The sequence below is a fragment of the Microchirus variegatus genome (assembly GCF_963457635.1).
Source record: "Microchirus variegatus genome assembly, chromosome: 7".
Taxonomy (NCBI): Eukaryota; Metazoa; Chordata; class Actinopteri; order Pleuronectiformes; family Soleidae; genus Microchirus; species Microchirus variegatus.
The window spans coordinates 13,701,969-13,818,831 of NC_139808.1; the positions used below are offsets into that span (position 1 = coordinate 13,701,969).

The following is a 116,863-nucleotide window of genomic DNA, read 5'->3' on the forward strand; positions in this document are numbered from 1 at the left end:
ATGCTAACACAGATAACACGGCCAGGTGAGTGTAACTGTTCTCCTGTAGTGTGATAAACTGAGATACAACAGCAACGATAATCGCACGCAGCTTATCATTGCACGCGATGACCAGAGCTCTCCATCACAGCGACATCGCAGCTGTCAGCTGCTGGCCATGCAGCTGCAGAGGTCTCCCAAACACACTTTTAACTGAATCTCTGACTTATTGTGGGTTCAACTGGGTTTTTTTTTTTTTTTTTTAGTAACTCTTGCATTATGCATGTGTGCACATGCATCTGTGCATGAACACGAGCCAACGTTCTGATTCCGGTGATTGCGTTTGGGAGCAATCACTTGTGTGGAGTTGATATAATGACGACGTTGTCAGAGTGTGTGTCACTGCAGACCTGAAGGAGGAAAGAAAAAGCAGCAGTGACTTACGCTAACTTCACTGTGGAAGCGTCACTCAGTTTTGCTGCAAGCAGTAGAGCTTTTTAAACTTTAAAGCGGACCTAGACCGGAAGTTCCCATTAACACTGTTTTTTAGTGTGTATCGGCGTCATTACCTTGTTTACAAAGCCCTGAAGGTTCAAAACAAACAGTTCAGCCACTGCTGAGAACGCTGTGTTTTATTGTAATCTCGGGCTCAGCGAGATCTCTGAAAAAACCCGGTCCGGTTACGTAAACAGCAGTTCTCCGGAAACGGCAGATCGTCCTGCTCCGGGCACTAGTCCGGGCACATCCGATTGCGTACATTGAACCACAGAAGAAGAATAACGTCCGTTGTGGAGGTGTTTTAGGAGCAACAGTGTCTTCTGACTCTGGGTCTGACTCCGGGTCAAAGTCATAAAAGGGACTGCGGCGGGGAGTCGTGACAAAACTATTTTGAAACACTGTTAAAACAATGTTTTGATAATGAGTAGCAGTGCATCCACTGTTCCAGAGGGGGGAGCTGCGCTTCTGAGAGCGGATGTGCTGGAAATTTCACTTCCGGGTACTGGCCAATCACAAGACAGTTGGGAAGCCAGGGTGAGAGTTGAGTCTGAAATATCGCGGCCGGGGAACAGTGTCAGAAAAGAGGATTTCTATCGGCTCGTTTCCAGCAACTAGGAGGTTTTTGACCATAAAAACAAGTTAATGTATGTAAGTAGACCTCCATAACTAACATATATGTGCAACCACTCTATGTGAGCTTAAATAATTACTCAGAAATCCTTTTGACTCTTTTGGACTGTGTATGTGCAGTGAACAACCTGGTCTCACGAAGAAAAAGTTTTGCTATTTTACTTTCCCTGCAAATGTGACATCTGTACATTCTGTGCTGAACTCAAAGCGAGTGAGACATTATGAGAAAGCAACAAAGATCAAAGAAGATTTGGTGCAGACACATGCTACACAGTTCAAATATACTTGCTACCTTTTTGTGCCTGAACTGGAAATCACCCTCATTTCTTTATTCCAGCCATATTGCTGACAGTTGAAACGCCTTCACTGATACACACCGTAAAATAATTTTCCGAAACATGAACTCGCACATATCTGTGATTTGCAGAAACATGCAGTGGCTGCGTATCCTGGCAGCTGCGTTGGCAGTACAGCACTGCAGCAACAGCCCCAGCCTTCAGCCTCCGTGTTAGGAGGAGTGATGAATAAGATCTCAGACAAAATCTCAAAGCAGAGGCATACAGAGGGGAAGAAAAAGTCTTGCGTGGATTTTCGGTGCTGTTGGCCCTCAAAAGAAAGACTTACAAGATCAGCAAGACAGTAGAACAGATGCAGTGATGGCTTTATTTGTGATTCCGCCCAAGGCAACACAGTCACACGCATCAGCACTGACACATCACCATTGGAATTGTAAAAGTTTGAAGGACTCCACTTTATTCTCCTCTGAATCCTCTAATTGTTTGTCTCTTGGTGGCTGATGGGAGAAGAGGCAGTAAAAGCTGTTTTATTTTCCAGGTTTCTCAAGACAGAGTTGCAGTTTATCTATACAAAACCTTGATGTTTCATTTTTGGTGTTGTTTTTTGGTTTGTTTTCTGCTTCTACTGAACAACACTTTGTTAATGGAGGATGGCATGTGTCTGTCAGTTACATTATACAGTGTATCTGATGTAGAGAATTGCAATTTAATTGCAACTGAAATACATTCTTGTAAGTTGATATGTCAGCTGCATACTAAATGATTACTATTAATAATAATATTAATGGTAATAATGTCCAACAGGCTGTACACTGAGTGCAACAGACACTAAACACATTCATCCTTCCTCAGATAAACATTTATATCTATCGTGCCCCCGGTCAGTGCTTCGCTAGCCAGTTAATCAGACATTTAATTTCCTTCAACTGTCCAGAGACGCACACAAAATATTATATAAATATTATAACCCTGGACAGGCAACATAAGATTTCAACAAGCAGGTCAGGCCAGGCCCTTGATTTCCCATCCCCTTATGAGCAGCAGTTGTGCTGTGCTAAACGAAGCTCCTTTGAACTGTGAAAAGCTCATCTATTCTTCTAAGATAAACTGATTGGATGGTGTATATCTGCATGTCAGGGTCGGGGAAACAAACTCACTGTGCAGCTTAAAGTAACTGTACAAAAATGGAGTTGTTCCTGCTCCACATTCTAATGCATGCTCATGTGTTTGCTTTGACTGGAGCACTGAGAGAAAAGGATTATTTTTGGTTGTTACTTTCAAAATCTATCTACTTGTTAAGTGTTTTTTTCCAGTAATACCGTTGTAGTGTGGCAGTAACACACAACATCAGAGGCAGTAATATCATTTTAACAGTCACATAAAAAGAAACGGCTAACTTAACCCATGATAAGCAACTTCAACCATACCCAGAAGCAGATACAATTCAGTACTGATAGGAACAAGGTGTATTTTATTACCTAGCGCCTCCTTTTAAAGTCACTGTGAAACAATTTGTAGAATTGCTGCCATGCTGCACTTTTGGTGTTACTTGGAGCCAGGGTCGGCATAGTATTTATTGCACAGTGGGTCCACTCTGTCCAATACCGTGCCGATACTAGCAAAAAAATAAATTTTTTGCATTTCAACCCATTTTATAGCATCAAATAACTTCATTCATCCATCCATCTTCTACCACTTTATCCTCCACATGAGGGTCGCAGAGAGAGCTGGGGAGAGCATGCAAACATAAAGTTATCAGAAACACAAATACATATGTGCATCAATTAAATAAGATTTTTTTATGCTGCAATAAAGGGTGATCCATATATTTTAGGTTCACTTTTGGGAGCTGTCATGCCATCCAGCTTTATATTTAGTCTGTCACCTGTAACAGTAATTAAATCAGTGTTTGTTGTTTCCACTGGTGCTCGAATAAAAAAAACCACAGAGTGCATCCATGGGACAATCTCCATGTGCAGCCTTGTGCCAGCAGACATATGGGCTGAGGAGCTCCAGACTGTGCACACCACTGACAGCGACTGTGGAAACTTTCTCTGAGCAAGTCTCTGATCGAAGGGGATCGATTCCTCTGACCTTGTTCAAATCAAAGGCGGGGAGGGGAGGGGAGTGGGTTGGATGGTACTTTGCTGCTCAGCCACAGCCTCCCATTCAGATTAGGCCCCGATAGACAAAGCAAACCACGGTAATGATGATGAGGAATCAATAAGTTATTATGAGGTTTAAAGCTATAGTGTTAGGAGTAGCGGGGGGGGGGGGGGGGGGGGGCGATGGAAATGGAGGGAGATGCATAACTTTTCACGCACGACACACTTATGGATGGAAACAACTAACACCAGGTCATGCATACATGCCTGCAAGTACCATACACACACACACACACACACAAAGAGAGAAGGTACACTGAAATTACTACACACACACACATACTGGTTTATATGTTTCCTGGGGACCGACATTTTAACCATCACCTGTGGGGACCACTCTTTCTAGTGGTCTTAGAGGTGTGGAAAAAAAATCAGCACACACACACACACACACACACACACACGCTGATGCAAAAATTGTGCACACTAGAGTTGCACAAATCATATATATAAATGGCCAACTTGACACTTTAAGTCTCTGTGTCCAACTCCATTACTAATGACCGGCCCAGCAGAAACTCTTGCAACCAAATCCTTCATTTTCTTTCTGGAAGAACATTTATTTTTATGACCCGAACTAATCTTTGTGAATTCTTTTTTTTTTTTTTTTTTTTTTTTTTTCACATCTTATTATTGTGAAACTAATTAATACTCCACATTAATATGCAGAGAGCTTTTGGGATTCAGTATACATCACTGAAAGTAATTACGGAAGAGCATTTTGGTCTGTCTTTTGCTCTAACGTTTGCCGTCGAGGTGTCGCTGCAGTGCGAAGACAAACACTGCCCTCTTCAGTCTGTCACCTGCAGCATGGAGGCACCGTGACCACCACAGTGATATCCGTCTGAAAACCTCAGTGTGCCTCTGTCTGTCTCTTTTGTCTCTCACATTGACTCAATTTGTCCTCTTTATATTGATGTCTAATGTCTGCAGCACATCAGAGCAGTTTTAGAACATAATGGCAATGAAATGTTTTTCTCATGTTTGAGGGAAGAAAGTTATTTCTCGAGTGGAGCCATTTTAAGTATTAGTCCTTGAATGAAGTTTTTTCTAAGTTTCTTTTGTTTGTTTTACCGTCATGACAAGGACCAGTTCACTAAGATGCTTTTACTTGAGATATTTTCTTTTAAAAAGGCTTGTTGCATCAGAATAGAAATTTAACCCATCTTAGGAATTATAAAACTTTACAAATGTAAGACATTTTTCATATTTACCAACCCAAAGACATTTCAATTAAATTAATGATAACACCACTTACATACATTGACGCATGGCACCCTTTTATATAAATTGCATTTGCACTCATCGAGACAGAATTCTTTTTTTAAAGTAATTAATGGGACTGGACTTGGACTTTACGCCAATACACTTATTGCTCCTTATTCAAAAAATTGACAGAAAACTCTGAAGAAATCATATTATAAGTCATAAGTTTTCCAGAACACGCTATAGTAATTAAGTTAAGGAGATGGATGAGGCGTCTAACCACTGGACTGTTGGACTGCTTCAAGGTCTTTTGACACAGTAAATAGTTTATCATTCAAGATTCAAGATGTTAACCGTCACATCTGTTATATAAATACAAGTTGGTGGAAGAACTTTTTGCAAGGATGCTGCAGTAGCAAAATACTGTAAATAATTAAAGATGAATTGTTAGACAGCAGACAATTAGAAGTTAAATAGATTATAACAAATGTGTAGTCCAGTAATCGCAATAGACCACAGCGGTCTTGTTAGATTTCATATAAAAATGGTCCGTTTGGGTCAGTATGAGTGATCCATGAAAGTGTAAATGCTGCTATTGTTGAATGATGTGCAACTGGATTTTAACAAGGTAGCAAATCAAAAATCTACACATTAGACCGGTTGTCTTAAAAAACAATGTGAAAACATAAATATTTCAGAAATCTTTCAAAAAGATTGAAAGACCTTGAGTGTCTTGAAAGGCGCCTTAAATATAATTTATTATTATTATTATTATTATTATTAAAAACTTTTTTCAAAGTAAAAATTTTATTGTTATTCATTTGGCAAATAACAAGCCGAATTCATCTTTTTACACCTAAATTTGAGCCAGCTCACTGGATTTCTCAGAGAAGTCAGAAATTATTCGATAAAATATATTCAATATTTATTGAGGAATATAAGTAAATAACTATAATTTTACATCTTAATCAAGAAATATTAATGTGCTAAACTATTATTTCTGTTTTTATTTTTGTTGTAAAACAGTACATTTCATTCACGATAACAATAATAATTCTATTTTAGCATTAAATGTATAATTTCCATTAAAGGGCTTCTACATACTGGTGTATTAACCATTACAAAAACATAAAGAAACTATTTGTATAATTACCAATGCTGTTAATTAGGGCAGCTGTGGCTTTGGGTGGTGGTTTAATAAATGTGTTAAGCACTGAATCTGCACTAACCATAGCTGTTACATTAATATTTGCTTCTGAAAAGTAACACACCTGGGTTACTAACCTCACCTGGAAGTATTGCAGAACTATTCGACATTCTGTATTTCACAAAATAATATCTTAGTTTGGATAAAACTAGCAAAAACAAAACAGAAAACTGACATTCACAGAAAGTATCCCCATATTTAATCAGTTAACATAACATCACACATTTATGCCAACAATAAAAATATCACAGTGAATAAAAACATCCTTTCTACTTTGACACTGATTCCTCTAGAAAAACTCATGTTTAAAATGATTTCATCATGAAGTCTGTAGTCCTGTTCATCTGAACAAAGATTATACATTAATGTGCAGCCACTGGAGATACACAACTTTTTTTTATAGATATGTTTTTCTTATCGTCCCCTCTCACAACCCTGATCTTTACAATGTCACATCAGGACAGGCTGTTGCAGGTCTCTGGCGCCCCCTATCTGGGTAAACGTCGGCATTGCTGCTCATTACTCTCTGCAACAGCTTATGAAGACAGTAGCTGTTTGGTCTGTGGTTTTTGTCTCGAGTGGCTGACCTCTTCAGAGTCATATAAGTCTCTCACACAAACACTTTGCCAGCCATGCGATTAGTTTTTCCTTGTAATTTTTAATTTACATCTGAACTGTTGAAATTTTTCTGGCTCACACGTCATCTCTGGGGCATGTTGTGGTGATGGGATGAGCATGAGATACAAACAGGAAGATGCATTCATTATCCAACTGAGTAACACTGATATAATAATTATTAGCTTTTTTTTTTTTAGCATAGTTTTCCTTAGTGTCTCTATACTCATGCTATGGCTGAGTGTCCCTAATAATCCAGTGTTTCAGCACTGTGGATAATACCTGAGTTTAATACTGATAGCAGTACGAGAACAAACATTTGATTAAAAATTGAAAATGTTTATTCTACATTTAATTTTCACACACAATGCACACACACAGAAAGACACAAACGTGTCTATCATATTATAGTGAAGCTATAATAAATGTTTTCCCCACATTTCATTTTAATAAGCATAACAGAGTGAAGAAGGGAAGATAACAGCATCACATTCCTGTAAATCAAATAAGAAATGATGATTCTGAGGACGAGAGCTGTGACACCATTAGACACCAATAGAGCAGTATCATAGTCTATGACTTTCATTTAAAGTTTCGCAGAAACAGAATCTGCAGTGTAATCGTAAATGTAACAGTCCCTAAAATTGGTTACTCTACTGTTCAACACTATGAATGATGCACTGACGACATGTTTTATAGTTGTAATGATGTTTACAGTTTAGCAGCCTCACATTCCTAAATGACCACAGTGGGCAAGTTCCAGTCAAACTGCATGTGTAACACATCATTCATCATTCCCGAAGCTAAACGTGGGAAAGCACATTCTCTGTTTGCGATGATTTGATTTGGTTTAAGCTGCAAGCATTGATTTATTGGGTTTATTATGTGAATACATCTCAGCGTCGACACAGTCATTTAAATAGGTTTCAGGTAGTTTGGTATGGACGCCAAATTTTTCTGTAAATATAACATAATTTGCCAAAATTGCTAGTTTTTCCTTAATTTTAAATTATCAATAATAATAATACAATTATAATAAAGTAGTTGAATCACCCTCTAAGTTATTAGAAAAGCCCATAAATACTGAGCAGCAATAGTGCATGGAATTAATTATATGTATTTTGTTTTTACATGAGACAGCAACACATCATGTTCAAAGAAATAAGGCTTGTGTAAAATAATACATGTTTATTTTTGTTATTATGCTATTAAAGAGTTGATGTGAACGTAGGGAGCTGTTTTACCATTTTCATTAGAGAGATTTATTCTCTCGCTAATTGCACAGGCTATGATTTTGGTGTTATTGTGGTGGCTGTGTTGTGTATTGTGAGTCTCATGATGAGTATGGATGTGTATTGAAGTAGCGTCTGTTATTGAAGTATTGTCTGGAACATTGTGGGGGACCCCCATGGAGTTTTTTTTTTTTCACACACACCCTCTCTCTCTTGTTTTTTGCAAATGTATTATTATTGCGTGTAAACAGTTGAACTTTGCCAACTGTCTTGTGGATTCCTGAGTGGTGAGTTGCAGAATGTCTGACTGGGGTTTCATTCATTGTAGAAAAAAAACACTCACACAGCCGGGGACCAAACCGATGCCAATTCAGATGTGAATTTTATGACCGTGCTATAGAGTTGTGCATACAGTTGAAAACACATTTCCACACGGTTGTCTTTCCTGCATGACAGTCTAAGTGTATACACTATAAAGTATTATGGAACAGACCATGCAGTCTTGTTGTGTAGGTTCATCTGTGCATGTCAGGTGTGTGTGAGATTTCACGTCCTCGCTCGGCTTCCATTCCTTCTATGTGCTTTTTTTTTGTTTGTTTTCAAACTGCCCTAATTCTAACTGTGTATAGAAACTCATTGACAGCTTGTCTCCCTGTTACTAACACCATAAATAACAGCAGCTTCTTTACATACCCATGTTCAACATCTTTGAATACTGTATTCTTAAAGAATGGGCAATGGGAAAATGAATCTGTTAAGTCTTAATGCATGTGTTTCCTTTAAGAAAAAAAGTAATCTAATCTGTTAAATGCATGTGTGGTTTCCTTAAAGAAAAGGTAAATAAATTAAATTCTCCATAAAGTATCAACATGTCAATATGTACACCATCCTCTGTGGTTCTGGTTCTGGTCGTGTCTTCTCTCTTTGCTGGTTGTGATGAGTTCATTTTCTGTGACTACAATATAAAGCCTGTTTACACATATGGACTCTGAATGGATGCCATGACAGCTCTCTGAAGTGGCTCCAGAACATTTAGATTTCTACCCTGGCTGCAGTACAGTCCATTAACCCTGCATTTGTAAGTGGGGGGGGTGGACATGAGCCAACATAAAACGTCAAGGAATGTACACGTTAAATCATTTTCTCCAAATGCCATTTTTTCTGTATAGTTCTTCAATCCACAATCACAACTATGCAGACGCTTAGTTGACGATGACTCTACAAGTGCAGGATAAGATGAAAGAAAGTGGAGATGTGTCATCCAGTCAGTATATAATGCAGAATTTATTCAGAAAATATGTTTTCTGGTGTTTGTTCCAGTGTTGATGTTCCTGTTAAGTTTGGTTTGAGTTACTTGATACTATAAAAAAAAAGGGGGTGGCAACAGGTAATAATTGAAAGACTTTGAAATCCCATTTTTTGGCCTTGAGTTTGGCCACTGCCCAGCGCCGTGTTGAGGTTTTGCAACCAGATGTTCACAAATGTCACCTGCAACTGTGTGTGCTATTGACAAAGGCCTGAAACTAGCCAGTGGGACCATTAACTCCTCAGGAAAATATTTATTGACTGAAGTGAGAAGTAGACTCACTTCCTCATCGACTTCAATTAAATTACTTATTTTGGCAACAATTGGATTGGTGCAAACCATTGGAACCATTGGACTGTGCACTATTCACAGTCTGTGTGTGATATGGACACACACTTGGTCAGGTGTATCTGATGGACCTTCATGCTGCAAATCCATTCCCTGCTCACTAATGCGCAGAGTCCAATTCATGTCAAGTTGATTTAATTGTAGTGTGTGTTCCATGGAAAAGAGCCCAGGGAAAGAGATTTACAGAGCAGATCTGGATATTATGCCAGAAATGCAAAAATGGTCTGGACTTTAGGTTAAACAGAACCTTTCCTTCACTAATCTTAATGGGATTAAATGTAAAGTTAGATCTGTACTCGTTGTCGGTTGTCGCACTTGCACGAGTTAACTTTGTGAGTCCACTCTTGAGAATGTGCCACAGTCCAGTGGAGCAGAAGTGGAATTCAGCATCTGCAATTATTGAACAACAGGGTGCAAACAAAGTATTTGAACTGGAAGGGAGGAACGAGTGGATGGAGAGCTGAAAAAGTGAAACGTTACAAGTCACAGCCAAATGCTTTTATTTTTATGTTGCTGTTCTTTATTCTAAGAGAAACAGACAGGGGTATACTGTAAATGAGATGATACACAACATGGATGGGATATATATTAGAGACAGGAATGGCATGGTAAATAAATGCAGGTATAAGAAGGGTGTTTGAACACTCAGCAAACTGGTGCTCCTTAGTACAGAAAACAGCACACAGTACAGTATATTCTTAAGAGTCAAAAATACAACGACTCCACCATTCACACAAAATCATGTTGGCACTTAACAGAAAAAAAAAAATGAATGTGCTGGGTATATATCCTCAATCTAGGCTACTTAGAAACAGACACACAGCAACAACAGTGCATAAGGCCTTATACTTGAAGATCTAGCATTTATATGTCTTTGTACTTTCATAAGTGGTACTGTATAGTAGCTTCACATTCATTTTCAGATATCTGTCAACAGAAAAACAGATATACAGATGTGGACAACCACATCCCTCAGATGGGATGTGAAACTATGACGAAATCCATGTAGTCAAAATCATACATGTACACAAACGTGTTATAAGGCATTGTAGTAAAACATTATATATGTAGTAAAAAAAAAAAAAGATGACTAGAGTAGGTGGTATATACACCTGGGCATTTAAAATATTATAGAAAACATACCCTGAATGAATGTCTCTCCCGAAGTCAGCAAAACAGACAATACTTGGATATTGGCTAATCCTTTTAATTAAATTCTTCATTTAAACCTTTTAAAGCAATTTCATTTTTACTTCAACATAACTTATGTTCATATATTCTGTGTTTAGTGTCTGTTTTGAATTCCTCAGTGAGAGGGTTTGGTCTGTTGGCACAATCTAAACCATGGTAAGGCCTGAAGACTCTCCCAAACTACAAGTACTGCTCCCTTTTCTCTGGTGGGGTACTTTTAACATTTGGTCTGAAATTCAAAAAAGGGAAAAAAAAGAAATGTTTCAGTCAAAGTACAGTCACAGACAGAACAAATTAAACCCAAAGACATTTTAAAACAACACCCAGAGGTCATAGGATATGAGTCAAATCATCAAACATTGCAACAGTTCCACAGAGGGTTTCAAATCATGGTTAACTTACAGCTGGAAATGGGACACAGGGGTGTGAGGGGTGTTTACAGGCTGAAATGAGTGAGGCCACGTCATTTCTTAAAGAAAAGATCTGATCAGGTGTCCTTGAGTCCATATGTACAGAAAAAAGGCTCAGAAGGTAAGGGAATAACGAGGAGATGCAGATATGGTACAAAGGAAAAGGAAACGTTCTAAGACAACAGGTCCAAATTTGGGTCTAAGACACAACAGGGGGAAAAGGGGAGACAGTGGTTTTGACAGTTGGACAGTCCTCGATAAAAAGGCAGGGGCTGATCAGTCAGGGAAACTAGTTTCACTCAACAACTCTGCCCTGAATTAGAGAAGAGAAGAAGACAGTTGAAGAAGAACAGGATTAGAGGACAGAAAGGGAAATAATAGACACATCAAGATCGCCCAGATTTTCACAACAACGTTGGAGTGTTAGAAAGACAGTGAGGTGGTTAATGACTGTAAACGCGGAGAAAAATGAGTGGAAATCAATGAAAAGAAACATGGCTGATGCATGATGGGTAACAGCTACAAACGGTGTATTAGAAATGATGGAGTGATTATGGCAAAAAGCTGCTGGATTATCTAGTGTTTGAAATGTTCTCTTGCTGAGTCAACTTAAAGTTGAGTTAAGCAGGGTGAAAAAGCTTGTCCATTTTCCATCTTCTTTCATCTTATTTGTTAGCTTTCCATTGTTGCTTCACCAAGTTACCAAATGGTTTGTCCCAGTAATGGCCAAAAATCTGGCAGGCCAGATGAAATAAACTGGTTGTATGTAAGTATGACTCCCATTGCTGGTTTGAATGACTCCAACGATCAATCCAAGGGCACTGACCAACATTTGAATACCTGCATTGACAAAACCGGGCTGCATTTACGCCCCGAAAAACAATCTAACACTGCCTTAATTGGGCCATAATCATCCCAGAAAATGTGCCCACAAATAAAAATATACTATATGCATTACATTACATTTTGATGTAAATGTTTTGTATCACAATTTGTGTTACCCTAAAAGCAAGAACCCAATACACTGTTTCTCCCTCTTTCCAGTATACAAATGCCAGGCGTACAGTTAGAGTATCGATGTACTCATCTAACTGCCAGCAAGTGAGCAATTCACCAAAGTTTATATAGTACGTAGCTTATATTTTGTTCTCTTTGGCCATAACATAACAGGTAGTTCTCTCAGACTTGTTGTTGAGCACTGGTGATTGAAAACACAGCTGCGACTGACAGAGCAGTGACGCCTGACATCCCCCTTTATTTGAAGGGCACAAGGAATTTTCTTCAGATCCCCCCCCACCACCACCCCGCCATTTCTCCTAATCTCACCATAATAGAGCACTCTCAACAAACAAGTGTCTACCAAGAAGAGGGGGCAGTATGACCAGGAAACGAGGGGACTGGGACCTTTTCTAAGAAAAGTCAATGGCTTTATTATCTGGAACAGTGATGGAGCAGCTCTTTTAGAAACACAAATGAGGGCAAAGTGATGTGGGAGCACGGAGGGGGAACTCAAGTGCCAATTTAGACCTGCTGTTGTGTTGTATGGGCTGTTATGTGGGGTGGATTTTAAGACTAATACAGATATGTATTGTAATTTACTCCCATGAGCAGTCAACGGTTTGCGAAACACATGCAATAAAGGTAAAAATGACATTAACTGCTATTTACTGTGTGCCACGGTAGCTTATGTACTGCTGTAAAAATAATGCTTAATACTGTGCTGGTGTATTAGCTTATGATTCCCAATAAAATTATAATTGTGTGAGATCACATCAGCTTGGTTTCACAAGAGATTATAAAATGAAAGTGTGTACATGGATTTGGAATAACAACGTTAGTACATGGAGTGGGAGGACAAGTCAAAGGGAGCCTCCACTTTCACTTAGTGTTGAGTAAAATTAAGTGACATTACAATAGCACAGCATTCATCCTCAGTACCATCCAAGCAGACACTTCTTATTAACAATTCAACTCCACTGCTGCAGTTCAGATTGTGTCTAATTTAGCGCTCAATTCTTTATTGTCTGATCATTTTGGTAGGCTATCTTTACCAGGGACTTAAAGGTACCGAGATCATGTCTTCTGTATTTATTCTAAGAAAGTAGTTGGTGTCGTATTTGATCACTTCTTTCTAACTGTGTTGTTTCCTGAGTGAGATTGCACAAGGCAAACACTGCGTAGCTCCACAGAGCTGCTCAGCAAAAAATGTCATGTTTTTTGAACATGGGGTTCGGCGTTCGTCTCACAATCTACGTGCACCAGTGGAGTGTGAATACAAAACGCTGTACAGAGGCAAAACACAGATGCAGCTCCAACCAGGAAGCATAGGACATGCTCATTAAAGATCAGTGTATTTGACAGAACTATAGTATTTCTTTGTCCATGTCCATTCTCACTGTGTATCTGCCATAATGCCCCCACTTCTAAGCCTTAGGAATCACTTTAAAGGTCCCATATTGTACAAAATGAGATTCCCATGGCTTTATGTGATACGGTTGGTATGTAAACACTGAAAGTATGCTCATATAGATACGCAGAGAGATCAGAAAAGAGAGTCTTGAAAGTTGACACGAGATATAACACATCTATTCCAATAATCTATCTTCTTATGGATGCCAAAGGTTGAAATAAATAGTTGTCAAAGGGGAATATATGGGACCTTTAAATGCTCTTTTATTGTTGTGTTGGAGTCAGATTTCTACTCTAAATTAGATTGAATAATGACATTAAAGCACATGAGAGGTTTCCATTCATAGTTACTTCACTTGTTATCTGGATAATGGGCGTGAAATGTTGTAAGTAAGTGATTTGTGATTTGAAGTCAGTTACTTTTTAGACTCAACCACACAGTACAAATTACATATAGTGTGCTTGTGTGTGGTAAGTAAATGAATCCCAGTGTGTGAGTGATGTTCGATTACATGCACGTGTGCAAGGTAGTCGTTTTCTATTGTTTTAGCAGGCATAAGCTAGTAGTAAAGGGGGGGGTGGTGCCAAGTGTGTCCTCTGCTCTCTGTTTGGGTTGCTGCTGGAAGGGGTTGGATTTTACACGTACTCCCTGGCTGTGGAAGGCTGTGATTGGCGGTAGTATTGCTGCCCTCGCATGTCTTCTTTGGAGCAGGAGCAGCACAGCAAGGCGCCGCCCAGTGCTGTCAGACTGGCTGCTGCCCAGCCCACAAACAGCGCAGAGCCAAACTCATACCTGTATATGAAACAAGGAGCAGGGATGTGAGGGATGTGTCACATAGGTTATACTATTTGTTACCTCATCAATAAACAACTGTTATAAGCTCCAGCAACTGGAAATTGTGCAAATATTTGATGCAGTTTTGTAAATGAAAATATTTGTTTCAATACTATGACATTTCAAAGTGACCTGAACTGCTAGAGTGGTTTGAAACTAGTGGTTGTGTTTGTGACAAATTGCCGACATTTTAGACATTAAAACTGTGACAAGGGATCTTTTACACTGTGTGTTTTGTGAAGCTTTCATGGTTCAAATTGGATAAATTAGACAAGAGTTCTATTCTCAAGAAGAGTAGCACATGCTTATTAAATTGTGACTGCTCTAATCTGATAACATGGGTGCCCAAATGAAAAGCAAGATATTTTGCCATGCTGCTCTTGGGCTGCCCCAGATAAATGATGCCCAGCAATTGATTTTTTTTCCCAAAAAGGTTTTTTCGTAAATCGTACCATGGTTCAAAGATGGTTGTTCAGATAGCCTCCACTCAAAGGCTGCATTTACACACAGAATTCCAATATGTTCCAATATGTTGCCCTTTTTTTGTCTTTGTCTTTCAAAAGTGATCTCTGCATTTACTCTGGTAAACACTTGGGGAGACGACCTGTGGGGTGGGCTTGGCAATGGATCAGGAAATAGTTATACGTAGCTGATGAATTGCATTGTAGGCAACAGATGTCAGCATCGTAGTTTGCATGCATCATACTTGATGTCTTAGTCTAGATTCATGTCACACAGTGTGATTTATAATGATCTTCTAAGATTGCTGAGATCTCCCAGCATGTAGGAGGCATTACACAGGCAGCTTTTGACTGCAGATGTCAAATTGATGATATGATATGTAAATTGACACGAACTGAGAGGAGACGAAAGCAGTGGAGTAACTAATTATTTATGTCCACTCTAACAGCATCAGAATTTTGATGACAGGCGCTCTCCTGTCAGCATTGGTTTTCCCACAAATCTTCTGTCAGTAATTTGGAGATTTGGAAACTCAAACAAAGCTGTTCTATGTTAAAGTGTCTGGTTTTCATAACACTGCGTAATCTATCTAACAGTTGGTGCTCCTTTAAGATGCATTTATGAAGAGCATACTCTCATACACTCTGAATCCCATTTTGTCTCAGACTAGATAAATACACAATGGAATGTATTGAAGAAATAGCAACGTACACAACAATATTTCTGACGTAATTTGAGAAATATGCTTAACCTGCTTAGAGATGAACTCTTTCTGGCTTCTTTCCTAAATTCTACTGCCACCTTCTGAGTCAAAAGTCTAAATAATGTCAGAATGGAAGAGACAAATCTCCAGGTAATTCACAACAAGCAAGTGGGTGAGAGTCTGGCCGCTTTCATGCTCAAGCCAGGCTAAACTAACTCGCCTGGATAATTTGAAGAGTCCACAGCTTTTGAAAATGCATCGTACCCAAACAATCTCTCACTGTATTTCTTATATGTGTGAACATGAAACTCCAGGGAATGATTAAATTGACTGATTTCCCTTTAGATTTAGCTATAGATTTAGGTCACACCCACTGCTGTATTGAGGCTACACTCTTAGAAATAAGGGTTCCAAAAGTGTTCCTCTACAAGGGCTGGGGTTCTACCTGGAACCATTTGTTTTTCAAGGGTTCTTGGTTACACTAATGGTTCCAGTAAGAACCATTTTGAGCCAGAGAACTCTTTAAAACCCCTTTCCTGAATAAAGGGTTTTAAAGGGTTCTCGGTAACACTAAGGGTTCCATGTGGAACCTTTATAAAAGGTTCTACCTGTGTGATGGCCACAGCCACACAGGGTAATGTCTGCCTACACCCACCCACAATCATTTAATCATTTTTAAGTTGATTTGGTTAGTTAAACAAATAATTTGCAGCATTGATTTGTGTAATTTATTTTGTTTACTATTACATTGTTTGAGTGTAAACTGTGTTAATTATTGTTTCTTTTTTTTGAGTGACCTGCTTGGTGGGGGTTGACTCTCTGGGGACAAAAGGTGTGGCCAAGGGCAGCAAGCACCACCTGTAAACTATCAGCTTCATTGGACCAAACCATCGGATGTGATGTCACAGGGGAATTTTGGATTTTGTTTTGGTGTTTTGTATTAGTTTAATGTATTGCCTATTTAGTTCATCCCTGTGTCTTTCATGTGGTCTGTCCAAGCCCGTATTTAAGTTCCCCTTTGCCTCTCATTCAGGAGGTCTTTTGATTTAGTGGCACTTTCTTGTTTATGTGGTTTTTTCCAGCTATGTTAAGTTGACCTCTTTTATGGCCAATAAATGCTATTTTTCTTTGGAAATTTGACCGTGTCCTGTTCCTTCCTACTTGGTCCCTGACAACCTGTAACCAAAAAGGGTTCTCCTATGAGCTGAAGAACCTTATATGGGTCTACTTAGCGCATTTATTTCTACATACCTGGCATTGGGCGGTGTATTTGGGTTGAAGAACTGATAAGACACCTGAGTGGCATACCAAGACACAGACACCAGTGTACATAGACCTGCGGAGGGAGAGAAGATTAAAACAAGTCACCTATGAAATGTTCAGTGTTGCACACACTAACCACACAAATGAACTGGGGAATCCTTGTTTAGTTAGTATTCTCCCCAAGACTTATGGTTTATGTCTGGGCTCATCTGCTAATGCCTCTAAAATGACCACTTCCTGTTTACAGCAGTGAGACTAATTAGACAACAAGTAGTGATAGATTAGGCCAGAAAAAATGTAAAACCACTGCAGCTAAATGCATTTAATTGCAGGACATACTGGCGCATATTTTCAGCTATTTTCAGCTGTAAACCAAACAAAACATGGAAAGCACACAGGACAAATCCCACCTGCAAGCAAGAAGAGAGCACCTCCAGTCACGGCGATCCGAGTCTTGGTGGCTGGGTTGTTATCGCCCACCTTGGTGCACTTCATGCCCACCACGCTGACAATGAGGCCAATAAAGCCTAGCAGCACTGACACCACCATGAGGGCCCTGCATGTCTGGATGTGGACTAGATAAAGAAAAGGAACGGAAGATAGGGACAGAACAAAAAGAAAGCCAGAGCAAAAAAGAAAAAAGGAAGGAAAGTGTTGAGGAGATGAGGAAACAAACAGTCTTTCAGCCCTTCCCTTGGAATAAACATGGACTTAAAAGTGATCATTATAAGGAGATGAGGCTAAACATGCAATGTAGGACTGAAGGGAAACCACATGCATTTTTGACAGAACGCTCATTAGTGGGAGTCCACCACTGTCCTGTTTTTCAAGAGCAGGATGTTTCAAACGTTACATTGTCCAGCGATAACTTAAATGACCTTAAATGATCGTACAAATCATCTCCAGATCATTCCACTGTGGCTTAGCACTCTCAAAAATCTAACACGCTGCCCACACTGGCCTCGGCAACACATAACATGGTGGGAAGAACATACTTACAAATAATTACGCACACATAAATGTATGTTCGAGTGCACAATATCCGCACGCACACACTATGACCGTAGGTGGGACAGACACAGATGAAAACACACAGCTCTCTGTGTGACACGCAGCTGCTGTAGGAGGGCCTGCTTTACATGTTTCACACAGTGGGATTAGTGTGGCTGTTTTGTCACAAAGCAAGATTGTTTTCACGGGGCTGTCGCCACAGCGATCAGACACTACTGCCTCTAACACGGCCACACACAAAATGGAACGACGCAAAAGCAACACTTTCACGTCAATTTAGTGATGTAAAAATACTGATAGAGTGAGGGAATTGTTCAAATCCCAGCAGCGGGAAGGAAACATGCAAATTCCAATCACCTGATTGTTATATGTGATAGAGCCAACGTATACAGTAATTACAGTAACGATAATAAGCGCTTCCACTTTTTTATTCAAGGTTGTAGCCATTATAAAAAGGACTTAAGTGTAACTTAGGGATTTCACATAACATCAATAAATAAACTAGAGCAGATAAACAATGAAACAAATAAAGAATAGAGCATGAGTAAAAAATCTGAAATCTATACCCAGGGTCCACTTTCTATCTTTTTTATCTACTTTCAACCATCTCTTATGATAAAGTATTATGGAGAAGACAATGGAGACTGGTAGCTTTATGAACTCAGTGTGGCCTTTTACTACATTTCTGCAGCTTTCAACTGCATCTCATTTCAGCTGTGTGTGAGTTTCGTCAAACTATATGAAATGACTTATATTTACTCAAGATTCTATAGAAAAAATAACAGAGCAGATTTGTTTTGCTTTTCCCTGGAGCCTTTTGATCACACCTTGCCTTCAGCTACACAAGAATAAGTAAAGTTGACCTTGTTGACCTTCAGTTTTTGTTTCTTTGTTTTTCATTATTTTAGCTCTGGAAACAAGACTTCAAAATATGGAATTAGAATTTATTAATTAACAAAATATAAACCATTGAATGGCAGGCCGAGGAAAAAATAATAAACAGGAACCTAACACCATCATTGTGACAAATATACACAAACCCATCTTTCAAAGGACAGCACTGTAGTAGCATTTCAGAGGCTGACCTGAGGGGACTTATGATGGGGGAGGAGTCTTTGAAGAAGGATTTATGGCTCCTTTTGATGAAGCATCTGAATGATCTTCAGTATAGTTGAGTATAGTTTGATTTTTTTCTCTCTCTCTTTGTCTTTTATTCACTCTCGGCATTCATCCTCTCAAGTTCTCTGTGGGTGTTCAGGGGTTTTGGCCTTTGTTAGTGACATTACTCTGACCAGTTTAAGCCACAAACATACAAGAAGGAGTGATGGAGACATTAAAAGGAAGAATGAAAGATCGTTGGGTTGGCTCAGCCACAAGGCCCTCTCTTTCCACTCTCCAGGGTGGCAGTACCAGCCACAAGCTTCCATTGAGTGAGTGTTTGCTGGTGTGTGTGTGTGTGTGTATGTGTGTTTGCGCGCGTGGTTGTGTCCCATGTAGAGCTCACTTGTGACTCTTTTTTGCACATTTATTTTATGTTTGCCCACTCACTACTCAACTCTAAAACTACATCTTTATTGAACATCTCCAGCCTTGTTCAAAAACAACATGATGCCACAATTCATTTAGCTAAAATTTAATTTTCCCCCATTAATTTCCCTTTGGGTAGATCATTTAGTGCTCAGACAGAGACTTCGCTCCAGGCTCCAAGAGATGTCGTGCTGCTCACTCTTTGTGGACATGGAATCCCGTCATTGTCTTTTTATAAGGACTGTACTCATCATAACAGAACCAAAGCTCCACAGAATCATGTCTATTTTTCCAGTCTCACATCAACCAACCCAATGTAAACATCAACAGATCAACAATAAATGTACTGGTTAGAGATCATATTACAACACATTAACTAATATGGCCAACTGTTTATTTTGAATCAATCCCATATTATCCTGGTGCCACAAATACAACAACCAAATGTGTATCCATCTATGGCTGTGACAGTGCACCTTTTACCCAATAAACCATTAAAAAAACCACTTGGAATTAACAGTGACAGTGTCACTTTCTCAGGAAGAAAGCTATCTGTACCAGGACCTTTCGGTACAGAGCTTACATGTTCTCCCTGTGTGCAGGATTATTACTTTTTCTGGGTACACTGGCTTCCACCAACAGACAAAATAAACATGCAGATTGGGGTTAGGTTATTTTAAAGACTCTAAATTGATTGTAGGTGTAAATGTGAGTGTGAGGGGCTGTTTGTCTCTAAAAAAAAATGTTCTGGGTCGCAGTGCCCTGATGGCTGGCTGACAGCAAAGAAGACAGAAAACAATCGTGATGCTGCAAAAACAACTGCTGCCAATAAGCAACCGGCACGTACATTCCGTGCCTGCGCTGGAACAGCCAATCACAGCAATCGCTCATCAACAGAGGACGACACTGATTCAACATGCTGAATCAGCCATAAAGCCTTCAATTGATGCCGACAAAGGCCACAGTGACATCAACAGTAACTTTCATCAAAGGCAAGTTTCCCCTGTCTCTCACCCAATGCATGGCTGGGAGTGGCTCAAGCTTCCCCTACGGCCCTATAACGGATAAGCTGCACCAATAATGGATGCATGTGCTATATAAATAAATTTGACTTGATTATAATCTATTAATATCACATTAAAGTCCAAACGTATTGTATAATGTGGCAGAACAGATTGTCAGGGCCCGGTCGTTGTGTGTTCAATATCATGCTGATCCATGATCACGAGCCGATGATGAGAGTTCCTCCACAACTCCAATCTGAGATACATCAAGATCAGAATAACACTAACGTGGTTTTTAATCATTCAGTGCTGCCCTGTCTGGTCAGACCTTGCAGACACATGACTGGATGCTGTTCTGCTCCATTGCATAATCTGTCTGCCCTTAGGAGATGCTTGAATAAACCTGTGAGTGGTCCCAACTTTGCTAGTTCTTTTGGAAGGGTTTTCTTTGGTGTGTGTCTGTGCACTCACAATCTTGAACTCACTGGGCGTGTTAATGGATAAATGAAACAATGTGCACGTGTGGGGAAGACGGCGCACATTCTGGGAATATCTCTGGTGTTTCGCTTAACACTGCCCTTTTCTTCTCCTAACAGTCCCTATTCATCCGCCAGGACAATACGCTGTTCTTATTGCATCCAGTGAACCAAAGGAGATGGGAGATCAGCTCGGGCCACTCAGAACGCCACAAAAAAATGTTTTGATTTAATGACTCACCACGACACCAAAATGTTTACAAAGTGCCTCATTTGTTTTCAGAAGGAACGTGTGCCACAGCGAGGATCCTATACACACACAATGGCCCCCAAAACCGCCGCGGGAAAACTCGACGTGTTCAGTTGTTTGGTGAAAATGGCTTCTGACTGAACCCACCTCCCTGTAGCCTTTCATTAGAATCTCTAATGAGTGAATAAAAGGATGATTTAAGCAGCCAATAGATGGATTCATTTAATCTGGGTGCCATTATTTATGCGTCACTGGCTCCTACATACAGATTGAAGATGACAAGAGGCTCATATTCTGAGCTAATTTATGTCAGAATCCCACATTCCTGCCCTCCTCCCACTCTTTGCACATTATGCTTCACGACGTTCTGGAGTTTTGAGATGAGCGCCACCATCAAGTTTTGAACAGCAGTGTTTTTAAGTGAGATTTACAGCTTGTGAATTCAACACATCCCAGATAAAGGAAGCCTGGGGAGTTGTTGAGCCTTCTGTTTTGACTGCTGATTAATATGTGTGGCCAAACGAATGGGCCAGTTACATTAACTGCAGTGATTTGTAACACAGCATCACTGCGACACTTCATGGGAAAACTTGGGAGGAAAAGGGAAGGCAAATGTTTTCATAGAACAATCATTTGCGAATAAATGATTGTTTAAAAAAAAAATGAAGGGATCTGATTGAAGAAAGCTTTTTGAGAATGACAGAATATTGTGTGGGAAAAAAAGAGTGTGATTAAAGGAACCTTTCTCTGTAATGCATTAGGAGAGGATTATTGGCTTACATGAGCTTTAATTTGGTCTTTTCATCATCTGACAAATTACTCACTAAACATCACTTAATCACTGTTACAGTTACTGTGATGTTTCCCCATTTGGTATTAAGGTTTTTTTTATATATTATATCATGTTCAAAATATGACAATCATGAATCAAAGATATTCCAATGAGCACATACTGTAATTCTTTAAAAAGTAGTCATACCAAGTAGTGTGCTGAAGAGAAAGAAAAGGGAACTACAAGTTCAAACTCAATCATTGTACTCACTGTCCAGCGAGAGCATGGAGTCAAAGATCTTGCACTGCACCTGTCCTGTACTCTGTGAGGCACAGCTCATCCACAGCCCCTCGTACAGACCCACAGCTGTGATGATGGCATCGCCTGCGTACGACGACTGCTTCCACTGTGGTAAGGCGGTGGTGGAGATGACGCCGATCCAGCCGCCCAGCGCCAGAAAGTAACCCAACAACTGGAGACCTGAGTTGGCCATCCTTATCTGGTTCTGTCTCTCTGTCTCTGTCTGATCTTACTTTTTTCTGTCTCTCTCTATCCCTCCCACGCTCTAGTTTTTCTTGCAACAACTGTTGTTCAGGTGACTCTGGTGTGGCGCCCTTTCTTTGTGGACACACCTGCGGCAATCCTGTTACTTCATTCACACTTCTCTTCACTGTCCTGTCCCTTTGAGCATCTCCTTCTGCCCCTCTGTCTTTGCTCTCATCTGGAGAAGTCCCCCTTTTTTCTCCTTGCCTCTAACTGTCTTTCTTTGTCTCTCCACGTCCTGGACTTGTTTGGTCCGTCTCTGCTGGGATGATGACTTCTTGTCTCTCCTTAAGGCTGTCCTATATTGTGTCCTGGGCTGTCTTGGGCTCAGTCAAAGTGTAAGAAGAAAAAAAGCTCTCTGGTAGTCAGTGTTTCAGTCCATCAAGCATCGTGGCTGGGCTGCCTCAATCTCTGCATAGCCACTTCCAATTCTCTCTTTCTTTCACTGTGCTGCTTGCTTACTTCCCCCCTCTACAATCTTTCCATCTGCTCCAAGCTTAAGTGGCTCAATGAGGGGTAGCGAGGAAAAAAGTAAAAACAAAAAAAAGAGAACACAAAAAGTCCTTAACAGGCTGACCACAAAGAGATGGGGAAATGGGCTCAACTGTGATTGGACTTCTCTGTGTTGTAGGAACGCCCACTGGGAGGGAAAAGGGATGGCCTGGTTGGGAAAAAGAACAGTGTTTCCATCAGGGAATGAAACAAAAAGCAAAAGATGTGGCTCTGTAGGGGAAAAAATAGGAAAATATGAGAAGCTTGTTACTAAAAAATAATCAAGTGATTCTTGATTTTGGCTCTGCACCTAATTTAAAAAGTCAATCCCGGTGTGAAAGACTGCAGCATGCTTTTGATCCTTTAAAAGTTGGCTGCCCTGCTGGTGGTGAGGATGATGTGGTGGTAAAGTGCAACAAAAAAAACAAGTAAATCAGGCTCCTAACAAAGTCCGTCTGAAAAGGAAGTGTCACATCCAGACAGGCTCTCCAGAAGTTATGGGCCTCTGAGGCAAGCCTCTTCCATCGCCATGACAACGCCTGGACAATTGAAGAGGGGAAAATGGGGCAAGCCAGTGAGAGTTTGCCTGAACTGTACATCCTTAGGAGCTGTAAACGAAGACACACTCCGGACTTTTGTGTCTGCGAAGGAGGCAGAAACCTGCTTTCCCACAGTTGTGCTTTCCCATCAGCTCTCCTTCAACTCAACTCATTAAATTAGCTTCAATTCACTTCAGACAAACCCAGTAATTCTATTCTGACAATTACTCTGTTGACAACGTGCACACTCACACAGACGCTGCCATTTTCTCACGTCTGTAAGAGACATGTCTCACCCCCAGCTCACACACACACACATTCTGTCTACTTAGCGAGCATGTTTTTGCTTTTACTCTCACAGTTTTCTCCAACAGACTTTGGGTGTCAAAAAAAAGAGACTCTTGTACATATGTAATGGAATACATATGGAGAAGCCAGAGGTTATTGCTGGTTTTCTGAGCTCTTCTGTTGTACTTTCCCCCTCCGGGATTTTAGTCTGTCTTATGTTCTCTTCGCCTTTTTGTTTCCTTTCATGTCTAACCTACCAATTCAACCTTGAACCTGAACCTCAACTTGATCTCCTGTAATCTCACAAAAACACCATGTGACCTCACTTATCCACTACTTCGCCACACACACAAACACACACACATATTGTGGTCTAACCACAGTTGAAACCATCTGATTCATCAGCCACACTATTCCCATCAGTTTGAATATTTGGCGTGTGTGTGTGTGTGTGTGTGTGTGTGTGTGTGTGTGTGTGTGTGTGTGTGTGTGTGTGTGTGTGTGTGTGTGTGTGTGTGTGTGTGTGTGTGTGTGTGTGTGTGTGTGTGTGTGTGTGTGTGTGTGTGTGTGTGTGTGTGTATGCCTGACCATAGCTATTATGCATTGTGTGATTTGCAGAGAGTGTGAGTACATGTGTGTGTGTGTGTTCATTGGGGTTTGCAGTGAAAGCAGAGGTCAGCTGAGCCCAGGAGGCGAGAAGAGATGAAAGAGGTGCAAAACAAGTGCTCAGGTCAAGTGTAGTGGGTGGAGGGGCGGGGTCGTCTTTTCTGATTTTAAATCATAACAACAAACTACCATTGGTGGGTTTAAAGCAGGAAAAGTTCAAGTTGTAAAAACCCAACTGAGCAGCTTTGTGTAAACATTCACTGACCATAGACTTACGACCAACACATGCTCATACGCCACTGACAAATGAGGTTGGTCTTTATGTGCTGCTGATCATCAGACTAATAGATAACTCCACAACTGAGTCTAGGTTACTGAAACAATAGGTAAATGAATGGGAAGGTCTTAGTCATATTTAATGACGCACAATACAAACCACAGTGCCTCATATATGAAGGTCACACACTTTAAGATGCTATAGTTCAGTCACGTACTACGTCTTCCCTTTGCTTCCCAAAGATCTGCATGGTCACACCAGGATCTTAAAGTTCCTTTGAAAATGAATCACTGCAACTGGATGAATTTGTTCACATGGTTGAGTGAACCTGTGCAAATGTTACATGTCTGGTTTGAAATGGGCTTATGCCCTACAGTAAGCCATTTGAACATTGCTGATCATGTGATGTCAAACTCTTTTGGCGTGCAGCCTGAAAAGTGTCTGCCATGTTTCCGCAGGATTCCTTTTTTTAGACCTCCTAATGTTATATGAATCTGTACTTTAAGGGGACAGATCAGCAGAGGAAACATACAGGCGTTGTTGTTTCAGTCAGGTTGCACACAATAAAGAAACAGAAGTTTATGGCACAGGTGTCTTTGTATAAACTTTGAACTTATAGCTAAAATAAACTTATTATATTTAAGAAAACAGAGCGGGACAGAATAGGAACTGATTCATTTTATTAAGCTCAATTACAATCATTCGTTGTGAAAAAACACCAAAACTGTTTGGCTGTTTGGATTAAGTGGATTATGTTGTGGTTTGAGTTAAGATAACTTGATACTCAATACATGGTTGTTTTTCATTCATCTTATCTCACCTCATCTCTATCTCTATAAAAAATTGTTTATTGAACTGCTTAATCCATCCATCCATCCATCCATTTTCTACCACTTTATCTTCCGCCAATCCTAGCTGAAATTGTTATGTCACGTCAAGTTTGTTAAGTTTAGTCACTTATGTCTAGTCTTATTGTACACTTCCTGTTTTATTTTGTATTCACCTTTCCCTCTCGTTTCAGACTCTGACTTCCTCCCTTTGTGTGATTTCCCGCCTTTGAGATTGTTTGCCCCGCCCCTGATTGGTTTCACCTGTTTTCACTTACCTCATGTATAAATAGTCCTCCCCTTGTCTTGTTGCCAGTTCGTCTTGTTCAGTCCATGTGTTAATGTTGAGAAGAATTCCTAGCCAGATCTCCATGTTTCCAAGTTTGGTTCATTGATTTTGTGTTTTTGTTTGTTTTGTCCTCATGAGCGCCTTTTGTTGAGTCCACCAGTGTCGTGTCTAAAGTCGTAAAAGACAGAGGGCAAAAGGCAGGGGTATGGACAGGTCACGAGTCCATCACAGGGCCACAGAGTCAAACTACCATCCACTAGGAACAATTTATCTTCTTCAAAATTCAAAATAACTGAATAAAAGTGAATTGACATGGATCTTAGTGAACATGTTGTAAATCAATTAGTCCATAATTTTGTCAGACTCAATACTTACACACTGTCCATGGGCCCCACCAGAATTATTGATGTGGATACACCCTTCCATAACGTTCAGCTCTTATCTCTTTGATATATACTCTCCTGACAGGAAACCAGCGAGTTTGATTTGCACAGCCTCTTGCACGCACTATTACAGCATCAGGGGTCGATCAGATTAGCTGGAGTTGTCAGGGTTACTGTGAAACACATGTGGACATGTAAACAGTATTGGAAGGATTATGTAACACAACAGGCAGGTTGTGGATTAGTCTTTTTGAAGAAACACAGGGATTACCCATTATTCATTGAAGCAGCTTCAATTCAATGTCACATGAAACACATTTATACAGAGGCATACGTGTGGAAAACACTGCATTTTCAATATGACTTGAAATTCTTTCTTATTCATGTTAGCAGTCTTCATCACAGTACCAAAACTGCTTTAATACAAGTAACTAATGTTATCCTGAGAGGGGTTATCAAGTTCTCCTTGATTAACAGCAGCTTTCGACACTACTGATTACACCATTTCTCATCTTATTTACTGATTTTTTTAGATTGTCGTTGAAAATCTGCCTTATTACGTGGCCCTATAGCACCTGGAGTTCCACAGGGCTCAATTCTGGGCCCAATTCTCTTCTCATTGTATATCAATTTCATTTACAAGACACCGTTCGCCAAAACCCAAACTTTGAGCAGCTGGCATTGTGACATGTACTAACTCAAGACGTGTTGCCTAGTAACAAGAGTAGCAGCAGCATCAGACAGTACCATGTTGATGAATGTTAGTTATGGGGTGCTCATGACATGGGCTGACATACCAAAACCCCTGTTTTTTCTGCAACTTTAAAGGTACAATATGTAGTATTTATGGGTTTATATAACCCAAAATCCACTTTTTTCATAGTTTTAGTTTCATTTTCGTAGTGTTTCAAAAAGTCATGTTAAATAACATGACCGCGGACCGCGGTTGCATAGCCACTGTTAGCAGCGAGACGCCATGTTTCTACCGGAGCCTGTAAGGACAAAACGCGAGAGAACAAAACAAGCGTCTCTTTACTTGTAGCGGAAGTCCCGCCTCCTCTCTCTCCGCTTCGTCTTCTACGGCCGCGGTAGCTCGCCCTCTCCCTCGCCTCACGAACCTCATCTGCTGACACGGAGAAAGACGACTAGGACGACATTTGACCAGCTGCGGATACCGTAGCGCTCAGGGAAGGGAGGGGGTGAGCAGAGCAGCAGGTCTTTGTTGTAAATTTCAGCCTCTCCTCTAGATGGCACTATAAACTACTTATTTCCCCTTTAAGAGTGACATTTTGGGTTCCCCGTGGCTTCTTTGAGTGTGAGCTCCAATCTGCAGTGAGTGTATTTATTTCAATTTACCTAATGTGATATTTGTAAATGTCGCATTGTATTGTTTTTGTTTCCATATATAATGTATATATACTGTGCACATTTTATAACCATGTAGTGCTCTCTGGCAAACTATAAAAACAGAATGTTAAGCCTTTCCGGTTGTGCAGCCACAGAGCACAGACAAGAATGCGGTTCCTGAATGAATGCTAACTAAGCAGAAAAATGAATAATGTATGGGTTCGTCCTGAGGAGAGCTCCTCTGGTCCACCTCAAGTGCCCCTGAAGAGACTGTTGGCTCTGCCCATTATGGAGTTGAACAAGGTGTATTTTCCCCAAAGTAGACAGCAGCTATGAGTGCTGTGACACACAAAAACACCACTGAGAGTTCCCGGGTGAAAAAGTGACAGTTTGGATTCCTCCATCCGAAAGCTACTGTGAGAAATTGATGGGAGCAATTTCCACAACACAGAAAGACAAGGCAAGACAAGACACAAGTCTTGAACACACACACACACATAGTGTTCCCTTTATCCACTGTTGACTAAATTCACGGTGCTCACCCTCACTTTCATGCCTGGCTTTCAGTTCAGCTGTAGGGTCAGCACTTTCTGGTCATACTGGTTGTAAAGCTGTTGCTACTGCTTGGGGAGAAATGGGAGGAGGTCCTTCCTTTCTCCCTCCTCTCCAACCCAGTAACCCTGCAAACCAGTTTATCCCCTACCACCTTTCCGTCTTTTCTCCCTCACCTTCTGTCCAGTTCCTAACTAGGTAGATACATGGTTCATTGGATGCCATCGGTTGCGCCCTCTCTCCGTTGTCTCTCCCTCTCCCCTAGATTTTCCAGACCCCTGCTGCACTAAGCAGAGCTTAAGAGTCAGCTGAGCTGATCAAAGACCATACCCATGTAGTGCCTAACAAGAGGAGAGAGTTCTCAACGACACAGGACCTCCCAGTGGTTTCCATCACCGTAGGCCTACTGTAACAAGAATTGGCATCGAAGGACAGAATCAGATTAAACACAGTGTCTATGTTTATTCTTGTGGAGGCGGTTTTCAAGTCCATGGGATATCTTGTCACTTTTAAACCTCCAGACTCTGTTACCCCAGCATGCCCCCCAGTGTGGGGACAGTTCAGGTATTTTTCCCACCACTTTTTTTCCTTCTCACAAACACCATCCCCTCCGTTTTTTTGTTTTTTTTTCATCTCCTCGTCACGTCAAATTCCAGTTTCCTCTCCATGCTCTTGAACTATATTATCACTCTAATGAGCCATAGCAGACTTTCCCTCCTCTTCCGTTTGTTCTCTAATTCTTCTTCTGATCTCTGTGACCTTTTTCCTGTTTCCCTCTATATGTCTTTCACAGTGTAGTCCTGCTGCAGCCCACTGGGTAACCCCAGGAGAAATTAAACCACACATTTCAGCTATTTCAATCTGTTATCTGCGGAGGATACAATCTAAATCACAATCACAGAATTTGACATGAAAAAATAACAAAGCTGGTGGTGCAGTCAAGCAACAGGGCAACAAAGGAGTAATTATGAAGATGCAAATTGTCCAGCTATCTTCATTTCACCACGGCAATACTACACAACTGAGTCTTAACAAGTCACATTTTGTCATCTGTCTCTGTGACAATTAATGGGTTTTTAATCTGCAATCACGTGTACACTAAGATAGCCTGCTCTGTCAACTAGCCAGAGAGGATAAACAGAAATCCTAGTTTTTAAGAAATGCTCTTGGAAGTTGGATTATACACTTCTAACTCTCCATAAAAATACACTGTAACACAACAATCTACAGCAAATCTTCCAATGAATTTGGCTGAAATATTGAATGTATATGTGACGCATGTTGATATGACATATTCTGTTTTTGAAGGAAAGGAAAAACAGCAGTCTTTTTTGCAAGATGGAGTTTGCATAATTAGTAAGTAGAAGACTATGTTTTTATTTCCAATCTATGGTTCTTCCAGTAAGGACAATAGTGTGATGTACTTGAGGAAAAAGAATAGTGAGTGGACCAATAGTTTTTCATGTATACAAAAATGTATACAGATTACTGCATTACTACATGAATTAGTCTTATGTTTACTGTCAAGAACATTTATGTTCAAAACTTGCACAAACTGTTTTTTCAGAAAATATCCAATGATTGTCCTCCATGTGCGAAATGTGGCAAAATAATGGTGGTCAATCGGGTTTGTGTCTCAACGATAATGTTAGTTTTTTTCATTATTTATCCCGTCTTTGTCGTTCCCTACTTCTCTTTATTCCCAGTACAAATCTAAGCTTACTCAAGTCTTTGTCTTCTTCCGTCATTCGCTTCCTGCCCTCCGCCTCCTGGCACCCTGTTAACCGCCTCCTCCTGTACCATACAGTTGCTGGAACTAAATCTCCTGCACCTGCATAACTAGACTTGTTCTGCTTCCCTGAATTCCTCAAAGGACTGTGCTGCGCTCGCCCTTAAAGAAACTCAGCAAGACAGGGGGACAGGGGGGCGGGCGGAGAGAGCACGAACCCTTTTAGTGGTACTACAGAGCTGGTGGCAGTGTAGAGGACTCCTCTTATATGTGTGCATTTATCTGGAGACGGAAAGACCTTTATTGTGACCTAAGGTTCAGCAAGGGCTCTGGAAAATAATTGTTTTTAAACAGGGGCCCTCAGAAAAAGGCTCTCTGGTCAGGAGTGGGGCCTCCTCATGACCCTGTTTCTCTGAAGTACCACAAAATAGCTCCACCTGGACACAAAAGTTTGGGTGATTTGGGAGCATATGTTGGATTTTAATGCTGATCGTGATTGATGTATTAAACCAGTAAAAACTATTTAAATGACTGCTATCTTACAGCAGGATTTCACTTAGATAAAGAAACTAAGCTGAAATGGTTTGACAAACAATGTTTCATGTTTCATTAAGTTGGATTTTATTATGTATTTTATTTTAGTTTTGTTGTTTCAGCTGTCTGTCTTAACATACAGTACAGTAAATCTTCCTGTGTGCAGCACGGGAATGTGTGCAACATGAGAGCTTAACAACTCTGTACTGAGAAAAACCAGAGAACCATTCATACTACACAATTTACTACATAACTGTGGCATTTTTTTAAGCTACATTACTTTTTATTCAGCGTACTTAAATATGCAATAACATAAGGGAATTTTAGCTTTTATGGATATTAAAAGGAGGACAAATCTGCTTGTAAAGATGACCTACAGTCACAAACACATAACTCAGCCATAACTATGAGTTATGTTTTAAATACTGATGGAGGTGTGTGTGTGTGTGTGTGTGTGTGTGTGTGTGTGTGTGTGTGTGTGTGTGTGTGTGTGTGTGTGTTCCAGGTATTACTCTTGTTATTACTCATGTTGTGGGGAAATAAATCTGTTTACACGGTCGCATTATGGGGACAAAAAGCAAGTCGCCATAATGTAAAGTATTACATGTTAAGGTGGATGTTGTAGAACTGGAAATTAGAATGAGGTGACGGTTAGACCAGTAATAGTTATGGTTAAAGGTGCATTATGTAATAAATCTAAATCAACTGGCCATAAAATCCTCCTAATATGATACTCCAGATACTCAGGAATAATGTTCATATAACAAACTGAACTCACCAACAACAACATTACAGCCAAAATATTTGAATAAAAAAAAATATTTTGCAGACTGCAAATCATGTTTGTGTTCTGAAATCATGTTTTGGCATTGTGGCGCTACCTACCGCCGTCTACCAACCATTGCAGTCAGTAGAGTCTCAGCTGCCGAGTAACCACGGGTTGCCAGGTACGTTAAAAAAACGAAACCTAAAATACCTCAGTATTTTGAATTTGAATGTAGTAACCGTTTTTGGCCACATTCTTACATATGGCACCTTTAAGGATAGAGTAAGCCTCCGTGTGTGTGTGTGTGTGTATGTGTATGTCTGTGTGTCGTTGCCATATGCCAGGCCAGCATCCACAGACAGTAGGAGGTAGAGGAGTGGAGGCCTGAGACTAAACAGCTGACGGTGAATATACAGAGACTAATAGGGAATATGGGACTTAATTCACCATGTGCTCCGTGGGCTCTACTCACTGAGAGAGAGTAAAGAAAAAAAGTGAGCATTTCTCTCAGCTCTAGCTGCACTGCACATGAACCAGGGGCTACAGACTCCATTCTTCTGCCATCTGGCCTTAACCCAAACACAGAACAGCCCCTCAACTCCAGTTCCATCCAGCTTCTCCACCCCTTTAACCTCTTCTACTGACACACACTCTCTCCACCTTCACCGTCTTTACTCTTCGCTGCCTCGTCTTCAGCACACACTCCTCAGCAATGCAACAAGTACAGTATTATTACTACTCTTACTGATAATTAATGTGTAGTGCTCATCTTTAATTCATGTCCTTTGCAGGTAGCAATCAAACAAACAGCAAAAGTCTTAATAATTAGTACGGCGTATAAATATTGACATAGATTATGAAAAGGATACAATTGTGTTTGACAGGTGGTTGAGTGTTAATGCATGCATCCAATAATAATAAGAGGTTATTGTCATAATGATTCAGTTATAAAGTGTATTACAATCATGAATTTTCTGTTTTTATGTGAACAAATGTTACATCAAAGCAACAAGTTTATGTTCTAAGTCTAACCTTTACAAACACGTCGTCCTCCACCAATGAAGTTTAGCCCGTTTTTCACAGAAATGACCTCTATTGTGACATAAATTGTTGTAGAATCAAATCATTGCCATAAAATTTTGGCTTAAATCAGAATATCAATTTTTCAACTACATCATTGACACTACTACTAACATTATATTATAATGCACAATAAGAGATCGTTTAACACTGTAGCCTATGAAAGTGAGGTTTATTTTCACATAATATAGAATTTTCTCTAATTTAATCAGTTTATATCATTTTATAGAATGACCCAATCATATTATAATCATATAATATATCTTCACATAAAGTAGTGTGATGCAGTATATAATGGAGGTGGTGCAAATGGTTGTATATGTCATTAGGTAAATGTTCTAAGCTCATACATGTCCGTCATGAATTTCTAAATTCTTCTCTATTGACCGCCACTGGCCTTCTTTATAAGGTTGAGGAGAAGTCGGTCAAATCCCTCACTGCTCAAATTCAGATATGTGCCACCTGCATGAGACCAGCACATTTTTTCTCCTTGTTCTGCAAATCCTTGGTCAGGGGCTTTTTATGTTATGTGATGGATGTTGGACGTCAGTGTTTTGACACAGTGCAAATACAGACAGGAGCAGAGAGGTGTTTTGGGAGATTTAAGGTGTAAAACTTACAACAAACACTGCCTTGTTTCCAATCTATGTTAGAAATGTGAATAATAACAAGAGGAGGGAATTAATGACTGACATTGAGTCCAAATGGGGTTTAAACAAGTGAATTTGATCTGAAATTAATTAACTCGTATAATATTTTATTTATCTAACGCCCTGAGTAAGCGTAAATAGACAAAATAAAAATGGTGGAGTCTAAAGTGTATTAAAGCAGCAAAACATTTCACCAAAGAGGGAAAAAACATCTGCTCAAAAGTTGATAGAGAATCCACTGAAAAAATGTTACAAATGTCTGGGAGCAGTTTGACCAACATTTAGCTACTTGTGTCTAAAAAACCTTTCTCACACTCTTTACCACCTTGTTTTATTGGTTGCTATTCCAAAAATGTGTCATGTACCTGCTGTCTCGTGAAGATGAATCTCCGCCTCTGTCTCTGACACGTTCCCCCCAATGCTGTCTTTCCCACCAACTCCTGCACATTTTGTCACATGTAAATGAAAATAAAACAAACACCTCATTATCTTCATGTTGCATTCTGTCTTTTTCACTCTGTCCCCCCATGTTTTTCCCTGCATGACTTCTGCCTCTCCAGATCCTCTCTGCTCCTTTCACTCCGATGTTTATTCTCCCATCTGTCTCTCTGTAAGAAGGCGGCACTGAGCCAAACATTGGTGGACCTGCACTCACCATAACAACCAGCAGACAGGTCTTCATTTGATGGGACAAAAAGGCCCCTGAAAATCATTGCCATTCCCCAGGGGGGCATATGGGTGCCTGCCAGCTGCATACAGGATCAGTGCTGGAGATTTGGAGAAAGGGTTATATAGGAAGGAAAGAAAGGTGGAGTTTCCTGGAGTAGTTGCAATATGTCATGTGTGGCATTTAACTCCCGAAATACCCTCTAACTTCATGAATAAGGTGCATCAAATCACAAAATAGCACTGGGGTGCTGAGCATACTGGGTCTGCTCTTTCAGCCGCCATGTAACTGAGTTGATCTAATGTGGAGGGCATGGAATTCATGAAGAATCGTTATTTCTAAATGCTGCTTAATGAGGCCCAATAAAAACATCAATGGGCTCCACCACACAAAAGCTACAAGACAAACATTCAGAGCTTTAGTTTCAGCAAAGCTGTACAATTCATGCTTACAGAGGCTTGATGGGCAATTCAGTGGTAAGTCGAATGAAGAGTCTGCTGCCTCTGAAAAAAGAAACAGGATTGGGACATGGTGGCGTTACCATGGAGTGACAGGCCAAATCTACATCGGTCGATCATAAACACCAGAATGACTGTCTGGTATGTTTGATATAGTACGTCTTTTTTTAGTACAACTGTAAATATTATGTTACAAAAATACTATTACATATTAATATATAACATATTCCTCTATTTATAACCAGGAACACACAGACATGTAAGTAAGATAAAGTAAAACACTAACAACTTTGATTGTCTTGAGTTTTGCTTTTGGATAATGCTCTTGATATATCATTGTGAGAGCACAGAACAACCAATTGGCAATATTTAAATTCTTTGCTATCTACTATAAATAGTTGTGCAGGGACTGAAATATTCTTGAAATGGCTTATCAAAACAAGGTTGTTTTTTTTTGTTAATCTTTATTACATTTCATTTACGTATTTGTGCCATTGTCAATAACTGTGAGGTAATAGGTTATTGCATAAGGGAAGTAAACATATAAGTCAAGTCAATAATATATCGATAACTAGTTTGCCTTGTGAAGCTTCTTGGTGTTTTTGTTAAAAGCGTTGGCATGTTTTTGTTCATGTAATATGTTCACTCAGAACAGGCTGCTCTGAGTATTACAGAAACTGCTGATCCACCGGGATTTTCAAGATGTTCAACCATCTCCACGATTTACAGAGAAAATAAGCATGCCGCCAGAGGTCAGAGAATTGCTTTGACTGGTTAAATATAATAAAAAGGCAACAGTGAGTCAAATAACCACTTGATCCAACCAAGGTATGCAGAGGATCATCTCATATAACACATTGCACTTTGAAGCAAAAGTGGTGCAGCTGCTGAAGACTACACCATTTCCCACTCCATTAAGTGGCCGGTCAGTAAATGGCCACTTAGAAATGGGAAATTGAAACTCTAAACATATATATAGTATACACTGTAGATCTGTCTTCCTCCATAGCAGCTATAAATGCCCAGCATCTCACTTGGACCATTGCTTCCCTCTCAGCTGTGGTCCCATGCCCAGACCGGCACGGCTGTGATCCCAGTCCTACAGCAGGAGAATAAGGAGACAGTTCATAGCGGGGCTGAAGTCATCAGCCAGGCATTTGTCAGAACAGCCACCAAAACAATAAACCCCTCTGTCCTGCTGCCACAAGGTTGGTTTTGGACAAGAGGCCCGGAGAGCACTGAGATGGACTGGCAGCAGCTATGAAAATGGCAACTACAGTCTAACCTTGCCTTCTACTGTAAAAACACCACAGGTGCCCAGAGAAAGGGGAACCAAGGGTTTACACAGATAAATGATAGCAGTCACAGAGTTGGGACAATAAGAATATATGTTTTTGTACGAGTAGGCAGAGGAGCATAGCGAGTGAGGTCATGTCAGTCTTTGATCGCCTGCTGCTTCATTCCCATCTCTTCAAAATCACTGCTGCATTTAATCTCAGATCTGCACCTCGCTGTGCCCGACCCCAACCTGCCACCTCTGTCTCCATGCTCACCACATTACCATGGCGACAATTAAGAAAACCAGTCGTGTGGCACACATAATACAAACACACACACACACAGAACACTTAAAAAAAAGGGAAGAAAATCCTGACTTCTACATCCCGACTTGCAGTGAAACTGTTTTGTGTCTGTAGGCAGAACAGTGAGAGACGGCTGTACCAATCACCGACTAGACCTCCGTTGTCTACTGTACTCTCATACTCTGGCATACACCCCTCCTCCTTTTCTCTCCCACTGTCTTTTGGAGAAACAATGGTCAAATCCATAGGCCACAAATACACAGAAAAACAAAGTGGCCAGTGTGCGTTTCTCTCCCTCCTTCAGTCGAACAAAGAAGACACAAAGAAAGCACTGACAGCACACTCACACACACACACACACAGTTCACTTAGTCCAACTCACATGTCCTGTGCTGGGTTGGGTTTTGGTTAATGCATGAAGATCACTTTTACATTAACCACAAGAGCTCAGTCACTAATAAAATACAAGTATTTGTATATATTTACATATAAAATAAGTATGTGTGTGCGCGCGCGCGATGGCGGACGGGTGGGTGTATAGTGTAGATTTTCACTAACAATAATGTCACTGTGTTTGAACAGAGTTCAGGGAATGTTTGACTTAAATTTGACTCGGTCAAATGTTAAGTGATGTTTAGTGAAACACACGCATGCACGCCATCATTCGCTCTCTCTCTCGTCACGAAGCGTGTTTTGGGGTTTTGTTGCTCACTGTTGTTCTGTCTCTCACACACAGTGTGTGTAGGCAACTATGACTCTGGGATATGTGGTGTGATGTCTGGGTGGGTTTAGCATGTGGATGAAGTCATGGCCGCACAGAAGAACAGAGAGGCCAGAGAGAAGTAAGAGTATACACAATAAGTACATTGACATACATTTTATGACATGATATCATACTATATAGTAACCATGTCAGCAGCTATGTCCAAACAGGAGGGAGATATCTCCACAAAGCCAGATTTCCTGCAGATTTATAAATGTGCTCAGATTCAACCGAGTTGACATGATGCGAGAGACAATGAGAAGTCTGGCTCAGAGTGTGTCCACTCCAGTTTAAAATAGATCACAGTAAGACAGCGGGCAGGATTTCCTAAATCCTCAAAGTCCACGCTCTGGTGATTTCAATCAGGAGTGTCTGTGCTTTTGGTTTGTTCAACGAGCAGTGACTTTGTGACGAGTCTGGTGTTTTTTGCTGCCACCCAGTGTCAGCTCCACGCATCGCACCATGTGTTGCTTTGGCACGAAAACTCTGCAGGATTTAGAAACGTCAACTTTTTTATTTCATTCATTCAACAAAGTTGATTTAAGACTTTCTCAACAGAACATATAACCCCCCCCCCTCTTCCCACCACCCCCCTTTGGTTTCATGACATCACATATCTCAGAAAACAAAGATAGTTCAGGCTGAAAACTGAGATGAAAAGTCGATAGAGACACATTTTTGAGGCCGAATGACGTCAGTTAAAGTAATGTAGGCACCATTGCAGATTGTCAGCAAGAGAATTAATGTATATAAAAATACTGATCTGTTCTGAGGGACATCTGCAGTAAAACATCTTATCACCCATCCCAACCAATGACTTTAAAAAGACATAAAAAAAAAAACATTTCAGTTGCACTGACAGATAAGAACTCAGAGACAATGGCATATCAAGAGTCAAAGGTGCTGTTACATCACAGCTCTACCTTGTTATTCTGAGAGTCTGATGTAGCTTTTTTGGAGTCCTTTTTGGCGACTTTTACTGTCTTTTTCACAGCTGCTTTTGTCTCCTTTTTGTCTGCCTGCTTGGGTTGAGTTTTAACCTTCTGTTTTGCGTCTTTTTTCACAGCAGCTTTACCTTTGTCTGCTTTCTTGTCCTTTGTCTGCTCTCCAGCTTTGGCCTTTGCTTTCGGAGCAGTTTTGGCTTTAGTGCCTGTTGCTGTCTTTTTGACTGGTTTCTCCGCTGTCGTGTCCTTTGGTGTGTCAGCTGGTTTGTCGGCCTGCACGTCCTCCTTCGTCTCTGCAGGTTTCTCTTCTGGTTTGTCGGCCTGCACGTCCACCTTTATCTCTGCAGGTTTCTCCTCTGGTTTGTCGGCCTGCACATCCTCTTTCGTCTCTGCAGGTTTCTCCTCTGGTTTGACGGTCTGTGCGTCCTCCTTCGGATCTGCAGGTTTCTCCTCTGTTGTGTCCTTCGGTGTGTCAGCTGGTTTGTCGGCCTGCACGTCCACCTTTGTCTCTGCAGGTTTGTCCTCTTGTTTTGCGTCCGTTGTCTCCTGGGCAGCCTGCGCAGGAGCCTCTGGTGCGTCTGGTTGGGGCTCGGAGCTGACGGTCACCTCCTTCTTGTTAAACTCGGCATTCACGGGTGTAGAGAACATATTCAGCATGTCCTGAGCTTGGATCCTCTCCTACAGAACCAGAGGCAGCATTGAAGGGGAAACAGTGAATGCACAATAATCCAGTTAGGAATCAAAACACCAGAACCAGAGCCAAACACAAAAGGTCTATTCACACACGATTAGTACCACAGTGGGAGGAAGGTCCTGTAATCAGATTTGTTTTCCATTGAAGGTGTGTATTTGCTGAAAAATTCTTAGGCAGGACAAATTTCCTTCAAATTGCTGCTACAGCTATATTTATTTTGCAATTACACACTTCTAGTTTTCTGTGCTGCAACAATGATCCAACGTATATTAAGTTAGATTTTAGAATATAAGTGCCTTTATTGGTCCAGTGTGTACACTTTTGGGGAAATGATTTCCATTGTGCAGAAACTGAAAACAAAATCATAATAATTATTTTATAATGTAATTATTATTTTATGGTATAATGATTTTGTATGAATTGTTGTTGTTTTTTAAAACCCTAGAATAAGGTGTTTATATGTATGTCAGCAGCAAGGTCAGCCATTTAGGGCAAACTATTTTTATTTTTTTTGAAGTGATGCGTCAGTTGAGGGATATTCAACTGCAACAAGGACTGAGTTATTTTATTTATGTTGGCTTTGATCTGAAACACTGATGTGATAATTGAACAAAACTTTGAATTACTTTTAATGATGGTTTGTAAACACTGATATTTTGTTTTTGTTGCAGGGTTACCAGGTCTGAAAGGTGTCTTAGAAACTTTTAGGATAGTAGAGGATCAGACAAGTAGAGGGAACTGTACGTGTAAAATTATTTTTTTTAATTATTAATTTTGCATGCAAAGGGCAGCTACACAATATGATTATGGTCAGGTATCTATTTGTTTGGTTTCTTGGAAAAGGGTATTTTTTGCATTTACCTCGTAGTTATTCACAAATAAACAAATAGTATCTTGTTTGTTGAGATGTTCAAAGTTACTTTCTTAACTTTTCTCTTATAGGTGTGACACACCACTACCTCCCATGTAGATCAAAGCAATACGTTACTGCATTCCAGTTTTCTTTACACCTATGGTAGAAAGTATGGTTGTAGAGAGATCCTTTGTAAGCATGGTGTTACCCTGGAAAGATCATCTGTACCTTATCCTCGTGAGCAGGGTCCAGTGTGAACCACAGTGCCAAAGCACACCTCTGACCCTTAGTGACAGCTCTGACACCATGAGGGTTCTCTTTCCCTGCACCAAATCCGACCACGCGGCCACACTGCGGATGAACCTCAGCCTGGAAAAGCAAAAAAAAACATACATACATCATACAACATTGAACAACAGAATAGAAGTAAAGCTGCTTTTTGCCACACAGAGTGTGGCGATAAAAGGGGGACATTTACCGTGACTGTTTTTGCATCCAACTCAGTGAAAATGAAATCACCTCCTTCAAAGTCACCATTTAAGTAAAGAACGGCACTGCGGATAGAGGAGGACATACGGATGTTATGTGGTTGCTCATGATGCGTGCTGTCACTGTGTATTTCTGAGCATGCATTCACCTGTAGTCTCTGTGTGTGTATGCAGGAGGTTCCTTTATGCACTCATTGAGCTCAGAGACCAGCAGGCAGTTGTCCGCATGGACAGCGTGGCTCAGGTCCTCGCGGTCCACCTGCTTGTCTGTATAACAACAGTCCAGAGACAAGTTGAAACAAAACCTAACACAAGTACTGTTATCAGCAAGAGGCACGACACCTGGATCAAAGGAGGTTGTTGCCTGGAGCCCCAAACTGAGATGGGGCCAGCACGAACAGCTGATTACATGTTTTACTGTACATTCATTTGGCAAATTAACCTTATCATGTTGAGGAATAGTCAAAAGAAAATGTAAACAATGTTCCTTGGCTGATGCTGATACCGATCATTTCGAAATAAGCCAATGGCAGATTTTAGTTTTTTTTCCCTCCATCTGATACATGATGTCCATTTATTAAACAACACTTATTTCTCTCCAGTCTGCATGCACATATATAGTTTAAATAAAAATGTATATAACTAAATACAAACTATACTAAATATTAGATACATAAAACAGGTAAATAATAAAAAAAATACTCTATTTTAGTGAGTGTGAAAGCATTTGTCAAGTTGCTGAGAACAAAAACGTGTAAACTTCAATTCAAATTTCAATCAACTAACTACTACAAAAACATATTTATTATGTTGTAAGGATCAATCTAATTGTTTTGTTTGATATTAAGTAAACCAACAGACTTTTTTATAATTTTATAATAATGATTAGAACTTTAAGTTGTTGGGTTTTTTCAAACAAATCAGTCTAATTTCTGTAACAACTGCACAACTCTGTCTGTACAACTGTATATTTGACCTAAACCAAACCACTCTCAGGATTAATAAAGGTGTATTGAAATGAAAACTGAGGTGGTCTCTTCCAAAACACACACACATGTAATAGCGTACAGTACAATCGTACTAGATCAGTCGCTGACTCACCATCAATGGCAGAGCGACAGACCAGGTGGGAATAGGCGAAGTAGAGCGCAGTGTCCAGGGCAAAGTATGACTCCAACACCTTCTTCACTCTCTCACTCAGGTCAAAGAAGAGCTGAGCGCTTTTTAGAGGAACTGTCCCTTCTTGACCGAGCTGCAAGAAGTGGGAGGAAAAAAAAAAGCTTCTTTATTTACAATAAATAAACTTAAGTGTAGAAAATTGACCTGGGTTTGACCAAACATAACATTTTTGTTTACTGCTTCCACCATGGCAGAGCTACAGACCTTGACAGCTTTCAGGATGGTGATTCCCTGGAACGTCTCGCTGGGAGAGTGTGGGGAAGGGCGCCCCCTGTAGCCATCACCTTTCAGTGCAGCTGCCTGGAAAATTATTCACAACACTCATGTCAAGATGGGCTCACACAAGCACACAATGTCATTGCATTTTGCAACAGTGAATCTATATTTTAATGGGACATACAGTACGTCATAATTAAAGGTGCCATATGTAAGAATGTGGCCAAAACCAGTTACTACATACAAATTCAAAATACAGAGGTCTTTTAGGTTTCGTTTTCTGACGTAACTGGTTGCCCGGCAGCTGAGACTTTACTGACTTAACATAATGAACATAAACACAAATTGCAGTCTGCAAAATATTTTTTTTATATTTTGGCTGTACTGTTGTTGTTGGTGAGTTCAGTTTGTTATATGAACATTATTCCTGAGTCTCTGTGACATATTAGGAGGATTTTTACGGCCAGTTGCTTTTATTTATTGATTTATTACATAATGCATCCTTAAATAGTCAGTTTAAAGAGCATTATGCTCAATTCCCATTCAGGTTTCACATTATTCACAGACTCACAAGAAAACTACAGATGAGGAAGACATGATTAGATGTTGGTTTTGATCTGACTGCAGAAAATACGCAGACTTAGTGTAGGTTCACAATCTAATCCTGTGTGAACATTACTTCACTTTGATGATAACTTACATTGGAGAGGTTATGCAGCTCCCTGCACTCATCATCACTGATCACTCCATCCAGCAGCACCCGCTGAGAGCCGTTCAGCTGCTTGGACGTCATGGTCACCTTGATATTATCATGCAGCACGACGTCACCTAGAGGAGGTAGGGTTTACACAGGTTACCAGGCTACACTTGGTTTAGCTGCATGAGCGCAAGTTCTGATTGACAGATTCAAGTAACACTCGGTGTCTGACCTTCCTGTGGCACGATGACCTTTGTCATATCTGAAGAATCCTTCTTCTTCTCCTCAACTAGAGTCTCAATCTCCTTCATTAGGTTTCCTATTTCCTCCGTGATCCTCGCCGCGGTCTCTTTGTCAGCCCTGTGACACAGAGGAGTTACAGGATATCCATCACGTGAAGTGTAAAATCACATCTGCCCTGCCACAAACGCATTTGTTTCTTTTATATCTTACTTCTGCTTCTCTCTCAGTTTCTTGGGCATGACGTCTTCAGGTGTCCATGTGTCCTAATGATCAAAGAAAAACAGCAATGTGTCCATCATCACACTTTTAACACAGCATGAAATTACCACAAAGTGGTTGGAGGTTAAATGATTTATCGACTCACTGGATCTACAAAGGTGATGCCAAATGCTTCATATGCAAAATAGAGCAGCTCTTTCTCCAGTATGGACTTCTGAATGTACTGTTTCACCACCTAAAGTCAAGAAAAAGCAGTTGTTGACAATATCTGTTGAAAATTACCACAAAAACAGTACACACACATGAATGAGAAACCCTGTTGTATGCAGAGGCTACAAACTCAGCACATTACAAAAAATCCCTAAGTCATTTGTATTGACGAGGAGTCCTATTAAGCCAATATAAATACAGCATAATATGGACATTTAGTGCCTGTGGTTTGTAAAAAGCCTTAGTTATTGCTTCTTTAAAAAGAAGCAGAACACATTTATGTTGTTAGGATTCACATCAGTGCTTTTACTGTTTCTGTTGAGCACTTGAGTATGTTTAAGAGCTAATGGAGGATATTATTCTCTCAGCATTTGCTGTGCCGGGCTGATGTGCTGCTGATTGTTATGTATTAAAGGGCTCATATTATACCCTATTTCTCCAAGTTAACCTAGTTCCCTGGTGTCATAATGAACATGTCTGTGACATGCTTTGGTCAAAGGATGAAGCACCACAGCAGTTCAATCACCCCAACAGCTCTGGTCAGAACGCTCTGTTTAGTAGTATCTTTTTAGGTCCACCTTACAAATAGTAAAACGAAACTTAAGGGACAGGAAATGACATCAGCCACAGAGGCTACTGGGAGCTAACAGCAGTTAGCATTTGGAAAAGTGATCATTTGCAGGCTCTAGCAGGCACATTGCTGTCATATATAACATGTATCCACTGGACAGATAAATCCTCTGAGGCTGGAAGTTTTTGTAGAACTCTGTGCTGCACTGTGGAGCCAAGAATAGAACTTTGCGCGGACTTCCGGTTTTTCGGATACCGTTGCCCTCAGGCAGCACTCTCGTGTGTTTTACGGACAAGGCAGAGCTCCGCGAGACAACAATGCCAGGAATTTAGCGCATTGTGACGTCCCAATTAGTGCGGAAGTCAACATTGCGTGTTTTATCTCCTGTTATTAGACTGAGGAGGACCACAAAAACATGAGTGAGTCATCTTTTTTCACACAAAAATGATTAAAAAGTAAATTTTAATAATAACACAGTTCCATAAAATGCGATGTTAATTTAGAACTACTGTACCTGTCTGGCTGATATGGTTTGTGCTTTGTCCTCGCCCAGCACAGCAGAATAATATGCCACATTCTGTTTCATCACCTCATCATTAGGGTGGAACAACAGGAAGGTTTTGCCACATTCTATGGCCTGCTCGTATTTCTCACCTTGAGACAGAGGACAGAAGTACGATCAGGAGATCACAGATTAGCAGGTAGAAGGTCTGATAATTATTCAACAGAAACACAAAATGTTTTGTTAGTCAGGGGGAAAGAAGCGATCAAATGTGCATCTATTTAAAAAATTTAATTTGTATTGTGGCAAATCAAAACCGAGACATTATCTCATGGAACTTTTTGTACAAAAAGGTTGACATTTTATATTTAATGAAAAGATGAGCCTGATGATGGTTTGATGATTTGAAAGGAGTTCATCAAACTGTGACAAACCACCAAAAAAATTTTTTTTATTAATATAATGAATTGTTTCATCTAAGTGAATCAAACCTCTCGTCTTTTATTGTTTTTTTTGCTCATGTTTTTCCTCAGATTGAACTCCCTGTTATGTTTATGTACGTCTTTAGTCTGTTGGCTATATTTTTTTTACATTTCACACTGCACAACTGCATCAAACCTCAGCACTATGTGCTAGATTTTTTGACACAATACTTGTGACTTTTTTGAATCTTACACCTGGTAAATACTCCAGGTATCTGCCAATAAACTAAAACTAAGAAAAACTTAACTAAATCTAAGCATTTACAAAAAAAAACTACTTTTAGAGACAAAAGGTCAAAACGAAATAAAAACTAAAACTAAAGGAAAAATCCAAAACTATTATAACCTTGATTTCCACTTCCTGTTACCGTTAAGAGCAGCATAGATGCACAGGCTGATAAAGAGAGTGATGTGAGACTCACTGTTGTAGTAGGAGAACTGCAGGTAGTTGAAGTGTGAGGGGAGGAAATCCTCAAAGGGCTTGTCTTTGCCAGCCGTAGATGCCAGCTCCACAGAGCAGTGCTGCTTACAGCTCAGCACCTGCATGTAGTGGTCTGACACAAACACACGCCCACAATGTCACCAAAGGTTCAGCTTGCACGTTCTTAATCTTCTGTATTAAAAAAAAATGTACAGTGTCTCTACCTGTCATGGTCTGGAACAGGTCAGCGCTGTATTCCATGTAATTGTATCCGTCATAGTTGTAGGCTCCCTCGCACAGAGCTCTGCACTCGTCATCGGCTGTGAAGTACCCATCTACGGCCATTTCAAACTGTTCAGCCGACAGACCGAAGGAGTCGTGGCTGTAGTAAGACTTCCCTTGCAGGAAGTTGGCCTGAGGAGAAACAAAAGAGATAACTAAAACGAGATAGATTTTGTAGCATTGGTGCAAATTCGCCCAAAAACGCATCCATTTTCGCGTTCAATCCAAAAGGGCAGCCTTCCTGTAGGAGTCACAGGACAGCTGTCATCAACTTTTATTTACGGCCCAATCTAATGAAAGTGTGTACAGAGTTTTGTTCATGTACGTTAAACCCGACAGGAGATGGCCTACTAGCACTATTTTGCGTCAGTTTTTAGCCCCTCCCACTTTTCCCAATTTTCCACGCTTTTCCCCTGAACGACTTTCACACACAATCGTTCACCAGTTGTGATGCGGTTTTGGGGCATGGGAAAGGCCTCGAAAACGAGGAATAATTCCACGAAATAATAATAATAATAATAAGAAGAAGAAAGAATTCCTTCAATTTCAATAGGGTTCTTGCACATTTGTGCTCGAACACTAATAAATACACAATCATCAGATATGTTACCATGGGTCGTCTTAAACTTGCCAAGGAGAAACATAATCAACTTAATAATTCTGATGTTAAAAGTGCCTCTAGTCTATGGAACATCTTACCTTCTCACATAAAACATGCTCTTTACATTCATTCAAAACCAATGCATTGGTTTAAGCATTCTCTCAGTAATGAGATCAAAATAATAATGATATATTATTATAATAATAATAATAATAATAATAAAAATAATGATATATAATAATAATGATATATAATAATAACCAACCTGTGGTTTAATGACTAGTTGATATTGTGGTAGTAAATTTGTAAATTGTATTCATATTTTATGTCGACCCCAGGAAGATTAGCAACCAACATTGCTATTGGGATCTAAATAAACAATAAACCCCAATCCTAATACAAAAATAAACCATGTTCCTCTATTTAGGTAACAATCACTTTGATGTACCCTTTACTCTAACAACAGCAATAACACAGAAGGTACTTCTTATAAAAGAGAGACAAAGCTGTACAAAGCACTTTTCACCAGGCTGAGATTTCTGTCAACCTGCCTTCCTGTGCTGTCCATTATGATAACGTTTAATGTTTTCTTACAGGTGAGTCAAACACGATCTAGTCAGTATCAACAAAACTCTCCTCCACTAGGCTTCAGTGTGTGTTTTTGAGAGCACAAAGTACGTGTTGAGCTGTATGATTTGCACTGCTGCAGTGTATTGCAACACTTTGCAGAGTCTTTATTGGTGGCTATGTGGATGTGGAGAGTGCTACAACAGGCAACAATAAAATAGATTTAAAATGCCAAAAATGTTGTATGATTCATAAGAATCGGAGTTTGCTCTCACCATATGTAGCCTGGCCTCCAAATCTTGGAAGTCCTCCTCCTTCACTCCCTCCATCATCTTGTAGTATTCCAAGTTCTGTCTCATCTCCATGTGCTCGGGGTTGGCCTGGAAGAACGTGTGGGCTGCTGCCACTGCCTTGTCCAGCTTATTGATCTGAAAAAGAACACATGGTTCATCCCATGAGGTACTTGTGATCGTCTATACATCCATCAAGACTAAATAGACAGTCTTCGAAGTTGGTTATAATTTCCTTAAGGTCCATTACCAAATTTCACTAGTGCAGCTTTAATTAACAAGTGGATGGTAAAGATGTCGTGTCTCAGCAAAATCTAAACTAGACTAGACTAAACCAAGTCTTCCTCAGTTCAGTATGAAATACATTGTTGTGAATTTAGAAGTAAAATGTCTTTGGTCCTAGAGAGTCAATGCTAAAGTCAGATGGAGCATATTGTGCCTTTGATTGACATCTTACAATAATGACCTGACCTTAGTGTTTCTGGCTGCTGCTTTGATCCAGTCCACTTGATCAACGGGAGTTGATTGTTTTTAGAAATATGTTCAGCTGATCAACAGCTTTAACTTTAATTAAGCTTTAATGTGTTAAGTTTCTTTTGTTGTTGTTTTGCGATAAATCAAATTAAAACAGGAATTAATGGATGGACAATTAAACAAATAATAATAATAATATGAATGTTTATCAGAATAACTGTCAGATAAATATTTCCCTCATATATAATATATAGTTTATTTGTCTCCTGAGTAAAACTGAATGATTCATACACACTAAGAAATCAAAGTACGAGACTGTAGGTACAAATGCTTTTTCGCTCCAGTTGTACCCTATCAGGGTACAAGCACTGTACCTTTAAAATTTGTACCTGCTTGTTTGTACCTCTAAAGAAACATTTCTGCAGCCCTAGTGACAAAAATGTACCTTTATGTCCTGGTACAAACATGCACTGATTGGTACACACTGAGAAAAGTACAGTGCTTGTACCCTGATAGGGTACAACTGGAGAGACAGCATTTGTACCTTTTCAGGTACAGTCCCGTACTTTGATTTCTTAGTGGGTAGGCAGAACAAGTAAAAATGCAGTATGTAGGGTTAACATGAAATTTGAAGTCTAATATTGATAGAGTTATTTTTGATGATGTTGCTGCTTTCAAGGTATGTCAGCAAGTCCTGTATTTTCAATTGTAAATAACAATAATACATATATATATATATTTATTTATTTTTAAACTGTGAATATAAAAGCTCCTCAGTGGTCAAAGTGAACAGCTTTCCATCCCAAATGATTACTGTGGTTTGAGAAGTATGAGTTGATCATAAGCACTTGAAAGCAGCAGTTTGGGCCTTTAAAAACCACTGGATCCCAGAAATCTACGTCCTCACGTCAGACTCTGCAGACTCCACCTTAAGACGTGGCATGACTGTGCTGGTGCTGTTGCTGCTGAGGGGGTTGGGGTATTTACAGTTTTACAGCTCTGATCTTAAGTTTGAATGAGATCAAAACTAAAATGTCATTTTAGTTTCACTGGTAAAGCTCGGGCCTGCATCATCATTTAACCTTTATGTTTTGAGTATGATAATGCCTTTTACAAGACCAATTTACATTCGTTGCTTACAGCATTGAGTATCAAGTTGTGTACCTTGAAATAGGCGACTTGCAAGTAATTATATGGGCTCCTCTTCTTAAACTCCAGCTCCACGTCTTCAGTGACTTTGTGCATAGTGGGAGAACCCAGTTTCTCGGTCTCGCAGGAGTTCACACAATCCGCCCGTTTCAGGATTTTCTGGAAGAAGCCCAGGTCATCCACAGACCCGGCCCCTGGAACTGGAACTCCTAAGCCGGCCAAAGGGTCACCGAAAGCGGTGTGGTTGGCGCAGCTGATCCGACACTGAGCCTTCACATTGCGGACTGTAGCTTTGTTCCTGAGCGCTTTCTCCATGTTCAGGATGACCGTGAGCCAGTCTCCCTTATAGTACGCTTCCACTGCCGTGTCGAAAAGAAAATCGAACGGCTCCAAAACAAAGTGGTTGTTCAGATTATTGTCCGATGTGCATAGTGGTAAAAGAAGAGACAGAGATACGAGCGCAAAATGGAGCTCCATGATGCTGAACCGTCACAGCTCTGCAACGGGACAGAGAGACGGATCAGAGAGGCTGGGAGCCAGATATCTGGTGCCGGTTCAGAGGAAAGGGAAAACTTTACTTCTTCCTCAGACAGTAACTTGTCTGGAGGTGGGGTTTCAGCCCCCAGCAACACCCCCTCTGCCCCCCACAGAAATCAGAGCCACTGTGTGGGTAAAATCAAAGAAAACAAAACTTCACAATAAAATAACAACTTCATGTAATACATTTGCTTTTCATCCGTTTTTGTTTACAGAGGCCGAATACAAAGAAATACACACGCGCGCACACACACGCACGAACACATCATACATTACACATTTGTTACAACAATCTGTATATAACAAATTAGATTTTTTTTATTGTCATTGTCATTCCGTGACAGTCACAATTATAACAATATAATATTATTACAAATACATTTTTAACGATTATTATAGAAACAAATGTTATATGAAAAATGACACACATTTTACTTTAAAAAAAAAAAACACCTAACCCTAACAATTTCGGAGCACACGTAGCTTTAAATGTAAATTCCCATATATTGTTCATGTATTAACGGAAAATCTATGTTTTTGGAAATCGTGGAGTTACAACTTTACAGAAACACAACATCAAATGTAGCGGAGCTGGGCAGTTGGAGGTGTGCCTGATGAAAGATACTTATTTTTATCAAATAATACGCAATAAATATTTTTAATATCAGTCATGATGAAAAACAAAAGTTCAAAACATAAATCCGTTGACAAAATAAAAACTAGTGTCTGTGTGTGTGTTTCGCACATGGTTTCCCCACAAATAGTTTTACACAGGCAAACGTACGACTGCTATTCAAGGCAAATTAGGACCTCGCGAAGCCTCCGGTATTTTTAACCAAGATAGCTGGTGGTGGTGGTTAGTTGTTACAAAAGCAGTAAATCAGCATGTGAGGTGGTCGACATTACTTTATAACTTACTGCAAAATAGATTTTCGTAACAACTGTTAAGACGAGACCATGGACAGGACAGTCAGCCTCCCCAGTCAGCCCAATAAAACAACCACAGGTAATGTTAAGTCATTTAAACCGTGACAATATTTAAATTAGCAACTAGCATTAATAGTAGGAATTTTACTGCTTTAACAGCTGTGGCGTGGTGAAATTGGAAATGATGCATGTATTTGGAATTGGTTAATCGTTGGTGGTTGTAGTGACAATTTCCACGTGAGTGACTAGACTTGTGTTTGTGTTGTAAATAAACTCAGTGCATCGCTCTATTACACTTACAAATTATTTGAGCAGTTGTAGCTTTTGTCATAGTACGGTAGGTACAATGACTGTTGTGGCTGTGATAATTAAAATTGTATTAGTAGTAACGACTCAGCCTTACATGTTACATGTGTATGTGTGACGTAACTGTCCCTGTGTGTTTGTGCAGTGACTCTGGTTGAGAACAGCGGTGCCCCCGGCGGCCTGGAACTGGTCAGCTCCTACCAGACCAACAGAGTGGGAGACCCTACGGACCTGGTGGCTCTGGCATCACAAGTTCAGAAGGTGCAGTCATCTTAATGTATTTTTATTCATTTACTATTTTATTATTTTATCTTAGTTTTTTTTTTTTTGCTTAATAATTTTATTGCAGTGTTTTGCACGTTTAACCATTACCTGCTCATGTGAATCAATATGAGTAATCAAAAAAGTATTAACTGTCTTTATTAGGGAGATGATTTCATTAAAGCCAACGCTTGCAACAAACTGACAGTCATCGCTGACCAGATAAGATACCTACAGGAACAGGCGAGAAAGGTAAGAAGCTCAACTAAAACTACCGTTTTCATACACAGAATGACATAAATGTTGCCATTGTTCTGTTTGGGGTATACACAAAAATTGTTCAAAACAATCATCTGTTCATCATCTTTACACCCTACGATTTAGATAGATAGATGAGATAGATAGATAGATAGATAGATAGATAGATAGATAGATAGATAGATAGATAGATACTTTATTCATCTCACATTTGAGAGGCTTGGGGAGAACTGGAAACAATCCTTGCTGGGAGAGAGGCAGTGCACTATCTTTACACAAGGACAACATACAGAGACAAATGACCACTCACTCACCCTCATGCTTATAGTTGCTAATTTATCTAAATCATATCTCCATGTTTTGAATTGTGTTAGAGTATATAGAGAATACAAATTTCACACCCATCATGCCCACATAATCTTATGTTGGCAAAGAACTCGCTAAAGAATGTTATTCAGATCTGTGTGGTGATTCATAAAAGTATTATAAAAAGTAGTAAAAGTAGGGACGGAAGGAAAAATGTTGGTATTCAAGTATAATATATATATATTAGAGCTGCAACTAACGATTATTTTGGTAATCGATTAATCTGTCGATCCTTTTCTCGATGAATCGTTTAGTTCATAAAATGTCATAAAATGTTAAAAAACGTTGATCAATGATTGTCAAACCTGGAAATGACGATGTTCTCGAATGTCTTGTTTTGTCCACAAACCAAAATGATTCAGTTTTAAGGATTTCTTTGTTATGTGGAGCAAAGAAGCAAAGAAAATATTCACATTTAAGAAGCAAAAACAATCAGGAATCTGGTTTTAATCATGAAAAAAGCCTCAAACCGATTATCGATTATCAAAATAGTTGACGATTAATTTAGTAATCGATTAATCGTTTCAGCTCTAATATATATATATATATATGTTTTATTCTCTTCCAGGTTTTAGAAGAGGCTAAAAGAGATGCTGACCTCCACCATGCTGCCTGTAACATAGTCAAGAAACCAGGCAACATGTACTATCTATATGAGCGACCCTCTGGACAGAAATACTTCTCCATCATTTCCCCAAAGGTTGGTATTACTCTGACATGTCCACCTGTGTGGATATGAGTTGCAAAATACCAATACAGAGCCTGTTACTTAATACACATGAATGCCTCACGTGGTACATGGCACGTGACAAAACTGGATAACATTGGGGGGGTCAAAGGTTGTTAAACCAAGGAGGGAGTTGATAGAGCAGGTGGCCAAAACAGAGGCAGCTTAGGTTGGATATGACTGGCTATCGAGCAGCTACCACACTAGTGATATGTAGGAATACACAGGTTATGAATCGGCTGATTTATCTTGTGTGAAATTATTCCTGGCATAACCTTTGTCTGCTCCTCTGTAGGAATGGGGCACAAGCTGCCCTCACAAGTATGTTGGTGGATTCAAACTGCAGCATGACATGTCCTGGACCCCGGTAGATGAGGTGGAGAAGAGGGATGCAGAGATCGCCATTATGGACAAACTTCTAAGTCAGCAGACTGCCTTACCTCCATTCACAGAACCAAACTTCAATGGCCTTTGTAACTAAAGGACGGGGTGGACACACGGTGAAGACTAATCATGGTCTTAATGGACATAAATTTAAACTGTGAAAAATCCATACATGAATTGAATGAAGTCACAATGTGACTCAGACTGCCTCACTACAGGATTTTGTTTGGAAGCAGGTACAACATTAAGAATGTGTGTTCTTAAAGGATGTTGATTTTCAGCTGTCATCTTACTGGCATGTTGCTACCATCAGCTGCTGATCAGTGGAATAGCCTGGTAACTGCAGAAGAATGTAAAACAGCTTATTTCGAAAATAAATGATAATGATGGATAACACCTCTCTAGCTAGCAGTTTAGTTTAATGGATTCTTAGTTATTTTTTTAGAGCTTTATCTTTTATCGGGGGCTGTAAAACTTACCTTGAGTCACTGGTCAACTCATGTTTAAGTTTTGTGTTTTTTATTTGTAGGTGTAATCAATTAGAATAGTTATGATCATATTTTACAAAGAAACAACAACATATTTAATTTCACACACACAATTTCAGGTCAAGAATATTAAAGTGCAATAACTTTATTTTAAATCAACTGTCTGCATTCCTTTATTTTAAGCACAATTTAAGTTAAAGTGTTGACAAAATGAAATGATTTTGATAAAAGCCAGCTGTTCTTTGATTTAAAAATGGGGCCAGTAAGTTGTATCACAGTCAGCTGTGAGCATCTCCCTGTGAGGACGTGATTGTCAGTAGATACGAATTAATGTGTGGCAAAAGCTGCCAGTTATCCGTAGCGATGTTGAAGTGTGCCGCATCTTCCTCTGACCTGATTCTCAGCAGCACATGAGACTGTGGAGGGAGGAAGAAGAGCACTTTCTGTTCTTCTTTGTGGGACAAATCTGAAATAAGATAAGGGAGGAAGTGTTTCTCCGACAAGGAGGAAAGGGCAGCCTCCTTCAGCTGGCAGCAGAATAGGCTGGTAGCAAAGTCCTCATTCTCTGAGCAAATTTCATCCCATAATCTCTCAAACAGAATGAGTTTGCTGCTTCTTCCCCAGGCAGAGGGAGCGGGCAGGGGTGCAAAGACCTGTTGGAAAGCCACATGGATGGCAGGCAGGACTGAGTGCCAGGAGTGCCCATCCTGGGTGGTAAAGATGGCGCTGGCTTGGAGGGTAGTGGGGAAGGGCTGTCTCGGCTTCAGTCTCAGCTTCACCACTGGCAGCGGTCTTTCTCTGAAAAGGCACGGGATGCTGAGGTTGCTTAATTCTTCATAGTGGTCATCTGTTAGGCTGAAATGCAGGCGAATGCTGAAGAGTTGATCAAAGCAGTGGTCATTATCCTGAGTGTGAACCAGTTGGTAGCTCAGAGTAATTTCCGAGGCAAAGTCGGGGTCGTTGAACTGACCTCTGTAGGCTTCTAGCGTTGCGTTAGCCTCATCTGGGCATTTGTCTGCATCATTCTGGTGTAGGTCACTTTCTGGCATTGTATGTGTCTGTTGACATGTCTCAGAATTCACCTCAACCACACTAAAAACAGCTTTCTCTGTCTGGTGGATGGTCAGCGCTCTCGTCAGCCCCTCACTCTCAGCTACGATGCACGACAGAGATCGTGTCGTAACTTGCCTGCCTCTCTCAGTCACACCCCGTGCCAACACCCCGGTCAGCTTCTCCTGGGACAGTGTGGTGAGGAGGGTGTAGTAGAGGCGTGCGTGGTCCTGGATGTCTGTGTCTCCGTGGTGGCAGGTAAGATGCTGCAAGATGTCGGCCAGAGGGACAAGCACCGAGTCCAGGCTGGGGTGGACAAGCAGGCGGCGGCAAACTGCCAGCACACTGTTCCCCAGATGCCAGTTACCTCTCATGCACAGCGTGGAGGATGATGGAGTGATGATGCTGTACAGAAAACGGAGAGTGCTTTGCTGGGGGATTTTTCCTTCCTCTGCTACTCGTGCCAGCATCTTGAGGTGTGACTTGAGGGCTGGTAAGGTGAGTTGGGTGAGTGACACCTCAGTGATGGCTCTCTGCAGAGCTTGTAGAAGCCTCTCAGCCCAGTTAGACTCAGAGAGCCTGTCCTGAATGTAGTCAGCCAAGCTGATGAGGTGTGGTGCTAGATGGGTGTGGTGGAGGTAGAGCTCACACAGCTTCTCTACCAGGCTACTGGAGTAGCTCTCCATGTGACAGAAATGCATAAGGAAAAGGAAGGTGGCCCTGAAGAAGGTGACTATATTCTCCCTACTGCCTCTGCTCTCCACTATGTGTAGCAGAGCAGCGAGGTGTTGGTAGAGGTAGGCTAGGCCTTTACCTTCTCCATCCTCTCCTTCCTCAAGGTAGACCAGAGACAGCAGGTTGAGTCTGGTTAGCAATGTAGGACTATCATTGAACACAGTGGGCATGAGCACTGAGGCCAGCTGGGGAGTCAGCAGCACAGGTAATGCCTCATCACCGTCACTGCAACTGATGGGCCGGTTCTCTGGAAAGTGCAGGATGCAGTCAATGTAGAAAAGCTTGTCAGCTGTAGTCAGCAGGGGATGCTGGGCGAACACAACTAGTCGTTTGAGCATGAACAGTTCGTCCTCTGCGCTAAACAGGCTGTCTGTGAATGCACACTTCATCAGAAGAGTGGTGTGGAAGAGACACACCTGAAAAGATGAAGACAAACATTAACTCTGGTTCAGGAAATCTTTGTACATCACAACGGCATGAATATCACACAAAGCTGCTACACGTACACTCTTAATTTATTCAGAAAAGATGTTTGACTGCTGATAAAACTGCTGCACAGTCTGTGAGCTACTGTCTCCTGTGGTATACGAGTTGTGAATGCTAAACTAAACTAAATCAGTAGGAAATAATATTGATAAAAAGCTCTTTTTCTCCTCCATTTGACACAAACCTTGCTCGTCCCCAGCAGTCGCAACAGCTGAGCTCTGAATATGGCAGGAGGGATACCAGGCACCATAGCAACCACCTCTGTCAGTCTGTGTAGCAGTGCAGCCTGGCACAAAGGAGTGAGGAGGTAGGACTCCTCCAGGAGGGAGGACAGGATGGAACGCAGCTCCTTGCAATTTGGCCCTGTCTGCAGGGTTGGCACTGAACCCATAGGCCCCAGGATGAGAGATGACAGTACACCAGAGTCCTTCGAAAGGACAGAGTCCCGGTCTGCTTCCCATGCAACTAGAGTATTCCCTCCAAGAAGAGATTTAAGCTGCTCAGCACCAGCACCTGTTTCCTGGGTTAGCTGGTGCACAGCATTTCTTAAAACCAGAGTGTACAGTCCTGCATAAGCCTGGTGGAACTGGGAGGTTTCACTGTGCCTTAGTCCATCCAAGAGCTCGACATGCTGGGAGAGAAGGCCAGGAGAGCAGGATTCCAGCTCTCGCAAACAGTCACAAGCTGTGATCCGGAGAGAATGAGACAAACCATCACTATGGAGGTCAACAGTGTTCTGGGATATCTCTAGTAGCACATCCAGGAAATCTTGAGATGCAGGGGAGCGGCTGCTCATACAAGAAGTGCATACGAGCACAGAGGTGAGAGCCAGGAGGAGGTGACATCGAAACTGTACAAACTTTGGAGGGCACTGGGCAAACACTGACATGAGCTCAAGGGCTGTTTCCTCACCCACAGAGTCTGAGGGACACAGCAGGTGTGGGTACTCGCATAACGGGGACAACAGGAGGACCTAAGAAGGGGGTAAGCAACACTAGTTAGATTGAACACTAATGGGAAACACTAAAACATAAAAACACAACATGATAACTATTTTTGGCATGTTTTATAATTACCTTAATTTACAGTAATTACAGAAAATAGCTAAATGCATACATACATATTATGTCAAAGGTCAAAGTAAATGCCCTTACTCTGACCTTTGACATAATGACATCTCAATTTCTCAAAGACCAAATTGTTGTCAACAGACCAAACCTCACATAAGAAACAACAACAACAATCAAACATTAATTTCTAAAAAGCTTTTGAAAATGATTCATCGCTCTTGTGTTTATTTTAGTCCACATAATCCACACATTTAAATACAAGACTTTCCTCGTTTGTGTTCAACGAAAACTGTCAGTTTAGTGTTGGCAGCTGTACACACAACGCAGAATACAGTAGCTAATATTATCCTACTTAAGTTGATATAGAACTGATACAGTAGTTTATCCATTCAGTCAATGTGTTGATTTGTGTTTACCTTAACAGCGTAGCTGGCTCTGTCATCTCGGATCTCCCTCAGCAGCTCTGCCAGGAAAGCGTCCACAGTTGTCCCCGACAGAAAGTCAGTGGGGCTGCGGGAGAAAGCAGAGAGCCTGTCTGTCCAGTTCACTGCCATTATCACTTATTACTGTCTCCTACACACATTATTTGTTTACTTTAAAGTGAAACGCAACGTTCTTAACACAGACGTCCAGTCCAGTTTACAGGGAGGGGACTTCCGTGTTGTGAGTCACATGAACGTTCATCGTTATTAGCGCTGGTGGTGTCACATTAGCGCCCCCTGCTGCTCCGGAGTTTTAAATGTTTTTTTTTTGTATTTATTTGTTTTATTTCTACCACCTTTATCCCCCACACGAGGGCACAGTCTTAAGTGGTGGTCATTCATTGGACTGTAAGGGCTGCTGTACACTCAAGAGCTGCAATATTTACTGAATGAAATAATGCCTTTATGAGCCACTGATCCCTGGAGTCTACTGAGGCAGCCTTCCACTATGAAACACTTTGCTGTGGCTTTGAAAAGACGTGATATAACTATGTATGTTGGATGTGTGGGTATTAGTACATGGGTCTTGGTACGTGGTTATAATCAGAATTGTATGTAAGGCCATTTCCACCACATGGAAAACAGTCATAATTCATAATTATGAGATATCTCTTCATTATGACTTAGTATGTTATTATCGTTATGACTTAGTATGTTATTATTACAACATATCATATCATAATTATGACTTAGTATCTCATTATTGTGAGATAGTATCTAATTATCACATAGTGCAGACATGTATTTTTATTTTTCAAGTGGAAAATTGTGAGTACTGTATAATTATATATTTGTAAAATAAATAAATAAAAATAGCTCTTCCCTTGTGTGTTGTCTTGCACTACAAGAGGAGACACACAGAGGGCGCTGTTGAATAAATGTACCGTCTCTCTCACAACAGAAGAAGAAGAATCACAAACTGACCAATCAGACGCGCCGTTTATGAATCGAAGAGGAAGTATTTGCAAGGCGCCAATTTTGTGTTTGTGAAAATCGGCGACGTTTTGCTGTGTGTGTGTGTCCTTATTGAGTTCCCAATAACATCGCGACGATGACTGAGAACACGTTCCCCGTGTACACTGCGGATGCTATCGTGAACTTTTACCGAACAGAAGTGCTCACTGTTCAAGAAGCCAAACACTTAACGAAGGGCGACCTAACTCCTGCCCCGAAGGTAACGTCCGTTTATCGACTCACTGCTGTGACTGTATCCGCCGCTGCTAACAACACTGAATGCAACACAACCGTTTGTGTACAAATGTTTTAATAAAAACGAACGTCTGAATTTGCGGATTATGACAAACAACTGTGGCTTCGAGCCTTCAAAGTAACCATTTATTTAAAACTCGAACATATTATTTTATGATAAAGAGGCACACCCTCCGTTTTGCTGTAACAATCAGAGTTACAACGTAAAATACAGTACTAGTCAATGACACATGGCTGTTTGTTAGACATTATTTTGTGGTCGCGTTGTGCAGTGTGTCATTAGATTTATAATCATTATTTTAATAGACAATGCTATAGCTATAGCTATGAATAACTCATCACTCACTACTTTTATAATTACATCATAACTTTGTATTTAAAAAGTGAATGAAAGAGAATCCAATATACATATATATACATTAACACATTTATTATGCCACCACCCTAAGCGAAAATCTGCCCTAATTTAACAGCATTAGTAATCTATACAAATGTATTGTGTTGTTTGTTGTTGTTGTTTTTACTGTGTGATTTTTGCATCTTTCTTTTTCATTACTATGCTAAAATATAATAATTCTTGTTATCCATGCATTTTCAAATTTTAGTGGTTGGGTGTTATGCAATTTATGTTATTTGCCAAATAAATAACAATACCATTTTTAGTTTTAAAGAAGTTTTTGAAAGATTTCTAAAATATTTATGTTTTCTCAAATTTATGACAAGCGGTATAATTAATTTGTTAACCACTGTATAATAAGTTATAAGTTAAATAAGCTTAGTTTCCTGGTTTCAATGCACATTCTTTCGATTTACTGACTCTCCAGAAAAAATTATAGAAATCCATCCTTTGCCTATTGAGTCATGCTCACAAAGAAAAAACTATAACTTTAATACAGAGTTTATAAATATTAACCTGATAATTCTCTCTTCCAGCCAGAGACAGTTCAAACACTGTACATGAGAGTGCTGCATCTTCTGTATCGTTTCAGACCCGAGTGTCACTCCATGGTGAGAACTGTGTTTATTCATCAACCTCCACATCAAGGAAATCAGTTCATCTTCTGTCACCTTCAGCAGCTAATATTTACATGAGATATAATCAAGTGGTAAATGTCACAGAGTCTGGATGTTGTACTCAAGCTTGATATGCTTGTTGTTTTCCAACAGGTTCCACTTCTGGAGAACATTCAGTATCCAGTGTATCACGAGGGTGCGACGTCTATCATAAGTGTCTACATACGAATGTGAGTTCTGTGCGTGTCAATGAGTAGCAAGATCCAGACCAAACTACACATAGACGTTTATGAGACACTAACATTTTTAAAGTCATGTTGACATTTTTAGCAGTTATTAATGAACATAGCAAAACTTACCCTTTCTCTCATGGTTGATTAAAATTAAAAAAAAAAAACTTTCATCAAAATCCTTCCTTTAGTTTTTGAGAGATGCTTCTCAACAAGCAGATGGGGCTTACTGTAAATCATATTTATTAACCCAACTGATTCACCATTGGGACATTTTACATTATGCACTTGTGATAAAAATGTTGATGGCAACTTAACATCATTAGATACCTCAGCTATTGTTGTAATACACGCATGGATTGTGCTGGAATTGGATTTCAATGTCATTTTATGGTTGATATGTACATTTAACCATTTGTATTTATGTAATAATAACTTTTTTATTATCTTTTTAGGCGGCAGTTTCTGCCTATGTGCTTGGTGTCTGATTTCTCACTCAATGACCTTCTAGCCCCAAGTAAGTAAAGGTCTATTACTAGTTAAAATACTAATTAACATTGATAATCACTGTCTTCTGTTCTCTTCCAGAGAAACAGAAGACACTCACTGTTCTCAGTGCAATCATGAACTTTCTTCACTTCAGGAAGCAGAGAACAGCCATGGTCTTGGAGAGGCAGACCAAATTTGTATGTAACATTAGCCCACTTCTAACCCCCCACACGCATGCACAAACATACTTGGTTTTAGCAATGCGCACTTCTGTCAGTAATCTCAAGCTATGAATTTGAAATTACTTGTCAAGATACAATAAAATGTCTCGCTATGAATTAATACCTTTCTGGTGGCAATGGTCTAAACCGTTGATTTTAAAATGCAGAAAAATCCTTTGACTTTGTATTTAAGTTTTGGACATTTTTCTAAAAATAACACACACTGTTGGCCACCCGGTATCTTGCTGCATGTTTTTCTAAACGCTGACATGTTGGGAAAAACTCCTACCTGCTGTGTGTTTGGAGTTTCACACAATGTAACAGTGAGTCTCTCTGTTGTCAGAGGGCAGACATGGACAGGCTGCAGACCTACACCAGAGGCAACCGAGAAGCAGAAAAAAAGATCGAGGCGCTGACGTAGGTCTTGGGTCGAACACGTGACATAGACGTTTCTTCTTTGTGTGGTTAGAACATGAAACTAGATGCGTATAGATTTTTCGTGTCCTTCCTTGTTCAGTACCATCCCGCCGGAGCAGCAGGCTGAGGCAGAGGAGCTGGCAGCCGCATTGTCTGAGCTGCAGGCCACCACCATGCACGAGTACCAGGAAGTGGTAAGTGATGACAAAAAAAAAATATGGTCAGAATAACAAACCATGCTGCCAAGTCAAAGTTAAATAAACTTGTCTTTTTTTCAGAATGTGAGCAATGACTGCATCGCTGAGTGGAAAACCAAAATTGCAGAGACGTCTCAGAAGCTGGTACGTGACTGTGATTTATATGTTTATTAAATAACCATGATGTGTGTTTGTATTATGAAGTTGTTTTTTAGTGTTATGTTATGTCTTATGTGTGTGTATCAGGCCCAGGTGAAAGTGGACTTGAGCAACATGAAGGAGGACATCGGCAGACTCAAGTCTCAGATCGTGGAGTCTCCAGAGGAACTGAAGAGTCAGATGGAGAAGATGAGGGAGAACCTCAAGAATGTGAAGAACTCAATCGTAAGTACCAGGGCAGGGTGTCCGCGGAGTCTTAAAAAGCATTAAAAGTTGATCAATCAATTTTGGGAAAATTAAGGCCCTTAAAATGTATTAAAAAGTCTTAATCACGATTTCATGAGGTATTACATTTTGTCAATAGAGTTTAATTAAATATGCACGAATGTATTTATTTTCCTTCCCCTCGTTTGTTAAAAACAACAATGCTCAGGCATGCTCTTCCTGCTAGATCGGCTCGGGGGCCGCGTGCACTCATGCCGTTACACATCTTGGGACAGTGAACACCTCCTGGCCTGAAATAATATCCAAAATGACATGAAATAAACTCCAAAATTGTGAATTCTTGAGTCAAAATGTTGCATGCCTTTGGTTTAATTAATTCTTTCGAGCTTTGTTCCTTTCCAGCTTTTGAGTTCCTTTCTATGGTTGTGCTCTATAGATTTAATTGCAAACTAACACTGCGCACATTGGCAGCCACGCTTCCGTCAGTCTGCTCCACTGCTACACGTAGCTTACCACCACCAGTGAGAATGTGTTTATTAATAATGGGTAATTTGTAAAGTGCTTTGGGTGTCTAGAAAAGCGCTCTAGAAATATAATGATGAATAATAATAATAATAATAATATGTTAAAATAATCGGCTAACTAATTCTTTCAAGCTTTTCAGGAAACACAAAAAACTTTACTGCTTAAATCACACACTTGACATAGGTCATTATATTAAAGGGGTAAAATCATATTATCTGATCAACTGAGGATGTAGGCGATTTTACATAGGTGGCCGGCGTCATGGATGATGATTTAGGCAACAAAGAAACCATTTTGACAAAGAACTTTGACATAGGCCATTATTTTTAACAGTGTGACAATATGTGTTGCTGATTACAGCTTGAAGTGGCGATAAAATATTTTGAGAAAGTCTTAAAAAGGTATTGAAATTAACTTCAGGATTCCTGCATATACCCTGCAGACAGAAACAGACGAGCGTGTGGTGGAGCTGCAGAACATGGTGCAGGGTGTCACTCACACCGAGGCTGAGATCCAGCAGATGTACAACTTGATGCAGGACCTGGAGAGCAGCATGAACAACACCAAGCAGAAACACGAGATGGTGAGTGTTCATGTCCTCTGTATTTTATATTTCACATCAGCTTCTGCAAATCCCCACTCCTGTGTTAACAGCTTGTCAATGTGTGTGTATGTGTGTGTATGTAGCACCAAGACTTGACTGCTCAGTATGAGAAGAAGCAGAAGGAGCTGAAAAACCTGTGTGTGGAGGAAGCTCAGATGAAGCGCGCTCAAGCAATGAAGCTGGACAAAGAGTCCAAGCAAAACATCCGGAGAAGGATGAGGAAAGAGACGAAGGAGCAGCATGTTCAGGATGTTATGGGGTATTTAGTAGTTTTGATAACATTATGGAATTAAACAAGTTGTTTTCAAACATGAAATCTGGAAAACTTAGTCTAACCAGACAATGATAACAGCTATAAAGTAGTAGTTGGTTGATCATCTGTAAAATAAATGTATTAAAAAGTTAAACTTACCTACTCACCAGGCAGTGTAACCAAATCCATCAGAAGCGTGAAGAAATGGCTGAAAAAATCCAAGAGATCTCCAAAGAGACACAGCAGCTGAAGGCCAAGATCCAGAACCTGAGAGACGTCTGCAGCAAAGAGACGGAGAAGGCTCAGGTACAATCGCTCACAACTGTCTGCTTTTCACTGTGTCCAGTGTGTTCATTCATGTGTTGACACTCACCTGTGTCGTTCCTCCGTGTTCAGGCTCTGTACGATACTCTGTCCAATTCAATGGTTGATTTACACGGAAGAATCGAGACGCACATCGTGGACCTGAAGCAGGATGTCGTCAAGATGTCTGCAAACTTTTAAATAGATCCTTTTTTTCATTTTCATCCTTTCTATACTTGTGTTACTGTGTTTTACTGTTCTGACCTTTTTGATGTTTGCATTACAAATAAAATCTATTGTTATATTATTACTATTTAAATTGTATTTTATTAATCCTTGTCATCGTTTCATTAGTTCATAATTTCCACGATTAAACCTTACATGTCTTATTTTCAACATTTGTAAGACCTACTACACTTTGTAGTTTGAGCACTCATAACCATACTTTACTGTGTAACATTTAAATGTTTATTTTTAATGAACCGTTTCAAAAAAGTTACCTTTACAAACAATAAACACCCCAAATGTAAGCCCACTGTTTCTTTGATTTTTACTGTCAATTAGAAAATATCAACACGGTTGAATTTTGTGAAAAACTATTGTTAGGTGGTGTGGCACAAGCGGTCGTGGTCGAATGGATTAGGTACATTTGAGAGTTCTGCTCAAGCTGCATTGTGCTATTCTGAAAAAGAAAACTTTAAAACTGTCTGCGGGGTCTTAAAACGTATTAAAGATTGATTTATACATTTTGGGAAAATTAAGGAACTTCTTAGTCTTAATCACAATTTAATGACGGATTACGTTTTGTCCATAGAGTTTGACTGCAACAAGTATGCATGAATGTATTTATTTTCTTCCCCGCATTTAAAAACGATGCACAGGCATTTGATTGCTGTCCTGCAGCAATGAAAGAGGATCAGGATAACATTTAAAATGAATGAGCCACAACACACCTTAACCCATACAGCAGATGACCCCTTTATTTAATCTACATTACACTGAATTGTAGAAATATAATACTTTTTTTTTTTTTTTTTTAAATCATCCCCAAAATACTCAGGATTTGTCCCAGTGCTGCTCCTGTAGTTCGACAACGGTCTTTTAACTGACGTTTTCATGTTCAGGTTCTTTTTTTGGTCCTTCCTCTGAGTTTGGACGTGACTTGTTGGATCTCTTGAACGTGAGCAGCTGAGCTTTGTACTCTTTAACCTGACTCCTCACTAAACGCAGCTCCTTGCGCAGTTCGTTGATTTCAGTGATCAGAGTTACGTTCTCCTGTAGGGACGACAGTCGCTGTTAGAATACCACTTGCCTTAATGGCCACCCACAGGAACTGTGTGAGCAGTGAAGAGTTTATTCACCTTCATGATCCTGGCATAGACTCTCTCATGGTCCTCGGTGGATTTGGTCAGCCTCATTTTCAGACTGTTAACCGTCTTCTCCAGGTGATCACGATGGCGATAGAAGGCCTTCTGGACATCTTCGTCTACATTGCTTTTGTCCACCTTGGAAAAAGCAGGCACAGATTTTGCATATGGACTGCATGTGAGACTGCAGAACAGACCAAAAGTATTAAAGACGTGCTAAATGAACCACTCACTCCATCAGCCTGTGGCACGTAGCGGGCATAGATCATCTGCACACTGTCCTTAAGTTTCCTTGGCTCTTGGATGAAGCCAACACAGTTATGAAGGTCTGACTTGAACCGCTTAAGATGTGTCTCCAAATCTTTCACCTGGCCACAGACACACAACACCAATGTTCATATCTGCTCCATGGGTGGAGCCTGAAAAGTACACGTGAACTGGAAAGTTAGCATGTTGTTTAGTATGTGTGCTGACCTTCTGCATCTCCTTGTGCATCTCCTTGTCTCTGGTCGTCAGTTTGAGCCTCAGGTCGGACACAGTGAGCTTCAGCTGAGTGTTGCTCTTCTGGCTTTGCACCAGCTCCTCCTGCAGCTGTCAGAGACCACAAACAACATGGACCATTTACTATTGGGAACATGTTACTTGCTAGTGTGTTATCTTTTATGAAATAAAAAGGATTATATCTCGAGAAAACCTGATGGATCCTCTCCTTCTTCTCGATGATCTCGTCTTGTTGTGGCTCAGTCTGCTTCTTAAGCTCGCTGCACTGGAAATCCAGAACAAACTTCAGCTTCTCCAGCTCCTGGTTCTTCTTCTTCAAGCCAGAGATGGTCTTATCCTGCATCAGCACAATCGTATGGTGGGATTTCAGAGGAGGAAGCTATGTAAGTATGACTGTGAGTCATAAGATCAGACATTTTTTAGGAGAGCATGTTCAGGACCATAGGGTCCATAATTTAATCTAATTTGTTTATAGCTTTTGCATCCTGATAGGCATCAATAAATTAAGTTGTCTGTCAAAAATATGTAATATACAAAATATCTAAACTATCACTATTTTAAAGTTACACACTACGGTTGTACAATCGTATTCAAGGCAGTGCAGTGTGAAGCTCTGATTACAGACACCTTGTCCTGGTTGGTCTTTTCATGTCCAGCGATCTGTCTCTTCAGGTCCTCGATGTCACTCTCCAGGGAGCGGATCAGTCTCAGCAGCCGCTGCCGCTCCTGCTTCAGTTTGTCTATGTCTGTGCCCTTGTCTACAATCTGCCTCTGCAGACTGTGGACCTGAATGAGAAGCACACGAGGCGAAAGATGAGTATCATTTATGTTCTGACTCAAATCTCGAAGCCAAACTCTTTTACCTTTTGGACAATGATACGGCTTTCTCCCTTCAGATTTGTGTTGGTATCTTTTTCAGTGCGTAGCTGCTTCTCGTATTTGATTTGGATGTTGTGGATCATTTTCTCCTCATCCTCCTCTACTTGCTTTATGATTTCTTTAAATTCCCGGATCTCCTGCTGTGCATCCTCCTGGCACTGCATTTAAAAGAAATTACAAAAATCAGTGGCCACACCTCACTAAAGCGCTGCCATCCTCTTGCTTGCTGACTGACCTGAGCCAGGAGCTGAGTCTTCTCCTGCAGCTTGGCTTCATAGCTCTGTGTCAGTTCCTCCAGGTCCTGGACTCTGTGATCCTCTGCAGACTTGAGTTGCTTCTCAAAGTCATCCTGCATCCTCTCACACTTAGCTTGAAGATCCTGGAACCTCGTATGCTCCACAATCAGCTTCTGGCTGTAGGATGTCTCTTCATATCACAGATAAACACAATGATCATTGTAGGAAGAACAATTAATACTTTATGGACAGTGATGACACCAATTCACCAAGTCTTCTTCTCACCAAAATCTTCAAGTTCTTTGGATTGTTTCACAGTGAGCTCTGCAGTGCTCTGCTGGTGTTCGCAGTCCTGCTTTTCCATCTCTGTCCTCGTGGCCTATAGAGACAGTATCGAGAACAAACAATGATAATTCAACATTCTTTGCAGCCAAGAACCAAAAAATGGAAATCTCTTATGTATTCTCCTTGGAAAATATATTAGATTACAAAATAAACTGTCGTTTCTAGTCGTTAGTTACTAGCAGACCTGCTGTGCATTTTGCAGAGATTCGATTTGCAGTGTAAACTTGTCCGAAATCTCCTTCAACCTCTCGTTGTGGCTCATGTCCTTCAGGCGGAGCTGGTACTCGTTCTCCATCTGCATCTCCTCCAGCTGCATCTTTAGCTCCAGCATGTTCTCCGTCTGCAACACAAATACACACATACACACACAGACAAGTTGGTCATATCTATGTATACGCGTAAACAATTGTACCCTGACGATGTGGTCTACAGCTGGAGAATGAAAGTAAAATGGCCTAACGCCAACATACACTGACCTTTTCCTCCAGGTCTGACTTGGTGACAAGAATCTCTTCGGTGTGGATGATTTGCCTGTTGCTCTTCAATCCTCTGCCTTCTTTGTCCACGATCTTCCATATCAAGAGACAGCCATCGTCAGACGCTGTCAGCAGGAACTGATCATCGAACGTGATCTCCATCTGAGGACGTACGTACAGTATAGGGTTAGTGGATTTCTATCTCAGTTAAATAGCAGTTCACTTGACCCACCTTGGAAACTGGGCCACAGTGAGCCTGGTACATGATCCAGTCCTTCTGAATGGATAATGGGTATTTAACGGCCCTGATGGTTCCACTGGAGGTCCCAGTGAAGATAACCCTTCCAGAGTGTGACACGGCGACGGCAGTTTGAGCTATCTCATCACCAGGAACCTCCCTCAGGACCTGTACAACGACAAATCCTACATGTCCTCAACAAGAACATCCCTGTCTGTGTTGAATGTATATATAAACCAATGGACTTACCTGAAATGATAATATAATACATTTCTTGCTCTTTCTTGCTTTATAATAATAGATAAACCCGCATTGCATGTGACGTTTGCAACATTATTGGCAAATTAACACTTTGTTCTTTGTCAGCAGTTTGGTTATTAGTGCTCATTTGCATGCTGTACGGCTACCTACTACATCAGTTGATTATAATTCAGATCAGTAGCACAAAATAAGATTCAACCATTTGGAAAAAGAAATCATGTGGCAATCAGTGTTGTGGCGGCAGTGGCCATAGTACTTTTAGTTTATTGTGAAACTGCAGTGGGTCAGAGGACATCAGCTGAAGAGACAGTCCTGTGTCCAGTACTGTGGCCCAGACTTACTCCCAATGTGATCAGATCATAAAACGTATTCCACAACATTCGCACCTGAACTTCTGACTGGACCAGGTTTATAGCTTAAGAACATATAGTCAGAGAGTAGAGAGTACAACTTATACAGTAGAGTTTTGCTCCTACTGACTTGACAGTCTTGGATCTCCTTCAGTGTGAGGTCGGTTCCCACAGCCAGGATGGTCGCACAGTCTGAGGAGAAGGCCACGCCTGTGTAGCCACAAGACTTGAGGACGCTCTCTGACTCACGCTTGCCAGTCTGTGTGTTCCACTCATACACCGCACCATCCATCCCACATGACACAAGCCGTCTGTCATCCAGGCTCCATTTAACACCACGGATCTGCCCAAAAACAAAGATGTCCCGTTGTTGTCGAATTCGACTGTGAGTCTGCTGTAGAACGTACAGTATTGTCGTCATGGCTGTCTCACCTTTCCATTGTGCCCCTTCAGCGTGAGGATATTTTCAAAAGAGGTGACAGAGTAAATGTGAATGATATTTCCATTGACAGCTGCAAACATGTGGCCACCATTGCTGAACGCACACTGAAGAGGGAGGAAAGGTGAAAGAGTTTATGAGGTCATCATGGATAAAAATTATAGACAGGCAGTGCGAACACACACACACAAAATGCAAACATACATCCCACCTCTCTGCAGCCACGAACATTAAACTCCTTGAAGGTGCGGATGTCATCGATAATCAGATTCATGAGTCTGAGTTTGTCTGAAAAGCCGACCAGGATGAAAAGGCCCGTGGGATGCAGAGCTACGCTGTGTGCCTCTTCCTGGAATTCCTTATATAGCTCCAACACTCTGTGAGACAAATGACAGAGAGCAGCAATGAGGCACATCTTCAATGTTTAAGACTTGAACCTCAGCTTCATCATCCGTCCATCCATCATCTACCACGGGGGGTGCCAGTCCATCGCAGGCAAAACATCACACAAACATCTCACACTTATGGTCAATTTACGGTGACAAATTAATGTCGTCCAAAATTTGACAAAAACGACATACTATACTGTCGTCCAGAATCTGACAATTTTTTTGAAATCAGTTTTTTGGTCCAAAACTTGACAAAAACGTCATACTATACTATGTAGTACGTCATACTATACTATGTCGTCCAAAATGTGACAATTTTTTGAAAAAAAAAACATTGGTCCAAAATTTGACAATTTTTTTTAAATCAGTTTTTTGGTCCAAAACTTGACAAAAACGTCATACTCTACTATGTAGTACGTCATACTATACTATGTCGTCCAAAATGTGACCATTTTTTGAAAAAAAGAAATTGGTCCAAAATTTGACAAAAACGACATACTATACTATGTCGTCCAAAATCTGACAATTTTTTTGAAATCAGTTTTTTGGTCCAAAACTTGACAAAAACGTTATACTATACTATGTAGTACGTCATACTATACTATGTCGTCCAAAATGTGACCATTTTTTCAAAAAAAAAATTGGTCCAAAATTTGACAAAAACGACATACTATATTATGTCGTGCAAAATCTGACTTTTTTTTTTTGAAATCAGTTTTTTGGTCCAAAACTTGACAAAAACGTCATACTATACTATGTAGTACGTCATACTATACGATGTCGTCCAAAATGTGACCATTTTTAGAAAAAAGAAATTGGTCCAAAATTTGACAAAAACGACATACTATACTATGTAGTACGTCATACTATACTATGTCGTCCAAAATGTGACAATTTTTAGAAAAAAAAAATTGGTCCAAAATTTGACAAAAACGACATACTATACTATGTAGTACGTCATACTATACTATGTTGTCCAAAATGTGACCATTTTTAGAAAAAAAAAATTGGTCCAAAACTTGACAAAAACGTCATACTATACTATGTAGTACGTCATACTATACTATGTCGTCCAGAATCTGACAATTTTTTTGAAATCAGTTTTTTGGTCCAAAACTTGACAAAAACGTCATACTCTACTATGTAGTACGTCATACTATACTATGTCATCCAAAATGTGACCATTTTTTGAAAAAAAAAATTGGTCCAAAATTTGACAAAAACGACATACTATACTATGTGGTCCAAAATCTGACAACTTTTTTTGAAATCAGTTTTTTGGTCCAAAACTTGACAAAAACGTTATACTATACTATGTAGTACGTCATACTATACTATGTCGTCCAAAATCTGACAATTTTTGTGAAATCAGTTTTTTGGTCCAAAACTTGACAAAAACGTTATACTATACTATGTAGTACGTCATACTATACTATGTCGTCCAAAATGTGACCATTTTTAGAAAAAAAAAATTGGTCAAAAATTTGACAAAAACGACATACTATACTATGTAGTACGTCATACTATACTATGTCGTCCAAAATGTGACCATTTTTAGAAAAAAAAAATTGGTCCAAAACTTGACAAAAACGTCATACTATACTATGTAGTACGTCATACTATACTATGTCGTCCAGAATCTGACAATTTTTTTTAAATCAGTTTTTTGGTCCAAAACTTGACAAAAACGTCATACTATACCATACTATACTATGTCGTCCAAAATGTGACCATTTTTAGAAAAAAAGAAAATTGGTCCAAAATTTGACAAAAACGACATACTATACTATGTCGTCCAAAATCTGACAATTTTTTTGAAATCAGTTTTTTGGTCCAAAACTTGACAAAAACGTTATACTATACTATGTAGTACGTCATACTATACTATGTCGTCCAAAATGTGACCATTTTTTCAAAAAAAAAATTGGTCCAAAATTTGACAAAAACGACATACTATATTATGTCGTGCAAAATCTGACTTTTTTTTTTTGAAATCAGTTTTTTGGTCCAAAACTTGACAAAAACGTCATACTATACTATGTAGTACGTCATACTATACTATGTCTCCAAAATGTGACCATTTTTAGAAAAAAAAAATTGGTCCAAAATTTGACAAAAACGACATACTATACTATGTAGTACGTCATACTATACTATGTCGTCCAAAATGTGACCATTTTTAGAAAAAAAAAATTGGTCCAAAATTTGACAAAAACGACATACTATACTATGTAGTACGTCATACTATACTACAGGGGTCACCAACCTTTTTGAGTCAGAGAGCTACCTTAAGGGTAAAAAATAATATGGAGGGCTACCATATAAAATTTTTTTGTTTGTTTACCATTTAAATGATTAATATTATGCATTCAACTGCATACACATTCATTCCAGTGCTTACTCCTAACGATTACCAGTTTTTATAAACAATATCAAAGATATTTTACGGACAGATCATACGGATACATGCAAGTGAGGTGAAGTGAAGTGAGCCCGCGGGCACCGTATTGGCTGCCTGCGGGCTACCAGGTGCCCGCGGGCACCACGTTGGTGACCCCTGCTATACTATGTTGTCCAAAATGTGACCATTTTTAGAAAAAAAAAATTGGTCCAAAACTTGACAAAAACGTCATACTATACTATGTAGTACGTCATACTATACTATGTCGTCCAGAATCTGACAATTTTTTTGAAATCAGTTTTTTGGTCCAAAACTTGACAAAAACGTCATACTCTACTATGTAGTACGTCATACTATACTATGTCATCCAAAATGTGACCATTTTTTGAAAAAAAGAAATTGGTCCAAAATTTGACAAAAACGACATACTATACTATGTGGTCCAAAATCTGACAACTTTTTTTGAAATCAGTTTTTTGGTCCAAAACTTGACAAAACGTCATACTATACCAGGGGTCACCAACGTGGTGCCCGCGGGCACCTGGTAGCCCGCAGGCAGCCAATACGGTGCCCGCGGGCTACCAGGTGCCCGCGGGCACCACGTTGGTGACCCCTGCTATACTATGTTGTCCAAAATGTGACCATTTTTAGAAAAAAAAAATTGGTCCAAAACTTGACAAAAACGTCATACTATACTATGTAGTACGTCATACTATACTATGTCGTCCAGAATCTGACAATTTTTTTGAAATCAGTTTTTTGGTCCAAAACTTGACAAAAACGTCATACTCTACTATGTAGTACGTCATACTATACTATGTCATCCAAAATGTGACCATTTTTTGAAAAAAAGAAATTGGTCCAAAATTTGACAAAAACGACATACTATACTATGTGGTCCAAAATCTGACAACTTTTTTTGAAATCAGTTTTTTGGTCCAAAACTTGACAAAAACGTTATACTATACTATGTAGTACGTCATACTATACTATGTCGTCCAAAATGTGACCATTTTTAGAAAAAAAAAATTGGTCCAAAATTTGACAAAAACGACATACTATACTATGTAGTACGTCATACTATACTACAGGGGTCACCAACCTTTTTGAGTCAGAGAGCTACCTTAAGGGTAAAAAATAATATTGAGGGCTACCATATAAAATTTTTTTGTTTGTTTACCATTTAAATGATTAATATTATGCATTCAACTGCATACACATTCATTCCAGTGCTTACTCCTAACGATTACCAGTTTTTATAAACAATATCAAAGATATTTTACGGACAGATCATACGGATACATGCAAGTGAGGTGAAGTGAAGTGAGCCCGCGGGCACCGTATTGGCTGCCTGCGGGCTACCAGGTGCCCGCGGGCACCACGTTGGTGACCCCTGCTATACTATGTTGTCCAAAATGTGACCATTTTTAGAAAAAAAAAATTGGTCCAAAACTTGACAAAAACGTCATACTATACTATGTAGTACGTCATACTATACTATGTCGTCCAAAATGTGACCATTTTTAGAAAAAAAAAATTGGTCCAAAACTTGACAAAAACGTCATACTATACTATGTAGTACGTCATACTATACTATGTCGTCCAAAATGTGACCATTTTTTGAAAAAAAAAATTGGTCCAAAATTTGACAAAAACGACATACTATACTATGTTGTCCAGAATCTGACAATTTTTTTGAAATCAGTTTTTTGGTCCAAAACTTGACAAAAACGTCATACTATACTATGTAGTACGTCATACTATACTATGTCGTCCAAAATGTGACCATTTTTTCAAAAAAAGAAATTGGTCCAAAATTTGACAAAAACGACATACTATACTATGTCGTCCAGAATCTGACAATTTTTTTGAAATCAGTTTTTTGGTCCAAAACTTGACAAAAACGTCATACTATACTATGTAGTACGTCATACTATACTATGTCGTCCAAAATGTGACCATTTTTTGAAAAAAAGAAATTGGTCCAAAACTTGACAAAAACGACATACTATACTATGTAGTACGTCATACTATACTATGTCGTCCAAAATGTGACCATTTTTAGAAAAAAAAATTGGTCCAAAACTTGACAAAAACGTCATACTATACTATGTAGTACGTCATACTATACTATGTCGTCCAAAATGTGACCATTTTTTGAAAAAAAGAAATTGGTCCAAAATTTGACAAAAACGACATACTATACTATGTCGTCCAAAATCTGACAATTTTTTTGAAATCAGTTTTTTGGTCCAAAACTTGACAAAAAAGTTATACTATACTATGTAGTACGTCATACTATACTATGTCGTCCAAAATGTGACCATTTTTAGAAAAAAAAAATTGGTCCAAAATTTGACAAAAACGACATACTATACTATGTCGTCCAGAATCTGACAATTTTTTTGAAATCAGTTTTTTGGTCCAAAACTTGACAAAAACGTCATACTCTACTATGTAGTACGTCATACTATACTATGTCATCCAAAATGTGACCATTTTTTGAACAAAAAAATTGGTCCAAAATTTGACAAAAACGACATACTATACTATGTCGTCCAAAATCAGACAATTTTTTTGAAATCAGTTTTTTGGTCCAAAACTTGACAAAACGTCATACTATACTATGTAGTACGTCATACTATACTATGTCATCCAAAATGTGGCCATTTTTTGGCAAAAAAAATTGGTCCAAAATTTGACAAACACGACATACTATACTATGTCGTCCAAAATCTGACAATTTTTTTGAAATCAGTTTTTTGGTCCAAAACTTGACAAAACGTCATACTATACTATGTAGTACGTCATACTATACTATGTCGTCCAAAATGTGACCTTTTTTAGAACAAAAAAATTGGTCCAAAATTTGACAAAAACGACATACTATTTTATGTCGTCCAGAATCTGACAATTTTTTTGAAATCAGTTTTTTGGTCCAAAACTTGACAAAAACGTCATACTCTACTATGTAGTACGTCATACTATACTATGTCATCCAAAATGTGACCATTTTTTGGAAAAAAAAATTGGTCCAAAATTTGACAAAAACGACATACTATACTATGTCGTCCAAAATCTGACAATTTTTTTGAAATCAGTTTTTTGGTCCAAAACTTGACAAAACGTCATACTATACTATGTAGTACGTCATACTATACTATGTCATCCAAAATGTGACCATTTTTTGGAAAAAAAAATTGGTCCAAAATTTGACAAAAACGACATACTATACTATGTCGTCCAAAATCTGACAATTTTTTTGAAATCAGTTTTTTGGTCCAAAACTTGACAAAAACGTTACACTATACTATGTAGTAAGTCATACTATACTATGTCGTCCAAAATGTGACCATTTTTTGAAAAAGAAAATTGGTCCAAAATTTGACAAAAACGACATACTATATACTATGTCGTCCAAAATCTGACAATTTTTTTGAAATCAGTTTTTTGGTCCAAAACTTGACAAAAACGTTATACTATACTATGTAGTACGTCAAACTATACGATGTCGTCCAAAATGTGACCAATTTTAGAAAAAAAAATTGGTCCAAAATTTGACAAAAACGACATACTATATACTATGTCGTCCAAAATCTGACAATTTTTGTGAAATCAGTTTTTTGGTCCAAAACTTGACAAAAACGTCATACTATACTATGTAGTACGTCATACTATACTATGTCGTCCAGAATCTGACAATTTTTTTGAAATCAGTTTTTTGGTCCAAAACTTGACAAAAACGTCATACTCTACTATGTAGTACGTCATACTATACTATGTCATCCAAAATGTGACCATTTTTTGAAAAAAAGAAATTGGTCCAAAATTTGACAAAAACGACATACTATACTATGTGGTCCAAAATCTGACAATTTTTTTGAAATCAGTTTTTTGGTCCAAAACTTGACAAAAACGTTACACTATACTATGTAGTACGTCATACTATACTATGTCGTCCAAAATGTGACCATTTTTTGAAAAAGAAAATTGGTCCAAAATTTGACAAAAACGACATAATATATACTATGTTGTCCAAAATCTGACAATTTTTTTGAAATCAGTTTTTTGGTCCAAAACTTGACAAAAACGTCATACTATACTATGTAGTACGTAATACTATACTATGTCGTCCAAAATGTGACCATTTTTTGAAAAAAAAAATTGGTCCAAAATTTGACAAAAACGACATACTATTTTATGTCGTGCAAAATCGGACTTTTTTTTTTTGAAATCAGTTTTTTGGTCCAAAACTTGACAAAAACGTCATACTATACTATGTAGTACGTCATACTATACGATGTCGTCCAAAATGTGACCATTTTTAGAAAAAAAAAATTGGTCCAAAATTTGACAAAAACGACATACTATACTATGTCGTCCAAAATCTGACAATTTTTGTGAAATCAGTTGTTTGGTCCAAAACTTGACAAAAACGTTATACTATACTATGTAGTACGTCATACTATACTATGTCGTCCAAAATGTGACCATTTTTAGAAAAAAAAAATTGGTCCAAAATTTGACAAAAACGACATACTATACTATGTCGTCCAAAATCTGACAATTTTTTTGAAATCAGTTTTTTGGTCCAAAACTTGACAAAAACGTCATACTATACTATGTAGTACGTCATACTATACTATGTCGTCCAAAATGTGACCATTTTTAGAAAAAAAAAATTGGTCCAAAATTTGACAAAAACGACATACTATATACTATGTCGTCCAGAATCTGACAATTTTGTTTGAAATCAGTTTTTTGGTCCAAAACTTGACAAAAACGTCATACTCTACTATGTAGTACGTCATACTATACTATGTCATCCAAAATGTGACCATTTTTTGAAAAAAAGAAATTGGTCCAAAATTTGACAAAAACGACATACTATACTATGTGGTCCAAAATCTGACAATTTTTTTTAAATCAGTTTTTTGGTCCAAAACTTGACAAAACGTCATACTATACCAGGGGTCACCAACGTGGTGCCCGCGGGCACCTGGTAGCCCGCAGGCAGCCAATACGGTGCCCGCGGGCTCACTTCACTTCACCTCACTTGCATGTATCCATATGATCGCTCAGTAAAATATCTTTGATATTGTTTTTAAAAACTGGTAATCGTTAGGAGTAAGCACTGGAATGAATGTGTATGCAGTTGAATGCATACTATGAATCATTTAAATGGTAAGCAAAAAAAAAATGTTAATGTGGTAGCCCTCAATATTATTCTTTAGCCTTCAGGTAGCTCTCATCTCAAAAAGGTTGGTGACCCCTGTACTATACTATGTAGTACGTCATACTATACTATGTCGTCCAAAATGTGACCTTTTTTAAAACAAAAAAATTGGTCCAAAATTTGACAAAAACGACATACTATTTTATGTCGTCCAGAATCTGACAATTTTTTTGAAATCAGTTTTTTGGTCCAAAACTTGACAAAAACGTCATACTCTACTATGTAGTACGTCATACTATACTATGTCATCCAAAATGTGACCATTTTTTGGAAAAAAAAATTGGTCCAAAATTTGACAAAAACGACATACTATACTATGTCGTCCAAAATCTGACAATTTTTTTGAAATCAGTTTTTTGGTCCAAAACTTGACAAAACGTCATACTATACTATGTAGTACGTCATACTATACTATGTCATCCAAAATGTGACCATTTTTTGGAAAAAAAAATTGGTCCAAAATTTGACAAAAACGACATACTATTCTATGTCGTCCAAAATCTGACAATTTTTTTGAAATCAGTTTTTTGGTCCAAAACTTGACAAAACGTCATACTATACTATGTAGTACGTCATACTATACTATGTCGTCCAAAATGTGACCATTTTTAGAAAAAAAAATTGGTCCAAAATTTGACAAAAACGACATACTATACTATGTCGTCCAAAATCTGACAATTTTTGTGAAATCATTTTTTTGGTCCAAAACTTGACAAAAACGTCATACTATACTATGTAGTACGTCATACTATACTATGTCGTCCAGAATCTGACAATTTTTTTGAAATCAGTTTTTTGGTCCAAAACTTGACAAAAACGTCATACTCTACTATGTAGTACGTCATACTATACTATGTCATCCAAAATGTGACCATTTTTTGAAAAAAAGAAATTGGTCCAAAATTTGACAAAAACGACATACTATACTATGTGGTCCAAAATCTGACAATTTTTTTGAAATCAGTTTTTTGGTCCAAAACTTGACAAAAACGTTACACTATACTATGTAGTAAGTCATACTATACTATGTCGTCCAAAATGTGACCATTTTTTGAAAAAGAAAATTGGTCCAAAATTTGACAAAAACGACATACTATATACTATGTCGTCCAAAATCTGACAATTTTTTTGAAATCAGTTTTTTGGTCCAAAACTTGACAAAAAAGTTATACTATACTATGTAGTACGTCATACTATACTATGTCGTCCAAAATGTGACCATTTTTAGAACAAAAAAATTGGTCCAAAATTTGACAAAAACGACATACTATACTATGTCGTCCAAAATCTGACAATTTTTTTGAAATCAGTTTTTTGGTCCAAAACTTGACAAAACGTCATACTATACTATGTAGTACGTAATACTATACTATGTCGTCCAAAATGTGACCATTTTTTGAAAAAAAAAATTGGTCCAAAATTTGACAAAAACGACATACTATTTTATGTCGTGCAAAATCGGACTTTTTTTTTTTTTAAATCAGTTTTTTGGTCCAAAACTTGACAAAAACGTCATACTATACTATGTAGTACGTCATACTATGCGATGTCGTCCAAAATGTGACCATTTTTAGAAAAAAAAAATTGGTCCAAAATTTGACAAAAACGACATACTATACTATGTCGTCCAAAATCTGACAATTTTTGTGAAATCAGTTTTTTGGTCCAAAACTTGACAAAAACGTTATACTATACTATGTAGTACGTCATACTATACTATGTCGTCCAAAATGTGACCATTTTTAGAAAAAAAAAATTGGTCCAAAATTTGACAAAAACGACATACTATACTATGTCGTCCAAAATCTGACAATTTTTTTTAAATCAGTTTTTTGGTCCAAAACTTGACAAAAACGTCATACTATACTATGTAGTACGTAATACTATACTATGTCGTCCAAAATGTGACCATTTTTTGAAAAAAAAAATTGGTCCAAAATTTGACAAAAACGACATACTATTTTATGTCGTGCAAAATCGGACTTTTTTTTTTTGAAATCAGTTTTTTGGTCCAAAACTTGACAAAAACGTCATACTATACTATGTAGTACGTCATACTATACGATGTCGTCCAAAATGTGACCATTTTTAGAAAAAAAAAATTGGTCCAAAATTTGACAAAAACGACATACTATACTATGTCGTCCAAAATCTGACAATTTTTGTGAAATCAGTTTTTTGGTCCAAAACTTGACAAAAATTGTATACTATACTATGTAGTACGTCATACTATACTATGTCGTCCAAAATGTGACCATTTTTAGAAAAAAAAAATTGGTCCAAAATTTGACAAAAACGACATACTATACTATGTCGTCCAAAATCTGACAATTTTTTTGAAATCAGTTTTTTGGTCCAAAACTTGACAAAAACGTCATACTATACTATGTAGTACGTCATACTATACTATGTCGTCCAAAATGTGACCTTTTTTTTTTTGATATATTTTTTGGGCCTTTTTGCCTTTGATGATAGTATAATGGAGAGAGACAGGAAACAGGAGGAAGAGAGGTGGGGAATGACACGCAAGAACACCGCTTGATGCAGGATTCGAACCAGAGTCACCTGCAGCAAGATACAGCCTCAGCATATGGGGTAGGTGCTCTACCAACTTAGCCACCGCTTCCCCCCAAATGTATCCATTTTTTGTAAATAAATGTGGTCCAAAATTTGACAAAAACGACATACTATACTATGTAGTACGTCATACTATACTATGTCGTCCAAAATGTGACCATTTTTAGAAAAAAAGAAATTGGTCCAAAATTTGACAAAAACGACATACGTCGTCCAGAATCTGACAATTTTTTTGAAATCAGTTTTTTGGTCCAAAACTTGACAAAAACGTCATACTATACTATGTAGTACGTCATACTATACTATGTCGTCCAAAATGTGACCATTTTTTGAAAAAAAAAATTGGTCCAAAATTTGACAAAAACGACATACTATACTATGTCGTCCAGAATCTGACAATTTTTTTGAAATCAGTTTTTTGGTCCAAAACTTGACAAAAACGTCATACTATACTATGTAGTACGTCATACTATACTATGTCGTCCAAAATGTGACCATTTTTAGAAAAAAAAAATTGGTCCAAAATTTGACAAAAACGACATACTATACTATGTAGTACGTCATACTATACTATGTCGTCCAAAATGTGACCATTTTTAGAAAAAAAAAAATTGGTCCAAAATTTGACAAAAACGACATACTATACTATGTAGTACGTCATACTATACTATGTCGTCCAAAATGTGACCATTTTTAGAAAAAAAAAATTGGTCCAAAACTTGACAAAAACGTCATACTATACTATGTAGTACGTCATACTATACTATGTTGTCCAAAATGTGACCATTTTTTGAAAAAAAGAAATTGGTCCAAAATTTGACAAAAACGACAAACTATACTATGTCGTCCAAAATCTGACAATTTTTTTGAAATCAGTTTTTTGGTCCAAAACTTGACAAAAACGTTATACTATACTATGTAGTACGTCATACTATACTATGTCGTCCAAAATGTGACCATTTTTAGAAAAAAAAAATTGGTCCAAAATTTGACAAAAACGACATACTATACTATGTCGTCCAGAATCTGACAATTTTTTTGAAATCAGTTTTTTGGTCCAAAACTTGACAAAAACGTCATACTCTACTATGTAATACGTCATACTATACTATGTCATCCAAAATGTGACCATTTTTTGAAAAAAAAAATTGGTCCAAAATTTGACAAAAACGACATACTATACTATGTCGTCCAAAATCTGAAATTTTTTTTGAAATCAGTTTTTTGGTCCAAAACTTGACAAAAACGTTAAACTATACTATGTAGTACGTCATACTATACTATGTCGTCCAAAATGTGACCATTTTTAGAAAAAAAAAATTGGTCCAAAATTTGACAAAAACGACATACTATACTATGTCGTCCAGAATCTGACAATTTTGTTTGAAATCAGTTTTTTGGTCCAAAACTTGACAAAAACGTCATACTCTACTATGTAGTACGTCATACTATACTATGTCATCCAAAATGTGACCATTTTTTGGAAAAAAAAATTGGTCCAAAATTTGACAAAAACGACATACTATACTATGTCGTCCAAAATCTGACAATTTTTTTTAAATCAGTTTTTTGGTCCAAAACTTGACAAAAACGTCATACTCTACTATGTAGTACGTCATACTATACTATGTCGTCCAAAATGTGACCTTTTTTAGAACAAAAAAATTAATCCAAAATTTGACAAAAACAACATACTATACTATGTCGTCCAAAATCTGACAATTTTTTTGAAATCAGTTTTTTGGTCCAAAACTTGACAAAAACGTCATACTATACTATGTAGTACGTCATACTATACTATGTCGTCCAAAATGTGACCATTTTTAGAAAAAAAAAATTGGTCCAAAATTTGACAAAAACGACATACTATACTATGTCGTCCAAAATCTGACAATTTTTTTGAAATCAGCTTTTTGGTCCAAAACTTGACAAAACGTCATACTATACTATGTAGTACGTCATACTATACTATGTCGTCCAAAATGTGACCTTTTTTAGAAAAAAACAATTGGTCCAAAATTTGACAAAAACAACATACTATACTATGTCGTCCAAAATCTGACAATTTTTTTGAAATCAGTTTTTTGGTCCAAAACTTGACAAAAACGTCATACTATACTATGTAGTACGTCATACTATACTATGTCGTCCAAAATGTGACCTTTTTTTTTTTGATATATTTTTTGGGCCTTTTTGCCTTTGATGATAGTATAATGGAGAGAGACAGGAAACAGGAGGAAGAGAGGTGGGGAATGACACGCAAGAACACCGCTTGATGCAGGATTCGAACCAGAGTCACCTGCAGCAAGATACAGCCTCAGCATAGGGGGCAGGTGCTCTACCAACTTAGCCACCGCTTCCCCCAAGTGTAACCATTTTTTGTAAATAAATGTGGTCCAAAATTTGACAAAAACGACATACTATACTATGTCGTCCAAAATCTGACAATTTTTTTGAAATCAGTTTTTTGGTCCAAAACTTGACAAAAACGTCATACTCTACTATGTAGTACGTCATACTATACGATGTCGTCCAAAATGTGACCATTTTTAGAAAAAAAAAATTGGTCCAAAATTTGACAAAAACGACATACTATACTATGTCGTCCAAAATCTGACAATTTTTGTGAAATCAGTTTTTTGGTCCAAAACTTGACAAAACGTCATACTATACTATGTAGTACGTCATACTATACTATGTCGTCCAAAATGTGACCATTTTTTGAAAAAAAGAAATTGGTCCAAAATTTGACAAAAACGTCATACTATACTATGTAGTACGTCATACTATACTATGTCGTCCAAAATGTGACCATTTTTAGAAAAAAAAATTGGTCCAAAATTTGACAAAAACGACATACTATACTATGTCGTCCAAAATCTGACAATTTTTTTGAAATCAGTTTTTTGGTCCAAAACTTGACAAAACGTCATACTATACTATGTAGTACGTCATACTATACTATGTCGTCCAAAATGTGACCTTTTTTAGAAAAAAACAATTGGTCCAAAATTTGACAAAAACAACATACTATACTATGTCGTCCAAAATCTGACAATTTTTTTGAAATCAGTTTTTTGGTCCAAAACTTGACAAAAACGTCATACTATACTATGTAGTACGTCATACTATACTATGTCGTCCAAAATGTGACCTTTTTTTTTTTGATATATTTTTTGGGCCTTTTTGCCTTTGATGATAGTATAATGGAGAGAGACAGGAAACAGGAGGAAGAGAGGTGGGGAATGACACGCAAGAACACCGCTTGATGCAGGATTCGAACCAGAGTCACCTGCAGCAAGATACAGCCTCAGCATATGGGGCAGGTGCTCTACCAACTTAGCCACCGCTTCCCCCAAGTGTAACCATTTTTTGTAAATAAATGTGGTCCAAAATTTGACAAAAACGACATACTATACTATGTCGTCCAAAATCTGACAATTTTTTTGAAATCAGTTTTTTGGTCCAAAACTTGACAAAAACGTCATACTCTACTATGTAGTACGTCATACTATACGATGTCGTCCAAAATGTGACCATTTTTAGAAAAAAAAAATTGGTCCAAAATTTGACAAAAACGACATACTATACTATGTCGTCCAAAATCTGACAATTTTTGTGAAATCAGTTTTTTGGTCCAAAACTTGACAAAACGTCATACTATACTATGTAGTACGTCATACTATACTATGTCGTCCAAAATGTGACCATTTTTTGAAAAAAAGAAATTGGTCCAAAATTTGACAAAAACGTCATACTATACTATGTAGTACGTCATACTATACTATGTCGTCCAAAATGTGACCATTTTTAGAAAAAAAAATTGGTCCAAAATTTGACAAAAACGACATACTATACTATGTCGTCCAAAATCTGACAATTTTTTTGAAATCAGTTTTTTGGTCCAAAACTTGACAAAACGTCATACTATACTATGTAGTACGTCATACTATACTATGTCGTCCAAAATGTGACCTTTTTTAGAAAAAAACAATTGGTCCAAAATTTGACAAAAACAACATACTATACTATGTCGTCCAAAATCTGACAATTTTTTTGAAATCAGTTTTTTGGTCCAAAACTTGACAAAAACGTCATACTATACTATGTAGTACGTCATACTATACTATGTCGTCCAAAATGTGACCTTTTTTTTTTTGATATATTTTTTGGGCCTTTTTGCCTTTGATGATAGTATAATGGAGAGAGACAGGAAACAGGAGGAAGAGAGGTGGGGAATGACACGCAAGAACACCGCTTGATGCAGGATTCGAACCAGAGTCACCTGCAGCAAGATACAGCCTCAGCATATGGGGCAGGTGCTCTACCAACTTAGCCACCGCTTCCCCCAAGTGTAACCATTTTTTGTAAATAAATGTGGTCCAAAATTTGACAAAAACGACATACTATACTATGTCGTCCAAAATCTGACAATTTTTTTTAAATCAGTTTTTTGGTCCAAAACTTGACAAAAACGTCATACTCTACTATGTAGTACGTCATACTATACGATGTCGTCCAAAATGTGACCATTTTTAGAAAAAAAAAATTGGTCCAAAATTTGACAAAAACGACATACTATACTATGTCGTCCAAAATCTGACAATTTTTGTGAAATCAGTTTTTTGGTCCAAAACTTGACAGAAACGTTATACTATACTATGTAGTACGTCATACTATACTATGTCGTCCAATATGTGACCATTTTTAGAAAAAAAAAATTGGTCCAAAATTTGACAAAAACGACATACTATACTATGTCGTCCAAAATCTGACAATTTTTTTTAAATCAGTTTTTTGGTCCAAAACTTGACAAAAACGTTACACTATACTATGTAGTAAGTCATACTATACTATGTCGTCCAAAATGTGACCATTTTTTAAAAAAGAAAATTGGTCCAAAATTTGACAAAAACGACATACTATATACTATGTCGTCCAAAATCTGACAATTTTTTTGAAATCAGTTTTTTGGTCCAAAACTTGACAAAAACGTTATACTATACTATGTAGTACGTCATACTATACTATGTCTTCCAAAATGTGACCATTTTTAGAACAAAAAAATTGGTCCAAAATTTGACAAAAACGACATACTATACTATGTCGTCCAAAATCTGACAATTTTTTTGAAATCAGTTTTTTGGTCCAAAACTTGACAAAACGTCATACTATACTATGTAGTACGTCATACTATACTATGTCGTCCAAAATGTGACCTTTTTTAGAACAAAAAAATTGGTCCAAAATTTGACAAAAACAACAAACTATACTATGTCGTCCAAAATCTGACAATTTTTTTGAAATCAGTTTTTTGGTCCAAAACTTGACAAAAACGTCATACTATACTATGTAATACGTCATACTATACTATGTCGTCCAAAATGTGACCATTTTTTGAAAAAAAGAAATTGGTCCAAAATTTGACAAAAACGACATATGTCGTCCAAAATCTGACAATTTTTTTGAAATCAGTTTTTTGGTCCAAAACTTGACAAAAACGTCATACTATACTATGTAGTACGTCATACTATACTATGTCGTCCAAAATGTGACCATTTTTAGAAAAAAAGAATTGGTCCAAAACTTGACAAAAACGTCATACTATACTATGTAGTACGTCATACTATACTATGTCGTCCAGAATCTGACAATTTTTTTTAAATCAGTTTTTTGGTCCAAAACTTGACAAAAACGTCATACTATACTATGTAGTACGTCATACTATACTGTCGTCCAAAATGTGACCATTTTTTGAAAAAAAAAATTGGTCCAAAATTTGACAAAAACGACATACTATACTATGTCGTCCAGAATCTGACAATTTTTTTGAAATCAGTTTTTTGGTCCAAAACTTGACAAAACGTTACACTATACTATGTAGTACGTCATACTATACTATGTCGTCCAAAATGTGACCATTTTTTGAAAAAAAAAATTGGTTCAAAATTTGACAAAAACGACATACTATACTATGTAGTACGTCATACTATACGATGTCGTTCAAAATGTGACCATTTTTTGAAAAAAAGAATTGGTCCAAAATTTGACAAAAACGACATACTATACAATGTCGTCCAGAATCTGACAATTTTTTTGAAATCAGTTTTTTGGTCCAAAACTTGACAAAAACGTTATACTATACTATGTAGTACGTCATACTATACTATGTCGTCCAAAATGTGACCATTTTTTGAAAAAAAGAAATTGGTCCAAAATTTGACAAAAACGACATACTATACTATGTAGTACGTCATACTATACTATGTCGTCCAAAATGTGACAATTTTTTGAAATCAGTTTTTTGGTCCAAAACTTGACAAAACGTCATACTATACTATGTAGTACGTCATACTATACTATGTCGTCCAAAATGTGACAATTTTTTTGAAATCAGTTTTTTGGTCCAAAACTTGACAAAACGTCATACTATACTATGTAGTACGTCATACTATACTATGTCGTCCAAAATGTGACCTTTTTTAGAACAAAAAAATTGGTCCAAAATTTGACAAAAACAACAAACTATACTATGTCGTCCAAAATCTGACAATTTTTTTGAAATCAGTTTTTTGGTCCAAAACTTGACAAAAACGTCATACTATACTATGTAATACGTCATACTATACTATGTCGTCCAAAATGTGACCATTTTTTGAAAAAAAGAAATTGGTCCAAAATTTGACAAAAACGACATATGTCGTCCAAAATCTGACAATTTTTTTGAAATCAGTTTTTTGGTCCAAAACTTGACAAAAACGTCATACTATACTATGTAGTACGTCATACTATACTATGTCGTCCAAAATGTGACCATTTTTAGAAAAAAAGAATTGGTCCAAAACTTGACAAAAACGTCATACTATACTATGTAGTACGTCATACTATACTATGTCGTCCAGAATCTGACAATTTTTTTTAAATCAGTTTTTTGGTCCAAAACTTGACAAAAACGTCATACTATACTATGTAGTACGTCATACTATACTGTAGTCCAAAATGTGACCATTTTTTGAAAAAAAAAATTGGTCCAAAATTTGACAAAAACGACATACTATACTATGTAGTACGTCATACTATACGATGTCGTTCAAAATGTGACCATTTTTTGAAAAAAAGAATTGGTCCAAAATTTGACAAAAACGACATACTATACAATGTCGTCCAGAATCTGACAATTTTTTTGAAATCAGTTTTTTGGTCCAAAACTTGACAAAAACGTTATACTATACTATGTAGTACGTCATACTATACTATGTCGTCCAAAATGTGACCATTTTTTGAAAAAAAGAAATTGGTCCAAAATTTGACAAAAACGACATACTATACTATGTAGTACGTCATACTATACTATGTCGTCCAAAATGTGACAATTTTTTGAAAAAAAAAATTGGTCCAAAATTTGACAAAAACGACATACTATACTATGTCGCCCAGAATCTGACAATTTTTTTGAAATCAGTTTTTTGGTCCAAAACTTGACAAAAACGTCATACTCTACTATGTAGTACGTCATACTATACTATGTCGTCCAAAATGTGACCATTTTTAGAAAAAAAAAATTGGTCCAAAATTTGACAAAAAGACATACTATACTATGTTGTCCAAAATCTGACAATTTTTTTGAAATCAGTTTTTTGGTCCAAAACTTGACAAAAACGTCATACTATACTATGTAGTACGTCATACTATACTATGTCGTCCAAAATGTGACCATTTTTTTTTAATATATTTTTTGGGCCTTTTTGCCTTTGATGATAGTATAATGGAGAGAGACAGGAAACAGGAGGAAGAGAGGTGGGGAATGAGACGCAAAAAGACCGCTTGATGCAGGATTTGAACCAGAGTCACCTGCAGCAAGATACAGCCTCAGCATATGGGGCAGGTGCTCTACCAACTTAGCCACCACTTCCCCCCAAGTGTAACCATTTTTTGTAAATAAATGTGGTCCAAAATCTGACAATTTTTTTGAAATCAGTTTTTTGGTCCAAAACTTGACAAAAACGTCATACTATACTATGTAGTACGTCATACTATACTATGTTGTCCAAAATGTGACCATTTTTTGAAAAAAAAAATTGGTCCAAAATTTGACAAAAACGACATATGTCGTGCAAAATCTGACAATTTTTTTGAAATCAGTTTTTTGGTCCAAAACTTGAGAAAAACGTCATACTCTACTATGTAGTACGCCATACTATACTATGTCGTCCAAAATGTGACAATTTTTTGAATAAAAAAGTTTTGGTCCAAAATTTGACAAGAACGTCATACTATACTATGGTTTCCAAAATCTGTCAATTTTTTTGAAAAACATATTTTTGGTCCAAAACTTGACAAAAACGTCATACTATACTATGTAGTACGTCATACTATACTATGTCGTCCAAAATTTGACCAATTTCTAAAAAAAAAAATTTGGTCCAAAATTGACAAAAACTTCATACTATACTATGTTGTCCAAAATCTGACAATTTTTTTGAAAAACTTTTTTTGGTCCAAAACTTCACAAAAACGTCATACTATACTATGTAGTACGTCATACTATACCATGTTTTCCAAAATGTGACAATTTTTTGAAAAAAAAAATGTTTGTCCTAAATTTGACAAAAAACAACATTCTATACTATGTCGTCCAAAGTTTTGGTCCAAAATTTGACATTCAAACATTCTTGAACATTTTTTTTTGGTCCATAATTTGACAAAAACATTGTACCATATTCAATGCTGCTTTTGTCCACAGCAACTTACATTGATCAATGCACACTAAGTATTAACTGAACTGCCTTGTACAGGAATTGAACCCCAGTCCTCCACAACAAAGTCTGTGGACAATACTGCTGAGCTGTACCAGCTGCTGCGATCTCAAGCATGTTGTCCCATTTTTGACCAAAAAGTCATACCATGTCATCCAAAATTTAACTATACTATGTAGTACGTCATACTATACTATGTCGTCCAAAATGTGACCATTTTTTTAATAAAAAAGTTTTGGTCCAAAATTTGACAAAAACGTCATACTATACTATGTCGTCCAAAATCTGACAATTTTTTTTAAAACAGTTTTTTGGTCCAAAACTTGACAAAAACGTCATACAATACTATGTAGTACGTCATACTATACTATGTTTTCCAAAATGTGAACATTTTTTGAAAAAAAACGTTGGTCCTTACTTTGACAAAAAACAACACACTATACTATGTCGTCCAAAATTTTGGTCCAAAATTTGACAAAAACGTCATACTATATACTATGTCGTCCAAAATATGACTAATTTTTTTGAAAAACATTTCTTTTGGTCCAAAATTTGACAAAAACGACATACTATACTATGTCATCCAAAATTTGAAAAACATTTAACTATACTATGTTGTCCATAATTTGAAAACATTTTTGAAAAAAAAATGTTGGTCCAAAATTTGACAAAAATGTCATACTATACTGTCGTCCAAAATTTGACCAAAAAGTTAAAGTATAGTATGTCGTTCAAAATTTGACCAAAAAGTCATAGTTTTGTTTTGGTTTTTTGAGAAAGTAACACATAAAAACACTGTATTTTCGTGAAATGTATTAATTCACAAAGATTTACAGTATATTTATCATTTTTACAGATTGTTTTGGACTCCGCCTCGAAGCGCTTTGCTCAATCAGACGAGATATAAATGTAAATGTGCAGCTCAAACATAGTACATCTGAAATAAATAGTTTTGTTCACTACAACATTGCAATTACATTTATCTCACATTCAGATATCATCTTAAACCAGTGCAGTGGTAATCCAGCGGCTCAGAGATTAAGACAGAATTACGATCGACTGTTCAGCCACTATTACGTGAACTGTAGTTGTGAAGCTTTAAATTTAGTTGTCTGAAACAGGAAGTAACCATATTTGGGAGAGCGGGGGTGGAGCGTAACTAAGACCTCCACCTGCAAACATGCACCTTTTTTACAACCAGTGTTCTCCAAACTTTCCACATGGGGGCCCACTTTTTAAAGATGGCAAACCAACGTGACACAAAATCAATCGTTCAATCTCACAAAAACGTGTGCGTTAAATGTTTGGTATTTTGGATAAAACTTCATTTTTATAACTTAATGAGACAAAAAACTTTTAGTTTCGTAAGCTGTCCAAAATGAGACAAAGAAAAGTCCAAAAGGACGACATAAGGACACAGTGGACTTACAATCCTAATTGTAAATTGTAAAAGTGAAAAGACAATAACCGATTACTGTCCATGTCAATTTGTGAGTGTGCTCTTGAATGTGCATGGATTATGGTTTGCCCGATGTTTGCTATTATTTGGGTTCAAAACACTTCAGTCTGCGCGCCTTAAAATGTCAAAAAAATGTTTTTTTGAACAACACAATTTCCTAGATTCATTTTTAATGTTGGCATCCCAGAACTGTAAGAACTCTAAAATGATTCCCTTTCTTTCTTTCTTTCTTTCTTTCTTTCTTTCTTTCTTTCTTTCTTTCTTTCTTTCTTTCTTTCTTTCTTTCTTTCTTTCTTTCTTTCTTTCTTTCCAAAGAGAAGGATGATATAAAATAGAGTAACCCACAGGACTTGGGGGTAATCTTATCTCCTTACTTTGTCTCGTAGTTCCAGATGCGAACGGAGCGATCCAGAGAGCTGGTGGCTGCGAGGGGCTTCCAAAGGCAGATGGACAAACCAGTGATGGACTTGCAGTGGAAGGACTGGGACAGAAACTCAAAGTGTGGCTGTTCTTCCTAAAAAAACAACACACTTACATGATGAGTCACATGTCAAGGTCACTACAATGATCTAGAAAATATCAGCCGCTGAAAGCCAGTGTAGGGGAAGTAATGTATGTGTGTGTAAGAAATGTAAGTGGATGAAGGAACACAATGAATGCATTTTTTGCTGAACATATGAAGCTGCATGTAAATACAATGGCATGGCCTTGCAAATGGCATGCAAAGAGCTGCACTGGCAGGAGCCTCATGCTTCAGTTGATGAAATATGAGATTTGAGGTTTGTCAGCCACCAAACTACAAACTTCTTATTTTACAAAACTATAAGAAGCTTTTCAAAAGTGAAAACGCTAAAGCAGGATTTATACCACACTTCATCCAACCCCTACAGTGGTGATTCCAGTGGAGGTAACCGTACTACCTTGCTGATGTCCACAGAAGACAGGCTGATGCTGTACAACTGTCCTTGGTCTGTGCTGATGGCTAGGGTCTCCTCTGCTGGACTGATGCACATGGTGTCAACCTCCGGTCTCTCAGCTGTGGTCACCTCATCGCTGTGTGGGTCTGGAGGAATCTGTTGGAGAAGTATTTCACTATGTGTCCTCTCTGATACGTCTACATCTGTACATCTATACTGTGTGCGTAATTTGGGAGTGAGTGATTCCTAGACAGTGTCACAGCAAAAACTTTTACCGTAATCTCCCTGCTCCTCCTGTAACTGTCCTCCTCTGTCTTTTCAAAAAGACACACAGCGCCCAGACCCACTGAGCACACAAAGCCCTTTGAATACGACAGAATGGCTGTAATGCGAGAGGCAGTGAGTGATTTATCCATGTCAGGGTCTTTGATCATCCTTGTCCCAATTTGCCTGCACAGTTAAAAAAAAAAGAAATGCGTTAGACACAGCAAAACTTTTACTGCTTTGTGTTGTTTTTTTCTCCACCATTTGTCACTAGGTCAAAAACAAGGGGGATTATCATCACTGTGAAGAATAGAATTTCTTCAGTTTTGATAAATTGCTACTTTATTTCATGTATCAATGTATCATCCTTTATCCCTGAAAACTGGGTTCTCAAACTCCCGGCCTCATCGGCCCTTCCTGACCACACTCAGTGGCCCCCAGGGCATTTGAGTTTGAGACCCCTGCCTTACAGGATGTCTGGCATATGTACGCTGCAGCAGTGTCAGTATAGGACTGGAGCATAATGTTCTCCTTATTATATAATTATATTTTTGAAATATTTATTTTGGTCCAAAATTTGACAAAAACATCATAGTATACTATGTCATCCAAAATTTGACTTTAAAAAAAATGTTTTGGCTGCAAATATTGACAAAAACATCATACTATACTATGTTGTCCAAAATTGGACAATTAAAAGAAAGAAATAAAATAAATTTTGTCCAAAATTTGACAAAAACGTCATACTATACTTTGTCATCCAAAATTTGACTTTTTAAAAAAAAGAAAATTTTGGTTGCAAAATTTGACAAAAACGCCATACTGTACTGTCGTCCAAAATTTGCAATGGTTTTTCTAAACATTTTTGGTCCAAAATTTGACAAAACGTCATACTATACTATGTTGTCCAAAATGTGACTTTTTTTAAACATTTATTTTAGTCCAAAATTTGACAAAAACGTCATACCATACTATGTTGTCCAAAATTGGACAATGTTTTTTAAAAAAACATTTTAGGTGCAAAATTTTACAAAAACGTCATACTATACGATGTTTTTGGAAAAAAAAATTGGTCCAAAATTTGACAAACGTCATACTATAGTATGTCATCCAACATTTTTGTATATTTTTGAAATATTTATTTTGGTCCAAAATTTGACAAAAACATCATACTATACTACGTCATCCAAAATTTGACTTAAAAAAAAAATGTTGTCCAAAATGTGACAATTTTTTTTCGAAAAAGTTTTTGGTCCAAAATTTGACAAAAAAAGTCATACCAATCTATGTCAACCAAAATTTGACAAATAAAAAAATCCTCTTTTGACTCGGACAAACAAAGGTGTTACAACCAGAAACACTTGACACAGCCAGGTTGTAACATATTTATATATAATGGCTGCCCTAAAATAGGACCTGTCTGGCTGCTCGTGCAAAGCCTTAGAAGATGTGTTGATCTCTCTCCGCAGGTCTCCAGACTCAAACACCAGCAGCCTGCCAGTGTCCGTCCCTGCCACCACCCGCTCTGCCGTCATCCATGTATGACACAGGAAGCTGATTGACTCCACCTTTGGGAAGCTGCTCTGTTTCAGGGCTCCCTCTGTGTAGCGGAACAGCTTGAACACGCCAGTTCCGCTCACACACAGCTGCATGTTGTTGTATGGGTTGAAGCTGACCTGATGAAAACATACAACATGCTGTTAAATTACAGGATTGTGACAGTGAAGTTATTTGTTATTTGTCGGACCCTTATTGTTAAGTGTAAACATGTATTCCTTCGGGAACTTTTTTTTAAAATTTCCTCATTCAGGAAAAACTTTCCTAAAAAACATTTCGGAAAAAAATAAGCAAAATATTTTTTTTTTTTTTTTGGTAAGTTTGGTAACTATGCTCCCAGCTAATAACTGAACATAACACGCATGAGGTACATGTAACAGTATGCTCCACTGCATTAAGGTCTTACCTGGGTGACAGGGTTGTTTGAGTTACTGGTTTTCACTGATGCCAGGACTTTCTGCTTTTCCCATAGCCACAAGACCAATGTCCACTCTGGGTCTCCTGATTGGCCGATTAGATACTTGGAATCCGGGGAGAAAGCCATGCATACAAACTCTCCAACAGGGATATCTCCTGCGGTCACAACTTTCCTCTTCCTGCCCTGCTCGTGCTGCAGGTCAAACACTGTTATGGTGGCCTTCTCACCACGCTCCGACACTGCCAAGTAACGTCGGTTAGCACTGATGGCCAAAGCTTGCATGTCCTTGCTTTTCTCTGAGCCTGCAGAGCAAAACAGATACACCAACAGGAGTGAAATCGACATGATTTCAAGCGAGAAAATATCTAGAGAAAAGGGCTGTTAGTATGTGCCAATCTTTTAAAAAAATTTTGAAGTTCCTTTTTTTTGGTGTCGTCCAAAATTCGAAAACATTAAAAACAAACCAAAAAAAATTGGTCCAAAATTTGACAAAAATGTCATACTATAGCAGATCGTCCAAAATTAGAACATTTTTGGGAAAAAACATTGTTGGTCCAAAATTTTAGAAAAAAGTCATATTATAGTATGTTGTCCAAAATTTGACAATTTGTTTGAAAAAATTATTTTTGTTCCAAAATTTGACAAAAACATCACATGTTGTCCAAAATGTGAAACAAAATGTTAACAATGTTTTTATTGGTCCAAAATGTCATACTAAAAAAATCATAAAATTTGACAATTTTTTGGGGAAAAAAATTACTACTGATCATTTTCATAAGAGATAAATCTATCAGTACTTTTTTTGGTTAATCATGTAATCAAATGGTCCATAAACTGTAGTTGTTCTCAAATCACAAACCAAATGATTCAGTTTTAATGATTTGGTTATGATGTTGAAAACAAAAATATTCACTGAAAATGTGTTAATTCTTTCAAAAAATAATCATATAATTAATAATTGATTAACCAAGTAATTGTTTCAGCTCTAAACCATAAATATACACCTGGGAAAATGAGTCAAATACCTCAGGAAAAGAGGAAAATACATGTGAAAATTCACCACTATATTAAAGATAGAACAAAGTGATTCTCAATCAAAACTGGAAGCTCAGTTTGAATGTATAGGAAGGTTAATATGATGTCATTTCATTCACCATAACTACTCACAACAAACCCAGTTATTGGAGGTAATGTGGGGGGAAAACTACAGGTCAAACTACAGATCATTATTTAATACAGTAAAAGGTATATCTGAGAAAGCAAAACAGTGGCCAAAGACAGTGAAAGACATATATTAGATGATTTACAAGATCAACAAGAATGAAAAGTTGCTGAGATAAAAAGATGTAAAAGACTGGCCTCGTTTAAACGTAAATCATTTAATCCAGAATATTTCAATGAAATATCACAGCATACATTTTATTTATTTATTTATTTATTTGTCTTGTTGTTTGATTTGTTTACTACTCATTCATTCACTCGTTTGTTCGGTTTAGGATGACTTTTCTTACCTGGAATGAACCTCTGACATCTTTGCACCGTGTTGTAACACACGACGTTGTTTCCACACGGAAACACCACGGTTTGCTCGTCGAAGAAACACAAATTATTCGTCACACCTGTTCGTAGACCAAAGCTGAAATGGGACTGAGCGACGACAGTCGTCATTTTCCACTCTAGTTACTATTATTCAAAGCCGTGAAAAAAATTTCTAAGTAACTTTAAACTTTAAAAAAAACTATATTGAAAGCCAGAGAGGCGCACAAGGGACGTAGCAAACTCACTGCTACAGGCTGAGCGAGGTTAGCGTCACGTCGCCAGGCAACCCCACGAAATCTCGCGAGAACCCTTGAACTCCCCTTGAAGTTCCCCCCAAAAAATGCTGTTTACCGCTTCCTGCATTTACACCACACACTTCCAGATGCGTACGGGGGTAGTACATGTAGTATTTTTGCCAGCCAATTTATCATATCTATATAACTTACGTCTGGAGGCGCTTAATCTCGCGGGATTTCAAAGGTTGCCTAGCAACTCGATTCTATCATCTGCCAATCAACGCACACGTCATTAGATTTATTTGATAGTAAAACGAGTTATTCTGCACATTAAGATTTCACAACAACATTGTTTTAAAAAATATAACACAAACTTGATTACTTGATAAATACTTTTTTGACTAGTTCACCTTTGATAATGCACATTGTGCTGATTATACACTGTCTTTGCAGAATGTCTTCAGTATGAGATTTGAATCCTCCATGGATCCAGAGACAAATACAGGCCCTGAAAAGTCCTGAAAATATAAGTTAATGGGGCTGTATCATGTTTAGGTCAAGAGAAAGACATACACACAGGGCTGAACTACAAAGACAAACTACGACATTTGCAGGACATAACAAGGACAGAGATTCAGTGTCATCTTCCGAGAAGTAGAAATAAAAACAAAAACAAGAGAATGTGAAATGTATTGGGTAATAAAGATTGACAGTCTATGTTTACAAACCCGAATAAATCACACAATCACAATACTGCATAACTGAAAGTCTTTAATGACACGACTCAGTGAGTGGTTTCGTATCCAGGCAAAGGTAGCAATGACACTGCAGCTGATTCGACTCAGATGAATTCATTTTTCATTTCAGCATTCAGTCATTTCAGGTGAAACCGCTGTATTATACTGAGGAAACAGCCGAGGAGGCAGTGGCCATAGCACACTTAAATGCTTACATTTACTAATGTCATAGAAATGGTGCAGTTGTGTGGACCCAAGAGTCACATTTTTTTGTTTTATATTTACATACATTGCAGGGGAAGTGACCTAATCATGACATGAGGTGCATACATGATGACAGAAGATAATCCAGTCATACTGTACTGAAGTGTCTCAGGATGGATGTTAACACCAGCAGATATTGGTATACAGTCTCTTTCCCAACCTTTAAGTTCTATCTGTCATGTTAGAATTCCAAGTGAAGGTCAATGCTTTTCACAGACTAATTTGCCCCCCGTTTAAAGTTTAGCTTATTTCAGCATTTTCACATTCAGAATTCTGTTATGAAAAAGAAAAAAAATCCTTGTGGATTATGAAATGTATGTGCAATAATAGCTGTTGAAGCACGGATTTACTTTATGTATAGTAAAGCATTTCACTAAAGACGTTAACTCTCTAGTTGAGACTAATAATCCTGTATAGATGACAGGGTCTAAGGAGTATAGAAGCTACAATATAATACATCAATGATACACTATATACAACAAACTGTTTCTAAATCACAAGTTTCTGGTGTCCTGGAGAAAGGCTGCTGGAACAACACTGGTCCAGCAGGAGGCAGTGTTGTTTAGCAGGAGATGATGAGAGCGTTGAGAGACTGCTGACTCTGTGTTCGCTCCAGAGGTCCACCACTGGACAGAATCTCACAGGCCGCCAGTTCATGATAGAGAGCGTTGAGCACCTCCAGTATGTGAGCTTTCCCTGAGCAAGTAAAGGAACAGATGTGAGCGATGTGGAAATCACGTTACACACGACACACGACCTGACGAGAGCTTAATTTGATTCCCGGGGCACCGAGTGGCTGTAAGTTTTCATTATCACATTTCACAGGGTCCTGTATTCATTTTTATTGGACACGTGAGCCCCACTAACCGTGTTGTGGATCGCTGCAGGACTCCAAAGTGCTGAGTAAGATTTTCCCAAGAGACCTCCGGGAGACATTCTGAAACGAGAGAGACAGAGATTCTCAAATGGCTGTCGGGCAGTTAACAGGCACTTAAAGAGAAAGTCTGACTTGTTCAACAAGTGTGGGTTAGAGTCACACAAACCCAAGTTGATCCTATGACAGATTTTTTAAACGTCTTCCTTTTTAATTAATTTTAATTTCAGAGTATCGTCCATGTCCATGTCTTCGTGAAGGTTTGTCCATTCATTTTTTGAATCTGTTTTTCATTCTGCCCGACCACATAAATCACTCCAGTGCAGCGCGAGTGAATTCATCTCAGCTGGAAACGCTGCACAATGATTTTGATTACTCTAAGTTTTAGTTTGTCTGATGTCGTAAATGTGTGTTTACCAGACTTAATGGTGCTAACAATCAAAACAATGTGTCTGGGTTGCAACATGGCACAAATATGACGAATATGAGACAAACCCCCTATCTTCAGTTCAAAACCCTCTCTTTCAGGGTGCAGTTACAGTGACTCACCAGGTCTCTGAGCTGCTGGAGGAGCTGGAGGATGTCTACAAGTTTCTCCTCCACCAGAGACAGGCGAACTCTCTCTGTCTCCAACATCTGCAGCTCCATGTGAAGCAGCTCCGTCTCCTCTGCCTTCTGCTGCAGCTCCTGCACCAAAGAATCCTTCATCTGAAACACACAACACAGGTAAGTCTCTGCCTGGAATGAGACTATAGGTCTATAGGGCTAAAGGAGAAAATAGTTTTTCGGACATTAACTCATTATCCAGAGTTTCTCCTGCTGTGTTCTCACATAGGCTCACTCAGACATTATCCAGGGATTAGACTAAGGAGCTGGTGAGACAGGACCAGGACCAGTAGTCTTCATGCAGACAAAAACCTGCTCCTAATAAGGCAGAACCTCACTTCTCATTGATGGGTTTGGTTAAGTTTAGGGATAAAGCTTTGGTCAGGCTGACCAAATGAGCAGAATTCAACGTATAGCTGCAAGAACCGCTGTGCATGAGTTGTCCAGACCTTTGCACCCCACTAAACACAAATATACACATACATACACTTCACCAGGTACAGATTAAATAGATGTTTGGGGTTAGTGTGTGGCTAAAACATTGCTGGACACCTGGTTTTCTGATGGCCTACCCAAAGCCTACATCAGGCTTTGGGTACTGAAACACGACAATAACAAATAGCTGCTTGACATCTTGATGCGATATAAATGCATCTAGTGTAAATGTTGGAAAATCCCTGCAGTGCACCTTTGTACGTCAGCGCAAATTGAAGGACAAATGTCTCACCCACACATCCTGCACATAAACAAAGCCGCATAGTCAGGACTGTGTTTACTTTGAACTTTTCCTCCTTTGAGTAGTGAGATGTCCTGGGAACACATTACATCACCGGTCCCCTTCTGCTTGTCTTCCTGTGTTGTGAAAATACTACTCAGCTGTAACAGGAGACCATTAATTTATGATTCCTCAGTGTCATGGAGGACAAGGAGGGAGAGGGGGTGTGTTCCTGTGGTCAGCTCCAGTGAGATACAGCTGCTCACACACACACACCGACACACAGACAGACAGAGGGAGGCTTTGTAGCCACTGCTGGTGGTTTGGTTAGGTGGAAGCTGCACACTCAAGCCACTCGCTGTGGTTTAGCTTTTGAAGCTGTCGACTTTCATAACAACCTTCCCCAGTCCTCTATAATCTACTTTAACACCGTACACACAGCCGCAGAATGGTTTGTAATGTAAAGCAAGGCGAAAAGCCACACGGAGGGAGCGGCTTTGTGTAGCCTTGTAGCCCACCCTGGTGTGATGGTGGTCAGCGGAGGTGTGTACCTGGTCTATGTCTATCCCAGCCTGGCTCTCCTTCAGCTCCAGCTGCTTGTGCAGCTTAGTCACCCTCTCCAGGAGCTCCACCACAGCGCTGCAGCTCTCCTCGCTCCTGGAACTTCCAAAATTGGACAGCAGCTTCTTGAACGTCTTGTCGTCGCACCTGGTTGAGAACGTGTGTGAGAAGATATAGAGTAAATCAGGTCCAGAGACACAGAAACTGGATGTTCTACTTCAGTATGAGTCATAACTGAGCAACAAAACACTGGGAAAGGGTTTGTGGTGGATTTAGTTCTTATTCAAATTCTGTTTCAGAGGTTTTCCTTTTCTGTCTTTTGGATTAGATGCAAACATCAGTTAATCCTTTATAAAACATAAACAGAATTTATACTTTATTTTATGGGTTGAGTGTAAATGACTGTGAATGTGGTTGTTTGACTATTTATGTAAGCCCCTGTCATACAAATGGGCTTCAACACCCTCACGACTCAACAAATGCAGGAGCAGATATAGAAATTACTTTGATAATTTGGTAAAAAAAAGAAACTGTAGCTTTTGTAAAACCTTTGTATTTGTCATTGTTTTCCATGATTGGTGACAGCAGCTGCACATATCATTTGCCTACAGGAGCCTAACGAGAAAACTTAATGTTCCTTTATCATTACTCTCATACTAACAATACAATTAAAAAGCATTATTGCTAGAGAAATATGGGGAAACCCACAGCCAAGCTGAAAGTGAACTTAGCTTGTAACTGAAAGGTTGCCAGTTTGAGTCCCTGCCAAGGTTCCCCTAATCAAGGTACCTATTGCTCATTGTTAACTGGACTCTCTAAATTGACCCCAGCCACAGGGCAGGCCATGTCTGTACTCCTTGTGTCCCAAGCCCAAGTGTCGGGAAATCCAACCCTAATTTATGTATAGTCTAACATTTTTTAAATAGTTTAGCCCTCTCCTACCATATATTACATTCCATTAGAGCATTGGTTCTCAAAGTGTGGCCCGGGGGCCAATGGTTGCCCGCAGAAACATTTCTGGCGGCCCGCAATGAATCACAGTTGATAGTTATAATCCAGGAGGTACTAAGCTTGTGAAATGTTTATTGGACATTACTGGATACAGACCAATATGTTTAAACTGTACACCTGCAATCTGGTCATTAAAATGATTACAAATGGGATTTCTTTTTGTTTTTTTTGGCGGCCCTCAGGCCAACGTTGTGTTCCTAAATTGGCTCTCAGGTATCAAAAGTTTGAGAACCCCTGCATTAGAGCCTCTAGAATACAGGCTGAGCACTTGCATAGCATAGCCTTTTCTTAAATGTTTTGAAGGTTGTGTCTTTTATTTAATTGGTAAAATATGAAGATTGACTATCTCTATCCCCTTTGGAATTTTGTATAATTTTCTGTATAGCTGCTTCACAACTAGAAAAGCACTCGGAGAGGGCAGACCTCCACCAAGGCAGCTCAGCGCCCCCCCCCATGGATCACGCCCAAAATCACTTGTTCCTGGTCCCATTGCAGACATTTCCTGAAAATTTCAAATCCAAATCCGTCTATGACTTTTCAAGTTATGTTGCTAAAGACAAACTCTGGCGCAAACATATACCCACTTGGTGGAGGTCAATAGAAAGAGAACCTCCAGAATATCTCCTTTACTGGATTGTTCTATACTGATTCCCTGCACTACATTTGGGAAGTCAGTTTCTTCCTGTAGCTGCTGCAAGTGAAAAACACTGTGAGGAACTGGTGCTTTTTAAGTTCTTTTGAAAATAACTAAAAAAGTCTGTTAAACGCTGCTCATTCTAAAACATAATAGTCCTAATGCCCTAATCTTATTCCTGTCAAGCATACATCTACGATGTGCCTTATATGTTTATTAAACAACATGCTCAGTGTGATTACGTGTGTCAACGTTGTATGTTGCACTCCTGTATACATTTGGCAATGGACTATGTTTGGATGTGCAAAGGCACCGCAGATGTGTATTGGCTCTGAGCTATAATCTGGTGCAGGGCATCAAATGGTAACATTTATCCTCGAACTGTAAGATGTCCCTTTTGAATAAATAAATGAATGATCATTTCAAAGCGATTCTTCAGAGGGAAAAGCAGAACAGAATTATCGACCAGGGCTGCAACGCTGTGGAGCTTTTAAGACGTTTGTAGCACACTGCTTTGGTTTTATGGCACATTTACTCTGCGGTGCGCTTTCATCAGCCTTGTTCCCAGCTGCAGAGATGAACTGTTCTCAAAAACAAGGTCTGGTGTCGCCACTGTAAGCTGTTCAAAAAGTATAGGGAGGAGAGTCTACACTTGCTCTGTGTAATGTAAATAAGTTGGATTACACAGAAACAGAGAAAGCAACTGTGTTAAAGTGGATGAAGTGTCAGGTTGCAAACACCTGGGTGATTTCTTTAAGGGATGGAAAAGACCAAAGTAGAGTGAATAATTTACATTTGGCAGGTGAAAGTTTATGAATACTAATGTTGCGTATTAGTGCATACCTGCGACGTGGCTAATCCAGAGGCAAAAAAATGGTTTCAGTTTCTTCTTTCCACATCATTTTTTCCCTTGAACTCAACGAAAAACATTAAGAGGTCAAGCATCCAGCTGCAGATGTGAAGAGCAGCCGTGACGGTTTAGGTTATTTAGGGTTAGGATAAGACTGCTACATTTCAGAGGTGGGGTTAGTGGGTGAGGTTTTAAAGGAACGTGGTCTGTATGGGTCTGCAAGGCAGCAGCTGGATCATTTTCTAATTATGCAGTACTTAGCAGATGTTACTGACAGTGTGTGGGACATCATTTCAATGTTTTTAGTTCTCTTATCGCGACTGCTAAACACTTCTGGTTAATTTCATTTGCCGAGGAGCCTTTCCGAAGGCGAAAAAAGGAAAATGCAGCACTGGACTGCAGCTGATTGGTCAGGCACATGAGTAAGACTGATGCGGTCACAGAGCTAATGAGAGACGACAGCAAAAGCTCAAATTGGAGTGCAGAGCTCACAACATTATGCAGACATCTTCAATCATCTGGAGAAGGTTCCTTAACTTATTAGAGTTATTATTCAGTGTATTATTCATGTCCTTCTCTGCAATACTTTCACTCTTACATGTATTGATGTTGTTGACGAAAAAAGCCAGAACGTGTTTGTGAAGTTCTCTTACGATCCATCCATCCATCCGTTATCTACCGCTTTATCCTCCACAGTAGTGATGGGATCGGCAGTTCATTTGAGTGCACTGAATCACTAGAATCCGTTCATTAAAATGATTCGTTCACCGAATCGCTCAGTGCTTAGCGGGAGCCCAGTGCCCTGCTACGTGGCTCACGTCCTCTGTGAGTGCGAACGAGATTCATGTCCTCAGCCAGCCACAGTTCACCAGTTCTCTGTGTGTCACTTCATTTGCGATGCGAACGAGATTCATGTCCACAGCCACAGTTCTCTCTGTCTCAGTTCGTTCGCGAATCATGAGTGAGTCAGTGACTAACACCGCAAACCAATCACAGCAGCCTAGCAGACACAGTTTTTATTACTAGTCACTCCCTCCCCGCTCGGCGCACGTTGGCTGGCGTTGTTTGCTAAGATAAGATTCACGAGTGAGTGACGGCAATCGGCGAACGACTTCATGAGCGATTCACAGAACGCGGCAGTTCCACTCCCGGCCGCCACGATCGCTGCTGAGCTCAACTGAACTAGGAAAAGGAACGAATCAGTTCATAAAGTGATCCCAGTCAGTTCGTTCACTCAAATGATTCGTTCTTTCGAACTAATTATTCATGACCAACACAACACTACTCCACAGGAGGGTCGCGGGGGGTGCTGTGCCTATCTCAGCTGACATAGGGTGATAGGCGGGGTGTTCTCTTACATTATGTGAACATTGCAATCTTAAAATTACACTGTGTTAGTGATCCTAACATGACTGTGACTTTCTGTGAGCTGTTGCCTTACTATGAGATATTGTAATTATACAGATGTGCTGTACCTTTCTCCGCAGCAGGACAGCCTGGTCAGGATCCTCTTCACCTCGTCCACCTGCTTCTGTTGATCTCTGGTCCACTTGTCGTCCTCCTCATCAGAGGCGGCCTGGCCCTCCACCGAGCGAAACAGCTGCTCCTCCACTAGAGCATCATCAACAACATACTGTTACTATCACCTCTATCGCCGTTATTGTTGCAATGGCACACTAAAATGTAAGATGTAAGTGACCATAAGTTTCTATTCAGTCCTACATTAGCAAATGCATTTTTTTTTTTTTTTAGAAATTAAAAGTCATCTCACTTTTGTCTGGCGTTGTCACAGCGCGCCCTGTTGGAGAACAGCGGTCATGTTGGGAATCCTGGCAGCATCTCGGGCCCGTTCTGCTGCTGCCGCTCAGCTGCTGCTCCGCACCGGTGCTGCTTGGGAGTTGCAGTTTCGACGCCTCGGACCTGAAAGGCATAGCACCGTCTGTTCAGTGAGTCTGTTTGACAGCGGGTTCCCTGTACATACATGATCCTTTCTGTGCCGTCGCGAATCCTCCTCGTCACTATGTGCTCTTCAAAATTGCACGGATGAGAAAAAGTTCAGTCCAATCCAATTTTCCACATCAAAGAGAACATATCGAGTAACACAAGGCAGTGTATGTATTAAGCCACATCTACAAGCAGCACGATCATTTTATAGAGGCGTCTGATGTTGTGTGCCAAATCTGGGTGGGGTAATTGAAGCCAGACATTGTATCTAAGAGGCATTTTACAGTAAAGTGGGTCAGTGGTAGAACGGCTGTCTGAGTGCAGGAGTAAGCTTGTAAGCTGTGAGGTAAAAGCACTGTATTGAACAGAACTGTAGCAAAAACGTCTTTTACAATGCTTTTAAGAGTTTTCTTACCTCTGCTGCAACTATTTTATCAGCAGATGAGCATATATATATGTGTTGTTGTGTGTGTTGGACACGTTCACATTTGTGCCTGAAGCAAGTCTGAGACTGCAGTTTGTGCCGATCGATCGCTCTGCAGCGGTTTGAATTTTCTAGGTTTCTCCTGCCGTCTGCGCCTTTGTGTTGGGGGGAAATCCGATAGGGGGCCTTCGTAAATCACAGTATAAGTGTTTCCAGATGATGATGACTTACTGAGGGGGAAAAAAAGAGAAAGTCTCAAAAAGGTTTTCAGCAGGCTAACTCTCTGAATAAAAATGTAGAAAAGAAAAAAGCTCAGCAGCACCCTGATGTTTATATCCTGTTGGCACGAGGCAGATGCTGTTAGACAACATTATATTCCGCATACATCTGTGTATGGCTTTCGATTTCTTTGTTCAAACACTGGAGAGAATCAACTGATTGTCAATAATTACGGCAGGATTTCAGGCAATCAATCAGAGAGTCATATTTTAATCAGTGGTGGAGTAAAGTCAGGGTTTGTTCATGAGGGTGAGCAGCTGCACTTGGACCAACATGGAACATGGTGCATGAACACATTCAAACCTTTGCTGGTTGCTGTAGAAACGCCCAGACTCTGGAATGAACTGTTGGAGGGCTTTTTCAAATGGAGCCCTTCGGTGTGACTAATTGCACTTTAATTGAAAGTTGCAGCCTGTGTCCGGTGAATACTGTAGCAAGGCTGCAGCTTCTCTCTCAGGCTTTTGACATGCAAAATTACTTTTGAGGCTTAGAGGGGGGAAAAAGACCAACAAAGGCAAGTCAAAAGAATGACCTGTTCACTAACACACAAATGTTTGGCTCTAATTTGTCTTTAAATGGGAGTAGGATTTAAACTGTTTAAAGTGGGGCTTCTCATTACATGGTTTGATGGGTGGTGGTGCTGAGTATGAGCATTCTCTCCGAATGGGCAGAGACACCTGAAAGTAGTCCAGACAGACATCTTGGATGGTGGTCGGGTTGTGGAGCTCAGCAGACACCAAAAATATTTGATCAGTGTTCCATTAGACGGGGCCTTTAAGTTCTCGCCAGTGGAGCAAATGCAAAAGCAGCATGTGATGAGTTTGACCTGCCAAAATGCTGAGACAGAGAGGACGTTAACGACGCTGCAGACTTTTGCAGTGGGATTATATGTGCGTGAGCGTGGTTGTTTTGTTTTGCATTTCGTTGAGGAATAATTTAGAACTTTATTAGAAACAGTGAGCAAACAGTAATGGTTGACATTTTTAACGACGGTCGTCTGCAAGAAAACAAGTTAAAACTAAGGTTAACAATGTTAACCAATAATGTGATATTAAAGTTTGATCCCATTATAAGATGAATGGTTTCACTCATCATGACAAACAGTTCGACTGCGATCGGCCAAGTGTTTTTCGCGTGTTTCAGCTATTTCTGTCATGGAAAGTTCTGTTTTTAAATCTCACTAACTGTGCTCCTGGTAACATCAGTGGCGAGAGCTCAGATAAAACAATGTAATATTGGAGAAAAGCTAGTGTCACACATATTTAGCAGAAAAGTATAAAGTATAGTAAAGTAAGAAAGAAGAAAGAAGAAAGAAGAAAGAAAGAAAGAAAATCACACATACAGTACTGCAGTAGGCGGACAGATACAAGGGCCTGCTGCAAACCAGCGAACAGTCGCTTTCGAGGAAGCACTAAACACGTGGAGCAGAGACAGTTCATCAATTTAACATTTCCTGAACAGTATATATGATTGTTCCCCCACTTAAACTTATTTCCTTTTTCATTCTTTCTTCCCTATCCCTACGCCAAGGTACCTCTTGACTTATCTCTGGCCAAAATAATACTGAAACATGGAAAGAACGACAAGTTACAAAGAACACAGAAACCCTCTCTACAGTAAACTCCACCATATAGTTGTACGTATTTTGCGATGTGGTGCTATACAAATAAAATTTAACTTAAAAAATCCCAGCGCAGCATGCGTGCCACATCTCTTTGACTGTATATTACACTATTATATACTGGAACAATAGAATAGAATATAAGCAGCTTGAGATTTAAGACCTTGGCAAAGAAAGTGCACAAGTGGCATAGTTAAATACACAGTGTATGGCTGCATTTTTGTAGCCTATTTAATGGAGGCCTAATTTTTACAACCCCCCTGAAGGTACACAGTAGGAGTAGAGGTAAACACGAAGGGCTCTATTGTGCTTTGTCAGGGCATTGCTAATTAATAAGATCCTAATAGCAAAAGCATAAAGATGTTCATATATGGTCTGTGGGGGAGGGGGGCGGTATATACTACAGATGTTTGTTGTTACATCCAGAATCATCCTCCCTGTGTTTAGCAAAGCGCTGCAATGAGGTGAACTTTCCATCAACATAAACCCCGTCATGCCCCCCCCCCCCCTCTACTTCCCAGAGGAGCTGTTTCCTCTTTCAGGTGTCATCGGTCAATGCTAGTGTTCTTTCTCTTGAGAGATTTGGAAACAAAGGGCATGCTGTGAACTTGAGCTTGACCTTTAGTCAGGGGCATGTCGGTGCCCTGCAGCAGCACAGAGACGGGTGAGGGGTTGTGTTTACATAGCTGCTGGTGATTATTAATCATGTCTTGGGATAGAAATGCTTGTTATCAGGGGTAGACATAATCCAAAAATCCAATGTTTGTAGAGAGAGAGCTTTCCTTTTGCAAGCAAAAAGCTTAGAAACCCCCCCAACGTCAGTGGAGTACAGGAAAAGAAGTCCAACCAGAGTGGGTGGCATGAGTTTATAAGATATTTTGCGTGTGTGATGTATTTCTGCTGATGTAAGCGTATACCTGCAAACCAGAAAGAGAGAGTGGGGGCAGTGGCCCAATGTGGAAATGAGTCCACTTGGCAGTGTGAGTTACTGAAGTCTGTTCAAGAACAACAACAAGGCAGCAGCAGCAGCAGCAGCGGAATGCCACGGGTCCCACACATCCCCAAGAGTGTGTCCTTTCCACATTATTTAATGGGGAGGAATGCCAAGGCAGCACCTGCTCCACACAATGCTGCAGCTCTTGTGTGGGGGCAGATAAATGGTCCACTGGACCCTCCTCTCGCCTTCACTTTCAGGCGCCACGCAGAGTGCATGAAAAGGCTGGAAGATTATGCCTCCCCTGGGGGAACTGCCTGTAGAGGGCCAGGGGCGAGAGGCAAACAGAGAAGAAGAATGCAGTGGTGATACTGAGCTTTAAAATTGCACACTTACTACACATGTGCTGATAGGGGCGCTCTATGAATCCCTGGAATATATAAACAGAGACACCTGGAATCAAGATGATCAATAAATCGAAGTTGATCTGGATGAAAGACGATGCAAACTACATCTCAGCGAGCGATTCTGTATGTCAGATCTGTATGTGTTTTATTTGGGGCTTAAAAAAGATGACAGAACGCTGAATGAAGCCATTCAGCTCTTGCGGTCGATGCGAAACATGGTTGTCGTTTCACGAACAAACAGTTGAGTGTTTGCGTCTTCGTCCAGATGGTATGCTTTTCCTCCCCCGCTTTTCTTTCATTCGCTCTTCGCGGCGCTTCCTATTGTCTAATCCCGCCGGTCATTACAGAGCTCTAAAGGTTACACGGAATGATTTAGACTGCCATTTTCTCACTGACTCTTCAACAATCACAGCCGAGTCCCACTTCTTCTGTGTTAATCAACTCCTCTGAAAGCTGCAGCTCTACCTCTGCTCCGCTCTGTCCTCGCACACAATCCTGAAAATCACAGACGTTATGCAACAACACCCACACATCTTAAGTTTCACTTGAAGACCAAATTTTCTTTTTCTTTTTTTTTTTTTTTTTTGTAAAAAACGTCTGCTGGGATGTTGATAGAAAATTTGTGAGGGGATTTTTCTAGATGAGAAAATGTACGTCCAAAAAAATAAAAGAGGAAGCACAAATTCAAATCACATGTTGCATGGAACCGTTCCACATTAGTAGAAAATACTGTGACTCAATGTAAGCTGTAGCTAAATCTAGACTAAGAACCAAACAGTTCCTTATATCAGCTAACTTAATACAATAAAAGTAACAATAAATTGCATAACTAATGAATTCATTTAGAAAAAGGTGCCTCCAATACATGAAACAAGTCTAAATTAAATGTCCTGCTTATGATCTAGGAAAAAAAAAGTGAAATTTGTTATTGATGGGCAGAATTCATGTAAACTGCCAACCAATGATTTGGAATGTCATTCAAACATTTTGGTACACGGTGTTGCCATGTCATTCACACAGTCACGATGCAAGAGAGCGTTTTAATGTGAACCTGTGAAACGTTAACATGCAACTGAGCTTTCCTTCTTTTCTCTTCATTGTTCTGCAAATAGAAAGTGGTGATACGGTGTTCTTTAAGTTTTAAGCACTAACACATTTTGTTTAGAGCGTTCAAGTTTTTTTTTTTTTTTTTTTTCACTCTGCAACTTCAAAGCGCACGAACACAGTGGAGTTGGAGCAGTGACTTCACAACTCAGAAAATGGGATTTATCGCAATCAAAAAAATGCAAAAAATAAATAAAGAGCGAGTGAGTGAGAATAAACGTTGCACGTAATGCTTATGAAGACCTGATAACTGTCCATGTTGCTTCTTTCATCCATGACATTCCATTATATTGACACTGTAACCATGACGACCAAACCTAACTTTAAGGTTATTATTATTTCAGATCCTTCCCAAAGCCTCGTAAAAATCGTTTTTGCGCTGAAACCTAACCAAACAAATCCTAACCATTTGTATTTGATAAGCGGAATCACCTTTTTTTCATTATTGTTACCCAGGAGACGATGCTCCAGCCTGGCACCGCTGGTACACAAGCACTAGTTTACTCTGTACAGCTATTACTGTAACCATGGCAAAGAAATGCTGGCACACTTGACCCTGTATGGGCAACACTACATTAGGAGACGTTCCTGCTATAGTTGGATCAGATGGCAGGGATAAACAAGGGCTGAATCATAACTAACTAACTTGTCTAATCTATTGATTAAAAATGCCAATTTCCATTGGCAATAGTCCAGCCCTACTGTACATATATGTTTATTTAGGTTTGAAGACTTGTTGTGCTTTGAACATCTGACTGTCTCCACCGTTATTATCACAGAGCTTAAGTCAAATCCACAGAAGCAGTGCCAGACCCAAACCCTAACCCCCGCGCCGGCCCGGCCCTGTAACTCTTTCCTCTGAGACCTAATCTCATTACTTGTCACAGCAGTTTAGAAATAAGCCACAGGGATAACGTTACGGTCAATCTTTTCAACAGACCTCCAGACACATAGCAGCATCTTCCAAAAAAAAAACCTACCACACATGATCAGAGTCATCTGACAGTGAGGTGAGAGAGTAATGACTTGATGCAAAGGCAGCTCTAAGTCAGCGAGAAGTAATAGATAAAAATAACAACATCTTAAAAGACGGTGCCTAACCTGGAATGTGTCACAGTGTCTTGCCCGTGCTTTGAGATGAGAAGTGCCTGAGTAAGCATTGATGTCTTCAGTGGGAATATATACATGGAGCTCAGTTGCTAAGACCCATAGGAGGGGGGGGGGGGGTGCCTCTGTGGTATTGTCCATGTGGGCACAGAGTGAAAGAAGTGAGCAGAGATTGATGAGAACGGCCAGTCTGTTGAGCTCCTCACTCAATGGAGCTCTCTCCTGACAAGTCAGAGCCTTTGTGGTGTTGAATTATTTACCATTGGGCATCAATGGAAGGGCAGTGAAAAGATTTCTGGAACACAGTCTGCATAGATTAGTGGAGTTTAGGGTAAAAGGAAGGGTTTTGTGGCTGTTAAATGTGTTATTTAGAACCACCTAAATACAGGTAGTGGTGGGGGGGGGGGACTTTAATCGTATGCGTCTAAGTTGTGTACAATTATATGTCAATGTTTCAACCACTCACAACCTCACATCTGCTATCTTGGAAAGCCAGACCTGCAGACACTGATTATACGTTTGGAGCGGGGACAACAGACACGGAGATAAACATTAAACATTTCAAAGTCCAATTACACCCCGACTTCCACCAAAAATGAACAGTTCCCAACAGTAGCCAAGCTCGAGCAGAACCCACCTGCCACACACGATGCCTGTTGAATAAACTCAAACACAACAAGACCGAAAATTGGAATAGTGAGCCACATCAAGGCTTCTTAAATAGCATAGCAGAGTTTTCCAGGCTTGAAGCCAGAGGTAAACAGAGTCATTTTATTCAGGGAGAAACTATAATTCACGACGGTTCCTCTAACCACAAAGACCTGCCTCACTCAGTGACATACCAAAACAAGCCTGTCTTCCCGGTGACATAATGAGCAGCCATTGTTTTTGCTCAGGGTTTTGACAGCTGACTGAAACTGATGAAGGAGAAGGAACTCTCTGTGACCTTAGAGCATGTCTGTCTTTCTTCTGCTTCTTCTAAAATAACACTAATAATCATCATAATTAGTTTCTTGCTGTAGTTTGTTTACCTGTTTGAATACGTTGCATGTACTGTCTGTAAAATGTATTTCTTGTCATTCCCAGCTAAAATGAGGAGGACATGGTTTGACTGTCCTTAAAGACCCGGTCAACCAGTCAATACCTCAGTCAATAAAAACTTAGATTCAAGTGTCCAGGACCCCGTCTAAATGCAAACGCATATATACTGGTGTGACACCCATAGTCAGAACCTTCTGTCAGACCTTCTGCTTCTGCCATCACTCTTCTGGAATTCCCTTTGTTGTCCTGAAGTGAATGTTTGCACAAATGAAAAAGCGGAGCAGATGTTTGGACTGTGTCTCCTCAAAGAAACTTGCGCTGTTGAGTTTAATTTAGCTGAACATATACACGCTAAAGTTGATGGAAGTGGCCGTGTGAAAAAAAATCAAACCCTTGGCTTGAATACATACCATGAACCCCATTCACATCTGATGTGAACATTTTCTGGTTTCTTTGGTCCTCTAAGGCAGTTTTCTATGCCTTGAGAACATCATCATTTTGAGTGTCGGGAAATAACGATTGACACTTTTCACTATTTTATGACGTTTTATGGACTACCTTAAATGACAAAATAATTGACAGAGTAAAGAATAATTAAAATAATCTTGATGGTGCTCCAAAATGGCAGCCTCTGTAGAGCTGACCTGGCCCCTGATATATATATGGAAGGCTTATAAAAAGCAATAATTTATGCAATCATGTGATTGTCCACTTGCAAAGTTAAAGGTGCATTATGTAACCAATCTAAAGCAACTGGCCATAAAATCCATAAAAAAGTCACAGAGACTTAGGAATAATGTTCATATAACATACTGAACTCAACAACAACAGTACAGCCAAAATATTTGCATTAAAAAATATATTTTGCAGACTGCAAATCATGTTTATGTTTTGAAATTATGATTTGGCATGTGGCGCCACCTACCGCCATCTTTTGATTATTGCAGTCAGTAGGGTCTCAGCTGCCGAGCAACCACGGGTTGCCAGTTATGTCAGAAAACGAAACCTAAAAGACCTCGGTATTTTGAATTTGAATGTAGTAACGTTTTTGGCCACATTCTTACATATGGCACCTTTAAGTATTTCTGTCAAATTAAAATAATTTCTCTGGATCTTTAAGTATTCTAACCACAGCATTTACCTGGTTATCTACATCGCTACTCTACAGAAGTGTAGATCTGTTATTGTGAACCAGTTACCAGTTTTAATGTTGGATAATCATTGAAATGTTTTGTTGATGCTGATGTATTTTACCTGTAGTAGAGGAGCTCTGATTCCAGCTGCAGGATGTGTCTCTGCAGCACTGGCACGTGATTGGCCTTGGCCTCCAGTTCCTTCACTTTACTCAGTCCGCTGAGCAAAGCCTGTCTGGCCTCCTCCACCTTCCTCCTCATGCCCACCTGCTCCTTCTTCAGAGCGCGGTTACATTCCTCCAGAGTGGCGACAGTCTCTTTAGAGCTCCACAGCTCCTGCTCCAGTCTGTGGTTACACAGCATGGCTTCCTCGACCTGTCGGTCTCTGGAGTTCTGCAGCAGTTCTATCTCTTGGATGATGTTCTGCAGGCTCTTCAGGTTGCCGTGGGTGCTGCTCTTCAGGTTGCTGTTGCTCATGGTTTTAAGGGCAGTTTGTTTCTGTTGGGCAACAAAACAGCCGTCCTCTGGTCTGTGATTGGAGTGGCTTTTCCACAGTCCTACCTGAGGAGAAATGGAACAGATTACCTAAGGGATCACGATATTCTCTAAAAGTCCAAATTGATCACACAGAGAAGCCATTAATAAGAAAAGGTTGCAGGTTGTGCTAAATATCTATTGTTGCTGAGTCACTAGCCAAGTCAATGTCATTCTTCTGAAGTCAGCAGTAGAATGTCATTATTCAGATATATTGGCTGTCACTGATCAGCATTTCTTCAGCTGTAAATGTTAAGAAAATGATTAACAAAGGCCTTTTTCTGCTGCTGCGTTATCCAGTTTGAGTAATGTCTTGTCATTTAATTTGACTCACTACTCCAACACTATACGAATGTTAGACGGCTTACATTAAAAGACCTCGGGGTGTCCACACTGAAATCCACTGGTCAGCAACATACTGACATGAACAAGGGCCGAACCAGTGGATTGTCACTAAATACTACCATTAGTTAGAGATAAGTATTTACAATGTCTATAGGTCTTGTTGGACATACTGAGTACCACCATCTGATACTAGAGTACTGAGAGTAAATCATTAACTAATGCCTATTACACTACATTTTCTCAGCCACCAGTTCTTCAGGTTGTTGGTGACAGTGGTTTTCTTAATGCCAGCACAAATAAGTGAGAGAGTGACACAGGGAATGTTGTTGTGCTGCTTAATGAGATGATTTTGTTTCCTGTTAACTCGTGTATATTCATGTATACACAATGTATTGACATTGAGCCTGATGGTTGTTTTGTCTCTATGTTGCTCTGTGATGGACTGGCGAACTGTCCAGGGTGTACCCCAACGCTTATGTCACCTGGGATTGGCACCAGCACCCCCCCAGCGAAGATAAAGCCCTAGAAGATGGATGGATGGATGCATGGATGGCCGGACACTGAGCCTATCGGGGGTTTCTACAGGTCTGGTGGTGCCTGATAATAATGGAGTTATCTATGTATTAGCCCTCTAGTGCATATAAGGCATCCAAGAACACCATGTCATCACATTGATTGATTGACTGATTGATTTAAAACAGTCAAACAGTCAATAAAAACCCAATAAGCAGAGTGCTAAATACTGATACTAATGTTCTGAACTTGTCAGAAGCAGTGGTGACTGGCACGTGGAACCGTGGACCTGGAGCGTCATTTCCTGTCTGTTGACTGTCCTTTCCACTGTGTTACCCTTTTGTCTGTGGATTAATACAATGGGGGGGGGGGGGGGTGTTAACTTGGAGCCAAAAGTGTTATTCTCGACAAGGTAAAGTTAAGAATCCACCAAGATGTGGCTCCACTGGTTGCAAAAAGAACAGGGGAATGCACATATTTCTCACTCAACACGTTTATGTTAATGGACTCAATGTTATGTCTTCTTCAATTGAGCAAGCTGTCAAATGTGTAAATGTTCTCAATAGTGGACACCAGAGTGAGTGACAGCTGGTAGGTAAAGTTGCAGGCCACATCTTAAGGTTCCACAAAGTGACATGGTGCAAACCTTGAGGATTCAAAATGGGAGTTGGGAGACTATGCCCATTTTCATGTAGTCTCTGTTTCAAACAGAAGGGGTTAGGAACACAAAGACCCCTTCAGCCCCCTTGTAACGCTCAAGAAATGGTCATTGCCTAGGTCTGACGTAATCAGCTTTTCTAGGGGCCCCCTCTCTGCTCGGGGGCCCCCAGAACATTCCCTGCTTTGCATACTACCACCTCTGTGACACATTTACAGGGGGGAAACTTTAAACGAGTTTTTGTGAGTCTGTTTCTCTTGGCACAGTTCACTCTCACTACACACATACTGACGCACCATCATCCAGTGCGCAGCGCTCTCACCTGCAGAGCCAAACAGCGAGCATCGCTGCTCTGAAGCGCGGCTCGCATGTCCTCGATCAGCTCCCTCAAACTCGCATTCTCGTCCTCCAGCTTGGTTATTCGGTCCTCCGCCTCCTCCAGCGACACGATCTCCTCGTAGCACTCTTTGGTGCAGGAGCCAAGTCTGCAGCCGGAGGCGTGCCGCCCCTCCGCGGTGGCAGAGGAGCGCACGCACAGCAGCTTCTCTCGCCGCTTCAGAGGGCTCCTGAGGCGGATCTGAGTCTCTATGTGCTCGCTGTCTTTCCCCACCAGCAGCCGGCCATTCTCGTAGTGACAGCCCGCCTTGGTGCTGAAGTATCCGCACAGTTTGGCGTGGAAGTGTCTGAAGGTGAGCTCGCTGGGTAAACTGTCCAAAACCCCGGCGCACTCCGAGTCCTCGGACTCTTTGTTCAGTCCCAGAACTTCACACAGGACGTTGAAGTCCTCCACGGCAATCCTGCCTCCACCCTGGTAGTCCATATGATGGAAAATCTCCTGCAGATACTGATCCAACCCGGTGGCCAAGACTATGATTTCGTTCTCCACTCCCCGGTCCAGTCCGTAATGGTAAGCCAAGGTGCTGACTATCCATTGCGTCCTGCGCGCTGGTCGGCCGTACGGATCATAGGACTCTGCTGCATCCATCATTTCTGCTGGGCAACATCATATTTACGCAAACTCTGAAAGAGTGGAGTGCGTTTGTTTCCACGGCATCTGGACGTGTGTCTCCTGTTGCTGGTCTCTCTGTGTGTGAGTGAGAAAGAAGAGTGCATGGAGAAGGAGGAGGAGGAGGAGGAGGAGGAGGCGTGTGCTCACTCACACCAGACACATTTGAATGTTGCACTGCCCCCAAATTCAAATCTTGGGGTCCCAGCACTGAGTCACTGACTTTTTTTTCTTTTTTCTTTTTAAATCTTTTTTCTCCCTTTGTTTCTTTGGCTCTCTGTCTTTGTTTTATCTTCACATATAATCACAGACAGATACGTCACTGACAAAATAAACAGAACAAGACATTATTAGTCTTTTCTTATGATTAGCAATATTTAGTTTTTCTTTAAATATGTCCGTATCATACCCCCATATATGTAATCCAGTGGTTCTCAAACATGTTTTACCACCTAAGAAAATGTTTCTCCACCATTGTAGCTTAGATGTACTGTAACTGGCAACCCGTGCTGTACTGTTGTTGTTTGTGAGTTCAGTATGTTATATTATTCCTGAGTCTCTGTGACATATTAGGAGGATTTTACGATCAGTTGCTTTAGATTTATTACATAATGCACCTTTAAAATAAAGTGGCGTAAAAAAGCCGAACAAAGTCAGCTATGGACTTATCACAGGAAGCAGATTTATTCCCAATAAGATAATTTGCTCTCTTGTCATCATCATCCCCTTCCTCACATGTACTTCAAACACTGGTATAATGTTTTTTTTTTATTGAGATGGAGTGAGAGATAAGGTGACTAGTTATAATTATTTAATTTATTATTATTGTTTATTTCTATGCACCTCCAAGTACCACTAGAGGAAGATTGCGTACCACGGGTGGTACATGTACCACAGTTTGAGCACCATGGATCTAATCTGAATGATTTTGTTGTACATACTGTATATTACGGTGTGTGAATGATATTTGTAAGTGTGTTTTTTTTATGTGAAGCACTGATATTAAACTCATCATAGCTTTAAGTGCTTTCATGTTTTGTATGAAGAAATTCAGGCCTGCTGCAAATATCCCACACACACACACGCACGCACACGCACACACACGCACACGCACACGCACACGCACACGCACACGCACAGCCTTTTTGCCTGATTGTAATTACCACCAGGTGTGTAAACTTTTGTCATTCACGTTGACCTTTTTAAGACGCCCAAGGGACTAATAGACTTTGTTTCCCCAGAATTTTACAGCAAAGGGTTGAAGGGGCTTCTCGTACATTTTGACATGTCTGCAGTAGGAAACTGCTTTTCACAATGGGTCAAGTGTCCCAGCAATGAAAAATGCCACTACCCTGCGTCTGAGGCGGCTAAAAGGTATAAAGCCATTAAATCCCCTTTTTATATATATATATATATATATATATTCTTTACATCTGTGTTTTACCGAAACTAAACATCTGTCCATGTTTGGTTTTTTTTAACAAACAATTCACTTGCATAATTAAAGGACATGTGAAGTGGAATGACTACATGTTTTACATGCCAGCACAACAGCCACAATAATCATTAATATTCATTATCATTAATTATAGTGACCTTTGCTTATCCAAAACAGTCAGTTGCTGCTTGTTTGTTTAGAGTGAATGTCTACTTTCTATTAACAACTGTTATTTTACTAACCACATGTCCATAAACTCCAAACCGTAGCCGTATCTAGAGGAAAATCCGTGTTTGACCAAATGAACAAATGTCAAAACCATAGTGTGTGTGTTTACAGTTTTAAACTTAATATAATACCAACAAGAAAAAATGTGGCAGGAGGCTGGCAAGAAAATTAAACAACAACATATAATGAATATAATAAACCTTCCAACTCTCCCTCTCTGCTAGAACCGGCAGCACATGAAGCCACCTTCACAATGACTTCCTGTACTGCAGTGGTTGCCATAGGGACGCACGTTGCACTCAGATCATATACAGGCAAGGTTTTCTGTGCGTGCTTGTGTGTGAGACAGCTGGCTGAGCCAGTTCAAAACTTTACTATCAAACTTGTCATTGTAAACGGATTTAGCGACTCACTGAGGTAAGTGGAGCTGCGACTAACGCCTATTTTCATCATTGAGTAAACGTGTGGTCCAGAAAATGTTGAAAATTATTGATCAGTGTTTTTCAACCATGGAAATGATGACCAGAATTAATCAGTTTTCATGATTTATTATTCATTTTTTACATTTAAGAAGCTGGAAAATTCTGAAAACGTTTAATCCTTTAGAAAACTCCCAAACCTTTTTGTTAATTTACTAAACGATTAATAATCAATGAATCAAGTAAAAGTTTCAGCCCTAAGGTAAAGTGACAAGAATCCAATAATTAAAACACGTTATTTGCTGTGTATTAAAACTCAGTTGTGTGTATAATTATATACTAAAAATGCTGAAGCCAAATACCTAATTATTATTATTGTACATAATTATTATTATCTTTTTATATAATGAGTGTGAATAAATACAAAACACTAATTGAAGTAGACTATGTGAAAATGAAGGGAACTACCTGCCAACTGGTATATTCTTATGTGTGTAAAATGAATTAAAACAACTAAATTCATTTAATGAATTTGTTGAGGTTTTCCTCGTTTTTTTTAAAGTTAGGCCCAAACCCGTAGAAAAAGAGAGGACAGATGCAAAAAGGAAAGAATAAAAATATTTTCATTACGTTTGCATTAAAACATCACAACTTTCTTATGAAGAACCATTTTATCCTTTGACAGATAGCATCTTTGTTTGTATTGTTGAGGACTGTGCTCAAGTCTCAAGAGTCAAATGTTGGCCAAATATAATTTAATTTTTGATTTTATAGGAATAATTTGAAGGTAAACAATTCCAACAGAAGTCTGGGATCAGACCTAATGACGAACGAGGAGGACGCCAGTTTTCTTGAGACCGATTTGTCGTTCATGGAGGATGGTTTGGAAAATAAGTCAGATACCACATCGCAAAAAGATGGCCGCTCCTACGAGGTCACAATGACAGTTGACATTGCCATTGCTATTCCAAAAGGTAGGTTGTGTCATACAGAGCAGATAAAGTGCTGTACAGTTTGTGCAAGTCACCACTGCAGTCTATGCAGTCTACTGTAAGTGACTTCTATCTCAGATGTATTTGATCCTGTGCCTTGTTTTTTTTAAACAATTATCATTGTTTAGGGGATGACACTGATGTTCCTGCAGCTCCTGAAAAGGCTAAGAAAACAAACACAGACTCATCTATTGTTTGGATGAAGGCCCACAAAGCTCAGAGCTGCTATCATGTTGAATACAAGCTGTTGCCAGGTGACACAGAGACAATCAAAGTGGATCTGCTAGTGTTTGGGCCAATCGCAAAACTGTACAAAGATGATGAGTTCAAGGTAAGTTTGACCTGGTGCGTGTCTGTGTGTGTGTGTGTGTGTGTGTGTGTGTGTGTGTGTGTGTGTGTGTGTGTGTGTGTGTGTGTGTGTGTGTGTGTGTGTGGGTGTGTCCCTAATGAATCATTCATGAACATCCTGAATGTACATCAATGATGCAGAAACATGGTCTAAAGTTACAGTAAATGCCCTGTCACTGCACAGGAATTCTGACTGAAATAATTGGGTGAAAGCTGCAGTGGGCAGGTTAGCGAGAAAACTACTTCATTGTTGACTCTCATTCCCAGTGAAAGACTAATGTTTTCCGATCGCAGGCCTCTGTCCTGAGCTCCTGTCAGCACAGACAAACACATGCTCTGTGACCGATGACACAAAGTAATATCTCCATCTCTAAGATGCTCGACTGTTCTTATTATGTTGTGAAAGTCCATTATGTCTACTGGTTGAACTTAGTTTTTTGAGGAAGGCGGAAGATACAATCCACTGGTTAACAAGGTAAAGGAAAAATTACTGTTGTAAGATACTGTAAGATTTTTTTTATTGCATTTACTGTCCAAACCTGTTTTCAGGTTTCTTTGCAGCATATATAGTGGTGACTGGATCTAGAATAGCAACCTTTAGCAACACATGCACATATCAATTTAGCTCTGTAGTGTAGATGAGCGATGGCGCAAGGGATAAGGTTAATTATTATTATTAAACACATTTGTATTTGTGTAATTTTTCTATGCACCCCAAATTCAATTCCAATCACATACCCAGATATATAGAAGAATAGTATTTCTGATTTTCTATAATAGTAACACCAGTAGTAGTAGTATCACCAGAGGAATCTTGCGTACCACTGGTGGTACACATACCACAGTTTGAGAACCATGGGTGTAGTGGTTACCCTAGGTAGTTGAGTTTACAAATAGCTCACCTTTCTTTTGAAAAGAAAAGGCCCATAACATCACTTGAATGATGAGATTCACTCGCTCTGTAATCAAATGCTTATAATGAGACTAATCCATTGAATGAGTACAGAGGGGAAGGCTATTCTTACAATTGGTTAATTTTCTTTCAGCATGGGTCAGATTTATCCAAGAAACTAGAGTGTAGAGGAGGTGCAGAAGTCTATTTGTCTCTCAGATGACGTCATTTCATTATTTGCTAAAACAACTGACGATCAATCAATTTGCTGTTGACCAGATCCTGAGAACATGGCATGAAGGAGAGCACATCTGGATTGGTTGGACCCACAGTGTCAACGTCAGAGTCAACAGGGACATGTTGATCGGTCTACTTCCCCATAAGATGGAGCTGCAGATATGGAACAGTAAGGACAAACTGTCCAGCCAGGCTCGTCATGAGAGACTGAAAGCTTGTAGACTGTCACAAGATCGGCCTGAGGATGCAACGCACACATGTGGTGGGCATCAACTTCAACTCACCAAACATTAAATACATGTGGTATTTTTTAACATGAAGTATACATTCTCTTTTTTTTTTTACCTTAAGATGACACCAAGACCATGGTGAACAAGCTGAGGGCCCTCTGTGAGAAGACGTCAAACACATCTATGAAACACAAATTCCATATGTCATTTAAGTCGAATTCAGATGTGGGCTCAGAAACTGGTAAATAAACCCTTATTCCCCTTAAGTTGAGCTTCAAGTGCAACCGCCACAGTTGAAAATGTATGCTCAGAGGAGTGTGACCATACTATGCTTTATACAAACAAAATCTCCATGTCAAATGTGATAAGTTTGTTTGTGACTTTTGTGTACAGAAAAGCACTTGGCAAAACCCAAAACTGATGCCCGTGACCCTGGGAACACAAAAGAGAACAACGTCACATCACTTGAAATCAGTCCCATGTGTTTTCTGGCAGGTGAGTCTTTCACATGAATGACCATTAAGTCAGACTTCTTCCCACTGATTTGTCACTGATGTGTTTTGAACAAACCAACGGTGTTGAAACCCATCATTTTCATTTTCATGTCTCCTTGTTACGGCCAGTCCAATCACAGAGTCTGCTTTTATTTATTTGTTTTTACTCTGTTGTTAATTAATACCAAGCGACTGGGGAGTAAAATAATGCAATTATAGTCATATGATGGCCAGAAAACGTGGAGTGTGTTAAGTATAATAATCATTCG

General features: G+C 39.2%; 7 protein-coding genes across 7 annotated transcripts; 2 read left to right on the plus strand and 5 right to left on the minus strand.

The window, feature by feature from the left end:
* Positions 1-10,018: 10,018 nt before the first annotated feature.
* Positions 10,019-22,847, minus strand: cldn19 (claudin 19). Its single transcript, XM_083892773.1, has 5 exons — positions 22,066-22,847; positions 17,166-17,330; positions 16,744-16,828; positions 14,139-14,285; positions 10,019-10,902 (listed from the first exon to the last, which is right to left on the minus strand). The coding sequence occupies exons 1-5, from the start codon at positions 22,286-22,288 to the stop codon at positions 10,854-10,856; spliced, it is 669 nt and encodes a 222-aa protein (XP_083748899.1). The 5' UTR covers positions 22,289-22,847; the 3' UTR covers positions 10,019-10,853.
* A 12,005-nt stretch (positions 22,848-34,852) lies between these two features.
* p3h1 (prolyl 3-hydroxylase 1) lies at positions 34,853-47,727 on the minus strand (the record flags this gene model as incomplete). The annotated part of the gene is made up of 16 exons (XM_083892683.1): positions 34,853-34,921; positions 37,092-37,790; positions 38,888-39,028; positions 39,138-39,213; positions 39,297-39,414; positions 40,249-40,399; positions 40,531-40,626; positions 41,243-41,370; positions 41,472-41,599; positions 41,693-41,745; positions 41,847-41,936; positions 42,997-43,136; positions 43,889-44,020; positions 44,112-44,301; positions 45,613-45,765; positions 47,266-47,727. 16 exons carry the CDS (start codon positions 47,725-47,727, stop codon positions 34,853-34,855), a joined length of 2,826 nt encoding a protein of 941 aa, XP_083748809.1.
* A 923-nt stretch (positions 47,728-48,650) lies between these two features.
* On the plus strand, positions 48,651-51,617 carry cUnh1orf50 (chromosome Un C1orf50 homolog). Its single transcript, XM_083891897.1, has 5 exons — positions 48,651-48,793; positions 49,166-49,281; positions 49,447-49,533; positions 50,474-50,605; positions 50,928-51,617. The coding sequence occupies exons 1-5, from the start codon at positions 48,745-48,747 to the stop codon at positions 51,111-51,113; spliced, it is 570 nt and encodes a 189-aa protein (XP_083748023.1). The 5' UTR covers positions 48,651-48,744; the 3' UTR covers positions 51,114-51,617.
* A 165-nt stretch (positions 51,618-51,782) lies between these two features.
* ap5b1 (adaptor related protein complex 5 subunit beta 1) lies at positions 51,783-55,412 on the minus strand (the record flags this gene model as incomplete). Its single annotated transcript, XM_083892392.1, has 3 exons — positions 55,262-55,412; positions 53,960-54,748; positions 51,783-53,705 (listed from the first exon to the last, which is right to left on the minus strand). The coding sequence occupies exons 1-3, from the start codon at positions 55,397-55,399 to the stop codon at positions 51,783-51,785; spliced, it is 2,850 nt and encodes a 949-aa protein (XP_083748518.1). The 5' UTR covers positions 55,400-55,412.
* Positions 55,413-56,378: 966 nt separating this feature from the next.
* On the plus strand, positions 56,379-61,374 carry nuf2 (UF2 component of NDC80 kinetochore complex; the record flags this gene model as incomplete). Its single annotated transcript, XM_083893001.1, has 13 exons — positions 56,379-56,501; positions 57,470-57,544; positions 57,704-57,780; positions 58,236-58,297; positions 58,369-58,466; positions 58,834-58,907; positions 59,008-59,101; positions 59,186-59,248; positions 59,351-59,488; positions 60,456-60,596; positions 60,701-60,876; positions 61,041-61,176; positions 61,267-61,374. The coding sequence occupies 13 exons, from the start codon at positions 56,379-56,381 to the stop codon at positions 61,372-61,374; spliced, it is 1,365 nt and encodes a 454-aa protein (XP_083749127.1).
* Positions 61,375-62,274: 900 nt separating this feature from the next.
* cfap57 (cilia and flagella associated protein 57) lies at positions 62,275-91,907 on the minus strand (the record flags this gene model as incomplete). The annotated part of the gene is made up of 21 exons (XM_083892684.1): positions 62,275-62,448; positions 62,535-62,678; positions 62,774-62,908; positions 63,015-63,131; positions 63,235-63,378; positions 63,669-63,827; positions 63,905-64,078; positions 64,156-64,346; positions 64,442-64,535; positions 64,686-64,841; positions 64,978-65,139; positions 65,210-65,383; positions 65,957-66,169; positions 66,259-66,372; positions 66,477-66,642; positions 87,458-87,597; positions 88,004-88,156; positions 88,276-88,450; positions 89,681-89,940; positions 90,228-90,541; positions 91,751-91,907. The coding sequence occupies 21 exons, from the start codon at positions 91,905-91,907 to the stop codon at positions 62,275-62,277; spliced, it is 3,516 nt and encodes a 1,171-aa protein (XP_083748810.1).
* A 936-nt stretch (positions 91,908-92,843) lies between these two features.
* On the minus strand, positions 92,844-116,341 carry efcc1 (EF-hand and coiled-coil domain containing 1). Its single transcript, XM_083892290.1, has 9 exons — positions 116,216-116,341; positions 110,633-111,394; positions 108,382-108,821; positions 100,038-100,186; positions 99,742-99,877; positions 95,762-95,918; positions 94,439-94,597; positions 93,883-93,952; positions 92,844-93,711 (listed from the first exon to the last, which is right to left on the minus strand). The coding sequence occupies exons 2-9, from the start codon at positions 111,296-111,298 to the stop codon at positions 93,578-93,580; spliced, it is 1,911 nt and encodes a 636-aa protein (XP_083748416.1). The 5' UTR covers positions 111,299-111,394; positions 116,216-116,341; the 3' UTR covers positions 92,844-93,577.
* Positions 116,342-116,863: the final 522 nt, after the last annotated feature.

Bases quoted from the DNA above. Each gene is read 5' to 3' on its own strand.
- cUnh1orf50 (XM_083891897.1), top strand. From the start codon at position 48,745: ATGGACAGGACAGTCAGCCTCCCCAGTCAGCCCAATAAAACAACCACA. The intron at 48,794-49,165 runs GTAATGTTAAGT...GTGTTTGTGCAG, and splicing joins GCCCAATAAAACAACCACAG to TGACTCTGGTTGAGAACAGC. The intron at 50,606-50,927 runs GTTGGTATTACT...GCTCCTCTGTAG, and splicing joins TCTCCATCATTTCCCCAAAG to GAATGGGGCACAAGCTGCCC.
- cldn19 (XM_083892773.1), bottom strand. From the start codon at position 22,288: ATGGCCAACTCAGGTCTCCAGTTGTTGGGTTACTTTCTGGCGCTGGGC. The intron at 17,331-22,065 runs GTGAGTACAATG...TTCTTTATCTAG, and splicing joins CTCCATGCTCTCGCTGGACA to TCCACATCCAGACATGCAGG. The intron at 16,829-17,165 runs GTGGGATTTGTC...CTCCCTCCGCAG, and splicing joins TGCTCTCTTCTTGCTTGCAG to GTCTATGTACACTGGTGTCT.
- efcc1 (XM_083892290.1), bottom strand. From the start codon at position 111,298: ATGATGGATGCAGCAGAGTCCTATGATCCGTACGGCCGACCAGCGCGC. The intron at 100,187-108,381 runs GTAAAATACATC...TATGCCTTTCAG, and splicing joins TCAGAGCTCCTCTACTACAG to GTCCGAGGCGTCGAAACTGC. The intron at 94,598-95,761 runs GTACACACCTCC...TGTGTGTTTCAG, and splicing joins CTGGGATAGACATAGACCAG to ATGAAGGATTCTTTGGTGCA.